Source organism: Panulirus ornatus, chromosome 50 (genome assembly GCF_036320965.1).
Source record: "Panulirus ornatus isolate Po-2019 chromosome 50, ASM3632096v1, whole genome shotgun sequence".
NCBI classification, from domain to species: Eukaryota; Metazoa; Arthropoda; class Malacostraca; order Decapoda; family Palinuridae; genus Panulirus; species Panulirus ornatus.
In genome coordinates this window covers 24,589,946-24,726,571 of record NC_092273.1, presented here as the reverse complement: position 1 = coordinate 24,726,571, position 136,626 = coordinate 24,589,946, and the positions used below count along the sequence as shown (strand labels likewise).

The 136,626-nt window shown below is 41.7% G+C and overlaps 2 protein-coding genes and 1 long non-coding RNA gene across 10 annotated transcripts in view; 1 reads left to right on the top strand and 2 right to left on the bottom strand.

The window, feature by feature from the left end:
• LOC139764675 (uncharacterized) overlaps window positions 1-36,329 on the bottom strand; it is a 193,661-nt gene extending 157,332 nt beyond the window's left edge. The window contains exon 1 of the mRNA XM_071691554.1: window positions 36,283-36,329. The gene's annotated coding sequence lies outside the window, so the exon portion shown is untranslated. The remainder of the gene's footprint in view (window positions 1-36,282) is intronic.
• Window positions 36,330-54,738: 18,409 nt separating this feature from the next.
• Window positions 54,739-57,018, top strand: LOC139764674 (uncharacterized). The gene is made up of 2 exons (XR_011716447.1): window positions 54,739-55,005; window positions 56,538-57,018. It is a non-coding gene; the product is annotated as an uncharacterized lncRNA (long non-coding RNA).
• Window positions 57,019-57,141: 123 nt separating this feature from the next.
• On the bottom strand, window positions 57,142-136,289 carry LOC139764672 (protein O-linked-mannose beta-1,4-N-acetylglucosaminyltransferase 2-like). 8 transcript variants are annotated; one of them, XR_011716444.1, is made up of 5 exons: window positions 136,163-136,184; window positions 135,420-135,536; window positions 102,874-102,994; window positions 65,409-65,764; window positions 57,142-57,411 (listed from the first exon to the last, which is right to left on the bottom strand). XR_011716444.1 is itself a non-coding variant. In XM_071691552.1 (5 exons), exons 4-5 carry the CDS (start codon window positions 100,490-100,492, stop codon window positions 97,623-97,625), a joined length of 1,374 nt encoding a protein of 457 aa, XP_071547653.1. In that variant the 5' UTR covers window positions 100,493-100,543; window positions 102,874-102,994; window positions 135,420-135,536; window positions 136,163-136,289; the 3' UTR covers window positions 78,934-97,622. The 8 variants fall into 8 exon arrangements, 5 of the variants coding, with proteins under 5 accessions (XP_071547653.1, XP_071547654.1, XP_071547650.1 ...); XM_071691552.1 differs by lacking the exons at window positions 57,142-57,411; window positions 65,409-65,764 and adding exons at window positions 78,934-98,805; window positions 100,302-100,543 and having other exon boundaries at window positions 136,163-136,289; XM_071691553.1 differs by lacking the exons at window positions 57,142-57,411; window positions 65,409-65,764; window positions 102,874-102,994 and adding exons at window positions 78,934-98,805; window positions 100,302-100,543 and having other exon boundaries at window positions 136,163-136,289.
• Window positions 136,290-136,626: the final 337 nt, after the last annotated feature.

Here is a 136,626-nt window from a genome sequence, read left to right as displayed (position 1 = left end):
TTGTGCCTCTGGTCGTGCACAAACATCCATCGCTCGCCTGGTGGATCTCAGAGTCCTCTGGCTCAAAATCTCTGTACCTCCTGTGGCTTTGCTTTCGTGTGTCTCCTTCCCTTAATTCTTCCAGCTATGTATAACTCGCCGACTAATGTTTTTTTCGCTTTTCGCCACGAAGCTCTTCTGGTTTCACAGCCTACCCAGCGCTGAGAGCTTCTATATGCTCGGTGATGTCAACGTACACCACAAGGATTCTTGAGGGTTCTGACTGCAACGATCCTGCTGGTGGAGCGAAGGGGGTACATATTCTCTCTCTCTCTCTCTCTCTCTCTCTCTCTCTCTCTCTCTCTCTCTCTCTCTCTCTCTCTCTCTCTCTCTCTTCATGATCTGGAGCAATTAGACGAATACCCAACCCGAGTTCACGAACATCACGACCGCTCTTCCAATAGACTTAATCTCTTTTTCTTCTGTTTACCTTTGAACTCTCCTACCATTCCCACACCTCAGACCATAGTCTTATTGATGCTAATTCTAAGCTGTCACACCCATCTTCTTTACCTTCCTCTATCCCCTCCCAATGTTGGCACTTTGGGAAGGGTCAGTAAGAATCTATACGTTGCTTCTTTACCGACTTTGCATGGAGTGGTTGCCTCTCCTCTGGTCGGGTTGCCCCGTGCTGTGCTGAACGTGTAGCAGAGGTCATCTTGGTTTGGATGAAGTCCTGTATCCTATCATCTTCCAAGTCGTCTTCACCCTCAATCGTAGTTTGATCGCTCTTCCTCTTATGCCTGTCGCATCAGACCAGACCAGGAAACACTTCTCCTCCCCAGAAACAGCAAATCTTTCTTAAAAAGAAAGATTCCTGACTTGACTTCTTATGCTAACACACTTATTGATATTTAACCCAAAAGCATCTCCATCCACTTCTGTCATTCAGCCTCACCTCCTCCTCCTCCTCCTCCTCCTCCTCCCTACCGACCTGATCAGTTCATTGCTAACTCACTAGCCGCTGAAGCTACTCATATGGTACCTATTTTCCTCTAACTCATCACTGCATGATCCACCATCTAATCCTCCGCTCCCATCTCCTCACACTGAACTTAAACCACCTCCTCCCACTGAACCAACACCATCTCCTCCCACTGAACCAACACCATCTCCTCTCACTGAACCAACACCACCTCCTCCCACTGAACCAACACCACCTCCTCCCACTGAACCAACACCACCTCCTCCCACTGAACCAACACCATCCTCCTCCCACTGAACCAACACCATCTCCTCCCACTGAACCTATACCACCTCCTCCCACTGAACCAACACCACCTCCTCCCACTGAACCAACACCACCTCCTCCCACTGAACCAACACCACCTCCTCCCACTGAACCAACACCACCTCCTCCCACTGAACCAACACCACCTCCTCCCACTGAACCAACACCACCTCCTCCCACTGAACCAACACCATCTCCTCCCACTGAACTTATACCACCTCCTCCCACTGAACCAACACCACCTACTCCCACTGAACCAACACCACCTCCCACTGAACCTGTACCACCTCCTGGCGCAGGGTCTTCTAACTACTCCTCCGTCTCCAGGTGGACAAGCCGTATGGCTCAGATGGTATATCCCCTCCTCGAGTTCTCTTGTAACGTGCTTCTGAGCCAGCAGCAACCCTTGCTTGCCTCACTCGGCTTTGTCTAAATACCCCAGACATTTCCTGCCGCTTGGAAACACGCCTTGGTGCCTTCCCTTTGACCTTTGTATTATCTTGTTTGTTTCTTGGTGTGAGGAGAGCAAACTTGCCTTGCCCCTATTATCATCCATTATCAGTTGAAAAACCCCTTATCTTTTATCTTTTCATCTCTTGAATATAGTGTAGTTCTGCTATAAGTCAGTCTGCCTCCTTGATGATGCCCCTAACTTGGTGCGGTGTTGACCCCAAGCCCATTCCTCGAACTCCTTGTTTACAAGTCTCCTTGTTACAGTGTCGGCCCCAAGTCCACATCACAACTCACAAGTTCTCCATTTGTAACCTCATACAATCAGCGACATGATGAGAATATCAGACATAGAATGAAGAAATAGTGATAACGTGTAAACACCCTCCAAGTTTATTTGAAATACATCACTTCAACAGAGGCAGTACCTCCTAATTGGGATTAAAATCCTACAGTTCAGGATCGTATCTCGTAAAGTTACAACATACATTTAATAACAACTCAATAACTAATTTAGTAGCTCTATAACTAGTCCTTACTTCACTGTTATTGATATTGAAATTGTTCCTGTACAGCACAGGAGGGACCCCAGTGTCAACAGATCGGTGTCTGATGACCAACGACTGGCTAAGACACACACACACACACACACACACACACACATACTGCCAATATTGGATGGTCAATGTCGTGAAGGGTGATTTCGTATTTCTGAGAAGTGGGGGTGTGGTAATTAAGGCTGTTCGTTCAGCTAATACACTTGTATTGACATCTAACGACTGGATTTGAAAAGAAAACGGGTAAAACTCACGTAATTATAGTCAGGTTTTTATGACATCCCTTGTACAATTGATGGCTATAATGATGGAGCTAATAACGGTGTTTTACCAGTGTCATATATTAGTGAAGTTTATAGGAAGAAAAATAAAAATCGTTCACGTGGAAAACAGTTTTTACGTAACTTTAGGCTGACGGGAGCCGGCAACACCTCTCTCTCTCTCTCTCTCTCTCTCTCTCTCTCTCTCTCTCTCTCTCTCTCTCTGCATATTTGAATATTTGAGGACAGGTATCAGGGTTCAGAAAGCCTCCTTTTGGACGGGAAAGTCCTAAACCATCCGCTGAAGATGAGTCCGGTAACACTTTATGTAATTAATTATTTGTAATTGCCCACTACGGTAGGTGATTACAACGAAGTGTAAGACTCGCTCCCGTACGGTGATAATCATTACTGTATGAAGAGGGAGTTTTACATTCGTTGAGCCCCACCTCTCGAAGATTCTCTCCAATCATTTAGTTTCTTTGATCTGTGTACAGTGTCCGGATTAATCACATCCTCTGATCCGGCCACGGTGAAGAAGACTCCGCTGATCCGGCCACGGTGCAGGAGACTCCGCTGATCCGGTCATGGTGCAGGGAACTCCTCTGATCCGGTCATGGTGCAGGAGACTCCGCTGATCCGGCCACGGTGGAGGAGACTCCTCTAATCCTGTCAAAGTGCAGGAGACTCTTCTGATCCGGTCATGGTGCAGGGAACTCCTCTGGTCCGGTCATGGTGCATGAGACTCCTCTGATCCGGTCATGGTGAAGGAGACTCCGCTGATCCGGTCATGGTGCAGGAGACTCCTCTGATCCGGTCATGGTGAAGGAGACTCCGCTGATCCGGTCATGGTGCAGGAGACTCCTCTGATCCGGTCATGGTGCAGGAGACTCCGCTGATCCGGTCATGGTGCAGGAGACTCCTCTAATTCGGTCGTGGTGCAGTAAACCTCTCTGATCCAGTCATGGTGCAGGAAACTCCTCTAATCCGGTCATGGTGCAGGAGACTCCTCTGATCCGGTCATGGTGCAGGAGACTCCGCTGATCCGGTCATGGTGCAGGAGACTCCTCTAATTCGGTCGTGGTGCAGTAAACCTCTCTGATCCAGTCATGGTGCAGGAAACTCCTCTGATCCGGCCACTGTGCATGAGACTCCTCTAATCCGGTCATGGTGCAGGCAACTCCTCTGATCCGGCCACGGTGCATGAGACTCATCTGATCCGGTCATGGTGCAGTAAACCTCTCTGATCCGATCATGGTGCAGGGAACTCCTCTGATCCGGCCACGGTGCATGAGACTCATCTGATCCGGTCATGGTGCAGGGAACTCCTCTGATCCGATCATGGTGAAGAAGACTCCTCTAATCCGGGCATGGTGCATTGTATTGATATCACAATCACCCCGCCATTTCCAAGGCGTGGTTTTCGAATTCGAAATCCCAAACCGATACTTATGCTCGTGTAACATGATTTCCGTCAGGTTCTGCCTTCCGCATCGTCACCTTCAGCCTTCCAGCACAAATTCAGCGTTTCCTGATGAAAGTTCGATTGGAATTTCCGCGTCTTCAGTGTCCGGCGAGATTAGAACGTAAATAAACAACATAATCCAAGATATTCGTAGGTCCGTGGGGGAAAAAAAAAAGTGCATTGCCCGACGAATGCCGTGAACCCTATGTTGGCCATAGCAACATAGTAGCAAAGCAACATAGCAGCATACCAACATAGTATTATTGCATTTAGTTCTCCCTTTTGATAATAATTTTGCTTTACTTCCCATGCTGCTTAAATCCTTGAATGTATATGTTGCTTTCAGCAGCAATAGTACTATAAAGAATATCTTTATCAGAATTCACCAGAAAATTCTCCTGGATGCATCTATAAAGTGCCATGTAGAACTTGTGATAAGTTTTATGTTGGGCAGACTTATAAGGATCTTTCTGTTAGACTTAAGCAACGTAAATATAGGACAAGAATCAAATGCCTTGTTTAATCACGTTAAAAACTACGATCATTGTACTGACTGAAGTAATGCCATCTCAGGTATTAACTCTAACTCCAGTACCACGAGAAATATCATTGAATCTTCTACTATCAAATACACAAAGAATTGTAACCTTAATAATAGCGAAGGTCTATACAAATTGGATAACTTTATTTTTGATAAAATTTGTAAACAATTCCCCTTCTTGTCCACATGATAAGTTTACGATACGCTCGTTGTCTGTCTTGGACAATCACTTGTTTACCAAATGGCGTCCTAGCTTCGTCTCTTCGTTGTATATCAGCTGACTTATATTTCTTTCTTGCATCTCCCCTGATGATGTGATTATCACACGAAAGTGCACTTGGGAACTTTTCGTGTTTCATTTTTCCCCCGTGGACTCATAAGAATATATATATATATATATATATATATATATATATATATATATATATATATATATATATATATATATATATATATTTTATTTTTATTTATTATACTTTGTCGCTGTCTCCCGCGTTTGCGAGGTAGCGCAAGGAAACAGACGAAAGAAATGGCCCAACCCCCCCCCATACACATGTATATACATACGTCCACACACGCAAATATACATACCTACACAGCTTTCCATGGTTTACCCCAGACGCTTCACATGCCTTGATTCAATCCACTGACAGCACGTCAACCCCGGTATACCACATCGCTCCAATTCACTCTATTCCTTGCCCTCCTTTCACCCTCCTGCATGTTCAGGCCCCGATCACACAAAATCTTTTTCACTCCATCTTTCCACCTCCAATTTGGTCTCCCTCTTCTCCTCGTTCCCTCCACCTCCGACACATATATCCTCTTGGTCAATCTTTCCTCACTCATTCTCTCCATGTGCCCAAACCACTTCAAAACACCCTCTTCTGCTCTCTCAACCACGCTCTTTTTATTTCCACACATCTCTCTTACCCTTACGTTACTCACTCGATCAAACCACCTCACACCACACATTGTCCTCAAACATCTCATTTCCAGCACATCCATCCTCCTGCGCACAACTCTATCCATAGCCCACGCCTCGCAACCATACAACATTGTTGGAACCACTATTCCTTCAAACACACCCATTTTTGCTTTCCGAGATAATGTTCTCGACTTCCACACATTCTTCAAGGCCCCCAGAACTTTCGCCCCCTCCCCCACCCTATGATCCGCTTCCGCTTCCATGGTTCCATCCGCTGACAGATCCACTCCCAGATATCTAAAACACTTCACTTCCTCCAGTTTTTCTCCATTCAAACTCACCTCCCAATTGACTTGACCCTCAACCCTACTGTACCTAATAACCTTGCTCTTATTCACATTTACTCTTAACTTTCTTCTTCCACACACTTTACCAAACTCAGTCACCAGCTTCTGCAGTTTCTCACATGAATCAGCCACCAGCGCTGTATCATCAGCGAACAACAACTGACTCACTTCCCAAGCTCTCTCATCCCCAACAGACTTCATACTTGCCCCTCTTTCCAAAACTCTTGCATTTACCTCCCTAACAACCCCATCCATATATATATATATGTATATATATATATATATATATATATATATATATATATATATATATATATATATATATATATGTATATATATATTTAATTACCTGCATGTCGCACATTGCTAGGCATCCTCTGGTCTTGCCTTTGAGGTGAATTCCTAATTCCTGTTTACGTGTTCTCGCTTCTCGCCTTGCATGAGGTATACAATGATGAGAATACACAGCCACCCGCCCTGTCCACCACATCATTGCACAAACTTCTCATTGAATAAGAATTCTTTAAAGTGTTCCAGATATATATATATATATATATATATATATATATATATATATATATATATATATATATATTATTTTTTTTTATTATACTTTGTCGCTGTCTCCCGCGTTTGCGAGGTAGCGCAAGGAAACAGACGAAAGAAATGGCCCAACCCCCCCCCCCCCCCCATACACATGTATATACATACATCCACACACGCAAATGTACATACCTACACAGCTTTCCGTGGTTTACCCCAGACGCTTCACATGCCTTGATTCAATCCACTGACAGCACGTCAACCCCGGTATACCACATCGCTCCAATTCACTCTATTCCTTGCCCTCCTTTCACCCTCCTGCATATTCAGGCCCCGATCACACAAAATCTTTTTCACTCCATCTTTCCACCTCCAATTTGGTCTCCCTCTTCTCCTCGTTCCCTCCACCTCCGACACATATATCCTCTTGGTCAATCTTTCCTCACTCATTCTCTCCATGTGCCCAAACCACTTCAAAACACCCTCTTCTGCTCTCTCAACCACGCTCTTTTTATTTCCACACATCTCTCTTACCCTTACGTTACTCACTCGATCAAACCACCTCACACCACACATTGTCCTCAAACATCTCATTTCCAGCACATCCATCCTCCTGCGCACAACTCTATCCATAGCCCACGCCTCGCAACCATACAACATTGTTGGAACCACTATTCCTTCAAACATACCCATTTTTGCTTTCCGAGATAATGTTCTCGACTTCCACACATTCTTCAAGGCCCCCAGAATTTTCGCCCCCTCCCCCACCCTATGATCCACTTCCGCTTCCATGGTTCCATCCGCTGACAGATCCACTCCCAGATATCTAAAACACTTCACTTCCTCCAGTTTTTCTCCATTCAAACTCACCTCCCAATTGACTTGACCCTCAACCCTACTGTACCTAATAGCCTTGCTCTTATTCACATTTACTCTTAACTTTCTTCTTCCACACACTTTACCAAACTCAGTCACCAGCTTCTGCAGTTTCTCACATGAATCAGCCACCAGCGCTGTATCATCAGCGAACAACAACTGACTCACTTCCCAAGCTCTCTCATCCCCAACAGACTTCATACTTGCCCCTCTTTCCAAAACTCTTGCATTTACCTCCCTAACAACCCCATCCATAAACAAATTAAACAACCATGGAGACATCACACACCCCTGCCACAAACCTACATTCACTGAGAACCAATCACTTTCCTCTCTTCCTACACGTACACATGCCTTACATCCTCGATAAAAACTTTTCACTGCTTCTAACAACTTGCCTCCCACACCATATATTCTTAATACCTTCCACAGAGCATCTCTATCAACTCTATCATATGCCTTCTCCAGATCCATAAATGCTACATACAAATCCATTTGCTTTTCTAAGTATTTCTCACATACATTCTTCAAAGCAAACACCTGATCCACACATCCTCTACCACTTCTGAAACCACACTGCTCTTCCCCAATCTGATGCTCTGCACATGCCTTCACCCTCTCAATCAACACCCTCCCATATAATTTACCAGGAATACTCAACAAACTTATACCTCTGTAATTTGAACACTCACTCTTATCCCCTCTGCCATTGTACAATGGCACTATGCACGCATTCCGCCAATCCTCAGGCACCTCACCATGAGTCATACATACATTGAATAACCTTACCAACCACTCAACAATACAGTCACCCCCTTTTTTAATAAATTCCACTGCAATACCATCCAAACCTGCTGCCTTGCCGGCTTTCATCTTCCGCAAAGCTTTCACTACCTCTTCTCTGTTTACCAAATCATTTTCCCTAACCCTCTCACTTTGCACACCACCTCGACCAAAACACCCTATATCTGCCACTCTATCATCAAACACCTTCAACAAACCTTCAAAATACTCACTCCATCTCCTTCTCACATCACCACTACTTGTTATCACCTCCCCATTTGCGCCCTTCACTGAAGTTCCCATTTGCTCCCTTGTCTTACGCACTTTATTAACCTCCTTCCAGAACATCTTTTTATTCTCCCTAAAATTTAATGATACTCTCTCACCCCAACTCTCATTTGCCCTTTTTTTCACCTCTTGCACCTTTCTCTTGACCTCCTGTCTCTTTCTTTTATACATCTCCCACTCAATTTCATTTTTTCCCTGCAAAAATCGTCCAAATGCCTCTCTCTTCTCTTTCACTAATACTCTTACTTCTTCATCCCACCACTCACTACCCTTTCTAATCAACCCACCTCCCACTCTTCTCATGCCACAAGCATCTTTTGCGCAATCCATCACTGATTCCCTAAATACATCCCATTCCTCCCCCACTCCCCTTACTTCCATTGTTCTCACCTTTTTCCATTCTGTACTCAGTCTCTCCTGGTACTTCCTCACACAGGTCTCCTTCCCAAGCTCACTTACTCTCACCACCCTCTTCACCCCAACATTCACTCTTCTTTTCTGAAAACCCATACAAATCTTCACCTTAGCCTCCACAAGATAATGATCAGACATCCCTCCAGTTGCACCTCTCAGCACATTAACATCCAAAAGTCTCTCTTTCGCACGCCTGTCAATTAACACGTAATCCAATAACGCTCTCTGGCCATCTCTCCTACTTACATAAGTATACTTATGTATATCTCGCTTTTTAAACCAGGTATTCCCAATCATCAGTCCTTTTTCAGCACATAAATCTACAAGCTCTTCACCATTTCCATTTACAACACTGAACACCCCATGTATACCAATTATTCCCTCAACTGCCACATTACTCACCTTTGCATTCAAATCACCCATCACTATAACCCGGTCTCGTGCATCAAAACCACTAACACACTCATTCAGCTGCTCCCAAAACACCATATATATATATATATATATATATATATATATATATATATATATATATATATATATATATATATATATATTTTTTTTTTTTTTTTTTTTTCCGCTGTCTCCCGCGTTTGCGAGGTAGCGCAAGGAAACAGACGAAAGAAATGGCCCAACCCACCCCCATACACATGTATATACATACGTCCACACACGCAAATATACATACCTACACAGCTTTCCATGGTTTACCCCAGACGCTTCACATGCCCTGATTCAATCCACTGACAGCACGTCGACCCCGGTATACCACATCAATCCAATTCACTCTATTCCTTGCCCTCCTTTCACCCTCCTGCATGTTCAGGCCCCGATCACACAAAATCTTTTTCACTCCATCTTTCCACCTCCAATTTGGTCTCCCACTTCTCCTCGTTCCCTCCACCTCCGAAACATTTATCCTCTTGGTCAATCTTTCCTCACTCATTCTCTCCATGTGCCCAAACCATTTCAAAACACCCTCTTCTGCTCTCTCAACCACGCTCTTTTTATTTCCACACATCTCTCTTACCCTTACGTTACTTACTCGATCAAACCACCTCACACCACACATTGTCCTCAAACATCTCATTTCCAGCACATCCACCCTCCTGCGCACAACTCTATCCAAAGCCCACGCCTCGCAACCATACAATATTGTTGGAACCACTATTCCTTCAAACACACCCATTTTTGCTTTCCGAGATAATGTTCTCGACTTCCACACATTCTTCAAGGCTCCCAGGATTTTCGCCCCCTCCCCCACCCTATGATTTACTTCCGCTTCCATGGTTCCATCCGCTGACAGATCCACTCCCAGATATCTAAAACACTTCACTTCCTCCAGTTTTTCTCCATTCAAACTTACCTCCCAATTGACTTGACCCTCAACCCTACTGTACCTAATAACCTTGCTCTTATTCACATTTACTCTTAACTTTCTTCTTTCACACACTTTACCAAACTCAGTCACCAGCTTCTGCAGTTTCTCACATGAATCAGCCACCAGCGCTGTATCATCAGCGAACAACAACTGACTCACTTCCCAAGCTCTCTCATCCCCAACAGACTTCATACTTGCCCTTCTTTCCAAAACTCTTGCATTCACCTCTCGCCTCAGCTCCCGTTCCGTCTCATCTAACATTAAAAAAAAATATGTTAAATGTGTGAAATCGAAAACTGTAACAAAGGCTTAGAAGGCAAGTTCCAACCCCACATATTCAAAGAGGAAAGACGCGTTATAGGATCACCCAATGCATAATCCAACCCCAAACACCGCTTTGAATCTTAATCGTATTAGAAATATGGTAAGAAGATATTTGGTATTCACTCTCTCACCAAGCAGCTATCATGAGGCAGTAAATCAGAGATTAACTCACAAAACACACAACCAAATACGTTCATGGAACTTCAACTCGAAAGAAATGATTCAAATAACCTACTTTCCTAACCTTATATATCCGAACCATAACTTAAAAACTTTGAACGACTTAAATGGAACTTTTCTTTTTTTTTTTTTTTTTGGGGGGGGGGGGGGGGGTGGTTGTGCTTGTTAAGCCAGAGTTGTGATTTTAACAAGATGTTGTAGATGGTGCAAGAAAAGAAAATGTGTGTATAGCACGGCATAGCTCAGAGTCGCTGCTGCTGAGCCACTGAACACCACACGACTCCCGTAGACTCGTCCATCCTACGCCCATCTGACCACGCCATCGTAACAACAGGCCTTCCTCCTCCTCCTCCTCCTCCTCCTCCTCCTCCTTCTTCTTCTCCTCCTCCTTCTTCTTCTCCTCCTCCTCCTCTTCTTCCCTCCCTCCTTCCTTCCTTCCTCTTGCGGAGCCTGTCCACCAATACAGGCAGCTCACACAAGCAGTTTGGCGATAAGCTGCTGGCGCACACAACTCCTCCTTCTCTTCTTCTTCTTCCTCCTCCTCCTCCTCCTCCTCCTCCTCCTCCTCCTCCTCCCACACACACACACCGCGTAACCCAGCGTTAGAATTCAAGTCCAAATACTGAACATGAGAATCCAGTGTATCTTACACAACCCATATCGTTCATGTCCGCCCTTTTATTATTTTTTTTTTCTAAACCCCCTGACTGTACGTGCTTAGAGCAAAATGAAATGGTGTAATTAACCATCTGTTACCGACAGGATTTTGAACACCTGAATTGCTTTTGAAATAACGTTCACTATTTGGACTTAGAGAGATATACTCTGGAATATGGTGATTGGCTATCTGTTGTTTTTGATATATTTTGTAATATCAGTTCTCCTCTTTACAACGTGCATTGCTGTATTCCATTCTACAATGTCCAATTCTAAATACCGATCTGCGTGACAGACTTCACCTTTTCAGGTGTTCAAGATGTATCCAAGAATACATCTTTTCTTTCAAGCTATTCGCCATTTCCCGCATTAGCGAGGTAGCGTTAAGAACAGAGGACTGGGCCTTTGAGGGAATATCCTCACCTGGCCCCCTTCTCTGTTCCTTCTTTTGGAAAATTGAAAAAAAAAAAACAAGAGGGGAGGTTTTCCAGCCCTCCGCTCCCTCCCCTTTTGGTCGCATTCTACGACACGCAGGGAATACGTGGGAAGTATTCTTTCTCCCCTATCCCCAGGGATAAAAGAATACATATACGTACATATTCTCGCTATGCATGTTGCCTATGTATATCTTCATTATCACTTTGACTTTAGACAGTCTCTACTTTCTATCCTATATAATTAGGGAAGATATAGGAACATCTGAAATACAACAGTACATAATGTGATTATGTTGCGATGTAGCGCTAAGAACAGAGGACTTAGCCTTTGAGGGAATATCTTCACTTCGCCCCCCTTTCTCTGATCCTTTTTTCTTTTATCTGGAAAAGTAAAAAACGAGAGGGGAGAATTTCCAGCCCCCCCCCCCCCCCACCTCCCTCCATGAAACATGTAGTGATGCAAAGTATTGAAAAATTTCATATTTAATAAAATCATTTGAACTCCCACTATACTGCGATTTCACCTTTGTGTGTGTGTGTTTGTGTATGTGTGTCTGTGTGTCTGTGTGTGGACAACTTTTCTATACAACCATATATATAAAACTATATAATAGCCTAGTATATACTTCAAAGTCTTATATGTGACTGTGATCCTTATACTTCTAAATCAATTTCTAAACTGTGTCTATATATCTATGGACCAGTTAGCACACCAAAGGTAAATGTTAAATACTTAAGAAATTGTTATGAATTTTAATCGTATTTAAGAAATTGTCATAAATTTTAATCGTATTTAAGAAATTGTTATAAATTTTAATCGTATTTAAGAAATTGTTATAAATCTTAATCGTATCTAAGAAATTGTTATAAATTTTAATCGTATTTAAGAAATTGTTATAGATTTTAATCGTATTTAAGAAATTGTTATAAATTTTAATCGTATTTAAGAAATCTTTCCAAATTTTTATCGTATTTAAGAAATTGGTATAAATTTTAATCGTATTTAAGAAATCGTTATAAATTTTAATCGTATTTAAGAAATTGTTATAAACTTTAATCGTGTTTAAGAAATTGTTATAAATTTTAATCGTATTTAAGAAATCTTTCCAAATTTTTATCGTATTTAAGAAATTATAAATTTTAATCGTATTTAAGAAATTGTTATAAATTTTAATCGTATTTAAGAAATTGTTATAAATTTTAATCGTATTTAAGAAATTGTTGTAAATTCTAATCGTATTTAAGAAATTGTTATAAATTTTAATCGTATTTAAGAAATTGTTGTAAATTCTAATCGTATTTAAGAAATTGTTATAAATTTTAATCGTATTTAAGAAATTGTTATAAATTTTAATCGTATTTAAGAAATTGTTATAAACTTTAATCGTATTTAAGAAATTGTTATAGATTTTAATCGTATTTAAGAAATCTTTCCAAATTTTATCGTATTTAAGAAATTGTTATACATTTTAATCGTATTTAAGAAACTGTTATAAATTTTAATCGTATTTAAGAAATTGTTATAAATTTTAATCGTATTTAAGAAATTGTTGTAAATTCTAATCGTATTTAAGAAATTGTTATAAATTTTAATCGTATTTAAGAAATTTTTACAAATTTTTATCGTATTTAAGAAATGTTTATGAATGTTAATCGTTTTTAAGAAATGTTTATGAATGTTAATCGTTCTTAAGAAATTATAAATTCTAATCGTTTTAAGAAATTATCATAAATTTTAATCGTATTCAAGAAATTGTTATAAATATTAATCGTATTGTGAATACCGTTCACATGTATCTTGGAGACTGAAAAAAAAAAATTTAATTTTTTTTCAGTGTTTTTGATGAATTTTACATGGCTAAAACCCCTTCACAGGAGAATCGACTCTAAATAAGATATAAAATTGTGGGGAAAAAACAGAAAAAAAAATCTACACCCAAATCATTTTTGGTTTCCAAATTTAAAACAAATTTGCAAATACGTTAGACAACCCGGATGTCATCTTCACCCTCGTTGCCAGACTCGTCAATATGTGTATAACATTATCATTATCAAATGTATCATTTACACTATCTATTTTCATGGGGGGGGGGGAAGGTTGTAGATAGATGGTAATAACCGCTGAATATCATGGTTATTTGATGACTTAGCGACTGCGTCTATCATCAATAAGGGTCGTTAACACCAAGTCCCACCTTAACCATCGTTCGTATAGTTCCTAACTCCTTTTCCCTATTATGAAAGATAATTCTAAGAACGCGTACACTTTTGGTTTGAATATGGCCCTTATGGTATTAAAAATACTTAATGCCCTTTTTCACAGAAGCCTTGGCCGTCGTTAAAAATCGACAGCCGATATCATCTACTCCGTTTTTGCTCTACGCTCTATACGGGGCCTTAGACATGCTCATAAAACGGTTCCAATTCTCTCTTTAAGATTATTGTTATAACTCACTTCTCCATCAAGATTCTTGTTATGATTTGTTGGGGAATGAGGAAAAGGGTTTATTCTCACGAGCCAAAATAGTAATCATGGACAAGAAAAAGAAATGTAGAAATTACACAATGAATATCCTCATCAAGCGTATGGAAAAATAGTGTATCGGGTATGGGAACTAGTTCGCAAGTATATACCACACTTGTACATGCACAGTTCACTTATTTTCTCCTTAGTATTCTTAAGAAGTAGCGAACGTATACGTCTGTAAATGTTGAACACCTATTTGTGAAATCAAAAGCCATTGCTATGAAGCAAGGGTGAGCGAAAACAGCTGTTTGATTACGGGACAGGTGATAGTTGATGGCTACGCTCAGTATGGGGCCCTGCAGCTGGAGGTAGCGCATCGTCCGAAAACATTCCGATGGCATTACTTAGCAATGTAATGGTATCAGCCATGTATCATTCTTCTCGTAGGACTATACTTTCTTCGTAATTTTCATATTTACATAAATTCTTCTATAACTCAATGTCAGACGTCATTAATTGTGTGATTATGTCCATCCCCGGGACGGATTTTCCAACAAGTCGTGGTACAGATACCGGCCATCGATGTTTAGATACAGACCTGAATAGTTTATATATATATATATATATATATATATATATATATATATATATATATATATATATATATATATATATATATTCCTATGAGTCCACGGGGAAAATGAAACACGAAAAGTTCCCAAGTGCACTTTCGTGTAATAATCACATCATCAGGGGAGACACAAGAGAGAAATATTACAGTCAGTTGATATGCATCGAAGAGACGAAGCTAGGACGCCATTTGGTAAACATGTGACAATCACATGTGACAATCACATGTATACCAAATGGCGTCCTAGCTTCGTCTCTTCGATGCATATCAACTGACTGTAATATTTCTCTCTTGTGTATCCCCTGATGATGTGATTATTACACGGAAGTGCACTTGGGAACTTTTCGTGTTTTATTTTCCCCGTGGACTCATAGGAATATCTTGATCACGCACAACATTGTGATCCTTTCCAATATATATATTTTGCTTTGTCGCTGTCTCCCGCGCCTGCGAGGTAGCGTAAAGAAACAGACGAAAGAAATGGCCCAACCCACCCCCACACACATGCACACACACACACGTCCACACACGCAAACATACACACCCACACATCCCAACTTACACACATATATACACACAGAGACACACACATATACACACATGCACACAATTCACACCGTCTGCCCGTACTCACCTCCATAGCCACCCCGCCACACACGGAATAACATCCCCCTCCCCCCTCATGTGCGCGAGGTAGCGCCAGGAAAAGACAACAAAGGCCCCATTCGCTCAAACTCAGTCTCCAGCTGTCATGCTATAATGCTCGAAACCACAGCTCCCTTTCCACATGCAGGCCCTACAGAACTTTCCATGGTTTACCCCAGACGCTTCACATGCCCTGATTCAATCCATTGACAGCACGTCGACCCCGGTATGCCACATCGATCCAATTCACTCTATTCCTTGCCCGCCTTTCACCTTCCTGCATGTTCAGGCCCCGATCACTCAAAATCTTTTTCACTCCATCTTTCCACCTCCAATTTGGTCTCCCACTTCTCCTCGTTCCCTCCACCTCTGACACATATATCCTCTTGGTCAATCTTTCCTCACTCATTCTCACAATGTGCCCAAACCATTTCAAAACACCCTCTTCTGCTCTCTCAACCACACTCTTTTTATTTCCACACATCTCTCTTACCCTTACATTACTTATTCGATCAAACCACCTCACACCACATATTGTCCTTAAACATCTCATTTCCAGCACATCCACCCTCCTGCGCACAACTCTATCCATAGCCCACGCCTCGCAACCATACAACCCCATCCATAAACAAATTAAACAACCATAGAGACATCACACACCCTTGCCGCAAACCTACATTCACTGAGAACCTGAGAACCAATCACTTTCCTCTCTTCCTACACGTACACATGCCGTACATCCTCGATAAAAACTTTTCACTGCTTCTAACAACTTGCCTCCCACACAATATATTCTTAGTACCTTCCATAGAGCATCTCTATCAACTCTATCATATGCCTTCTCCAGATCCATAAATGCTACATACAAATCCATTTGCTTTTCTAAGTATTTCTCACATACATTCTTCAAAGCAAACAACTGATCCACACATCCTCTACCACTTCTGAAACCACACTGCTCTTCCCCAATCTGATGCTCTGTACATGCCTTCACTCTCTCAATCAATACCCTCCCATATATATCAACTCTATCATATGCCTTCTCCAGATCCATAAATGCTACATACAAATCCATTTGCTTTTCTAAGTATTTCTCACATACATTCTTCAAAGCAAACACCTGATCCACACATCCTCTACCACTTCTGAAACCACACTGCTCTTCCCCAATCTGATGCTCTGTACATGCCTTCACCCTCTCAATCAATACCCTCCCATATAATTTACCAGGAATACTCAACAAACTTATACCTCGGTAATTTGAGCACTCACTCTTATCCCCTTTGCCTTTGTACAATGGCACTATGCAAGCATTCCGCCAATCCTCAGGCACCTCACCATGAGTCATACATACATTAAATAACCTTACCAACCAGTCAACAATACAGTCACCCCCTTTTTTTTAATAAATTCCACTGCAATACCATCTAGGCCCCACAGAACTTTCCATGGTTTACCCCAGACGCTTCACATGCCCTGGTTCAATCCATTGACAGCACGTCGACCCCGGTATACCACATCGTTCCAATTCACTCTATTCCTTGCACGCCTTTCACCCTCCTGCATGTTCAGGCCTCGATCCTTCAAAATTTGTTTCACTCCACATCCAATTTGGTCTTCCACTTCTCCTCGTTCCCTCCACTTCTGACACATATATCCTCTTGGTCAATCTTTCCTCACTCATTCTCTCCATGTGACCGAACCATTTCAAAACACTCTCTTCTGCTCTCTCAACCACACTCTTTTTATTACCATACATCTCTCTTACCCTATTATTACTTACTCGATCAAACCACCTCACACTACATATTGTCCTCAAACATCTCATTTCCAGCACATCCACCCTCCTGCGCACAACTATATCCATAGCCCACGCCTCGCAACCATACAGCATTGTTGGAACCACTATTCCTTCAAACATACCCATTTTTGCTTTCCGAGATAATGTCCTCGACTTGTACACATTCTTCAACGCTCCCAGAATTTTCGCCCCCTCCCCGACCCTATGATTCACTTCCGCTTCCATGGTTCCATCCGCTGCCAAATCCACTCCCAGATATCTAAAACACTTCACTTCCTCCAGTTTTTCTCCATTCAAACTTACCTCCCAATTGACTTGACCCTCAACCCTACTGTACCTAATAACCTTGCTCTTATTCACATTTACTCTCAACTTTCTTCTCTCACACACTTTACCAAACTCAGTCACCAGCTTCTGCAGTTTCTCACATGAATCAGCCACCAGCGCTGTATCATCAGCGAACAACAACTGACTCACTTCCCAAGCTCTCTGATCCACAACAGACTACATACTTGCCCCTCTTTCCAAAACTCTTGCATTCACCTCCCTAACAACCCCATCCATATATATATATATATATATATATATATATATATATATATATATATATATATATATATATATATATATATATATATTCCTATGAGTCCACGGGGAAAATAAGACACGGAAAGTTCCCAAGTGCACTTTCGTGTAATAATCACATCATCAGGGGAGACACAAGAGAGAAATATAACAGTCAGTTGATATACATCGAAGAGACGAAGCTAGGACGCCATTTGGTAAACATCTGATTGTCACATGTTTCTATAATAGTCCCGCTGCGCCGTGATACCTCTTTACTGTTCTTGACATTCAACTCGTGAAACAAAAAAAGTATCCGTTTTGCATAATCCCCTGAATATATTTAGAATAAAAATGACAAGATGTTAGGGGGTTCAGGCTCAAAGGCTAGGCCATCATAAGGCAAACGGGTCCACCACAGTCGTAATCAGCGATCTTGTTCACGTATCATAACATGATGCACCAGGGAGCTACGTACACACACACACGGACGTAATTTATCATTGGTTTCCATAATTGTTACTTACGACACTGACGGAGGAGCTGCTAACGGCAGCAAAAACAACAGCCCTTGGCGAGTGTGGCGGTAATGCATCGTGGGCCGTCTGACTGGAGTAACCCAACTCCACCGTTACATATGGCAATGCACTGTTGGTATATTACCTTCGTCTTACACCCTCGGACGGGGAACGTGTTGGGCCATAAACCATCAAATACAAGTATATTTATACTGTTCGAATGTATGATCAATCACAAAATAACCTGAGGATCATGATATTTCGTTTTATCTTCGTGTCTACTGCGTGATTTACTTATATATATATATATATATATATATATATATATATATATATATATATATATATATATATATATATATATATATATATATATTCCTAAGAGTCCGCGGGGAAAATGAAACACGATGAGTTCTAAAGTGCACTTACGTGTAATGATCACATCATTAGGGGAGACACAATAGAGAGATATAACAGTCAGTTGATATACAACGATATATATATTTTTTTTTTTTTTTTTTATACCTCGTCGCTGTCTCCCGCGGTTGCGAGGTAGCGCAAGGAAACAGACGAAAGAAATGGCCCAACCCCCACATACACATGTACATACACACGTCCACACACGCAAATATACATACCTACACAGCTTTCCATGGTTTACCCCGGACGCTTCACATGCCTTGATTCAATCCACTGACAGCACGTCAACCCCTGTATACCACATCGCTCCAATTCACTCTATTCCTTGCCCTCCTTTCACCCTCCTGCATGTTCAGGCCCCGATCACACAAAATCCTTTTCACTCCATCTTTCCACCTCCAATTTGGTCTCCCTCTTCTCCTCCGACACATATATCCTCTTGGTCAATCTTTCCTCACTCATTCTCTCCATGTGCCCAAACCATTTCAAAACACCCTCTTCTGCTCTCACAACCACGCTCTTTTTATTTCCACACATCTCTCTTACCCTTACGTTACTTACTCGATCAAACCACCTCACACCACACATTGTCCTCAAACATCTCATTTCCAGCACCTCCATCCTCCTGCGCACAACTCTATCCATAGCCCACGCCTCGCAACCATACAACATTGTTGGAACCACTATTCCTTCAAACATACCCATTTTTGCTTTCCGAGATAATGTTCTCGACTTCCACACATTTTTCAAGGCTCCCAAAATTTTCGCCCCCTCCCCCACCCTATGATCCACTTCCGCTTCCATGGTTCCATCCGCTGACAGATCCACTCCCAGATATCTAAAACACTTCACTTCCTCCAGTTTTTCTCCATTCAAACTCACCTCCCAATTGACTTGACCCTCAACCCTACTGTACCTAATAACCTTGCTCTTATTCACATTTACTCTTAACTTTCTTCTTCCACACACTTTACCAAACTCCGTCACCAGCTTCTGCAGTTTCTCACATGAATCCGCCACCAGCGCTGTATCATCAGCGAACAACAACTGACTCACTTCCCAAGCTCTCTCATCCCCAACAGACTTCATACTTGCCCCTCTTTCCAAGACTCTTGCATTTACCTCCCTAACAACCCCATCCATAAACAAATTAAACAACCATGGAGACATCACACACCCCTGCCGCAAACCTACATTCACTGAGAACCAATCACTTTCCTCTCTTCCTACACGTACACATGCCTTACATCCTCGGTAAAAACTTTTCACTGCTTCTAACAACTTGCCTCCCACACCATATATTCTTAATACCTTCCACAGAGCATCTCTATCAACTCTATCATATGCCTTCTCCAGATCCATAAATGCTACATACAAATCCATTTGCTTTTCTAAGTATTTCTCACATACATTCTTCAAAGCAAACACCTGATCCACACATCCTCTACCACTTCTGAAACCACACTGCTCTTCCCCAATCTGATGCTCTGTACATGCCTTCACCCTCTCAATCAATACCCTCCCATATAATTTACCAGGAATACTCAACAAACTTATACCTCTGTAATTTGAGCACTCACTCTTATCCCCTTTGCCTTTGTACAATGGCACTATGGACGCATTCCGCCAATCCTCAGGCACCTCACCATGAGTCATACATACATTAAATAACCTTACCAACCAGTCAACAATACAGTCACCCCCTTTTTTAATAAATTCCACTGCAATACCATCCAAACCTGCTGCCTTGCCGGCTTTCATCTTCCGCAAAGCTTTTACTACCTCTTCTCTGTTAACCAAATCATTTTCCCTAACCCTCTCACTTTGCACACCACCTCGACCCAAACACCCTATATCTGCCACTCTGTCATCAGACACATTCAACAAACCTTCAAAATACTCATTCCATCTCCTTCTCACATCACCACTACTTGTTATCACCTCCCCATTTACGCTCTTCACTGAAGTTCCCATTTGCTCCCTTGTCTTACGCACCCTATTTACCTCCTTCCAGAACATCTTTTTATTCTCCCTAAAATTTACTGATAGTCTCTCACCCCAACTCTCATTTGCCCTTTTTTTTCACCTCTTGCACCTTTCTCTTGACCTCCTGTCTCTTTCTTTTATACTTCTCCCACTCAATTTCATCGGAAGATGAAAGCCGACAAGGCAGCAGGTTTGGATGGTATTGCAGTGGAATTTATTAAAAAGGGGGTGACTGTATTGTTGACTGGTTGGTAAGGTTATTTATTGTATGTATGACTCATGGTGAGGTGCCTGAGGATTGGCGGAATGCTTGCATAGTGCCATTGTACAAAGGCAAAGGGGATAAGAGTGAGTGCTCAAATTACAGAGGTATAAGTTTGTTGAGTATCCCTGGTAAATTATATGGGAGGGTATTGATTGAGAGGGTGAAGGCATGTACTGAGCATCAGATTGGGGAAGAGCAGTGTGGTTTCAGAAGTGGTAGAGGATGTGTGGATCAGGTGTTTGCTTTGAAGAATGTATGTGAGAAATACTTAGAAAAGCAAATGGATTTGTATGTAGCATTTATGGATCTGGAGAAGGCATATGATAGAGTTGATAGAGATGCTCTGTGGAAGGTACTAAGAATATATTGTGTGGGAGGCAAGTTGTTAGAAGCAGTGAAAAGTTTTTATCGAGGATGTAAGGCATGTGTACGTGTAGGAAGAGAGGAAAGTGATTGGTTCTCAGTGAATGTAGGTTTGCGGCAGGGGTGTGTGATGTCTCCATGGTTGTTTAATTTGTTTATGGATGGGGTTGTTAGGTAGGTAAATGCGAGAGTTTTGGAAAGAGGGGCAAGTATGCAGTCTGTTGGGGATGAGAGAGCTTGGGAAGTGAGTCGGTTGTTGTTCGCTGATGATACAGCGCTGGTGGCTGATTCATGTGAGAAACTGCAGAAGCTGGTGATTGAGTTTGGTGGAGTGTGTGAAAGAAGAACGTTAAGAGTAAATGTGAATAAGAGCAAGGTTATTAGGTACAGTAGGGTTGAGGGTCAAGTCAATTGGAAGGTAAGTTTGAATGGAGAAAAACTGGAGGCAGTAAAGTGTTTTAGATATCTGGGAGTGGATCTGGCAGCGGATGGAACCATGGAAGCGGAAGTGGATCATAGGGTGGGGGAGGGGGCGAAAATCCTGGGAGCTTTGAAGAATGTGTGGAAGTCGAGAACATTATCTCGGAAAGCAAAAATGGGTATGTTTGAAGGAATAGTGGTTCCGACAATGTTGTATGGTTGCGAGGCGTGGGCTATGGATAGAGTTGTGCGCAGGAGGGTGGATGTGCTGGAAGTGAGATGTTTAAGGACAATATGTGGTGTGAGGTGGTTTGATCGAATAAGTAATGTAAGGGTAAGAGAGATGTGTGGAAATAAAAAGAGTGTGGTTGAGAGAGCAGAAGAGGGTGTTTTGAAATGGTTTGGGCATATGGAGAGAATGAGTGAGGAAAGATTGACTAAGAGGATATATGTGTCGGAGGTGGAGGGAACGAGAAGTGGGAGACCAAATTGGAGGTGGAAAGATGGAGTGAAAAAGATTTTGAGTGATCGGGGCCTGAACATGCAAGAGGGTGAAAGGCGGGCAAGAAATAGAGTGAATTGGATCGATGTGGTATACCGGGGTCGACGTGCTATCAGTGGATTAAATCAGGGCATGTGAAGCGTCTGGGGTAAACCATGGAAAGTTCTGTGGGGCCTGGATGTGGAAAGTGAGCTGTGGTTTCGGGCATTATTGCATGACAGCTGGAGACTGAGTGTGAGCAAATGGGGCCTTTGTTGTCTTTTCTTGGCGCTGCCTCGCGCTCATGAGAGGGGAGGGGGATGTTCTTCCGTGTGTGGCGAGGTGGCGATGGGCGTGAGTAGCGGCAGACAGTGTGAATTGTGTGCATGTGTGTATATGTGTGTGTCTGTGTGTGTATATATGTGTGTACGTTGGGATGTGTGGGTGTGTAGGTTTGCATGTGTGGACGTGTGTGTGTGTGCATGTGTGTGGGGGTGGGTTGGGCCATTTCTTTCGTCAGTTTCTTTACGCTACCTCGCAGGCGCGGTAGACAGCGACAAAGCAAAATAAATATATAAATATATATATATATATATATATATATATATATATATATATATATATATATATATATATATATATATATATTGGTTCTCAGTGAATGTAGGTTTGCGGCAGGGGTGTGTGATGTCTCCATGGTTGTTTAATTTGTTTATGGATGGGGTTGTTAGGGAGGTAAATGCAAGAGTTTTGGAAAGAGGGGCAAGTATGAAGTCTGTTGGGGATGAGAGAGCTTGGGAAGTGAGTCAGTTGTTGTTCGCTGATGATACAGCGCTGGTGGCGGATTCATGTGAGAAACTGCAGAAGCTGGTGACGGAGTTTGGTAAAGTGTGTGGAAGAAGAAAGTTAAGAGTAAATGTCAATAAGAGCAAGGTTATTAGGTACAGTAGGGTTGAGGGTCAAGTCAATTGGGAGGTGAGTTTGAATGGTGAGAGGCTGGAGGAAGTGAAGTGTTTTAGATATCTGGGAGTGGATCTGTCAGCGGATGGAACCATGGAAGCGGAAGTGGATCATAGGGTGGGGGAGGGGGCGAAAATTTTGGGAGCCTTGAAAAATGTGTGGAAGTCGAGAACATTATCCCGGAAAGCAAAAATGGGTATGTTTGAAGGAATAGTAGTTCCAACAATGTTGTATGGCTGCGAGGCGTGGGCTATGGATAGAGTTGTGCGCAGGAGGATGGATGTGCTGGAAATGAGATGTTTGAGGACAATGTGTGGTGTGAGGTGGTTTGATCGAGTAAGTAACGTAAGGGTAAGAGAGATGTGTGGAAATAAAAAGAGCGTGGTTGAGAGAGCAGAAGAGGGTGTTTTGAAATGGTTTGGGCACATGGAGAGAATGAGTGAGGAAAGATTGACCAAGAGGATATATGTGTCGGAGGTGAAGGGAACGAGGAGAAGAGGGAGACCAAATTGGAGGTGGAAAGATGGAGTGAAAAGGATTTTGTGTGATCGGGGCCTGAACATGCAGGAGGGTGAAAGGAGGGCAAGGAATAGAGTGAATTGGAGCGATGTGGTATACAGGGGTTGACGTGCTGTCAGTGGATTGAATCAAGGCATGTGAAGCGTCTGGGGTAAACCATGGAAAGCTGTGTAGGTATGTATATTTGCGTGTGTGGACGTGTGTATGTACATGTGTATGGGGGGGGTTGGGCCATTTCTTTCGTCTGTTTCCTTGCGCTACCTCGCAAACGCGGGAGACAGCGACAAAGTATAAAAAAAAAAAAAAAAAAAAAAAAAAAAAAATATATATATATATATATATATATATATATCACTTGGGATAGGGAAGAAAGAATACTTCCCACGTATTCCCTGCGTGTCGTAATATATTACGTGTTAATATATATATATATATATATATATATATATATATATATATATATATATATATATATATATATATATATATATATATATATATATATATACACACACATATATATTCCCTCAACTGCCACATTACTCACCTTTGCATTCAAATCACCCATTGCTATAACCCGGTGTTGTGCACCAAAGCTGCTAACACACTCACTCAGCTGCTCCCAAAATACTTGCCTCTCATGATCTTTCTTCTCATGCCCAGGTGCATAGGTACCTATAATCACCCACCTCTCTCCATGGGGTGTTGTGTTGTAAATGGAATGGGTGAAGAGCTTGTAGATTTGTGTACTGAAAAAGGACTGGTGATTGGGAATACCTGGTTTAAAAAGGGAGACATACATAAGTATACATATGTAAGTAAGAGATATGGCCAGAGAGCGATATTGGATTACGTGTTAATTGATAGGCGCGTGAAAGAGAGACTTTTGGATATTTAATGTGCTGAGAGGGACAACTGAAGGGATGTCTGATCATTATTTTTTGGAGGCGAAGGTGAAGATTTGTAAAAGTTTGCAGAAAAGAAGAGAGAATGTTGGGGTGAAGAGAGTGGTGAGATTGAGTGAGCTTGGAAAGGAGACTTGTGTGAGGAAGTACCAGGAGAGACTGAGTGCAGAATTGAAAAAGATGAGAGCAAATGACGTAAGGAGAGTGGAGGAGGAATGGAATGTATTTAGGGAAGCAGTGATGGCTTGCTCAAAAGATGCCTGTGGCATGAGAAAGGTGGGAGGTGGGTAGATTAGAAAGGGGAGTGAGTGGTGGGATGAAGAAATAAGATTGTTAGTGAAAGAAAAGAGAGACATTTGGACGATTTTTGCAGAGAAATAGTGCATATGGCTGGGAGATGTATAAAAGAAAGAGGCAGGAGGTCAAGAGAAAGGTGCAAGAGGTGAAAAAGAGGGCAAATGAGAGTTAGGGTGAGAGAGTATCATTAAATCTTAGAGAGAATAAAAAGATGTTTTGGAAGGAGGTAAATAAAGTGCATAAGACAAGGGAACAATCGGGAAAATCAGTGAAGGGGGCAAATGGGGAGGTTAAAACAAGTAGTGGTGATGTGAGACGATGGAGTGAGTATTTTGAAGGTTTGTTGAATGAGTTTGATGATAGAGTGGCAGATATAGGGTGTTTTGGTCGAGGTGGTGTGCGAAGTGCGAGGGTAAGGGGGAATGGTTTGGTAAACAGAGAAGAGGTAGTGAAAGCTTTGCGAAAGATGAAAGCCGGCAAGGCAGCGGGTTTGGATGGTATTGCAGTGGAATTCACTATGAAAAGGGGTGACTGTATTGTTGTCTGGTTGGTAAGGTTATTTAAAGTATGTATGATTCATGGTGAGGTGCCTGAGGATTGGCGGAATGTATGCATAGTGCCATTGTACAAAGGCAAAGGGGATAAAGGTGAGTGTTCAAATTACAGAGGTATAGGTTTGTTAAGTATTCCTGGGAAATTATATGGGAGGATATTGATTGAGAGGGTGAAGGCATGTACAGAGCATCAGATTGGGGAAGAGCAGTGTGGTTTCAGAAGTGAGAAATACGTAGAAAAACAATATGTAGCATCTATAGGTCTGGAAAAGGCATATGATAGAGTTGATAGAGGTGCTCTCTGGAAGGTATTAAGAGTATTTGGTGTCGGAGGTAAGTTGCTAGAAGCAGTGAAATGTTTTTATCAAGGATGTACAGCATGTGTACGAGTAGGAAGAGAGGGAAGTGATTGGTTCCCAGTGAATGTCGATTTGCGGCAGGGTGCGTAATGTCTCCATGGTTGTTTGATTTGTGTATGGATGGGGTTGTTAGGGAGGTGAATGCAAGAGTTTTGGAGAGAGGGGCATGTATGCATTCTTTAGTGGATGAGAGCTTGGGAAGTGAGTCAGTTTTTGTTCGCTAATGATACAACGCTGGTGGCTGATTCGGGTGAGAAACTGCAGAAGCTGGTGAATGAGTTTGGTAAAGTGTGTGAAAGAAGAAAGCCGAGAGTAAATGTGAATAAGAGCAAGGTTATTGGGTACAGTAGGGTTGAGGGACAAGTCATTTGGGAGGTAAGTTTGAATGGAGAAAAACTGGAGGAAGTGAAGTGTTTTAGATATCTGGGAGTGGATCTGGCAGCGGATGGAACTATGAAAGCGGAAATGAGTCATAGGGTGAGGGAGGGGGCAAAAGTTCTGGGAGCGTTGAAGAAAGTGTGGAAGGCGAGAACGTTATCTTAGATAGCAAAAATAGGTATGTTTGAAGGAATAGTGGTTCCAACAATGTCATATGGTTGCGAGGCGTGGGCTATAGAGAGGATTTGCGGAAGAGGGTGGATTTGTTGGAAATGAGATGTTTGAGGACAATATGTGGTGTGAGGTGGTTTGATCGAGTAAATAATGGAAAGGTAAGAGAGATGTGTGGTAAGAAAAAGAGTGTGGTTGAGAGAGCAGAAGAGGGTGTATTGAAACGATTTGGTCACATGGAGAGAATGAGTGAGGGAATATTGACCAAGAGGATATATGTGTCAGAGGTGGAGGGAACGAGGAGAAGTGGGAGACCAAATTGGAGGTGGAAGGACAGAGTGAAAAAGATTTTGAGCGATCGGGGCCTAACATAACATACAGGAGGGTGAAAGGCGTGCAAGGTATAGAGTGAATTGGAACTATGTGGTTTACCGGGGTCGACGTGCTGTCAATGGATTGAACCAAGGCATGTGAAGCGTCTGGAGTAAACCATGGAAAGTTTTGTGGGGCCCGGGTGTGGAAAGGGAGCTGTAGTTTCGGTGCATTATACATGAGTGCTATTTCATGTGTGACGAGGTGGCGACGAGAATGGATGAAGGCAGCAAGTATGAATATGTACATGTGTACATACGTATATGTCTGTGTATGCATTTGTATGTATACGTTGAAGTGTATAGGTATGTATATGTGCGTGTGTGGACGTGTATGTATATACATGTGTATATGGGCGGGTTGGGCCATTCTTTCGTCTGTTTCCTTGCGCTACCCCTCTAACGCGGGAAACGGCGACAAAGTATTGTTTAAAGAAAAAAAAATTAAGCTTACCTGATGGAACCAAGTCACATTCCTCAAAGATTTTTGTGTCAAATTCATTTTCAGCTGGCGGACAGGAACTTCACATATACTTGCTAAATAACACTAAGACGTAGATGAATAGGTTGTTGAGCTATACGAATTTATACGACGATAAAGAAGTTATCAAGAAATTGTGGATAAATAGCCGTTACACCGACCATTGTCAAAGAAATCACACACACACACACATAAGCCGTCCATCAGTGTGGCAGGAACTAATATGATACATTAAGCTGAACATGGCAATGAATGTTTCGTTTTGCTAGTGCAGTGAGCTGCCAAGCTAGGCTCCTCCCACATCACACACACACACACACAAGCCGCCAGAGACTTCCTCCCCCTTCCTCAATACCGTCCACCTCTCTCTCTCTCTCTCTCTCTCTCTCTCTCTCTCTCTCTCTCTCTCTCTCTCTCTCTCTCTCTCTCTCTCTCTCGTCACCAACCGCCAAATCCAGTTAGGTTAGGTTAGACGAGGCTGTGTTTTTTTTTAAGTCTACGTTAGGTCCATTTAGGTTATCCTAGAAAACATGAAAGAAGTTAGGTTAAGGTTTCCGATTGTTTACTATAGGATTTAGGCGTACGTTTTAGGTTTGAGATTATAATCGGATGCACTGCAAATATAACAACAGTTGAGTGCGTGATCAACTAATTCCCTTTCTTATCCACAGAGAAATGAAACACGATAAGTTCCCAGGTGCACTTTCATTTAATGATCACATCATCAGGGGAGATACAAGAAAGAAACATAACAGTCAGTTGATACACAACGAAGAGACGTAGCTAGGACGCCATTTGGTAAAGAAGTGACTAGCCAAATGGAGGGAGGGTGCGTTCAAATCTGGCAATATACGTTTAGAATTTTTCATGTGGACAAGAAGGGGAATTGTTTACAAATTTAGTCAACAATAAAGCGATACAATATGCATAGAAATTGACTAATATTAATATCACAGCTCTTTGTGTATCTGATAATACTTGATAATGATATTTCTTGTGGTACTGGAGTTAATAACTAAGATAGCATTACTCCAGTCAATACAATGATCATAGTTTTTAACGTGATCAAACAAGGCATTTGATTCTTGTCCCGTTCTTATACTACATTTGTGTTCCTTAAGTCTAACAAAAAGATTCTTACCACTCTGCCCAACATAAAATTGTAAATTTTTACATTCTGGTGAGTTCCTGATTAAGATATTCTTTATAGTATTATGGTTACTGAAGACAGCATTTACATTAAAAGATTTAAGCATCATGAGAAGTAAAATCTTTACTAAAGGGGAGAATTAAAAGGTTCTTGGTGTCAATGAGAGGTTTGGGTTTAACTCCACAAAATGATTTCTTTGCTAACTTAAGGGATATATCAAAGAAAGATCTAGGGTACTTTAACTTGGATCCAATAGAATATATCTTCTTAAACTCATCATCAATGAATTCTGGACTGCAAATACATAATGCCCCAAGTGAAATAGATTGGAATAATGATAATTTAACTCTGTCATGTTGAGCTGGGTAATAATAGAAATATGAGCATGCATTGGTAGGTTTTTTGTATATGCTAAATTTAAACATGTTTCCATCCCCAAGGATCATGCAATCTAAAAATGATCACATAACATCATTTTCAATTTCTACATTTAAGTTGATGGAAGGTATTGAATTGTTAAGGGAGGAATGTTTGTAAATTTTCATTTGTTGGCCAAACACAAGGAACATCATCTACATACGTAAATCAAATTGCATCAGAGGTTAAAATAACTTTTAGTAACATTGTTTTAAAGAATTCCATGTAAAGATGACTTAGTATAGGTGAAAGAGGGTTACCCATTACCATATGATATTTCTGAGCATAATATTCTCCATTAGATTGAAATACACACGTCTTTTATACACAATTTCATCAATTCAAGAAAAACAGACTTTCAAATAGGTATTTCAGTATTGTCTACGATTTTAATTAAATGTTCTAAGAGGTCATCAACTGAACTCACTATAGTTCTTGCTGGAATATTTAGTTTATTCGTTTTCATGAGTCCATACATATATGGCAATGAAGGGGACAAAGATGACAAACATTTCATTAGAGAACCATTACCTTTCAACAACAACTTCAGTTCTTTATTAAGATGAGAATTGACTGCTTCCAGGGGATATATACTGAATTTCAGTACGTGTTATCGCTGAAAAGATCATTCATTTTTGATAACTAATCCATTTTGATCATAATCACAACTGAGGTAGAATTACCTGTGTTAGTAATACGCATATCATTATCATTTCCAAAGGAAGGAACAGAGAAGGGGGCCGAGTGAGGATGTTTCCTTAGAGGCCCAGTTCTCTGTTCTTAACGCTACCTCGCTGACGCGGGAAATGGCGAATAGTATGAAAGAAAAGAATATATATATATATATATATATATATATATATATATATATATATATATATATATATATATATATATATATATGTATACATATATATATATATATATATATATATATATATATATATATATATTTTTTTTTTTCATACTATTCGCCATTTCCCGCGATAGCGAGGTAGCGTTAAGAACAGAGGACTGGGCCTTTGAGGGAATACCCTCACCTGGCCCCCTTCTCTGTTCCTTCTTTTGGAAAAAAAAAAAAAAAAAAAAAAAAAAAACCGAGAGGGGAGGATTTCCAGCCCCCCGCTCCCTTCCCTTTTAGTCGCCTTCTACGACACGCAGGGAATACGTGGGAAGTATTCTTCCTCCCCTATCCCCAGGGATATATATATATATATATATATATATATATATATATATATATATATATATATATATATATATATATATGAATATATATATATATATATATATATATATATATATATATATATATATATATATATATATATGAATATATATATATATATATATATATATATATATATATATATATATATATATGAATATATATATATATATATATATATATATATATATATATATATATATTTTTTTTTTTTTTTTCATACTATTCGCCATTTCCCGCGATAGCGAGGTAGCGTATATATATATGTATATTCCCATGACTTCACGGGGAAAATGAAACACGATAAGTTCCCAAGTGCACTTTCGTGTAATAATCACATCATCAGGGGAGACACAAGAGAGAAATATGACAGTCAGTTGATATAAATCGAAGAGATAAAGCTAGAACGCCATTTGATAAACATGCGATTGCCCACGATAGACAACGAGCGTTCATAAACTTATCATTTCACAAATTTTATCAACAGTAAAGTTATTTAATATGTATAGACCATCATTAATATTAAGATTATAATTCTTTGTGTATTTAATGATAGAAGATTCAATGATATTTCTCGTGGTAATAGAGTTAGAGTTAATAACTGAGATGACATTACTCTAGTCAATGCAATGATCATAGTTTTTAACGTGATTAAATAAGGCATTTGATTCTTGTCCCGTTCTTATACTACATTTATGTTGCTTAAGTCTAACAGAAAGATCCTTACCAGTCTGCCCAACATAAAACCTATCACAATTTCCACATGGCACTTTATAGATGCATCCAGGAGAATTTTCTGGTAAATTCCTGATTAAGATATTCTTTATAGTATTATTGTTGCTGAAGGCAACATTTACATTAAAGGATTTAAGCAAAATGGGAAGTAAAGTTATTATTAAAAGGGAGAACTAAAAGATTCTTGGTGTCAATGGGAGGTTTGGGCTCAACTCTATAAAATCATTTCTTTGCTAACTTAAGGGATTTGTCAATGAAAGATCTAGGGTACTTTAACTTAGATCCAATAGAATATCTCTTCTCAAACTCATCATCAATAAACTCTGGACTGCAAATACGTAATGCCCTAAGAAGCATAGATTGAAATGATGATAATTTAACTCTGTCATGTTGAGATGAGTAATAATGGATATATGAGCATACATTGGTAGGTTTTCTGTATATGCTAAACTTAAACTTGTTTCCTTGCCTGTGGATCATGCAATCTGAAGCTAGTAACATACCATTATTTTCATTTTCTACAATAAATTTGATGAAAGGTACTAAATTGTTAAGTAAGGGTAGAAATATTTGTAAATATTCATTTGTTAGCCAAACACAAAGAACTTCATCTACATACCTAAACCAAATTGCATTAGAAGGTAAGATATCCTTTAGGAATTTTGTTTCAAAGAATTCCATATAAAGATTACTTAGTACAGGTGAGAGAGGGTTATCCATTGCCATACCAAATTTTTGAGCATGATAATCTCCATTGAATTGAAATACACAGTCTTTCATACACAATTTTATCAGTTCACTGAAAACATACTTTGAAACAGGTAAACGAATATCATCTAAGACATCAAATAAATATTCTAAAAGGTCATCAACTGGAACTTTAGTGAAAAGTGAGGAAACATCAAAGCTAACTAGTTTGAAATCAAAATTAACATTGATATTGTTTAGTTTGTTGACTAAATCTACATTGTTCATGATGTTAGGTAAGGTAAGGTATCAGATTCATTTCCATTATTTCCCTGCAAAAATCGTCCAAATTCCTCTCTTCTCCTTCACTAATAATCTTACTTCCTCATCTCACCACTCACTACCCTTTCTAATCTGCCCGCCTCCCACGCTTCTCATGCCACAAGCATCTTTTGCGTAAGCCATCACTGCTTCCCTAAATACATTCCATTTATCCCCCACTCCCCCAACGTCCTTTACTCTCACCTTTTTCCATTCTGCACTCAGTCTCCTGGTACTTCCTCACACAAGTCTTCCTTCCCAAGCTCACTTACTCTCACCATTCTCTTCACCCCAACATTCTCTCTTCTTTTCTGAAAACCTCTACAAATCTTCACCTTCGCCTCCACAAGATAATGATCAGACATCCCACCAGTTGCACCCCTCAGCACATTAATATCTAAAAGTCTCTCTTTCACGCGCCTATCAATTAACACGTAATCCAATAACGTTCTGTGGCCATCTCTCCTACTTACATAAGTCTACTTATGTATATCTCTCTTTTTAAACCAGGTATTCACAATCACCAGTCCTTTTTCAGCACACAAATCTACAAGCTCTTCTCCATTTCCATTTACAACACTGAACACCCCATGTATACCAATTCTTCCCTCAACTGCCACATTACTCACCTTTGCATTCAAATCACCCACCACTATAACCCGGTCTCGTGCATCAAAACCACTAACACTCATTCAGCTGCTCCCAAAACACTTGCCTCTCATGATTTTTCTTCTCATGCCCCTTTGCCTAGGCACCAATAATCCCCCACCTTTCTCTATCCACTTTCAGTTTTGCCCATATCAATCTAGAGTTTACTTTCTTACAATCTGTCACATACTCACACCACTCCTGTTTCAGGAGTAGTGCCACTCCTTCCTTGCTCTTGTCCTCTCACTAACCCCTGACTTTACTTCCAAAACATTCCCAAACCACTCTTCCCCTTTACCCTTGAGCTTCGTTTCACTCAGAGCCAAAACATCCAGGTTCCTTTCCTCAAACATACTACCTATCTCTCCTTTTTTCTCGTCTTGGTTACATCCATACACATCTAGACACGCAAGTCTGAGCCTTCGAGGAGGATGAGCACTCCCAGCGTGACTCCTTCTTCTGTTTCCCCTTTTAGAAAGTTAAAATACAAGGAGGGGAGGGTTTGTAGCCCCCAGGTCTCGTCCCCTTTCGTTGCCTTCTACGACACGTGAGGAATGCGTGGGAAGTATTCTTTCTCCCCTATCCCCAGGGACTATATACATATAATCGCACTTCAGTACGAGCTCATACAATTCTATATAACTGATGATATGTGGCAACATGTTTCGTGGAGACAATGCACCTCACCATCAAGTGCCAGTACTTAACAAAGTTATTTAGATACCCAACATCACAACGGAGTACCGCCGTCTAGCGCCAGTCAGTACAAGCCAACCACTGTCCGCTTTGTCTGGTTGTAACCGTTGAAAGGGAGAGTGATTAAGGTGGGGTCATGTAGCGGGGGTTGATCTGGGTAGCTAGGTGTGTCTTGAACGACTTTATTTTTTGTGTGTGTTTTGTCAGTTCTCTCATAATGATTTGATTGGTGCTAGGATGGGCATTAAAATTTCCTAGGGACATTTTAAAGTTCTTAGTATTAGCAATTAAGACAGATTCAAAGACGTTGCGTGTGGCATAATCAGCAGAGGGGTATAGAAAATGCCAGACCGAAAAAAAAAAGATATTCAAGGCTCGTACCGTCGTGCTTAAGGATCGTACCGACGTGCTCAAGGGTCGTACAGTCGTACTCAAGGATCGTACTCCGTCGTGCTCAAGGGTCGTACCGTCGTGCTCAAGGGTCGTACCGTCGTGCTCAAGGATCGTACTCCGTCGTGCTCAAGGGTCATACCGTCGTGCTCAAGGATCGTACTCCGTCGTGCTCAAGGGTCATACCGTCGTGCTCAAGGATCGTACCGACGTGCTCATGGATCATACTCCGTCGTGCTCAAGGATCGTACCGACGTGCTAAAGGGTCGTACCGTCGTACTCAAGGATCGTACTCCGTCGTGTTCAAGGGTCGTAGCGTCGTGCTCAAGGATCGTATCGACGTGCTCATGGATCATACTCCGTCGTGCTCAAGGATCGTACCGTCGTGCTCAAGAATCGTACCGTTCGTGCTCAAGGATCGTACTCCGTCGTGCTCAAGGATCGTACCGTCGTGCTTAAGAATCGTACCGTCGTGCTCAAGGATCGTACCGTCGTGCTCAAGGGTCGTACCGTCGTGCTCAAGGATCGTACTCCGTCGTGCTCAAGGGTCGTAGCGTCGTGCTCAAGGATCGTATCGACATGCTCATGGATCATACTCCGTCGTGCTCAAGGATCATACTCCGTCGTGCTCAAGGATCATACTCCGTCGTGCTCAAGGATCGTACCGTCGTGCTCAAGAATCGTACCGTCGTGCTCAAGAATCGTACTCCGTCGTGCTCAAGAATCGTACCGTCGTGCTCAAGAATCTTACTCCGTCGTGCTCAAGAATCGTACCGTCGTGCTCAAGACTTACTTAAACCATCAGCTTACAAAACACCTTTATTTTTGTTACCACTCTAATAAAGACATTTCTCATCTGACAGAAGACGGCAAGTCCTCATAACAATACATCACCCTCTTAATGAGCTGATGTGTGAAATTCTCGGACGTTGGTAATAACCCGTCCAACGTAGCGCAGAGAAGTTCAGTTTCAACTTTTGTCCTCCGCATAACTGATATGAATTACATTCTCTGCACATCAACTTGGAGGACATATATATATATATATATATATATATATATATATATATATATATATATATATATATATATATATATATATATTTTTTTTTTTTATACTTTGTCGCTGTCTCCCGCGTTTGCGAGGTAGCGCAAGGAAACAGACGAAAGAAATGGCCCACCCCCCCCATACACATGTATATACATACGTCCACACACGCAAATATACATACCTACACAGCTTTCCATGGTTTACCCCAGACGCTTCACATGCCTTGATTCAATCCACTGACAGCACGTCAACCCCGGTATACCACATCGCTCCAATTCACTCTATTCCTTGCCCTCCTTTCACCTTCCTGCATGTTCAGGCCCCGATCACACAAAATCTTTTTCACTCCATCTTTCCACCTCCAATTTGGTCTCCCTCTTCTCCTCGTTCCCTCCACCTCCGACACATATATCCTCTTGGTCAATCTTTCCTCACTCATTCTCTCCATGTGCCCAAACCACTTCAAAACACCCTCTTCTGCTCTCTCAACCACGCTCTTTTTATTTCCACACATCTCTCTTACCCTTACGTTACTCACTCGATCAAACCACCTCACACCACACATTGTCCTCAAACATATCATTTACAGCACATCCATCCTCCTGCGCACAACTCTATCCATAGCCCACGCCTCGCAACCATACAACATTGTTGGAACCACTATTCCTTCAAACATACCCATTTTTGCTTTCCGAGATAATGTTCTCGACTTCCACACATTCTTCAAGGCCCCCAGAATTTTCGCCCCCTCCCCCACCCTATGATCCACTTCCGCTTCCATGGTTCCATCCGCTGCCAGATCCACTCCCAGATATCTAAAACACTTCACTTCCTCCAGTTTTTCTCCATTCAAACTCACCTCCCAATTGACTTGACCCTCAACCCTACTGTACCTAATAACCTTGCTCTTATTCACATTTACTCTTAACTTTCTTCTTCCACACACTTTACCAAACTCAGTCACCAGCTTCTGCAGTTTCTCACATGAATCAGCCACCAGCGCTGTATCATCAGCGAACAACAACTGACTCACTTCCCAAGCTCTCTCATCCCCAACAGACTTCATACTTGCCCCTCTTTCCAAAACTCTTGCATTTACCTCCCTAACAACCCCATCCATAAACAAATTAAACAACCATGGAGACATCACACACCCCTGCTACAAACCTACATTCACTGAGAACCAATCACTTTCCTCTCTTCCTACACGTACACATGCCTTACATCCTCGATAAAAACTTTTCATATATATATATATGTATATATATATATATATATATATATATATATATATATATATATATATATATATTTATATGTAATTTGACTCGGATATCATTGCCTGCGAGTTGTTCACATAATAAACCCACTTTGAACATCCGATCCACTCATGGAAAAACACAATTCTTAAAAGCTCAGAAAATTAGTGTAATTGTAGATATACAGGTCCAGCAGACATCACACTTAACGAAAATGGCTTTTAATTTTGGTCTGATGCGAGCGTTACCTTCACCCCGAAGCTGTTGTACTTAAATTTACGATCCTCTTACCAGCAACCTGTCTTAACAATTATGTTACAGTCGTATAACAACACTCGTACATGGATAAAGATTAAGTCCAGTCTCTTGTTCTTTTTTTACCTACGGCAACGAGGATGTAATAAAGATAAACGAGAATGGGTTTTAACTTGGAGTACACTCACCACTAGTGTTCATGAAGACGGCTTATGTGTGTGAAGTACGTCCGTCCTCTACCTCCACTCAGTATACACTGAGCTGCGCTCGACTGCGCCAACCGCCATCACCAACCTATTCGCTGCCACGTACCGTCAAATTGATACAGCTGAACCCCCGGTCGTTGAGGCTTTGCCTTTGCAACGGCCTTTCCCAAGCACGTTGAAATTGTGTCATTACGCTCATTTTCTTGCTTTATATTTTTCAGAAATATGACAGTACCAGCTAAGCTCTGTTTCCACCCAGCTATCCGATCTGAGTGAATAGATGTACCGTATATATTCTTCTATAGGTCTACCTCATGTGTAGGTCGACCAATGAGTTTTGGCCAAAAAAATCATGAATTTATATGCCTCGTGTATAGGTCGACCTAAGTTTTTGAGGGGTAATGGAACATCAGATTAGGTTAATAAAGCACCATATCTTATGGCACATAAAATTCATTTCAGATAATCCTCCCTAGAAAAAAAAATATATATTATAAAGTAACATTCGCAGAGCCCGAATCACCGAGCACCGAAAGCAAATTATGAACCATTCATTGTTACAGCACTTTACACTGAAACGCGGGTGGTTTCAGCAAAGAAATATCGTACATTTCCATTAAAGTGTTTACTCAAGTCAATTAAGGTAGAAAATTATTGTAATACAACCGTAAATTTTAAGTGAAAGTCATTCGAAAAGTGATTACGGTGACATAAACAACGAAGGAAAGCGAAAGTTGATTGATTTCGTTGTGTCCCATTTTCCACTGTAATACGTACGTCATTTTCAGCAAAAATACCACATATCTTTGAATTTATTATATCAAGCAGATATGAATAGAATAGCATTGTAATATAAATGTATTTCAAACGAATAGTATTCAATAAACGAGTAACTTGAACATGGGAAGGTTAGGTAAAGTCTTCTGTGTTCGTCATATATTCCATCCTATTTGACATTGAAATACATTATCACGTTTTTCAAAACTATTATCTATTTCTGAGAATAAATTCATTCAGGCAGAGTTAAGGTCAAATACAATTGTAAAAGTTATTAAAACTAGGCTATAATAGGTTAGTTTTTACGTTGTTACATTGGATTACGTTAAGTTTAGGTTAGTTTTTACGTTGTTACGTTGGATTATGTTAAGTTTAGAATAGGTTAGATTTCACGTTAAGTAACGTTGAATTACGTTAAGTTTAGAGTAGGTTAGTTTTTACGTTGTTACATTGGATTACGTTAAGTTTAGAGTAGGTTAGTTTTTACGTTGTTACGTTTGATTAAGTTTAGAGTAGGTTAGATTTCACGTTAAGTTACGTTGATTTACGTTAAGTTTAGAGTAGGTTAGTTTTACGTTAAGTTACGTTTGATTACGTCATGTTTAGAGTAAGTTAGGTTTCACGTTACGTTGGATTACCTTAAGTTTAGAGTAGGTTAGGTTTCACGTTAAGTTACGTTGGATTACCTTAAGTTAATAGAGAAAGTTCAAGGGTGGGTAAACACAGATGGTGCCAGAATCAAGAAAGGTGAGTGAACGAGAGAAGAGTAAAAAGATATGAATGATAAGAAACTTGTTCTCACGGGTTCTAAGTTGTTCAACCACACTGATGAACAGTGAGCAATTCTTTGCGAGATGCAAGGACAATACAAGCAGGGGACTCAACAAAGAATTAAGCAAGGCATATGGTGAAAAAAAAAATGCGTAAAAAGATATGCTCATAGTTTAAGATTGGTGGGGGACGCAAAGCTTGTATACAGCACATATAAATAAGTCTATTGCATGTAAAGAAGATTCAAGAGATGGCGCCCTCTGGGTGTAGAACTCTATTCTCCAGCGGAGGATGAACAGCTGGGTTGACTGTGGATCGATTTCTGCATCTAGGGTCATTTTTTTTTATACTCCATTGCCATATCCCGCGTTATCGAGGTAGCGCCACGGACAGACGAAGCAAGCCACGTTAGCTCACATCCAGCTGTCATGTGCAATGCAACGAAACTACGGTTTCATATCCACGTGTAGGCCCCACAAACCTTTCCGTGGTTTATCCCTGCCGCTTCACATGTCCTGGTTCAGCACGTTGACCCCTATATACCACATCGATCCAATTCATTCTATTCCTTGCACGCCTCTCACCCTCCTGTATATTCAGACCCCGATCGCTCAGAATCTGTTACACTCCATCCTTCCACCTCCAGTTTGGTCTCCCGCTTCTCCTTGTTCCCTCCACCTCTGCCAAATATATCCTCTGTGTCAATCTTTCCTCACTCATTCTGTCCATATGTCTTAACTATTTCACCATACCCTCTTCTCCTCTCTCAACCACTTTTTCCTTTATATTGCCACATCTCTCTCTTACCGTTTCATCACATACTCGATCAAACCATCTCAAAAAACGTAATGTCCTCAAACATTTCATTTCCAACACATCCACCCTCCTCCACACAGCCTTATCTATAGCCCATGCCTCGCAACCATATAATATTCTTGTAACTACTATACCTTCAAACATACCCTTTGTTGCCCTCCCAGATATAGAAAATGAAACACGATAAGTTCCCAAGTGCACTTTCGTGTAATAATCACATCGTCAGGTGAGATACAAGAATGAGACAGAAGACGTAGAACATTCAGTTGATATACAAGGAAGAGACGTAGCTAAGACGCCATTGGTAAACAAGTGTTACCGGATGGTGGTGTTACACCAGTATGGATGGTTGTCAGGGAACGTCACCAGTACGGAAGGTTGTCAGGGAACGTCACCAGTACGGAAGGTTGTCAGGGAACGTCACCAGTAAGGAAGGTTGTCAGGGAACGTCACCAGTACGGAAGGTTGTCAGGGAACGTCACCAGAACGGATGATTGTCAGGGAACGTCACTAGTACGGATGGTTGTCAGGGAACGTCACCAGAACGGATGATTGTCAGGGAACGTCGCCAGTACGGATGGTTGTCAGGGAACGTCACCAGTACGGAAGGTTGTCAGAGAACGTCACCAGTACGGAAGGTTGTCAGGGAACGTCACCAGTACGGAAGGTTGTCAGGGAACGTCACCAGTACGGATGGTTGTCGGGGAACGTCACCAGTAAGGATAATTGTCAGGGAACGTCACCAGTACGGATGGTTGTCAGGGAACGTCACGAGAACGGAAGGTTGTCAGGGAACGTCACCCGTAAGGATGGTTGTCAGGGGACGTCACCAGAACGAAAGGTTGTCAGGGGACGTCACCAGAACGGATGGTTGTCAGGGAACGTCACCAGAACGGATGGTTGTCAGGGAACGTCACCAGAACGGATGGTTGTCAGGGAACGTCACCAGAACGGCTGGTTGTCAGGGAACGTCACCAGTAACGAAAGTTGTCAGGGAACGTCACCAGTACGGAAGGCTGTCAGGGAACGTCACCAGTACGGATGGTTGTCAGGGAACGTCACCAGTACGGAAGGTTGTCAGGGAACGTCACCAGTACGGAAGGCTGTCAGGGAACGTCACCAGTACGGATGGTTGTCAGGGAACGTCACCAGTACGGAAGGTTGTCAGGGAACGTCACCAGTACGGATGGTTGTCAGGGAACGTCACCAGAACGGATGGTTGTCAGGGAACGTCACCAGTAACGAAAGTTGTCAGGGAACGTCACCAGTACGGATGGTTGTCAGGGAACGTCACCAGAACGGATGGTTGTCAGGGAACGTCACCAGTAACGAAAGTTGTCAGGGAACGTCACCAGTACGGATGGTTGTCAGGGAACGTCACCAGTACGGAAGGTTGTCAGGGAACGTCACCAGTACGGATGGTTGTCAGGGAACGTCACCAGTACGGAAGGTTGTCAGGGAACGTCACCAGAACGGATGGTTGTCAGGGAACGTCACCAGTAACGAAAGTTGTCAGGGAACGTCACCAGTACGGATGGTTGTCAGGGAACGTCACCAGTACGGAAGGTTGTCAGGGAACGTCACCAGTACGGATGGTTGTCAGGGAAGTCAGACGTCCAGTTCACAATGAAGTGACTAAATCCACTGTTCCCAGTACTGCCACTAGTGAGGAAGCCAAACCTCTCCACTACAGAGGGAAAAAACCACTACGAATAATAAAAGTGTCCAGTACTACTTCTTAGTGGGAGAGAGGGAAGGTCACATCATTAGTAAAGGATCCAGGACTCCTAATAAAGCTCTAATACATTACACCTAATCAAAGAAACCCAGTGCTTAAAGTAGTTAAGGATTCACTGTAGTGAGGGACTGTACAGAACTCCCTGCGGTGGGAGTACACAGTTTTCCCAGTGGTGAGAAGGCCCAGTGTTACTAATGTTGCGGGAACCCAACAGTGGGGCATATTCAAGCTGCAGAGACGTCAAGGGAACCCACTGCATACCAAAGAGATGACATTATTTGTGTATTTTAGTGTCACTGCGAAAGTAACTTACAAACTCTAGTGACAAATTTTCATCAATCGTCGGCATGATCCCGTTTTTCTAAAGTTTATCCATAATAGGAACGTTTTCTCTGGTGGGTCATTTATTTTCTTTGAAATTTACACACAGACTCAACCAATTATCGCTTCCTACATCATCTTGCCTCACTCAGTTGTACGTAGCTGACGTTTAGCTCTACCTCGACTATTTTTCCTTTGTTGAAGTAGTTTCACCATAATTATCACCATGTAAATATGCAGCTCCTTCTTTTGTTCCGAGACAAACTACAGAAACATTCTCAATTTTAGCAACACAGCAAGTGTTTTCCTGCCGTAACTTTGATCTTTTTTTCTTTATTTCAAGATCGTCGGACCTCTGCTTGGTTCGAAATGGGTCTTATCCTGTTGGCGGCCCGTTCCCTGTCTTATATGCTTGGTCTTCTGAGATGCAGGCAACTTCATATGGAGACGACACTTGGCGCATAATTTTCATCTGGGAGGTAAGAGGGTCTTCAGCTGTGGTCCGGAGCAAGTGTTCCATTTGGTTCTTTTGGGTCTTCTGAAGTCGTGAGGTGGCTGGTAGTGCATGATCATGCTCACTGAAGTCTGGGACTCTTGCGTAGAGACTTTGTGCCACTCGGCAGTCCAGCATGTGGTGTTCCAGTGGGCGCGTTGACGGCTCCTGACGCAGTCTCTTATGACGCCCGTCAATTCTTTGCCAGCTGCATTGGTACCCCAGTCATAGAGGGTGTGGGTTGACTAAGGTCTTCCTTCTCATGCCTCTGTCGTTCTATGGTGGGCTCAATAACATAGCCACCACGTACCACTTGGCTGACAGGGATCCGGTACTGTAGGCGTCCAAGAGATTGCTCTTGGTCCGGAGTATGTGTTGGTAGCTGCCCTGGTGTTTTCTGTTTAGGCGAAGATATGGAGGTGCAGGGGGGCGACTTTCCAATTGAGCCTGTTGAGAACCATCATCCTCTCTGCCGTGTTGGCAATGCAATTGAGGAAGGAGTTGGGTCGTGGTTTCTCTGGGCTTGGGAATGGGCTGGATGAATGTCTGCCTTTTTCCATTCCAGTGTAAGTTTCTGTGCTGTCCACGAGGCGTTGATGACTGACCTGCTGCTGTGTCTCGTGTCCCCAGGATCTCCAGCGTGGCGTAACATGGAGTAAGTTATTATGTCGGCTCCTCCCTGGTGTCGCGTTCCTGCTCCTCCCTCATCAAGAAAGCAAGCTGTCTCAGATGGTGCTCTGAGCTGAACGAGCGCACCACCTCCCTCGGGAGGATGTGGGGCCAGATCAAGAGACCATCTGGCACGACGGTACCGTCACCATCGACTCACCCCCGTCCCAGGCAGGAGGAAGAGAGGCTTTCGGGTTTCTCCTCCGACCGAGCAGCCACAAACAACTTACCCACACAGGCAGAAGAGACACAAGAGAGACTCAGACAGGGTAGGACACAACACATACGGGAGGCAAACAACAGTCAAGACACAACGGACAGGGGTTTCACCGAGCAAAAACTGCAAAAATCGATGAAACTGTTGTTGCTCGTCTTTCCAGGCTTGGATCTTGCTTCTGAAGTGCTCCCAGTTGGCTTTTTTTCGGTGTTGCACCTCCATCCTGGTGGTGGAGGCGGAGGGAGCTTGTTGACCGATAGAGTAGTCAGCGTGGCAAAATGGTCGCTGGTGAGTGAAGGGTGCAGCTGCCAGCGAGCTGAATCTTTCAGGAAGAGGGAGAGGAAGGTAAGATCGAGTCTCCCTCCCCTTATGTGAGTTGGGTCGCCCTTGTTGAGGAGGGTTGTTGAGGGGGTAATATCAGGCGTGTCAAGCACTGTATGGTAGAGGTGCAGCCCGTCTTCATTAGTGGCGCTCGTTGAATTGAGGAAGGGATGGTGAGTGTTGAAATCTCCCGCTACCAGCGTGGCGTTGTGCGCAGCCGATGCAAATAATTCCGTGACACCTAAAGATCCTCTCTGGCTCCTGTAGATGTTGTAGATGATGATGTCACGCTGTAGGGCGACTCTCATGGCCTGCGCTTCAACGTCCTGGCCACAAGGCATCACAGGTGCTCGACCTCTGTGCTTGGAATGTATGACCTGACTAGAATCATGCAGCCTCTGGTCGGTGCCTGACCAAAGTGTTTCCACGACCTCTATTCTTGAAATCTGTGACCTAATGAGGATCACGCAGCCTCTGGTCGGTGGGTGCCTGACCAAAAGTGTTTTCTGTCCACCTTGTGCCCAATAAAGCGGAAGCTGTGGTGTTTTAGGAGGAGGATCTCTTGAAGGAGTATGATGTCTAGACCTTCCCTTTGCGCTCCTGCATGGAGGAGGTGTGGTTTACTCCTCATTCCCTGGATGTCCCAGGAGAGGATCCTAAGGGAGGTGCTGCTGCCCAATTGTGAGCTGGACCTTGTTGGGTTTTCACAGTCGGGGGTTCCAGCTCTCTGACCAGCTCTGTAAGGTCCATCTCCTCGACTTCTTGTCGATGTTTCTCGTTGACCTTCTCTTGGCGGAGGGGTGCGGTCAGGTGGACTTCGGTGCGCCTCTGGGTTTTCCCTTGCTTGCGGCCGCGGCTGCGGCTGCGGTTGTTCTCTTTCTTGCGGGTGCAGTGCACTTGTATATTCTCCGGCGCGGGTGTGGGGTCGTTGGTTGGTAGGGGGGGGCTGTGGGTTGGCTGACTGGGGTGGAGTCTGTGGGGTTGTTGAAGCGGGGGGAGCTGTGGCCACTTGTCCATATACGCTCCCTATCAGGGCGGAGAGCTGGGTTGCCTGGATCTTGTGGCCCAGCAGTATTGCCAGACCTTCCGCGAAGTCGCTCAGGACCTTGCTTAGGTCTGACGCGTAGATCATGCCACTCGGGATCGGCTGTTTGTTCTTCGCCGATGTCTTGGATGGCGCAGGCAGGCAGTCTCTCCTGTGTGGCAGTGGAGGACGACTTGGGGAGCGCAGGGAAGTGTTCTGCATTCCGTAGGGCCGGGGGCTGCTGCTGCTCCTGCTGCTCCTGCTGGACCCATACGAAGGTGCCTGGAGGGGCTGGCTGACATGCAGTTTGCTGTCTGTTTGGAGGGCCGGCTGACATGCGGTCCGTTTGGTGGTTGGAGAGGGGGCGCAGGCTTGGTGGCGTGGACCCTCTTGGTTCGCTCGGGGCAGCGTGGGTTCCACGCATGGTGTTTCCCCCTGGCAGTTGGGCGCATTTGGGCGATACCTTCTCGCATCCTGTCTCAGCTCGGTGAGGCACACAGTTCCGTGTTGTGCCTCATTGCACATAATGGCACATACGTCCTTGTTGGAGCACTGGCGGTGCCCGAACTTCCGGCAGCGGTAGCATCTGCGCCAGACGTTCAAATCGATGTGTCTCGGGGTTGGGCCATGATGGGTTATTATATAACCTACCGAGTCTGGTCGGCCTTGTTGATGTGTAGCGCTCCACCTTCTGAACCTTAGGGTGGTTCTCTTTTTTAGGGGATCGAGGGGTGATTCTCTAGGGTACTTGAGTCCCACCGATTTCGTTTCCTTCACAGCCAGGTCCAATTTGGTGGCAGTGGTTGAGTGTTTTAGAAGGACATCCAGGGCGTTGGCTGAGGAGGCGTCTTTTGGGGTGGAGAATCATCGAGCCTTGAGGTTGGGTCTGACAGAGAACCTGGCATATGGCAGCTTTTTTGGTCGTCGTGGAGGCGGTGGTGTTGGTCGTCGTGGAGGCGGTGGAGTTGGTCGTCGTGGAGGCGATAGTGTTGGTTGTCGTTGTGGCGATGGAGTTGGTCGTCGTGGAGGCGGTGGTGCTAGTCGTTGTTGTGGTGGTGGTGTTGGTCGTCGTGGAGGCGATGATGTTGGTTGTCGTTGTGGCGGTGGAGTTGGTCGTCTGGAGGCGGTGGAGTTGGTCGTCGTGGAGGCGGTGGAGTTGGTCGTCATCGTTGCGATAGAGTTGGTCGTCGTGGAGGCGATGGTGTTGGTCGTCGTGGAGGCGATGGTGTTGGTTGTCGTCGTGGAGGCGGTAGTGTTGGTCGTCGTGGAGGCGGTAGTGTTGGTAGTCGTGGAGACGGTGGAGTGGTCGTCGTGGAGACGGTGGAGTTGGTGTCGTGGAGGCGGTGGAGATGGTCGTCGTGGAGGCGGTGGAGATGGTCGTCGTGGAGTCGGTGGAGTTGGTCGTCATGGAGGCGGTGGAGTTGGTCGTCATCGTTGCGATGGAGTTGGTCGTCGTTGTGGTGGTGGTGTTGGTCGTCTTGGAGGCGGAGGAGTTGGTCGTCGTGGAGGCGGTGGAGTTGGTCATCGTGGAGGCGGTGGAGCTGTTCGTCGTGGAGGCGGTGGTGTTGGTCGTCGCGGTGGCGGTGGAGTTGGTCGTCGTGGAGGCGGTGGTGTTGGTCGTCGTGGAGGTGAGTGGAGTGGTCGTCGTGGAGGCGGTGGAGTTGGTCGTCGTGGAGGCGGTGAGTGTTGGTCGTCGTGGAGGCGGTGGTGTTGGTCGTCGTGGAGGCGGTGGTGTTGGTCGTCGTGGAGGCGGTGGTGTTGGTCGTCGTGGAGGCGGTGTGTTGGTCGTCGTGGAGGCGGTGGAGTTGGTCGTCGTGGAGGCGGTGGAGTTGGTCGTCGTGGAGGCGGTGGTGTTGGTCGTCGTGGAGGCGGTGGTGTTGGTCGTCGTGGAGGCGGTGGAGTTGGTCGTCGTGGAGGCGGTGTGTTGGTCGTCGTGTGAGCGGTGGAGTTGGTCGTCGTGGAGGCGGTGGAGTTGGTCGTCGTGGAGGCGGGTGTTGGTCGTCTGAGGCGTGGTTGTCGTCGTGGGAGTGGAGTTGGTCGTCGTGGAGGCGGTGTGTTGGTCGTCGTGGAGGCGGTGTGTTGGTCGTCGTGGAGGCGTGTGGAGTGTTGGTCGTCGTGGAGACGGTGGAGTTGGTCGTCGTGGAGGCGGTGGGTTGGTCGTCGTGGAGGCGGTGGGTTGGTCGTCGTGGAGGCGGTGGAGTTGGTCGTCGTGGAGGCGGTGGTTGGTCGTCGTGGAGGCGGTGGAGTTGGTCGTCGTGGAGGCGGTGGTGTTGGTCGTCGTTGTGGCGATGGAGTTGGTCGTCGTGGAGGCGGTGGTGTTGGTCGTCGTGGAGGCGGTGGAGTTGGTCGTCGTGGAGGCGGTGGTGTTGGTCGTCGTGGAGGCGGTAGTGTTGTGTCGTGGATGGCGGTGGAGTGGTCGTCGTGGAGGCGTGGTGTTGGTCGTCGTGGAGGCGGTGGTGTTGGTCGTCGTGGAGGCGGTGGTGTTGGTCGTCGTGGAGGCGGTGGAGTTGGTCGTCGTGGAGGCGGTGGTGTTGGTCGTCGTGGAGGCGGTGGTGTTGGTCGTCGTGGAGGCGGTGGTGCTGGGCGTCGTGGAGGCGGTGGTGTTGGTCGTCGTGGAGGCGGTGGTGTTGCTTGTCGTGGAGGCGATGGTGTTGGTCGTCGTTTTGGCGGTGGTGTTGGTCGTCGTGGAGGCGATGGTGTTGGTCGTCGTGGAGGCGGTGGTGTTGGTCGTCGTGGTGGCAGTGGAGCTGGTCGTCGTCGTGACGGTGGTGTTGGTCGTCGTGGAGGCGGTGAAGTTGGTCGTCGTGGAGACGGTGGTGTTGGTCGTCTTGGAGGCGGTGGTGTGGGTCGTCGTGGAGGCGGTGGAGTTGGTTGTCGTGGAGGCGTTGGTGTTTGTCGTCGTGGAGGCGGTGAAGTTGGTCGTCGTGGAGGCGATGGAGCTGGTCGTCGTGGAGGCGATGATGTTGGTTGTCGTGGAGACGATGAAATTGGTCGTCGTGGAGGCGGTGGTGTTGGTCGTCGTGGAGGCGGTGGTGCTGGGCGTCGTGGAGGCGGTGGTGTTGGTCGTCGTGGAGGCGGTGGAGTTGGTCGTCGTGGAGGCGGTGGTGTTGGTCGTCGTGGAGGCGGTGGTGTTGGTCGTCGTGGAGGCGGTGGTGCTGGGCGTCGTGGAGGCGGTGGTGTTGGTCGTCGTGGAGGCGGTGGTGTTGCTTGTCGTGGAGGCGATGGTGTTGGTCGTCGTTTTGGCGGTGGTGTTGGTCGTCGTGGAGGCGATGGTGTTGGTCGTCGTGGAGGCGGTGGTGTTGGTCGTCGTGGTGGCAGTGGAGCTGGTCGTCGTCGTGACGGTGGTGTTGGTCGTCGTGGAGGCGGTGAAGTTGGTCGTCGTGGAGACGGTGGTGTTGGTCGTCTTGGAGGCGGTGGTGTGGGTCGTCGTGGAGGCGGTGGAGTTGGTCGTCGTGGAGGCGTTGGTGTTTGTCGTCGTGGAGGCGGTGAAGTTGGTCGTCGTGGAGGCGATGGAGCTGGTCGTCGTGGAGGCGATGATGTTGGTTGTCGTGGAGACGATGAAATTGGTCGTCGTGGAGGCGGTGGAGTTGGTCGTCGTGGAGGCGGTGGAGTTGGTCGCCGTGGAGGCGGTGGTGTTGGTCGTCGTGGAGGCGGTGGAGTTGGTCGTCGTGGAGGCGGTGGAGTCGGTCGTCGTGGAGGCGGTGGTGTCGGTCGTCGTGGAGGGCGTGGAGTTGGTCGTCGTGGAGGCGGTGATGTTGGTCGTCGTGGAGGCGGTGGAGTTGATCGTCGTTGTGGCGGTGGAGTTGGTCTTCGTGGAAGCAGTGTAGTTGGTCGTCGTGGAGGCGGTGGAGTTGGTCGTCGTGGAGGCGGTGGAGCTAGTCGTCGTTGTAGCGGTGGTGTTGGTCGTCGTGGAGGCGGTAGAGTTGGCCGTCGTCATGGATGCGGTGGAGTTGGCCGTCGTCGTGGAGGCGTTGGTGTTGGTTGTCGTTGTGGCGGTCGTGGCACTTGGGGCTTCCTGGAAAACGTCGTTTCCCGAGGGGGTTAGGGCGGCGTTTCATTTCTCGTTTTCTGTTCGCAACAGGACTCCACCCCTGTTGGTCGCCCGCGGAGTCTCGTTGCGGGGGTTCCGGTTCCCTCTATACTCCTGACGTCGCAGCCGGGGGTTCCGGTTCCCTCTATACTCCTGACGTCGCAGGCGGGGGTTCCGGTTCCCTCTATACTCCTGACGTCGCAGGCGGAGATCCCGGTTCCCTCTATACTCCTGACGTCGCAGGCGGGGGTTCCGGTTCCCTCTATACTCCTGACGTCGCAGGCGGAGGTCCCGGTTCCCTCTATACTCCTGACGTCGCAGGCGGGAGGTCCCGGTTCCCTCTATACTTCTGACGTCGCAGGCGGAGGTCCCGGTTCCCTCTATACTCCTGACGTCGCAGCCGGGGGGTCCCGGTTCCCTCTATACTCCTGACGTCGCAGGCGGGAGGTCCCGGTTCCCTCTATACTCCTGACGTCGCAGGCGGAGGGGTCCCGGTTCCCTCTATACTCCTGACGTCGCAGGCGGGGGTCCCGGTTCCCTCTATACTCCTGACGTCGCAGGCGGGGGGGTCCCGGTTCCCTCTATACTCCTGACGTCGCAGGCGAGGGTTCCGGTTCCCTCTATACTCCTGACGTCGCAGGCGGGGGGTCCCGGTTCCCTCTATACTCCTGACGTCGCAGGCGGGAGGTCCCGGTTCCCTCTATACTCCTGACGTCGCAGGCGGGGGGTCCCGGTTCCCTCTATACTCCTGACGTCGCAGGCGGGAGGTCCCGGTTCCCTCTATACTCCTGACGTCGCAGGCGGGGGGTCCCGGTTCCCTCTATACTCCTGACGTCGCAGGCGGGAGGTCCCGGTTCCCTCTATACTCCTGACGTCGCAGGCGAGGGTCCCGGTTCCCTCTATACTCCTGACGTCGCAGGCGGGGGGTCCCGGTTCCCTCTATACTCCTGACGTCGCAGCCGGGGGGTCCCGGTTCCCTCTATACTCCTGACGTCGCAGCCGGGGGGTCCCGGTTCCCTCTATACTCCTGACGTCGCAGCCGGGGGGTCCCGGTTCCCTCTATACTCCTGACGTCGCAGGCGAGGGTCCCGGTTTGAGGAGCGTGAGCTCTCCATACCGGCCAGTCGAGTGTTGAGCCCGACCAGCTGGGGCCGTGGGTTCTAGTCCTCACGAACTCTTACACGATCACGTCACTGCACTCGATCACTGCTGCAGTCCACACTCACAGTCTACACTGGTCACTGTTATAATCCACACTTATGTTTCTGCCTTCAGGTCTTTTTCAATAGAGTTTCACTGTCAGTCGGTACACAGTGTCCCTATTTATATTACTGGTTATTATTGACACGTTTCACTGTAACTTGCACTGTAGATCCGGGTATTAGACTATCGTCTCCTGGTCCGCGCAAGAGTCCCTGACTTCAGTGAGGAAGACCATGCACTACCAGCGGCATCACGACTTCACAAGACCATAGCTGAAGACCCCCCCCCCCTCACCTACCTGATGAAAACTGTGCGCCAAGTACCATCTCCAATACGATGCCTGCATCTCAGAAGACCATGCAGAAAAGCCAGAGAACGGACCGTCAAGCGGCAAAGGCCCATGTCGGACCAAGTAGAGGTCCGACGATCTTAGAAATACAAAAAAGATCAACGCTATGGCAGGAACACAGCTGCTGTATTGCCAAAAGTGTGAGAATGTTTCTGTAGTTTGTCTCGGAACAGAGGAAGGAGCTGCATGTTTACATAGTGATGATTATGGTAAAACTACTTCAACAAAGGAAAAACAATCGAGGTAAAGCTAAATGTCAGTTAAGTTCAACTGAGTGAGGTAAGTTAACATAGGAAGCGGTGGTTGGTTGAGTCTGTGTGTAAAAATTTCAAAGAAAATGGATAAAGTAGCAGAGAAAACGTTCACATTATGGGTAGGCCTTAGAAAAACGGGATCGTGCAGACAAATCGATTGGTGAAAACTTTTCATCAATGTTTGGAAGTTACTTTCGCAGTGACACTGAAATACACGATCCTGGACCTCCATCTGCGACTTTAGGATTGTGGAAGAGACCGTGATCCTCGCAACGAGGTTCTACAAGCGAACATCGACGCCCTCTCTATGAACATGGCCATTGCTGCGACCATCAACTTGGTCCCCTTTTACTCCACCATCACCGCTACCAGCCAAGCCACCGCCACAACGACAACCAATACTACCACCTCAACGACAACCAACACCACCACTACAACGACAACCAACACCACCACCTCAACGACAACCAACACCACCACTACAACGAACTCAACCCGGGCGCTTCCCAAGGACTTTCCAAAGCGCTTCTGAAGGACTCAGGCACACCCGCCAATCAAGACCCTGCCGTGAAAGAGACGAAATCCATGTGGTGCTGGAGTACCCCTAAGGAACTGCCCCTGGAAGACCAACCCAAGGTTCTGAAGGCAGAGCGCGCTGTACTCCGCTGACCCACAAAATTCCACAGACTCAGCATCATGACCCATTATTGTCTACACCGAGTCACACAGACTTAAAAGTCTGGGGGGCAAATACGGGGCGAGGCCTCACATGCCGGAACCCCTCAGAGGTTCGGGCACCACCGGTCAAGTTGCTCCAACGACAAAGGACATATGCGCTACCTGCGCAATAATGAGGCACAACGCAGAACTGCGCCTCACCAAACGAAAGAAGGGCGAGAAAGGAAGGTCCCGATGTGCCAACGGCGAAGGGACACACCACGCGTGGAACCCGGGCTGCTGCTGCTCCGTTTGGACAATGAGGGCGCGCACGCCACCAGGCCTGCGCCCCTCTCCACCCACCGAACGGACGGACACCGCATGTTAGCCAGCCCCTCCAAGCACCTTCGTTTGGGGCCAGCAGCAGCCCCCGGCCCCACAGAATGCAGAACACTCCCCACGACATCCCCCATTGCCACCCAAGACATCGGCGAAGAAGAAGTAGCCTGGTTCACATGTCGGACCTACTGAAGGTCTTCATCAACTTCGCCGAAGGCCTGGCACCACGACTGAGCCACAGGATCCAAGCCACACAAGCTCTCGGCCCTGATGGCTCCCCCCGCTTCAGTCAACAGCCCTACAGGCAGACCCCACTCCAGTCAGCAAACCCACAGCCCCCAGTTTCAGTCAACAACCTCACAGCCAGACACCACTCCACTCAGCAAACCCACAACACCCCGCTTCAGTCAACGACCCCACAGCCAGACCCGCACTCCAGTCAGCAAACCCACAGCCCCCCTTCCACTCAACGACCCCAGAGCCAGACCCCAATCCAGTCAGCAAACCCACAATCCCCCTTCTAGTCAACGACCTCACAAACAGACCCCACTCCAGTCAGCAAACCTACAGCCTTTCTTCCAGTCAACGACCCCACACCCGCGCCGGAACAAATAAAAGAAACAGCCGAAGTGCATTCCACCTCAAAGAGAACCCCACGAGAAAACAACCACAGGTGCAAAGAAGAGAAAACCCCCCTGACAGAAAGTCCACCTCACCCTACCCCTCCGTCAGGAGAAGGCTAGCGAGAAACCCCAGCAAGACGTAGGGGAGGTGGACCTCATAGAGGTGGTCATTGCTCACAAATGTACAGCAGCGCCACCCTTGAGACTGTGTCATGGAACATTCAGGCAATAAGGAACAAAACGCGCCTCCTCCTCCGCCGCCTCCTCCATGCAGCAGCACACGGTAGAGGCCTCAACAACATCATACTCCTTCAAGGAACACTCCTCCAGGAACACCACAGCTTCAGTGGGTGTGTAAGGTGTGCAGGAAGTACTTTGATCAGGCACCCACCGACCAGAGGCTGCATGATCCTAGTCAGTTCGCACACCCCGAGCAGAGAGGTCGTGGACATGATGCATTGTGGCCAGGATGCTGAAGCGCAAGCCGCAAGAGTCACAGTGTAAGACCGTGACATGATCATGTACGACATCTACAAGGACCAGAGGCGCTCTCTATATATTATGGAATTATTTGCATCGGCTGCTCACAACACCATGCTAGGAGGAGGTTGATTCCAACGGTGACTATCCCTTCCCTTCCTTAACCCAACGAGGGCCACCAGTGAGGGTTACTACACATCTACCACACACTGCTTGACACGTCGAACATGACCCTCCTCAACAACGGCGAACCGACGCACATAAGAGGCGGAGGGAGACTCCACCTCACCTTCCTCTCCCACTCCCTTAAAGACTGGGCTACTGCTCCCATCTCTCGCCAGCGCCCCACTTTACCACCACGCTGTCCACTCTACCGGTCAACCAGCTCCCTCCGCCTCCACCACCGAGATGGAGGCACGACACCCAAAGATGTGGCGCGATGAGCGCCAACAGCAGGAGGAGGGCACCAGCACTCACAGTCGAGTGTCGCCTACACGAGGAACTCACTCGAACCCTTCAAAAACCAGCAGATGTGGCCACCCCCAAAGACCATTGGTCCTGCTGCAGCAGAGCGAAGGAGCTCAAGAACAGGGTCAACAAGGATACAAAAAACTACAGAAGACACCCTCACCGATGAATACAAACACCATCTACAGGATACTACAGTCCGGCACACCAGAGAAGAAACCAGGAACACCAAGAGAGGAAAGTGGCTCAGATGGTGCTCTGTGAGTTGAACGAACGCACCGCCTTCCTCGGGAGAGGATGTGGGATGAGAAGAAAAGGGACCATACTGCGGGTCTCTGGTGCGCTGCGTGTTATGACAATTGAGGAAGAAAGTCTTCTCTCTCTCTCTTGCACAACAATCATGATTTGAAAGATGGCACACACACACACACACATACACAAAAAAGCAGCCAGTGTTGGCGGTATAAGTCGCTATGTTATATACTCCCGGCTAACGAGGCTAAGAGAAGGAGGAGGAGGAGGAGGAGGAGGAGGGGCAAGAAAAGGGTGAGGAGGAGCAGGAGGGAGGTAGCGACGCCACCCGGCTTGCTCAACCTGTCTCTTAAGAACACGTTGAAACGGTCTGCTTCGCTGGATAAGATTCTCGATTGTTCTTGCCAAAAAAGAAAAAACGACTCGAAAACTTAACAAAAAAAAAAAAATAATTTGGAGAGGAAAAACGCACCTCCCGTCTTGGTTTTGGGTCGTTAAAAATGTTGAGAATTAGTTCACATGCGCAACCCACAAAGATAGAGCGGCATTTTTTTTTCTTAATTCATTTATACGTTATTTCCAGTTTGATTCTTATTTACCAATCAAGCTAACGCGTGGCATTTAAATCAACGCACAACTGCCCCCCAACGAGAGTGGTTAGTTAAAGTCGAAAGCGGCGGAAGCATTTGAAAAAACACTGCGTCATACTCATTTAAATCCCAGGTCATCTTGATAATTACATCGGCATTTGCATAATTCAAAAATCGCCTCGCGTTTAAAATTGGCGTCCAGGGCTTTTAAACGTCTCGAATTCAACGGACGTTTAAAGCATCAGGGGTGTAGGTAGATCTTGTGGATATAGCGTTATGAGGTATTTAAATTAACGTTAGAGGAATCTAATCGTCTGAAGGCTTTAGCCAAAAAAATAATGACGAATAAAATGAACAAAAATAAAAGGAGATTAGAATGGTAGTTTGTGACAGACGAACTAGCATGTTCTGAAATATGTAGTATTAACCTTTGCAATCTGTACTTGAATGATATTGTGACAATATGGTTTGATTGAGGCGTTTAATCCTAGCATGTGTGACCTCTGTAGGATGAGGCATTTAATCCTAGCATGTGTGACCCCTGTAGGATGAGGCATTTAGTCCTAGCATGTTTGACCCCTGTAGGATGAGGCTTTTAATCCTAGCATGTGTGACCCCTGTAGGATGAGGCATTTAATACTAGCATGTGTGACCCCTGTAGGATGAGGCATTTAATCCTAGCATGTGTGACCCCTGTAGGATGAGACATTTAGTCCTAGCATGTTTGACCCCTGTAGGATGAGGCTTTTAATCCTAGCATGTGTGACCCCTGTAGGATGAGGCATTTAATACTAGCATGTGTGACCCCTGTAGGATGAGGCATTTAATCCTAGCATGTGTGACCCCTGTAGGATGAGACATTTAATCCTAGCATGTGTGACCCCTGTAGGATGAGGCTTTTAATCCTAGCATATGTGACCCCCTGTAGGATGAGGCATTTAATCCTAGCATTTGTGACCCCTGTAGGATGAGGCGTTTAATCCTAGCATATGTGCCCCCCCTGTAGGATGAGGCATTTAATCCTAGCATGTGTGACCCCTGTAGGAAGAGGCGTTTAATCCTAGCATGTGTGGACCCTGTAGGATGAGGCATTCGATCCTAGCATGTGTGGGTCATTTAGATCAACGCCACACCGTACTGAATATATTAGCGGGTCTGGTTATAATCCAGCCTCTGCAATCTTAGGTACGAAGACGTTTTGATTGAGCATTTAAAGTCGTTCACTGTCATAGGACACTATAAATGCCCACAGAAGGATTACGACGCCGATCGCTACATTATTTAAATTCTTGTGGTATGCGTTATAATGAAAGTATTCAAATGAGTTATCGTAATTGAGTTGGTCTTATCCGTGCTCCCGGAAGCTGCAGGAATCCCATAAAAGGGATCTTGGGATATATATATATATATATATATATATATATATATATATATATATATATATATATATGTGTGTGTGTGTGTGTGTGTGTGTGTGTGTGTGTTTTAATTTGGTAAGTTAAAAGTGAAGCTAGAACAGTTGTTCTACATTGTTCTGCATATTAGATAGATTATGATACAATAATGTCTTTGACAAATTATTTGAGAAGGAAGTTCTGATTGTATATTTGTCAGAAACCACCAAACGATTACACTTGTGTTTCAATCGTGTCTTCACGTTTACGTATGTGTATATCAGTATTTTACGTTTTCATCAAAACGCAATTAATCCCTAAATCTGCTGTAGGAAGAATTTGCTGTTTAATAACACACGGATGTAGAGTTTGGTGTTATTAAAACTTAGTTCAAGAACTGCCCAGCTTTTAAACTACCCATTCCATGAGTGTATCCATCGCTTTCGAATGAAAATACTTATTTTACTCCTCTTGGCATGGATTCTTTTAGAATTTGAGTATGGGTTATAATTTTCAGACACGAAAATGATTAATCACGATAACAAATATCCTAAATAAACATGCGATGTGTGTAATTAGCACAGCTTTATGAATTTTCTACGCCTGGCAGCGCTGTGGTCTCCCGTTGCTGCCGGACGGTGCTGCTGCGCTCAGTTGCCCTGTGGCCGGCACGGCTGCATGTTGTTCTGTGGCGTACGTGTAGATTAGCGTTCAATTTCCTTGGAAAAATTATTGGTAACTTTTTTCTCTGTTTTTAGGTACTGGTAGAGGCCTATCCGTACGTCTGTTCCACGAACACTGCTCCTCCAGTCATCAGCTTAGTGGCCGATCTAGTCTTTATAGGAGTGAAGTGGCAAGAAGGATCTCCGTTACCCAGTTGGAAATGAGGCGCAACTAACCCCATAAAACTGCTGAAATGGTAAGTCTTAAACCATCATCCATTTTTACTACAGTGAGGCTAGGCAGAGGTAGGAAACTTAAGTTTCCCTCAGTCATTTTTCAGATATCGTTAGTTTTTTTTAAATGTTTGTGATTCGAACGCCGGTTTAAGTCGCCTTGATTTAAATGACTGGGTTAATTGCGATGAAAATGGGAGTTGAGCGTTATTAAAATAGTTTTTTATTAAGAATTGGGATTGCATTAAAGCACCGTTTGATTTCGTTAACAGAACAGGTGCATTGTACGGTGTAACGTATTACAGTAAATTTTATATATGGATTTATCAGTATGAAAAATGCTTTAGATTCATTAAAGAAAAAAACGTTTATGGAAAGCTTTTACGTGAAGTAATTTTTCTATATATTTCTGGACTGTAGTGCAAGTGATTTTTGAAATGATTTTTTTCCGATAAATTTAGAATTTTGGCCGATAAGTTTAAACCTAATTTGGTCAAGATTTTTACTTGAAAAAAATGATTAAAGTGCCCGAGGCCGATAGATATTTCAGGCCATCTATCGGATATTTTTTTAGGTGACTTGATAGCATTGCCTACGTAATATTTGAAATTCTTATAAGTGCATAGTGGCGATTTAAGTAAACTACGCCATTTAAACTTATGATAGTTTCGACCCGTGTGGCAGAACTTAGTATTATTTACCAGTTTATTGTCCACTTGTGTTTAAGTTTGCCTTTATTGTGGAATTTATGTACGGAACGTCGATAATTGTCATAAATGATTTATAAAGCCATTTGCTATAGTTTTGATACGGAGAGAATGAATATTTTTAATTTGGATAAAAACGGGTTTGTAGTACGGTTTTAAAGTGTATATGGAGGCTGGGAGGAAAGGTAATTGTTCCATTTGCATAAATTATGAAGAAGCGACAGCTACTGCTTGGGGTAAAGGAGTGAGGTTTGACAGCCACTGAAGTGCTGGTTCATATAACGCATGTAGGACATGTAGTCCTTGTTCTAAGCAGGTTTCGATACAGAGGTAGATCACATTTACTATACATTTCAGCGGCGGACAAACGCTGGTTTTCACACATTTCTGCTAAACGAATGGCTGTATCACTATGATATTTCAGTACACTATCCTTAACACCCAGGCCTAATTTATGGCTGACATACCACATTGCTATATGTGCTATGTGAGGAGTTTACCGAGTGATATTAAGCCTACGCCAGTCATCATATCGAAGGAGTGTGGGGTACTCTTCTAACCCTCCCTCAACACCCCACACTCGTCCGATTCTCTAACTCCTTCGATATGATGACTGGCGTAGGCTTAATATCACTCAGTAAACTTCTCACATAACACATACAGCAATGTGGTATGTTAGCCATAAATTAGGCCCGGGTGTTAAGGACAGTGTGCTGAAATATCAGTGATACAACCATTCGTTTAGCAGAAATGTGGAAAGTTATAGTAGTGAAGAATATTCATGAGTAGATGGGTATGGGAGTTTTTATTTTTGAAAATGGCTGAAGAATTTTTTTTTTTATTTACAGGAAGGAACGCTAGATTGTGGGTCATGCAAAGAGAACGTCTTGTTATCCAAGAAAGGCCACATTATTTCGAGATCTTCTTATCCAAACAAACGGACGATCGTCTGGGGGGTATCAAGAAATCTACAGTACATGTTTTCTCATTTTGAAGAGGTGCAGGAAAACATCTGTGTCGACTAGAGCACCCTATATGTTGCTTGTATGATACAGGGACGTATTCAAGGAAGTGTGATGCATCGCAGATGGGTTTTCTGGTAGGATTATGGGATGAATTATTGGGAAGTTGCACAACGCAGTGGTTTTCCTAATGATTCATAGCATAATTCTACCAGACAGCGTTTGTTTACATACGTTTTTGAATATGTGCCATGTAGGTGAGGTAGATAAGTGGTTATATTAAGAAAATTCTGTATTGTAACAGGTAAAAAAAAATCTTAATGTTAAATGTCATTGTTTAAATGTAATATTTTATATCGTGTATAAAGGTTTTTTTTTTTCCAAATGTAAACGGTGGTTTGGTTTATTGAATGTCTAGGTTTGAGCTAAAAAGGTTGTATATATGTGAGTTTTTTTTTTTGCTGTTTTATTTAAAAAATTTTTACATGGTATAAAAAAATTTGTATTTATCATTTTTCTCCGAATTACACCTCGTATGGATAAGTACATATTGTAACGAGAAAAAAAAATTAGTCAATTAAATAAAATTTTAATATATAATAAATATCCAAAAACTTTCCCCAAATGATGGTGAAAATAAAGAATATAACTTCCCATATACACTTTCGTACATCAGTAGAGACAAGATAAATATACTACGCTTGATGTAAGTACACTTGGCATCTTAGCGTTTCATTTTCCACCGATGTCCCGGAGCAACCTGTAAGTAAAAGAAAAAAATTTTAGTACATTTTCAGCATGTCATAAAAAAAAAAAACACCCTAAACAATTACCTTTTGGACATTTTTGTTCTACGAAATTGTGCATTTGTATGCACTTTATTAGTGTGTATACATATATATTAGCCATTTCCCACTGTCAGGTGGAGTCAAGAGCAGAACTAATCCTCACAAGCTTTTGGCAAATTAAAAATGGGAGGATTTCCAACTCCTTCTCCAACACGCAGAGAATACATGGCGTGGAAAGTATTCTTTCCCCCCTGTTCCTAATATATATACAAATTATGAGGAGACTAATGGAGATAGGAAAATCATGAGTTTATTAAAGACATGAATCATAGGATGACTAAACACAAATAAATCTTGGGAAGATTAATATAAATGAATTATAAAAATATCCAAATCATGAATCATAATTAGAGATCCATCAATGAGTTATGGGAAAGTAAGAATGAGTGAAAAGAAAAAAACCATGGACAGATGAGAAACGAATGAATCATGGGAAGGAGAGATACATGAACAAGTTATGCCATGCATAAAGGACTCACGGAGACAAGAAATCATACACGAAAGAATCATATCAAAAACATGATTCATGTATATGGGAGAAAAGTAATCATAGACAAACGAATAAATCATAAGTGGGTGGCAGAAGATGAATGAACGAATCATGGGGAGGGGAAAAACGTGGACGGAAAAAGCATAATTCATGGTGAGCGAGAAATAGTCGTACAAGGCGACTAAAAGGGGAGATGGAAATCCTCCCCTCTCGTTTTATTTCCCAAAAGAAGGAACAAAAGGGGGCCAAGTGAGGATGTTCCCTCTGCGGCTCAGTCCTCTGTTCTTAACGTTGCCTCACTAACGCGGGAAATGGCTAAAATATATATATATATATATATATATATATATATATATATATATATATATATATATATATATATATATATATATATATATATATATATATATATATCCCTGGGGATAGGGTAGAAAGAATACTTCCCACGCATTTCTCACGTGTCGTAGATGGCGACTAAAGGGGACGGAAGCGGGAGGCCAGAAACCCTCCCCTCCTTGTATTTTAACTTTCTAAAAGGGGAAACAGAACTCTACCTCGCTAACGCGGGAGACAGCGACAAAGCAAATTAATATATATATTATACTTTGTCGCTGTCTCCTGCGTTAGCGAGGAAGCGCAAGGAAACATACGAAAGAACGGCCCAACCCACCCACATACACATGTATATACTACATACACGTCCACACACGCACATATACATACCTATACATCAACGTATACATATATATACACACACAGACATACATATATACACATGTACATAATTCATACTATCTGCCTTTACTCGTCGCCATCCCGCCACACATGAAATGAAAACCCCCCTTCCCCCGCGTGTGCGCTAGGAAAAGACAACAAAGACCACATTCGTTCACACAGTCTAGCTGTCATGTAATAATGCACCGAAACCACAACACTCTTTCCACATCCAGGCCCCACAAAACTTTCCATGGTTTACCCCCACACGCTTCACATGCCCTGGTCCAATCCACTGACAGCACGTCGACCCCGGTATACCACATCGTTCCAATTTACTATTCCTTGCACGCCTTTTACCCTCCTGCATGTTCAGGCCCCGATCACAAAATACTTTTCACTCCATCTTTCCACCTCCGATTTGGTCTCCCACTTCTCCTCGTTCCCTCCACCTCTGAAACACACATCCTCATGGTCAATCTTTCCTCACTCATTCTCTCCATGTGAGCAAAACATTTCAAAACACCCTCTTCTGCTCTCTCAACCACACTTTTTATTACCACACATCTCTCTTACCCTTTCATTACTTACTCGATCAAACCACCTCACACCACATACTGTCGACAATCAAACATCTCATTTCCAGCACATCCACCCTCCTCCGCACAACTATCTATAGCCCACGCCTCGCAACCATACAACATTGTTGGAACCACTATTCCTTCAAACATACGTATTTTAGCTTTCCAAGAGAACGTTCTCGATTTCCACACATTTTTCAACGCTTCCAGAACTTTCGCCCCCTCCCCCACCCTATGATTCACTTTCGCTTCCATGGTTCTATCCGCTGCCAAATCCACTCTCAGATATCTAAAACTTCACTTACTCCAGTTTTTCTCCATTCAAACTTACCTCCCAATTCATTTGTCCCTCAACCCTACTGTACCTAATAACCTTGCTCTTATTCACATTAACTTTCAGCTTTCTTCTTTCACACACTTTACCAAACTCAGTCACCAGCTTCTGCAGTTTCTCACACGAATCAGCGAACACCAAGTAACATTTCCCAAGCTCTCATCCACAACAGACTGCACACTTGCCCCTCTTTCCAAAACTCTTGCATTCACCTCCGTAACAACCTCATCCATAAACAAATTAAACAACCATGGCGACATCACGCACCCCTGCCGCAAACCAACATTCACTGAGAACCAATCACTTTCCTCTCTTCCTACACGTACACATGCCTTACATCCTCGATAAAAACTTCACTGCTTCTAACAATTTACCTCCCACACCATATATTCTTAATACCTTCCACAGAGCATTTCTATCAACTCTATGATATGCCTTCTCCAGATCCATTAATGCTACATACAAATGCATTTGCTTTTCTAAGTATTTCTCACATACATTCTTCAAAGCAAACACCTGATCCACACATCCTCTACCACTTCTGAAACCACACTGCTCTTTCCCAATCTGATCATTATTCTTTTATTTTGCTTTGTCGCTGTCTCCCGCGTTAGCAAGGAAACAGACGAAAGAATGGCCCAACCCACCCACATACACATGCATATACATACACGTCCACACACGCAAATATACATACCTATACATCTCAATGTACACACAATATATACACTATATGTACAATATATACACACACAAACATATACATATATACACATATACTTAATTCATACTGTCTGCCTTTATTTATTCCCATCGCCACCTCGCCACACATGGAATAACAACCCCCTCCCCCCTATATGTGTGCGAGGTATCGCTAGGAAAAGACAACAAAGGCCCCATTCGTTCACACTCAGTCTAGCTGTCATGTAATAATGCACCGAAACCACAGCTCCCTTTCCACATCCAGGCTCCACAGAACTTTCCATGGTTTACCCCAGACGCTTCACATGCCTTGGTTCAATCCATTGGCAGCACGTCGACCCCGGTATACCACATCGTTCCAATTCACTATTCCTTGCACGCCTTTTACCCTCCTGCATGTTCAGGCCCCGATCACTCAAAATCTTTTTCACTCCATCTTTCCACCTCAAATTTGGTCTCCCACTTCTCTTCGTTCCCTCCACCTCTGACACACACATTCTCTTGGTCAATCTTTCCTCGCTCAATTCTCCATGTGACCAAATCATTTCAAAACACCCTCTTCTGCTCTCTCAACCACACTTTTTATTGCCACACATCTCTCTTACCCTTCCTTACATTACTTACTCGATCAAACCATTTCACACCACATATTGTCCTCAAACATCTCATCTCCAGCACATCCACCCTCCTCCGCACAACTATCTATAGCCCACGCCTCGCAACCATACAACATTGTTGGAACCACTATTCCTTCAAACATACGTATTTTTGCTTTCCAAGATAACTTTCTCGATTTCCACACATTTTTCAACGCTTCCAGAACTTTCGCCCCCTCCCCCACCCTATGATTCACTTTCACTTCCATGGTTCCATCCGCTGCCAAATCCACTCCCAGATACCTAAAGCACTTCACTTCCTCCAATTTTTCTCCATTCAAACTTACCTCCCAATTGACTTGACCCTCAACCCTACTGTACCTAATAACCTTGCTCTTATTCACATTAACTTTCAGCTTTCTTCTTTCACACACTTTACCGAACTCAGTCACCAGCTTCTGCAGTTTCTCACACGAATCAGCGAACACCAAGTAACATTTCCCAAGCTCTCATCCACAACAGACTGCACACTTGCCCCTCTTTCCAAAACTCTTGCATTCACCTCCCTAACAACCCCATCCATAAACAAATTAAACAACCATGGAGACATCACGCACCCCTGCCGCAAACCAACATTCACTGAGAATCAATCACTTTCCTATCTTCCTATACGTACACATACCTTACATTCTCGATAAAAACTTCACTGCTTCTAACAAGCTACCTTCCACAGAGCATCTCTATCAACTCTATCATATGCCTTCTCCAGATCCATAAATGCTACATACAAATCCATTTGCTTTTCTAAGTATTTCTCACATACATTCTTCAAAGCAAACACCTGATCCACACATCCTCTACCACTTCTGAAACCACACTGCTCTTTCCCAATCTGATTATTTTTTTTTTTATTTTGCTTTGTCGCTGTCTCCCGCGTTTAGCGAGGTAGAGCAAGGAAACAGACGAAAGAATGGCCCAACCCACCCACATACACATGTATATACATACACGTCCACACACGCAAATATACATACCTATACATCTCAATGTACACACATATATATATACACACAGACATATACATATATACACATGTACATAATTCATACTGTCTGCCTTTATTTATTCCCATCGTCACCTCGCCACACATGGAATAACAATCCCCTCATGTGTGCGAGATAGCGCTAGGAAAAGACAATAAAGGCCCCATTCGTTCACACTCAGTCTCTGGCTGTCATGTAATAATGCACCGAAACCACAGCTCCTTTTCCACATCCAGGCCCCACAGAACTTTCCATGGTTTACCCCAGACGCTTCACATGCCATGGTTCAATCCATTGACAGCACGTCGACCCTGGTATACCACATCGTTCCAATTCACTCTATTCCTTGCACGCCTTTCACCCTCCTGCATGTTCAGGCCCCGATCACTCAAAATCTTTTCCACTCCATCTTTCCACCTCCAATTTGGTCTCCCACTTCTCCTCGTTCCCTCCAACTCTAACACATATATCCTCTTGGTCAATCTTTCCTCGCTCATTTTCTCCATGTGACCAAACCATTTCAAAACATCCTCTTCTGCTCTCTCAACCACACTTTTTTATTGCCTCATCTCTCTTACCCTTACATTACTTACTCGATCAAACCACTTCACACTACATATTGTCCTCAAACATCTCATTTCCAGCACATCCACCCTCCTCCGCACAACTCTATCCATAACCCACGCCTCGCAACCATGCAACATTGTTGGAACCACTATTCCTTCAAACATACCCATTTTTGCTTTCCGAGATAATGTTCTCGACTTCCAAACATTCTTCAAGGCTCCCAGAATTTTCGCCCCCCTCCCCCACCCTATGATTCACTTCCGCTGCCAAATCCACTCCCAGATATCTAAAACACTTTACTTCCTACAGTTTTTCTCCATTCAAACTTACTTCCAATTGACTTGACCCTCAACCCTACTGTACCTAATAACCTTGCTCTTATTCACATTTACTCAACTTTCTTTCACATACTTTACCAAACTCAGTCACCAGCTTCTGCAGTTTTCTCACATGAATCAGCCACCAGCGCTGTATCATCAGCGAATAACTGACTCACTTCCCAAGCTCTCTCATCCACAACAGACTGCATACTTGCCCCTCTTTCCAAAACTCTTGCATTCACCTCCCTAACAACCCCATCCACAAACAAATTAAACAACCATGGAGACATCACGCACCCCTGCCGCAAACCAACATTCACTGAAAACCAATCACTTTCCTACCTTCCTATACGTACACATACCTTACATTCTCGATAAAAACTTCACTGCTTCTAACAATCTACCTTCCACAGAGCATCTCTATCAACTCTATCATATGCCTTCTCCAGATCCATAAATGCTACATACAAATCCATTTGCTTTTCTAAGTATTTCTCACATACATTCTCAAAGCAAACACCTGATCCACACATCCTCTACCACTTCTGAAACCTCACTGCTCTTCCCCAATCTGATGCTCTGTACATGTCTTCACCCTCTCAATCATTACCCTCCCATAGAATTTACCAGGAAGACTCAACAAACTTACACCTCTGCAACTTAAGCACTCACTCTTATCCCCTTTGCCTATGTACAATGGCACTATGAAAGCATTCCGCCAATCCTCAGGCACCTCACCATGAATCATACATACATTAAATAACCTTACCAACCAGTCAACAATACAGTCACCCCCTTTTTTAATAAATTCCACTGCAATACCATCCAAACCTGCTGCCTTGCCGGCTTTCATCTTCTCTGTTTACCAAATCATTTTCCCTAACCTTCTCACTTTGCACAGCACTTCGACCAAACACCCTATATCTGCCACTATCATCAAACACATTCAACAAACCTTCAAAATACTCACTCCATCTTCTCACATCACCACTACTTATCACCTCCCCATTAGCCCCTTTCACTGAAGTTCTCATTTGCTCCCTTGCCTTACGCACTTTATTTACCTCCTTCCAAAACATCTTTTTATTCTCCCTAAAATTCAATGATAATCTCTCACCCCAACTCTCCTTTGCCCTCTTTCACCTCTAGCACCTTTCTCGACCTCCTGCCTCTTTTATACATCTCCCACTCATTTGCATTTTTTCCCTGCAAAAATCGTCCAAATGCCTCTTCTCTTTCACTAACAATCTTACTTCATTCCACCACTCACTACCCTTTCTAATCAACCCACCTTCCACGCTTCTCATGCCACAAGCATCTTTTGCGCAAGCCATCACTGCTTCCCTAAATACATCCCATTCCTCCCCCACTCCCCTTACCTCCTTTGTTCTCACCTTTTTCCATTCTGTACCCAGTCTCTCCTGGTACTTCCTCACACAAGTCTCCTTCCCAAGCTCGCTCACTCTCACCACTCTTTTCACCCCAACATTCTCTCTTTTTTGAAAACCCCTACAAATCTTCACCTTCGCCTCCACAAGACAATGATCAGACATCCCTCCAGTTGCACCTCTCAGCACATTAACATCCAAAAGTCTCTTACGCGCCTATCAACACAATCCAATAACGCTCTCTGGCCATCTCTCCTACTTACATACGTATATCTCGCTTTTTAAACCAGGTATTCCCAATCACCAGTCCTTTTTCAGCACAAATCTACAAGCTCTTCACAATTTGCATTTACAACACTGAACACCCCATGTATACCAATTATTCCCTCAACTGCCACATTACTCACCTTTGCATTCAAATCACCCATCGCTATAACCCGGTCTTGTGCATCAAAACCACAAACACTCATTCAGCTGCTCCCAAAACACTTGCCTCTCATGATCTTTCTCATGCCCAGGTACATATGCACCAATAATCACCCATCTCTCCAACTTTCAGTTTTACCCGTATCATTCTAGAATTTACTTTCTTACACTATCACATACTCCCACAACTCCTGTTTCAGGAGCAGTGCTACTCCTTCCGTTGCTCTTGTCCTCTCACTAACCCCTGACTTTACTCCCAAGACATTCCCAAACCACTCTTCCCCTTTACCCTTGAGCTTCGTTTCACTCAGAGCCAAAACATCCAGGTTCCTTTCCTCAAACATACTACCTATCTCTCCTTTTTTCTAATCTTGGTTACATCCACACACATTTAGATACCCCAATCTGAGCCTTCGAGGAGGATAAGCACTCCCCGCGTGACTCCTGTTTCCCCTTTTAGAAAGTCAAAATACAAGGAGGGGAGGGTTTCTGGCCCCCCGCTCCCGTCCCCTTTAGTCGCCTTCTACGACACGTGAGGAATGCGTGAGAAGTATCCGACTCGTAGGAGTGGATAAACAGCTGGGTTGACTGTGGACCAACTGCCGCATCCAGGATTCAAACCTATGTGATCGTATATATATCCTCGCCTAACACGACATCGGGAAGCTAGCCAATTAGAACGAGTCTACAAAACCTTGCCGATACCCTAAAGTAATGATACCCTAAAGTAATTCCATAATAAACTTACTAAGGCAACTATATGGGCGTGTTGTGCTCCTCGCCCGCCGTGTACAGTGGCCACGACGCTGATTGGAAGTCCACATGGCCACTAATCCGATCGGAAGTCCGCATGGCCACGACGGCGATTGGAAGTCCATATGGCTACGAAGGCGATTGGAAGTCCATATGGCTACGAAGGCGATTGGAAGTCCATATGGCCACTGATCCGATCGGAAATCCGTATGGCCACTATGTCGATTGGAAGTCCGTGTGGCCACAACATACTGGGAGTCCATATGGCCACCACGGCGATTGGGGATTGTAGTAGTAGCGTTGACTGACGACGATTGGCGAATATATGTCTCATCCAATCATCGACCAAGTCTATGAAGAAATAGATTATTATACAACTGAATACCACTGTAAATGATTAGGAGACAAGTTTTGCTTCTGAAGAACCTGTCAAAAAAAAAAAATCCAGCACTTAATTTACAATTTAAAACTGTAAAAAATGCATTGAGATCTTAAAATGAACTGGGCTTATAAATTAGGCACAAGATACTAATTCCGAAAATCCACAAAAGCTACACTAACCCTTCGTGAATTGGTTATAGAATCAATTTCTAAAAACCAATAGAAATAAACTTATGAAGATATACAAATATACAACACATGAGATCTTGCCTAAACACCAGCCGGTCAGCAACTGAGAGACGGCGCTGAGCGGGACCCCTCCCGCAACACAGTTGCCAGATATAAAAATATTTTTAACTTCATGTAATCATACGGATGTAAATTGAGCATTACTTTTACTCTAGGTAATATTTTCCATGCTGAAAAATTATGATATATATTTAGATTTTAAAAATTCATTTGAATGATGCTTTGAATAAGACATTTTCAATAACTTTGGATACGCGGTGGGCACACTAAATTGGTAAATGCTGGGCAATTTTGAACTGGGTTTTAATTACAGTAAATTAACCAGCTATGCTTGTATTTAGCAAGTTCTATCTACAGCGAATTTAGAGACTAATTACGTTTCGATGACCACACAAAGGACTGATAGATAAAAATGTATATAATTGCTGAAATCATGATGTAAATATGACACAAACTTGCGAATGACCCTGTTAGGTAATTTCTGAGATTGAAAGGACGCGTCATTCTATATATCTAATTTTTGATATATGTATTAGTTTTATTTTTCTATGTAGAACAATATAGTGCAGTTGCGCCTGGCAATGTATCAGTCAAAAATTTAAATGATATGAAATAGAATTCCTCTAATTATTGACCACAAACGAAGTCCAGTGTAAACCTTGAGAGGAAAATCTATTTTTTCAATATATAATTCAGACTATTAAGATTCTTCGTTTAGTTATTTTATTTCATACGAACAAAGGAATGATGTAATAACCAGCATCTGCAAAAGCATTCAGTACGATTAATGACGTTAATATAAATGACCCAAGATAAGCTAAAATCCAAAAAGCCCAACGTACAGGGGTAAAAAAAAAGATATTTTTTCGTGTGTTTAAATTTTCCCCAGGCGTTCGGTACAATGCCTTTAGGGGGGGGGGAAAAAAACAAAGGCCCCATTCGTTCACACTCAGTCTCAGCTGTCATGTATAAACACCGAAACCACAGCTCCCTTTCCCCATTTCCCGGCCCCCCAACTTTCCATGGTTTACCCCAACGCTTCACATGCCCTGGGTTTAACCCCCTTTACAACACGTCGACCTAGTATACTATATTGTTTTAGTTCCTCTATTCCTTGCAAGCCTTTCACCCCCCTGCATTTCAGGCCCCGATCACCTCAAAAAACTTTTTCTCTCCATCCCTCCAAATTTTTAATTTTGGTTTCCCACTTCTCCTCGTTCCCTTCCCCCTCCGACACATATACCTCTTTTTTTCAATCTTTCCTCGTTCATTCTCTCCATGGACCAAACCCCTTTCAAAACACCCCCTTCTTTTTTTTCCCCAACCAAAACCTTTTTTTTTTCCCCATCTCTCTTACCCTTACCCTTACTTACTCGATTTTAAAAAACCCCTTTTACCACAATTTTCCTCAAACATTTCATTTCCAACACAATTCCCCCCCCCTCCCACAACCTAAACCATAACCCAGCCTAAAAACCAAAAAACATTGTTGGAACCAAAATAAATTTCCCCAAACATAAACCCAATTTTTTCTTTCCAGAAAATGTTTTCCGCCCTTTCCCAAAAATTCTTCAAGGGTTTCCCCGAATTTTGGGCCCCCCTCCCCCCACCCCTTATGGTTCCATTTCCCGCCAAACCCCCTCCCAGATACCCAAAACACTTTACTTCCTCAGTTTTTTTTCCATTCAAACTTACCCCCCAATTATTTTTCCCCCCAACCCTACGTACCTAATAACCTTGGGTCTTATTTACATTTACCTTTAACCTTTTTTTCACAACTTTTCCAAACTTCAGTCAACCCCTTCTGCATTTTCACCCGAAACAGCCACCAGCGTTTATCATCAGCAAAAACTGACCACTTTCCCCAACCCTTTCATCCCAAAAGACTGGGTTTCTTTTTCCCTCTTTCCAAAACCTTGCATTCACCTCCCTAACAACCCCATCCAAAACAAATTAAACAACCATGGGGACATCACCACCCCGCCGCAAACCAACATTAAAAGGAAAAAACCCAAACACTTTCCTCCTTTCCCATCTAAAACATAACCCTTTCATTCCCCGATTTAAAAAATTTTTCTCTTCTCAATTTTCCCTCCCACAAACCCTATTTCTTAATACCTTTCCCCCAGAGCATCTCTATCCCTATCATAGGGCCCTTTTTCCCGATCCATAAATGCTTCATCAAATCCATTTGTTTTTCCCAAATATTTTTTCACATACATTCTTCCCAAAGGGAAACACCCGATCCACACCCTCCTCTTCCAAATTCTGAAAAACCCACTGCTCTTCCCCAATCTGATGCTCTGTAATGCCCTTTACCCTCCAATCAAAATTTCCCTCCCATAAATTTACCCCGGAAACTCAACAAATTTACCAAATTTTGAATTTAACATTTACTTTTATTTCCCCTTTGCCTTTTTTTTAAAAGGCACTATGAAAGCATTCCGCCAATCCTCAGGCACCTCACCATGAATCATACATACATTAAATAACCTTACCAACCAGTCAACAATACAGTCACCCCCTTTTTTAATAAATTCCACTGCAATACCATCCAAACCTGCTGCCTTGCCGGCTTTCATCTTCTCTGTTTACCAAATCATTTTCCCTAACCTTCTCACTTTGCACAGCACTTCGACCAAACACCCTATATCTGCCACTATCATCAAACACATTCAACAAACCTTCAAAATACTCACTCCATCTTCTCACATCACCACTACTTATCACCTCCCCATTAGCCCCTTTCACTGAAGTTCTCATTTGCTTCCTTGTCTTACGCACTTTATTTACCTCCTTCCAAAACATCTTTTTATTCTCCCTAAAATTCAATGATAATCTCTCACCCCAACTCTCCTTTGCCCTCTTTCACCTCTTGCACCTTTCTCGACCTCCTGCCTCTTTTATACATCTCCCACTCATTTGCATTTTTTCCCTGCAAAAATCGTCCAAATGCCTCTTCTCTTTCACTAACAATCTTACTTCATTCCACCACTCACTACCCCTTCTAATCAACCCACCTTCCACGCTTATGCCACAAGCATCTTTTGCGCAAGCCATCACTGCTTCCCTAAATACATCCCATTCCTCCCCCACTCCCCTTACCTCCTTTGTTCTCACCTTTTTCCATTCTGTACTCAGTCTCTCCTGGTACTTCCTCACACAAGTCTCCTTCCCAAGCTCGCTCACTCTCACCACTCTTTTCACCCCAACATTCTCTCTTTTTTGAAAACCCCTACAAATCTTCACCTTCGCCTCCACAAGAAAATGATCAGACATCCCTCCAGTTGCACCTCTCAGCACATTAACATCCAAAAGTCTCTTACGCGCCTATCAACACAATCCAATAACGCTCTCTGGCCATCTCTCCTACTTACGGATATCTCGCTTTTTAAACCAGGTATTCCCAATCACCAGTCCTTTTTCAGCACAAATCTACAAGCTCTTCACAATTTGCATTTACAACACTGAACACCCCATGTATACCAATTATTCCCTCAACTGCCACATTACTCACCTTTGCATTCAAATCACCCATCGCTATAACCCGGTCTTGTGCATCAAAACCACAAACACTCATTCAGCTGCTCCCAAAACACTTGCCTCTCATGATCTTTCTCATGCCCAGGTACATATGCACCAATAATCACCCATCTCTCCAACTTTCAGTTTTACCCGTATCAATGTAGAATTTACTTTCTTACACTATCACATACTCCCACAACTCCTGTTTCAGGAGCAGTGCTACTCCTTCCGTTGCTCTTGTCCTCTCACTAACCCCTGACTTTACTCCCAAGACATTCCCAAACCACTCTTCCCCTTTACCCTTGAGCTTCGTTTCACTCAGAGCCAAAACATCCAGGTTCCTTTCCTCAAACATACTACCTATCTCTCCTTTTTTCTAATCTTGGTTACATCCACACACATTTAGATACCCCAATCTGAGCCTTCGAGGATGATAAGCACTCCCCGCGTGACTCCTGTTTCCCCTTTTAGAAAGTCAAAATACAAGGAGGGGAGGGTTTCTGGCCCCCCGCTCCCGTCCCCTTTAGTCGCCTTCTACGACACGTGAGGAATGCGTGAGAAGTATCCGACTCGTAGGAGTGGATAAACAGCTGGGTTGACTGTGGACCAACTGCCGCATCCAGGATTCAAACCTATGTGCTCGTATATATATATCCTCGCCTAACACATCGGGAAGCTAGCCAATTAGAACGAGTCTACAAAACCTTGCCGATACCCTAAAGTAAAGATACCCTAAAGTAATTCCATAATAAACTTACTAAGGCAACTATATGGGTGTGTTGTGCTCCTCGCCCGCCGTGTACAGTGGCCACGACGCTGATTGGAAGTCCACATGGCCACTAATCCGATCGGAAGTCCGCATGGCCACGACGGCGATTGGAAGTCCATATGGCTACGAAGGCGATTGGAAGTCCATATGGCCACTGATCCGATCGGAAATCCGTATGGCCACTATGTCGATTGGAAGTCCGTGTGGCCACAACAAACTGGGAGTCCATATGGCCACCACGACGATTGGGGATTGTAGTAGTAGCGTTGACTGACGATTGGCGAATATATGTCTCATCCAATCATCGACCAAGTCTATGAAGAAATAGATTATTATACAACTGAATACCACTGTAAATGATTAGGAGACAAGTTTTGCTTCTGAAGAACCTGTCAAAAAAAAAAAATCCAGCACTTAATTTACAATTTAAAACTAAAAAATGCATTGAGATCTTAAAATGAACTGGGCTTATAAATTAGGCACAAGATACTAATTCCGAAAATCCACAAAAGCTACACTAACCCTTCGTGAATTGGTTATAGAATCAATTTCTAAAAACCAATAGAAATAAACTTATGAAGATATACAAATATACAACACATGAGATCTTACCTTAACACCAGCCGGTCAGCAACTGAGCGACGGGCTGAGCGGGACCCCTCCCGCAACACAGTTGCCAGATATAAAAATATTTTTAACTTCATGTAATCATACGGATGTAAATTGAGCATTACTTTTACTCTAGGTAATATTTTCCATGCTGAAAAATTATGATATATATTTAGATTTTAAAAATTCATTTGAATGATGCTTTAAATAAGACATTTTCAATAACTTTGGATACGCGGTGGGCACACTAAATTGGTAAATGCTGGGCAATTTTGAACTGGGTTTTAATTACAGTAAATTAACCAGCTATGCTTGTATTTAGCAAGTTCTATCTACAGCAAATTTAGAGACTAATTACGTTTCGATGACCACACAAAGGACTGATAGATAAAAATGTATATAATTGCTGAAATCATGATGTAAATATGACACAAACTTGCGAATGACCCTGTTAGTTAATTTCTGAGATTGAAAGGACGCGTCATTCTATATATCTAATTTTTGATATATGTATTAGTTTTATTTTTCTATGTAGAACAATATAGTGCAGTTGCGCCTGGCAATGTATCAGTCAAAAATTTAAATATGAAATAGAATTCCTCTAATTATTGACCACAAACGAAGTCCAGTGTAAACCTTGAGAGGAAAATCTATTTTTTCAGTATATAATTCAGACTATTAAGATTCTTCGTTTAGTTATTTCATTTCAAACGAACAAAGGAATGATGTAATAACCAGCATCTGCAAAAGCATTCAGTACGATTAATGACGTTAATATAAATGACCCAAGATATGCTAAGTATCAAATGCCTCAACGTACAGGGGTAAAAATAGATATTTTTTCGTGTGTTTAAATTTCTCAGGCGTCGGTACAAGTGCCTTTAGGTAAAGACAACAAAGGCCCCATTCGTTCACACTCAGTCTCTAGCTGTCATGTATAATGCACCGAAACCACAGCTCCCTTTCCACATCCAGGCCCCACACAACTTTCCATGGTTTACCCCAGACGCTTCACATGCCCTGGTTCAACCCATTGACAACACGTCGACCTCAGTATACTATATTGTTCCAGTTCACTCTATTCCTTGCACGCCTTTCACCCTCCTGCATATTCGGGTCCCGATCACTCAAAATCTTTTTCTCTCCATCCCTCCACCTCCAATTTGGTTTCCCACTTCTCCTCGTTCCCTCCACCTCCGACACATATATCCTCTTTGTCAATCTTTCCTCGTTCATTCTCTCCATGTGACCAAACCATTTCAATACACCCTCTTCTTCTCTCTCAACCACACTCTTTTTATTTCCACACATCTCGCTTACCCTTTCATTACTTACTCGATCAAAATACCTCACTCCACACACTGTCCTCAAACATTTCATTTCCAACACATCCACCCTCCTCCACACAAGCCTATCTATAGCCCATGCCTAAAAACCATATAACGTTGTTGGAACCACTATTCCTACAAACATACCAACTTTTGCTCTCCCAGATAATGTTTTCGCCTTCCACACATTCTTCAACGCTCCCAGAACCTTTGCCCTCTTCCTACCCTGTGGCTCACTTCCGCTTCCATGGTTCCATCCGCTGCCAAATCCACTCCCAGATACCTAAAACACTTCACTTCCTCTAGTTTTTCTCCATTCAAACTTACCTCCCAATTCATTTGTCCCTCAACCCTACTGTACCTAATAACCTTGCTCTTATTCACATTTACTCTCAGCTTTCTTCTTTCACACACTTTACCAACTGCAGTCAACAACTTCTGCAGTTTCTCACCCGAAACAGCCACCAGCGTTGTATCATCAGCAAACAACAAGTGACTCACTTCCCAAGCCCTTTCATCCACAACAGACTGCTTACTTGTTCCTCTCTCCAAAACTCTTGCATTCACCTCCCTAACAACCTCATCCATAAACAAATTAAACAACCATGGAGACATCACACACCCCTGCCGCAAACCAACATTAACTGGGAACCAATCACTTTCCTCTCTTCCTACTCATACACATGGCTTACATCCTTGATTAAAAACTTTTAACTACTTCTGGCAACTTACCTCCTACACCATATACTCTTAATACCTTCCACAGAGCATCTCTATCTGCACTATCATATGCCTTTTCCAGATCCATAAATGCTGCATGCAAATCCATCTGTTTTTCTTAGTATTTCTCACATACATTCTTCAAAGCAAACATCTGATCCACACATCCTCTACCACTTCTGAAACCACACTGCTCTTCCCCAATCTGATGCTCTGTACATGTCTTCACCCTCTCAATCAATACCCTCCCATATAATTTCCCAGGAATACTCAACAAACTTATACCTCTGTAATTTGAACATTCATCTTTATCCCCTTTGCCTTTGTATAATGGCACTATGCATACATTCTGTCTATCCTCAGGCACCTCACCATGAACCAGGCATACACTGAATATCCTTACCAACCATTCCACAACACAGTCACCCCCTTTTTGATAAATTCTACTGCAATATCATCCTAACCCGCCGCCTTGCCGGCTTTCATTTTCCGCAAAACTTTCGCTACCTCTTCTCTGTTTACCAAACCATTCTCCCTGACCCTCTCACTCTGCACACCACCTTGACCAGAACACCCTACATCTGCAACTCTACCATCAAACACATTGAACAGACCTTCAAAATACTCACTCCATCTCCTCACTTCACCACTACTTGTTATTACCTCCTCATTAGCCCCCTTCACTGATGTTCCCATTTGTTATCTTGTCTTACACACTTACTCACTTTATTTACACACTCACACTTGATTGCCGTTTCCCGTGTCAGCAAGGTAGCACCAGGAAACAGACAAAGAACCCATCTGCTCATATACACATACATATACATAAATGCCCATACACATACATACACATATCCATATCAACATATACACATAAACAGATATATACATATATACACATGTACATATTCATACTTGCTTCCCTTCAATTGATTCCCAGCACTACCCCACCCCACAGGAAACAACATTGCTACCCCCTGCTTCAGCGAGATAGCGCCAAAAAGACAGTCTCCAGCTGTCATGTGTAACGCATCGAAACACAGCTCCCTATCCACATCCAGGCCCCACAGACCTTTCTATGGTTTATGCCAGACATTTCACATGCCCTGGCTCAGTCCACTGACACCACGTCGACCCCATATAACACATCTTTCCAATTCACTACATTCCTTGCACGCCTCTCACCCTCCTGCATGTTCAGGCTCCAATCGTTCAAAATCTTTTTCACTCCATCCTTCCAACTCCAATTTGGTCTCCAGCTTCTCCTTGTTCCCTCTACCTCAGCCAAATATATCCTCTTTGTCAACCTTCCCTCACTCATTTTCTCCATATGCCCGAACCATTTCAACGCACCCTCTTCTGCTCTCTCAACCACACTTTTTTTATTTCCGTACATCTATCTTATCCTTTCATTACTTACTCGATCAAACCACCTCACACCACATATTGTCCTCAGACATTTAATTTCCAGCACATCCACTGTCCTCTGTACAACCCTATCTATTGCCCATGCCTCGCAACAATATAATAATGTTGGAAATACTATTCCTTCAAACATACCCAGACCTACGCCTCCTCCCTCACCCTGTGACTCACTTCCGCTTCCATGGTTCCATTCGCTACCAAGTCCACTCCCAGATGTCTAAAACACTTCACTTCCTCCAATTTTTCTCCATTGAAAGTTACATCCCAACTAACTTGTCCCTCATCTTTACTAAGCCTAATAACCTTGCTCTTATTCACATATACTCTCAACTTTCTCCTTTCACACACTTTTCTAAATTCAGTCACCAACCTCTGCAGTTTCTCACTTGAATCAGCCACCAGTGCTGTACCATTGGCGAACAGCGACTGACTCACTTCCCAAGCCTTCTCATCCCCAACCGACAGCATACTTGCCCCTCTCTCCAAAACTCTTGCAATTATCTCCTTAATCACCCCATCCATAAATAAATCAAACAATCATGGAAACATCACACACAACTGTCACAGACCGACCTTCAGTAGGAGCCAATCACTCTCTTCTTACTTGTACAGATGCCTTACATCCTTGATTTAAACTTATCACTGCTTCTAGAAGCTTACCTCCCACACCATATACTCTTAAGACCTTCCACAAACCATCTCTATCAACCTTATCATATGCTTTGTCCAGATACATAAATGCCACATACCAATCCATCTGTTTTTCTAAATTTTTCTCACACACATTCGTCAAAGCAAACACCTGATCCACACATCCTCTACCACTTCGGAAACCACGTTGCTCCTTGCTAATCTGATGCTCTGTACATGCCTTCACCCTCTCAATCGATACCCTCCCATACAGTTTTCCAGGAATACTCAACAAACTTATGCCTCTGTAGTTTGAACACTCACCTTTATCACCTTTGCCTTTGTACATGCATTCTGCATTTTTAGCCTCAAAAATATGCGACCATTACATTATCTATATTTGGAAAATGGATTTGCTTTAAAGTCATATATGTCCATTTAAAAAAAATATAGTCGAAATATTGTTGTGGAACTATTTACCCGTGTTATTAAGCATTGAAATAATTGTATGTTTGTATATGGAACCAAATATCACATTCTAGATTCCTCTCTTCTACAAAAAGATTCCTCCCACTTAATCTCCTCCTTGCTTTAACATTCCACTTCCTTCATATGGTATTGCAAAGTGTTCTATCAATGCTTGAAGGATTTCTTGTATAATTTATTTCCCTATACTTATAGCCATTATTTCATCACAGAGAGAAAAAAGTCTGCAACAAAAGTTTACTTGCCTTCTTTCTTTAAACATAACACTGCTATCTACTTTCACAATATGTTTCCTTTTACTATTCCTTCTTTGATGAATAAATCCCTGCACTCTTAGCGGGCCTTGAATGGCGTTGGCACAAACATATCTGCACCAGGCTTTTTTTACACTTGTCTTGGATGGAATAGGACAAGGAAAGTGACTTCACATCAGTTTTACTTAAGGTTTACCAAAGTGATATCTTGGTGTTTGATTGATCATGTTAAATCTCTAAACCAGTTTTAGCTTCTGACCAGTCTTCACTTAGGACATATTGAAGTGCTTAGCAGTGACAGTCTAACTACTGAAACACAGTGCTCTTTCTTACACACTTAACATAGCTAATAAGCATATCATATTCATACTTACACAGCTCAGCTAATAAGCACAACACATTCATAAGAACTCTCATTTTGTGATTGCACCTCACAATGCAAGCTGGTTATTTTTTACTTTCTCACTACAGTCACTTAATCAGGCTGCTGTTTGTAGATGTATGTTGTGTTTCTTTAACAAAACCATAAGAAAAGTTTGTTCCAGTCATTATCACATCCATCAAATCACCATCAAAATACTCTAAGAAACAGTGTACTTCCTCAGAATTCTTTGTCGCAAAACAAGCTCCTGTTATCCTTGAAGTACTCCTCTTAAAAATCATGCTGGAATGAAGTTGACAACATCTGTTCATGCTCATGATGCAAAGGGCTGACAATGACAACTTCCTTCTGCCACCACCAAACCATCTCACACTAGATCTGGAATCATGTTCAATGTCATTACTGGCAATGTCATACTCTTCTTCCACTGCTTTCATTTTTCCACATTTTCATGAAAACTAAGACCACTTGATTCACTATAATTCTCCTCTAACATGTCTTAGTTAGGCATATCTAATAAATCCACATCATACTTTAAGTTCTCTCGCTCGGATTGCATGTGGCATGCTTTTTGACAGTGTAATGGTTACTGGCCTCTCAATTTGAAAAATCATGAACTAAAATGTATATATGTCCTCTGAGGTGCCAGTAAGTTAATTCTGACCAATCAACACCCCTTCTCCCAGAAAAAGAAGTTTTTTAAAATGTGGTCCTGCATATGGCATTCTTACAGTCAATTCCCTGAAGTAAAGCGTCTTATTATTATTATTATTATTATTACTATTATTTTGCTTTGTCGCTGTCTCGCGCGTTAGCGAGGTAGCGCAAGGAAACAGAAGAAAGAATGGCCCAACCCACCCACATAAACATGTATATACATACACGTCCACACATGCAAATATACATACCTATACATCTCAGTGTACACATAAGTATACACACAGACATATACATGTATACACATGTACATAATTCATACTGTCTGCCTTTTATTTATTCCCATCGCCACCTCGCCACACATGGAATAACAACCCCCTTCCCCCTCATGTGTGCGAGGTAGCGTAGGAAAAGACAACAAAGGCCCCATTCGTTCACACTCAGTCTCTAGCTGTCATGTATAATGCACTGAAACCACAGCTCCCTTTCCACATCCAGGCCCCACAGAACTTTCCATGGTTTACCCCAGATGCTTCACATGCCCTGGTTCAATCCACTGACAGCAAGTCGACCCCGGTATACCACATCGTTCCAATTCACTCTATTCCTTGCACGCCTTTCACCCTCCTGCATGTTCAGGCCCCGATCACTCAAAATCTTTTTCACTCCATCTTTCCACCTCCAATTTGGTCTCCCACTTCTCCTTGTTCCCTCCACCTCTGACACATACATCCTCTTTGTCAATCTTTCCTCACTCATTCTCTCCATGTGACCAAAACATTTCAAAACACCCTCTTCTCCTCTCTCAACCACACTCTTTTTATTTCCACACATCTCTCTTACCCTTACATTACTTACTCGATCAAACCACCTCACACCACATATTGTCCTCAAACATCTCATTTCCAGCACATCCACCCTCCTGTGCACAACTCTATCCATAGCCCTCGCCTTGCAACCATACAACATTGTTGGAACCACTATTCCTACAAACATACCCATTTTTGCTTTCTGGGATAATGTTCTCGCTTCCAAACATTCTTCAAGGCTCCCAGAATTTTCGCCCCCTCCCCCACCCTATGATTCACTTCCGCTTCCATGGTTCCATCTGCTGCCAGATCAACTCCCAGATATCTAAAACACTTTACTTCCTCCAGTTTTTCTCCATTCAAACTTACCTCTCAGTTGACTTGACCCTCAACCCTACTGTACCTAATAACCTTGCTCTTATTCACATTTACTCTTAACTTTCTTCTTTCACACACTTTACCAAACTCAGTCACCAGCTTCTGCAGCTTCTCACATGAATCAGCCACCAGCGCTGTATCATCTGCGAACAACAACTGACTCACTTCCCAAGCTCTCTCATCCACAACAGACTGCATACTTGCCCCTCTTTCCAAAACTCTTGCATTCACTTCCCTAACAACCCCATCCATAAACAAATTAAACAACCATGGAGACATCACACACCCCTGCTGCAAACCTACATTCACTGAGAACCAATCACTTTCCTCTCTTCCTACACGTACACATGCCTTACATCCTCGATAAAAACTTTTCACCGCTTCTAACAACTTGCCTCCCACACCATATATTCTTAATACCTTCCACAGAGCATCTCTATCAACTCTATCATATGCCTTCTCCAGATCCATAAAGGCTACATACAAATCCATTTGCTTTTCTATGTATTTCTCACATACATTCTTCAAAGCAAACACCTGATCCACACATCCTCTACCACTTCTGAAACCACACTGCTCTTCCCCAATCTGATGCTCTGTACATGCCTTCACCCTCTCAATCAACACCCTCCCATATAATTTACCAGGAATACTCAACAGACTTATACCTCTGTAATTTGAGCACTCACTCTTATCCCCTTTGCCTTTGTACAATGGCACTATGCAAGCATTCCGCCAATCCTCAGGCACCTCACAATGAATCATACATACATTAAATAACCTTACCAACCAGTCAACAATACAGTCACCCCCTTTTTGAATAAATTCCACTGCAATACCATCCAAACCTGCTGCCTTGGTACCAAAAAGGCTAATGATTACTGATCACAACAACGAGGAATCTATTAAAAAAATCAATGTTAAAACTACTTTATTTACACTAAATCATTGTAAACCACAATCAACAATGATAATTTGTTCTTTCAAAACTTTTGTACTATATTCTCAGAAATTTGAATTAAAAGAAACTTGTACTAAAATTCCAAAAAATGCTGAACTCCTCCTCATAATGATTTGTACTAATATATCATAAATGCAGGGTGTATAACTAAAATATTTCACATCATGTTCTTTGTGCTGAGCATTGGCTATATAACAGCATGATACTCTTTGAAAGTCATATGGCAAAAAAGATGATAGCATACTTCAAAAACTTAATACTAGGAGACCTCTATACATTAGCAACTTCATCCTCAATCCTTCATATGAGGACTTAACTTTTTCTTTGTGAACTGGTTTGTGAATTACAAGGACATAACAATGAAAGGAGTGAATTAAAATTTTATAAGCTAGACACTTCTATCAATGGTTTTCCTCATATTTAAAAACTTTCTGTTTCGATCATTTTCAAAATGATCAGCATGTTATCTACAAATATATAGTGTTGCACAAACCCATTAAAAAGGTAAAAAATGTAATGAGATGCACATAGCCATACAAAAGTTCGCTGTAATGAAATCAACCTTAAATATCCTAAATAACATACAGTTTAACTGAAATATAACTACAATCCACTAAGATCATTAATTAATGGTTATCTAGATAACCTATACATATGTGATGCATGCAAATGGGGATAAGAAAATATCTCCTTATGGATAAATCATAATAAAACAAGCTAGCAACTTACATTTTACTTACAAATACCAACTGAATGAGCCCAATTTGTTAAAGTTTACAAGATTATTTTACGAAAATTTCTCACAGAAATTGGTAAATTAGGATAAATGTGAAGGTAACTAATTTCACAATGTCACGACAAGCTACTTTTTATTTTTCTAAATATGTAAGACAAGCATAAACTTGACTACCTCCGGATCTCTAAAAGCTAAACATGTGTTTGATTCATGCACGAGCAGCTATATTCAATCTTTGTAATCCAATGCTCAGGTCACTAACTCAAGCCGAGATCAAATTTGGCCTTAATCTACCTATCTATCTATATTTCTGATGCCTGTTCCCTTCAGGAATAAAGGCTCTGCTTATCCTTGTTTTTACATGCATCCCTCGCATACACCATTGCATGCAATCTTCCATCATTTCTCTCCTTTCAGTTCTTTTCCACTCTATTTCTCTAAGTCTCAGGTGGTCTTCCTCTTACACTAACCCCTTGAACTGTACTATCATACACTCTCCTTGTAAACTCCCCATCTCACATTCTTTCCACATGCATAAACCATCTCAAAGTATTATGTTTCATCCACTCTTCCACTCCACAATTAATTCCCTTTGCATTCCCTGCCATACCACATTTCTCATACATCCCCTTAGTCCTTTCTTCATTCCATGCTCCTCTCAAATAGGTCATTTCCACAGCCTGGATTCTTGACCTTGTGACTCATTCCATGTCCATGTCTCAACTCCATGGGTCAACGTTGGGAGGACTATGCTGTCCTTTAATCCTTTCTTAACTTCCATACTTACACCACTACCCTTCATTATTCTGTTAAGGGACTCTGTGATTGTTCTCCTATGTACTGCTCTCTCCTTTATCTCTCCTTCCACATCACCAAACATAACCATGAAAGGTCCAAAATACTTAGATTCTCTCACTTTTTCCAGGCTCTCTCTCCTTATATTTAGAACATGGCTTAGTTCACTTTCTTCTTTCACGCTGTAGGGTTTTGAAAAATCTATACCTTCACTCTGTTTCTTTCAAACACCATTACTTTAATTTACTTGCATGATCTTCTATTGCCTATACATACATACATCATAAAAGATACTTAGAATCTTCTGCATGTACTCTTCACTCTCAGCAAACAAAATAGTATCATCCACAAACAGGATTGTCACTAGCCACAATATTACACTGCCACACTCCACCTTTGCACCCCCTTTCCCAAGTTTTGCTTTCATCTCTCTTATCACTCCATCCATATACATATGTTAAGAAGCCATGGTGACATCACACAGCCTTGCCTCACACCCTAGTGTATTCTGAACTCTCGCACTACTCTCCATGCACTCTTCCACATGCATGAGCTACTCCATAAGGCTTTCACACCATCCAACAGTTGTCTCAATACACTACATATCCTTAGCACAACCCATAAAGCATTCCACTCAACTCTGTCATATGCTTTCTCCTGATCCATAAAAGCTGCATACAACTTTTTACCTTTTGCTTGATACTTTTCCGCATTCATTTTCACCACAAAAATCTAATCCACATAACCATTACCTTTCCTAAATCCTCCTTGCTCCTCACTTATTCTGCATTCAATCACTTCCATCACTCTATCGATTAACACTCTTGCATACACTTTTCCTGGTATACTTAGCACACTTATTCTCCTATAATTGCTATATACATCCTTAGCATGTTTTTCTTTAGATAAAGGAACAATAAGAACTTTCACCAAATCCTCTGGCATAATCTGTGTCCATGCTAAATTCAAGTGGATACAGTCTATCACACTCTCCTCCATATTTCAAAGTTTCTGCCATAATCCTATCCACTCGAGGTGCCTTTCCTATCTTCAGCTTCATTATTGCATTTGCATCCTTTTCCTTCCATCCTCCATACCCCATGCATGTAACAACTGATGCCTCATCTCCCTCCTTCATCAGCTCTTCAAAATAATCTTTCCATCTTCCCTTCACTTCCTCTTTTTGAACATCAACTCCCCTTCCTTAATTCTAGCATTAGCATTTCCTCTTCCATCCATCTCTTCCATTTTTTACCTCCTTCTAGTACAATTTCTTGTTTTTCCTAAACTTTTCATTCACCATTCTTTCAAAATCTTGATCTACTCTTTCTTTGCTTTTCTATATCAGCTTCTCAACATTCCACTTGCATATCTTATATTCTTCCCTCCACCTTTGTTGAACTTCGACTGGTACATTCCTTTCAAGCAATCTATCATGTGCTTTTTTTCTCTTCCACAGCATTTCTAATCTCATCTGTCCACCACACATTTCCCTTTTCATTCCTATATCTCAAAAATTTGTATACAACTACTAATTCTACAACCATTAACAATCTTTCTCTAAACATTTAAAACATCTCATTCACACATGACTGCACCCTACATTTACTGCACTTACATCTCAACTTTCAGCCATCCTCCTTGCATTCTTTCTCTTTCATCTCACTTGCCAAAACTTTTACCCCTCCATTCTTCTTACACCATATGTACACTTCTCCATGATCCTCACCCCAACAAGAACTGCAAAATGGTTAGAATCTCCAGAGTATCTTCTTACATCTTTAGTATCTAGCACGGCATTTATCAACCTTTCATTCACTGCCAAATAGTCAAACAAACCCTTTAGCTCCTTTCTTCCATTTTCATTCCACAACCCCTTCCCAAGGATATGGGTTTCCCTAATCCCCAGCACATCCAAAGTATAACTTTAAAACTTCTCCAAAAGCTCCCTCTTTTTACTCTCACCAGTCGTCCCATTCACATTCAGCACCATACCCCTCAATCGCTCGTCCCTTTTACTTGCCAGCAGATTCTTATCCTTTTGTGCCTCACCTCTGACAGGCCAGTGGCAGAAGGTAACTCCAGCACAGTGTTTTCTAGAGACAGTGGGGATCCCATATTGACTGAAAAACTAAAAAACCGAACACACCTCCAGTATTTGACTATATTGCTAAAAATGCTACTATTTATTTATCTATTTCATCATACTTTGTCGTTGTCTAATAAATACAGTATTAATTCATTTCTGTACATTTTTCAGGTTTCACTACAAAGCTGGTGTGATTCATGTATTCCCAAAATGCAACCATAAGACTAAACCAAAGTATTCAATAGCAAGTCCATTTCATGGTATACATTTCCTATCGCAGAACTCATTATACAAAGAATCTGTGAATCATGGAAGCTTTTTAAAAGTAGTTTAAACCCATATCAAATCACTATGCAGTATGAATACAGAAGTACTGTATATATTACGTTACCAAAATTCTTGAAAGACATCAGTAACTTAATCTGGTGATTGAGGGTTGTTCAATGGGCCTTGAGTGTTAAGATTAGTAAATGCAAGTGCCACTTTCTCTTACTTTTTCATCTTTTGATGATGAAGTGGCTTTTACTAAAGGTGACAACACTCATGCCCTAACTGGGCAGAAGATGGGATCCTTGTGCAATCACATCCTTATCAATGTTGCCCAGATGGACACGTCTGCTTGACAGAAATATGTCTAAAATTCTAACTTCATTATCAGCACTGACAACAGCTTTCTGAGATACCCTACCCATCAAAATGCCCTAAAGTGTAACTAGAATGGGACTAACACCAATCATGTTACCATACACCATACTAAGGCTGTGGTCATGTACTTGCAACCACATTTCACCAATTTCTTTCTCACCTGGCTCAAGCCATCTCCACATTGTGTAGCCCACCAAGCTTTTCATGTCCCTCTGAATAACAAACCACACTGGAGGGGGAACATTGGTAACATTATTCAATCTTATTGCTGTTGTGTCTGCATTCTTCAACTACTCAACACAAATGATCTCCAAGTATCTGAAATCAGGATCATCTATACAGTTTTCGTTCTTGCAAAACTCACCAACATCTCCCTGCTTGATCCTCCTTTCTACTGCATAACAAGGAGTAATAAAAAAGGCAGAGAAAAAGTCATGCAAGACCATCCTCAGTACCTCTTACACCAAGAGGTACTTATCATACTATCAAGAGGTACTCATTACACTCTTGTGGCCCATTACAACCAGCATTTTGACCTTATTCAGTTGTCAAAAAAGCTCACGGACCTTCCTCACATGGCAAACAATTGTCACCTGAGATTCCTTGCTCCCACCAAGCAATTTAATCCATTAATGCAGTTCTTTCAGGTATTATGAAGTTCCTGCAGCACTCAAAAAATGGGCCATGTCCACTGTTCAGGACCATAGGTCACAAAGCATTGTGATTCTGTGTGTTTATCATGGTGAAGAAGAAGGAGAACAACTGAACAGTAAACATCTGATGTCTTTGTTATGACAGTTGCATCATGGGCATGATGGGTCTCGGGCTATGCTGAGGCAATGTTTATAGGGTTGAGAGGATGGGTGATGTCTACAGAACAGAAGGGTGATTGTTGCTCATGTGTATTTGGGGACTGTAGTCTCAGATGGGTGTATGTCTGATGGGCTAGAGTTTAAGACAGAGTTGGGAGGTTGGATGTTTAAGTGCTTGTTGGTTTATCTTATTTACATGTGTTTTGTCAGTTTTATGTTTGTTGGGGGGAGGGGGATCCATGATTAGAGGTTTAGGAAAAGCAAGGAAGGGGTAAGCTTTTTATTTCTCCTAGGGGGTTTGTTGGTTGGTTATAAAGTGGTGTGGATGCAAGGGGTATAGTACTGTTGCATACTGAGCATACTGAAGTAGGACTATTAGGGTGATCATAGTCACAATGTTAAAGTGCCAAGTTATGGTGGTTGCTCAGAACCCAATGAATTTTATAAGGACTAATTTTTGTGTGGTTTGCAACTTGGGGTGATCATGATTTCGATGTGCAAGTGTTGAGTATCTGTGGTTGTTAAGCAGCCAGTGATTTTTTGAGGGTTATATTTTGTGTAGTTTGCAACTCGGTTATACTTGCTTTTGAAATGGTGGAAGACAAGGCACGTGAAACAGAGCAGATGAAGTGTTCATAGAGGATGCTATGGGATTATTTTTTGTCTAAATCTGGTGCCATCTAGTGTTCTGAGTGCATTTAGTTTGCGTGCATCTTTAAGGAAAGAAAGAAGTATCATACAGGGTAATCCTCAAGTGGTCAGTCTACACACAGAGACTATGGGATGCAGCAAGCAGATATACACCATAGGTCCAAGCCTTGGTGACAGGGACTCATGCAAACTCCTCAAGAAAGCAGTGGTTGTTATATTACCTGCAGAACATGGAGAGGGCAGCAACATCAGGGTAAAGAGAAAGGAATAGTTAAAGAGAGATGACAGCTGAGAATTAATGGGAAAGAAGGCATTTGATTTCACTCTGGCTATGAGAGAGATGGAGTTAAAGGCACCCCTGATATGTGAGAAATACACCAGAATGGAGCAAATAAAACTCATGTAAATTAGAAACAGCTGCTCAAAAAAAAAAAAAAAATTTTATGATACATGTTCGGCAGGCCCATCTTGTGTTGATTCTGTGGGGTTTCCTGGAGAGAGCAGAAGACATGGTTATTTCCAAAAAGTTTATTATTGTAGGGTGAAACTATAAAGTCTTACTTTAAACAGAGGGAAACAAATGACAATTAAAAAGAAACATAGGTAGAAATCACACTTGTATATCCTAGTTATATAGTATCTACTAATACATGAATACTTAATGTTCTTCAAAATAAGTTTTCTTCTAGACCAATGTTATGAACGGAAAAATAAGAAACTGTTAACTCTGAAAGCCAACAAGCTCAATCTAATTAGAGACATTAATATCCTAGCAAGAAAAGTATCATGCAGAACTATATTTTGAAAATCAGCGGTAAAACAACAGAAAACATGCTGGTGTTCCAAAGAATAATGAGCCAACTAACTGAGATGGGAACTGATTTAGCCCAGACCTTAATAATCAAAAATGATAACTAAGACAGACTAAGTAGCAAAATGGCTATGAAGCTATGTTGACATGACTTAAATTTAAGAGGTGGGAAGGTTGGAAATCAACTTAGTGAGTGACTGACATTGTTTTAGAGTAGAATTTTCATTCATCTCTCCAAAGCACATTTGACCTTGTGTGTGTGGGTGCATTTAATAGGGCTGTGGATTTATCAAACAATTATTGGCCTACCTTGCTGGCTAATTCAGACAACTGTGTTAGGAGTATTACACATTGGAGGACTGGCAATGAAGTTAGATTAGTTGGTATTGCACTTTTCCAGAGCTGACTTTGTCAAGAAAATATAAAAACAAAACTACTTGAGATGTGTATGAGGTATTCTATACAAGGATATATCAATCCTTTGTATAATTAAAGCAACTATAATGGAAGGAGTGACAGAACAATGAATGACTGTCGATTGCAGATCTATATGCTAATCATATATGTGGTCCCATTAGAATGAGGATAACTCACAGGTAACCTACAAAAAACATCAACCACATACACTAAATCCACAAAAGAGAAAAAAAGCTCTTGTAATGTCCAAAAAAAAAATCAGATGTTGAAGGCACAAATTCTGTACATCCACGGTAAAAGAACTCTGGCCATAAAACCCACAGAAACTTTTCAGAGTATTCTATGCCTTCATACAAACACATCTAGAGTTGGCTATTGCCAGGATGGATATCAGCCATTAAAGCTAACATAAGCTATAACAGGATTTTTTCTACTTACAACTACATAACTTACTTTAGAATTCACTTGTACTGGCCTGTGATATGCAACAGTCTCGCAATTCCCCCACAAAAACTCTACATTCATCCTGGTACATTTTTCATTTGAGTAAGAGACCTTGGCTCACAGTCCATGTGTACTACTCTCAAAGAGGCCAAAATCCTACTAAACATTGTTGCAGTTATAAATGTAAAGCTTCTCTACACACGAGAAATTAATTCAAGATCTGGGGAACAGGAACTGACTGATATCACATTAAAGTGAACTCTCGATTACTTTACTGTTATCTTAAAGCTACAGTAATCTGCACTGCGAGACTCATGAGCTGAGTATCGCACATACTGCACTGACCTACTGTTCCCATAAAAATGTACACTGACCTACTGTTCCTATAAAAATATACAAGATAACCATAGACTCACCTCTTTATGGCTTCTATCAGAGAACTTCCTACAAACATAGCCTTGAGACTGGCCTGAAAAAATCTGGCTGGCTGTTAAGCATGATGAGTACTGGGTGCACTAGGTTCATCTATCAGCCGCCAAAGTAGAAAATGGCAAGTTTGTTTGTACTGGAGTTCAATTTCTATAAGCCTATAGAAGGCCCCTTGCAACACTGTCCCCACTACCAACTGAAGTACTCAAATTTTTGCAAATCATATAAGGAAAAAACACACCCAAAATTGCTCTTTAGGAGCAGGTTCATCTTCAGCCCACTCTCACATTTAGAAACCAAATGAGCATGACTTACAAAAATCCTTCACTGAATTCAAAAAGAGCCAACCAACATGCTGTTTATGTATCTCACAGAGGAAATATGAAGGTGAGTGAATATTACTCACAAATAATGTGGTCCTGTCAACAAAGGTCAGGCAAATGTCATTGTTCATACAGTATCTGATGAATAATCTGTGCTTATGCTTCTTCCAATCCTTAAATCTCCCTTCCCCCCAACATTTTGATATCTGCATGAATCTAAGAAAGCAGTAGAATCACAGCAAAAAATAGAGTATCCTTGGAAAACTCTCATTTCTGCAAAAAAAACTCCTTTGAAACTGATACAAAATATGAAGTACTTCATATTAAGCTAGATTAAAAAAAAATTCAATTGACAATGTCACAATACTAAAATTTTAACATCCTGGTTAGTTTAGCTTAGGTTTGGTTATGTTTAGCTGGGTTTGCTGAGTTCCTTTTAGGGTTAGATCAAACTAGGTTAGGTTAGGTTAGGTTATGGTTGAGTGGGTTACATTAGAGTTGCAAAAAACACAGTTTGTTAGTTATTATATCATAACATCATCCTCTGCTTATAAAATATGCTTCACGAAACATCAAAGATAACGACCATAATGACAGTGTTTAAAAAGATTGACCTCAGTCTATTTCCAGTATATAATTTCCTTATCTACAACTGTTGATTTCAGATGAACAAGCACAAGCCACTAACTATACAGATATACAGACAGGACATCTCACAATGAAGCTGAGGATTAATCTGATGTCTATCGCCAACAAGGTCTTAAAGGGCCAAGTTTGCTTTCTCTAACACTTCAACAATTCTTCTTTATGCAATTGTCATGTCAGCATATACTATTACCTTCTATGTTATTTCAACTGAGAAAAAGGGAATAAAGCAAAAAATGAAATATTTCTTAAATCTACTGCTCATTCATCTTTAATCTTTAAAATCTTTAATAGTGGCTACCATAAGTTTTACCTTAAAAATGATAGGTTGGCTTGGGATTTTTCAAAGAGTACAGAGCTATGTTGAAAAAAAATAATAATCTTACAACAAAAGATAGGGAAGAAAAAAATATCAAAAAATGGAAAATGTGTTCACTGTGGGTGGAGTTTGGTGAGCACATTACATGTGAGTGCTGATGCCCCTGATTCAGGAGCAATGAAGCCTTATTGCCAGAACCTTGAGGATCTCAGGCCTTCCTCCCAACTTCAGTTCCACAGGACTCTTCCTTAAAAAATAAGAAGTCCCTGGGCAACCCTAACACTGACATGCATAATTCTGAATTCACCTTGATCCACAAAGAAGTGGAGAAGTCGAGCTGGAATTCATACCAAAAAATCAATTAGACTTCTCCATGGAAAAATTTAGATTTTCACTTCCAAAAGTACATTTCTCAGATGCGATTCATCTTGTAAGCTAAGTAAGTTAGAGTATGACCTTAAAGAGGAAACTTCTACTTTATTCAATCTTTATGAGGGTGAAGTTGATGTAGGAACATCCAAATCATTTACTGTGGGTGAAATAATATTTTGAGGTGGTCTTGGTATGTGAAAAGAATTCAAGATGGGGATTTTACAAGGAGAGTGTATGATAGTACAATAAAAGGGGTTGATGTGAGAGGAAAACCACCTGTGATGTGGGAAAATTGGAGTGGAAATGTACAGGAGGGATAGAAAAGGTGAAAAATGCGTGGAATAGCGTATGTAGCTTATAAGGACAGGGATAAGTGAAGATTTGTTTGCTGTGGCCACCCTTTGATGAAAGTTCCCAGAGGGGAATGGGCATCAGAGACATAGATTGATGGATGGCACACCCATTTCTTTTTAATACATATTTGCCATTTTCTGCTCAACGAGACAGAGGCAGGAACTGCCAGAGAAATACCCTCATATGCCCACATCTACTCTCCACCTGTCATGTAAAATGCACCATAACCAGAGCCCCCATCCACAACCTAGCACCACAGACCTTTCCACAATTTCCCCTGATTGCTTCGTTTACCCTGGTCCACTGACAGCACGTCATCTGCTGTATGCCACATCACTGCAATTTGGTCTATCCTTTATATGCCTTGCATCCTCCAGTACATTCAGGCCAAGAGCCTTCAACGCCTTCCACCACCTCCTTAGTTTCCCCCTTTTTCTTTTTCCATTCACATGCACACCCACCTAGTCCACCTAGTCATCTTCTAATTCATCATTTCCATATGTCTTAAACATTTCAGCATACCCTCTTCAGCACTCTCAAATATACTCCTCTTTCTACCACACCTCTCTCTTACCATGTTACTTCTCAATCGATCTACCCTCCTTATACCACATATTGCTTCACACATTCACCATATCCTTTACAGCTTTGTCTAGGGTCCATGCCTTGCATCCATACATTACCACAGGGACCATAATACCATCAAACATACCCATTTTTGTCTTTAAAGACCATGGCCTCTCTTTCACACATTCCTCAATGAACCCAAGATCTTTACCCCCTTACTCACCATATGACTCGCTTCAGTTTCCATGGTTCCATATGCTGCCATATCCACTCCCAAGTATCTAAAACATTCTAATTCCTGAAAGTTCTCTCCATTCAAACTCACACTCCTAATAACCTGTCTTTTCACAGCTAAACCTAAAAACCTTGTTTTTCATTCACATTTACTCTCAATTTTCTCTTTTCACACATTCTCCCCAACAAGACTTCAGCTTCAACACTTAATTAAGATAGATATGATACAAACTCCGCCCACAACTGGCATGCAGTGGGCAAAACCATATGAAAAAATTAAGCCATAATCAAATGCATCAGTACTGGGTTGTCCTGGAGAGAGGGAGGAAGTCAAAGAGGTGCCTCCAAGTGTTGAAAGTGTCCAGGAACCCTTATCATAAATATGTGTTCCATGGAAATTCCTGCATAGCAGCACACCAATGGCCCTAAGGGAGGAGGCAGTAGGACCCTTGTGCCTCTACTAGGGGATGTCAGGACTCTCATTTTCCGTGCTCACATGACAAATCCAGTCAGACATAAACTATTTACAAACAAGAAGCATGGTTATCAAAAACATTTTTCGCCACAATTATGCATATACTTCCCTCTCAAAATTAAGTATAAGGTGTTACTGGACTCTCCTGCAAGTGGTTGCACTGTGAGAGAAAAGTAATCTTTTGTTAAGGCTGTATTACTGTCAATGAACAGAAATCAGTATAGGTTCATTAAGGACCTTCCCCCTCTAAATGTGTCCATCATTCCCTCACTTATGTATCCTGTGTAGTATGCAGCCTTGAAGATGCAGGAGACCCATTAAAGAGGTTCCTGGGGTTAGATAATAAATACTGAGACAGTAAACATTTTTTTTTTTTTTTTTTTTTTGCTTTGTCGCTGTCTCCCGCGTTTGCGAGGTAGCGCAAGGAAACAGACGAAAGAAATGGCCCAACCCACCCCCATACACATGTATATACATACGTCCACACACGCAAATATGCATACCTACACAGCTTTCCATGGTTTACCCCAGACGCTTCACATGCCTTGATTCAATCCACTGACAGCACGTCAACCCCGGTATACCACATCGCTCCAATTCACTCTATTCCTTGCCCTCCTTTCACCCTCCTGCATGTTCAGGCCCCGATCACACAAAATCTTTTTCACTCCATCTTTCCACCTCCAATTTGGTCTCCCTCTTCTCCTCGTTCCCTCCACCTCCAACACATATTCTCTTGGTCAATCTTTCCTCACTCATTCTCTCCATGTGCCCGAACCATTTCAAAACACCCTCTTCTGCTCTCTCAACCACGCTCTTTTTATTTCCACACATCTCTCTTACCCTTACGTTACTTACTCGATCAAACCACCTCACACCTCATATTGTCCTCAAACATCTCATTTCCAGCACATCCATCCTCCTGCGCACAACTCTATCCATAGGCCACGTCTCGCAACCATACAACATTGTTGGAACCACTATTCCTTCAAACATACACATTTTTGCTTTCCGAGATAATGTTCTCGACTTCCACACATTCTTCAAGCCTCCCAGAATTTTCGCCCCCTCCCCCACCCTATGATCCACTTCCGCTTCCATGGTTCCATCCGCTGCCAGATCCACTCCCAGATATCTAAAACACTTCACTTCCTCCAGTTTTTCTCCATTCAAACTCACCTCCCAATTGACTTGACCCTCAACCCTACTGTACCTAATAACCTTGCTCTTATTCACATTTACTCTTAACTTTCTTCTTTCATACACTTTACCAAACTCAGTCACCAGCTTCTGCAGTTTCTCACATGAATCAGCCACCAGCGCTGTATCATCAGCGAACAACAACTGACTCACTTCCCAAGCTCTCTCATCCCCAACAGACTTCATACTAGCCCCTCTTTCCAGGACTCTTGCATTCACCTCCCTAACAACCCCATCCATAAACAAATTAAACAACCATGGAGACATCACACACCCCTGCCGCAAACCTACATTCACTGAGAACCAATCACTTTCCTCTCTTCCTACACGTACACATGCCTTACATCCTCGATAAAAACTTTTCACTGCTTCTAACAACTTGCCTCCCACACCATATATTCGTAATACCTTCCACAGAGCATCTCTATCAACTCTATCATATGCCTTCTCCAGATCCATAAATGCTACATACAAATCCATTTGCTTTTCTAAGTATTTCTCACATACATTCTTCAAAGCAAACACCTGATCCACACATCCTCTACCACTTCTGAAACCACACTGCTCTTCCCCAATCTGATGCTCTGTACATGCCTTCACCCTCTCAATCAATACCCTCCCATATAATTTACCAGGAATACTCAGCAAACTTATACCTCTGTAATTTGAGCACTCACTCTTATCCCCTTTGCCTTTGTACAATGGCACTATGCACGCATTCCGCCAATCCTCAGGCACCTCACCATGAGTCATACATACATTAAATAACCTTACCAACCAGTCAACAATACATTCACCCCCTTTTTTAATACATTCCACTGCAATACCATCCAAACCTGCTGCCTTGCTGGCTTTCATCTTCCGCAAAGCTTTTACTACCTCTTCTCTGTTTACCAAATCATCTTCCCTAACCCTCTCACTTTGCACACCACCTCGACCAAAACACCCTATATCTGCCACTCTATCATCAAACACATTCAACAAACCTTCAAAATACTCACTCCATCTCCTTCTCCCATCACCACTACTTGTTATCACCTCCCCATTTGCGCCCTTCACTGAAGTTCCCATTTGCTCCCTTGTCTTACGCACTTTATTTACCTCCTTCCACAACATCTTTTTATTCTCCCGGGTTATAGTGATGGGTGATTTGAATGCGAAGGTGAGTAATGTGGCAGTTGAGGGAATAATTGGTATACATGGGGTGTTCAGTGTAGTAAATGGAAATGGTGAAGAGCTTGTAGATTTATGTGCTGAAAAAGGACTGATGATTGGGAATACCTGGTTTAAAAAGCGAGATATACATAAGTATACTTATGTAAGTAGGAGAGATGGCCAGAGAGCGTTACTGGATTACGTATTAATTGACAGGCGTGCGAAAGAGAGACTTTTGGATGTTAATGTGCTGAGAGGTGCAACTGGAGGGATGTCTGATCATTATCTTGTGGAGGCTAAGGTGAAGATTTGTATGGGTTTTCAGAAAAGAAGAGTGAATGTTGGGGTGAAGAGGGTGGTGAGAGTAAGTGAGCTTGGGAAGGAGACTTGTGTGAGGAAGTACCAGGAGAGACTGAGTACAGAATGGAAAAAGGTGAGAACAATGGAAGTAAGGGGAGTGGGGGAGGAATGGGATGTATTTAGGGAATCAGTGATGGATTGCGCAAAAGATGCTTGTGGCATGAGAAGAGTGGGAGGTGGGTTGATTAGAAAGGGTAGTGAGTGGTGGGATGAAGAAGTTAGAGTATTAGTGAAAGAGAAGAGAGAGGCATTTGGACGATTTTTGCAGGGAAAAAATGAAATTGAGTGGGAGATGTATAAAAGAAAGAGACAGGAGGTCAAGAGAAAGGTGCAAGAGGTGAAAAAAAGGGCAAATGAGAGTTGGGGTGAGAGAGTATCATTAAAAAGTAAACATATCCATCATAAATAATATGCCTACAAGTTTTTAAACAATGGAAAAGGATTCGGACAAGATAACATCTAAAGTTTCCAATCAAGGTGCTTACACTTTGCAACATGTGCAGGTAAATCATATCCCCTTAGCATAGCCAGTAACTTATTCAGTATCAGTCCTGGTACACAGAGTCACTATCTATGTTTAATAACTATTTTTTCATGGATATAAAAGATGAAGTTCAGCATGCAACTATAGTACATGCACTCATTTACTTACTATAAAATCGTCATTGTAACTAAAAGACCGATACTTATGTTCTAACACAAGGATTTGTAACCACTCTCCTGAGAAATTTTTGCACTCTAGCTTCTTTTTCAACTTTTCATTTTTGGAGCAGAACTATCATCATTTATCTATTACCATGTCAAACATAAGAAAATATTTATAACTTAAATCTAACAGATTTTTTTTTTTTCATCTGAGCAAGTGTCAGTCACTTAACATGGGAAATAAGAGGCAGCTCTGCTCTCTTTGGGAATAACTTGTAATGTCCTAACAGCAATCTGTGGATAATCCCATCATTTTTCTTCAAGAATAGGATTACCATGAGCAAACCACAACTTGCCACCACCTCCTATACAAGTAGAAAGCTGACATCATGAATCCCAATGTGGATGTTTACAAACAAACACAACTTAAAGCCTGTTCTGAGTCCATCTCAGTTCTGAGCCTCTGGCTTCTATAACTTCATTTAGCATCTTTTCTTCACCTGAATCCTCAGTCGTACCTCTTCAGCAACCAACATACCCCTTTCCTGAAAGCTTCCATGTATGGTGGAGGGAACAAATGATTGCTAGTTCACTCCAATTTAAGTATTATCTCCCATGGAGAAAAATCATGAAACATGAATCTCCTAAATGTTGTAGAAGGTGACTAAAAGGGATGGGACTGGGAGGCTGAAAGTCATCTCCTCCTGTATTATCAACTTCCAAAAGAAGAAACTGGGGGAAGAGACAGAGTGAGGAAGGTTTTTCTATAGCCCTATCATCTGTTCCCATCACTACCCAGCTACTGCAGGAAACAGCAAACAAATATGAAAGTAAAAGATGCATGTGAAGGACCCACATGCTCCAGATTTATTGACAAGCAGGAAGAATGCTTCTTTCTTTCATTTCTTCCCTTTTGCAACTCTTCAAGCATTTTCTTAGGAGTAAATTTTGATCTTTAATGTTTCTTACCCTACGAGTCAATTAAATGGGTGTCTTATTTTCTATATAATTTCTATCACCTTACCCTCAACTTTCAGGGCTGTTGGCTTTGGAAACAACCACAATACCATTTGGTGCCAACTGCAGATACTTGCTGTGAGGCAGACCTTCTGCCCTTCATTTGCCCATGTTTTCTTTAGCTTTGCCTAGAGGTCTCTACTTCTAGATATGCTACTGGAGTTACATGAGCAAAAGTTGCCCGGGAAAACTATCACAAAGGTTTACAAATGGACAGCCTGCAAGAACATTGGACTAACTTTGGTCCCAGTATCATGAGATCTTTAACAGTCTATCCAACTACAAAGTTTGTCATTCTTGGACAGAGTTGGTCACCCAAACCAACCTCACTCACGGCAGAGGAAAATCATAGTAGAACGTTCTCTGCAATTGAGCTGAGAGGCTGCATATATCTCACCACCATACACAGCACAGTGGGCTATTTAGGTGAATGGATGTGACAGTAAAGGCTCTCAGGTTCATGTTCTGGAAAACAGGGATGCCTCTTTGGTTTTCTGCTTGGTTACAGTCATTCCTCAATTCGAAGTGTTCCCTTGCCTAACAATTTTACATGTACTCAATTATCTTGTTAAATGGTTCAACATTTTTAAAAACTTCCTTACCATCATCTTACCTAGTGGTTATCTGCTCTTGCATTTTCCATCAGCCAATCAATTTTTTGTCTCAAGTCTCCAGCAGCTGCAATGAGTGTGGCTGAATGGGCTCCTTTTCTCATAACAGCCTCTAGCTTCAGGCTCTTCCACCCTTCCATCAGTCTGCTTGCTTTGAACTGATGGGGATGGACTTGGTACAGTTACTTCCTTCAAAACCATTAACAATTTGAAGTCCCCTTTCTTCACATTCTTGTTCATATTCCATGCCTCTGCAAGCTGTGTTTACTTCTACATTTTTCCAGGGTTCAAGTATGGTCCAAACTTTTGTCACTAGGTTTCAGAACACAGCCCTCTTCCAACTAGCTAGGTCCTTAATGATGATCTTTCAAGAAGTCCTTTTGAAATGGTTAACTCCCAACCTCAACTAAGAACTGGTCCATTTTTGTCTTAGATTCTTGATGGCAATGTCCTGAAATGGGAATCCCACTGGTTAAAGATCTATTCACCTTACACAATCATCTTCAAGAAGGAACATGACATCTACTGAAGGGCACCACCCTCATTTTTCCTTGGAAAGTAGAGATTTCAACTAACTTATAGAGGACTAGGATAAAGTTCTTCAGTGAGGCAGATCACATTAATCCAATTTCAGACAAGACCATCTTTTAGCATTAATGAAGCTCTGAACAAAGTGAGGCACACTGTCAGACATCCAGAGACCAAACTTTTGGGGTCATTCAGCTCAAAGAAAGTCTTGGCTTTATCATGACTTACTGAAATCCTATCAGGAATCACCAAAGGAATTAAAAAGTTCTTTACCCTTCAAGATTTTTAGCTTGGAAAATGTTCTGTAAACTTCATTCAAGTTGCAAACCTACCATTGAGATTCACTGATTTCTTACTAGGATGAACAAAATGCTTATAGACTTTTTAAATGTTCACATGGTGACAGGGGAAACTCAACCTCAACATCTGTCCCATTTCATCTTCCCTGAGCAATAGGAAGACCTCCAAAGCATCTCATAAGAAGTGTTACATGTATCTTCCTTTCCAGCAGTCCTTAAATGCATATTAGTTCTAGTTCAATGAAGTAATGTCTACACCTTTCAGCAATGAAAGGACTAAGCACTCAGTCCTGAAACCAGCTGGAATATCTTCTCTCTGCCTGTTAATGCCAGTTTGGGAACCCCATTACCTAAAACTTCACTCTACACATCAGATCCTTCACAACCCACTACAATCTTGTAAGTTTTTTCAAGATTTGTAGAAAACAAACTAGGGTGTCTACTCACCCTATGAAGCATATGATTCCTTGCTTCTTCATTCTATAACCAGAATAAAGCTGCTAGCAGTACAACCTCCAACACATCTTCACCAAGGGAAGCCCTTTCCATTCACTATGGTGTTGATTTAAATTGACCTACAACAGACAAAGCATTAAGCTCTTTCCTTGAATGACCCTATGCTTCAATATTTCCATGCTACTTGGTCCCTGAGGAAGGATCTTCATGAGCTACCTTGTTCATTAGGTATCTTTATGGCCTACAGAGATTCAAAAATGAGCTATTCTGGAGATAATATCATCTTTCCAATTGTCAAGCCTCGTCTTTTGGCAAGAAACTCTGCCATCCATAACAGACACTTCAAATGCTTCAAATGCCCGAGGGGTACCTTGGTGACTGAGAGTTACAGAGTTCCGTCAGCATCTTTTGTCTATTGATACCTGGATCTGAATCTACAGAGCATACCTCATGAGGCAAAAGTGGGTCTAACATGAATCTTTTCCTAATCCAGTGCTCACTAGCTCATTTTTCCAGTAAGTTCAAGAATTTTCCATCAGAATTCATTCAGTTATGGTCTCATCTCTTTCACTCACTGCCTGATTCATACAATGAAGGTGGTGAACTTTGATCATGGGAAAAGCTGTTTCCCTAAAAAGATCAAACGAGCAAGCCTTCATTTTCTTCCACCAAATGAAAAATTGTGTCCTCTTACAAAGCAAGTGAACAAGACTTTATCCTCAATCCTATCCTTCCTTCTCTTCTTTTATTCTTATTCTTCATGCAGCATGGTTTAAAAATTTGTTCCCATTAATGTTCACTTGGATTTCAGTGTATGACATCAGCACCACTAAAAAGCAGTGGTTTGTACAGAGTGAGCCTTTCCATAGGAACAAATGGCATGTTTACAGAGAATAATAATGAAATGTCACTCTCAACACAGCTTGATTTTCTAGACTTCAAAACTCACTTTATAACTATAGTATGCTAACCAAAGGTTTACATCTGTGCTAGAGTAATTCAAATTCCTATATTCAAAGTGTTACTTGTTACAGAATTCTTGTAATCTATGCATAAAAAGTACTTCATCATATAATGTAATTCCTATTCGATGTCATATAAAAACTATTTCACTGAATAATATTCATCCTATACAATATCTTATATCCAAAATAAACATCTATTTTGCTATTTATTCTCTTTTGCATAAATCAATTCATGTGACAGAGAAAAAACAAAACATAATTCCTTGTAATAAAAAACAAGGAATCTTAAGTGTTACTTTTTCCCTATGATACACGATATGTATTGATTTATGAAAAACATATCACAAGCATCCTCTCTTGTAAAGTCTCTAATGGGCCGCACGCTGCAATAAGGATTCATGTGAATAGGAATAACTACTTCAGTATCATTAAATTTTCTCAAAACAGCCATATCTTTCTTTGCTTCTGTGCTAGTGTATGAAGTAAATATCAGAGGAATATCTGAATTTTGAACCATTAAAGATAAAGATTCAGGCCATGCATCTCTCTTCTCACCTTCAAATTCATGGAATCCACAATTATAGGCAATGATGGCATCAGGACTAGTAAAATAGTTAGTATTTTTGTACTCATGGTATAACAACTGACACATCTCATATACAATCACCCTACCCTTCTCCTGACAATCTTCACACTGAGTCATGCCACTATCATCCAGACAGCGATTGTCAGGGAGCTCATCACTAAGGCCTGAATCAGAAAAAAGTTCTGGTCCAACAAAAACCATGTGTAATTTCATAAGAGCTGGTAATCTATGGACCAAATATTCCCAGCGTATAATCCCAAGAAGTTCTTTTGTACTTTCTGCTCCCACCACATGAATCTTAAGTTCAGATAATTCACTAACTGCTTGCTTGTAAGGTCCAACTTCAAGCTGTTGAAGGGCATACAGAAGGGAAAGTGGATATGACAACCTCTCTGACATAACAGCATAAAGCTTCAAATCTAAATCTCTATCATCAACATTTTTCAAGCACAACTGGGTCTTCAAATGGTCTATCATCTTTGCTGGCAGTTTCTTATACTCTTTATCTACTTTACTGGGAAAAGGAAGGTCTGGTATACCCTTCCTAGCTTCCCAGATATCACACTGAATACAGAGGAGATACTTGTAACACCATTTTTCATGCCTTTCAGCATCCTGCGAGCAGTGTGAATCTGAGCAGTAGAAAACTGAGTGACAGTTAGGACAGTCAATAATTTTTGAGGGCTCTGCTTCCTTACAAACCTCACAAACCCTTGGAAATAATAGAATCTCATTTTCAAACACCTCTAAACGTCGATCAAGGTTAATCCTAGCAGTCAACTGGAGAAACTTCCGGTACTCAAGCCAACTCTTCTTGTCATGAACTTTTATCTTGGCTTGGGAAAATACATTTCTTCTTCCCTCCACTGCATGTACTTGACAAAAGCGCCTGTTGACAAAAAACTTTTTAATATAAGCTTTCCTCACACAGCAAACTGTAGAAATCCTTTCCATCTTCTGTTTCTCCCTCTAACTATAACCTTTACATCTTTTAGAGCAAGGTCTACAAATACCTGGAAGGCTCACTAATTCTTGCTACATCTCCTTTTCTCATACTCGTTTTTCTTACCTTTCATCCATGACAGCTATAACTGGGGCATCCTTTTGTCAGTGCCATGTCAGCCATCACAAAAAAAATTTCTTTGTTTAAACCTAACACATTTCAGCACTTTATTAATGTAATTCAGTGAGTTCCATCTTATGACTCTTTAGCAGCTTTTATTCCAAAAACCTGTGACCTGATATCATCCATCAGTGTGATTCAGAGTCTATACTTGACCATCCAACACAAAGTGAAATCCAATCATCTAAGTCAAGGGGTATACAAAGTAAAATTAAAGTAAAACTCATTTCCTATGAAGACTTCCTTGCCTGGAGCTCGTACCCAATACCCTGAAATATAAGGCTGATCATTCTGATCAGAACCTATAGAAAACCAGAACATCCTAAATCATTAGCTACAAAGCTACTATAGGCATTTTGGAGAGGTAAAGATCCTAAGAACTCTCTGTACAAAATTTTCCCCATTCAAATGAAAATCTAACCACTGAAATGAAAACAGAACAAACATATTAAATCAATATTCACAATTGCCTTACCCCTCTTTCAAAACCTATTCAAAGTTTATTTGAAATGGAAAGTTAGAATGAGTTCCTACAATATCATAATACTTACCCACGAAATATGGACTGGTGTTTTCTGAAAAATTTCTATATTCATATTTGCAGAATCATCTTCTCACCCCAAATTTGACATCAGAATTATCATTCTATTCTTTACCAGTTCTCTCACACACACTGCTCTTCACAGGATTTGTTAGCTTTTGGTAGTTTTTCTACCAGGTCATTCCCAGAAATATTGCCACTAAATCTGTCTAGTATCATAATTTTGTATCTTTTTGGGACCTATAAACTTTTATCTGTCTATTTACTCAATCCATACAACATCAGTGCTTCCCACAACCCTGCTACATTCTCTCCATCAAAACTTTTTAAGTAAGTACAATTAATCTACATATTTAGTTCTTTTCCTTTTTCAATATGCATTCTCAAAACAAAAATCTAACCCATGCAACCTTGTATGAACAACTATTTCCTTTCATCTGAGATGGCCATGACTGGGGCATGCTCTTACTCATGCCAATGTCGACTACTATGAAAAGCAGTAACATAAATACACTTCTTAACTTTCCTAAGATGACTTGATAATATGAAGAAACTAGATGTGGGCTGGTGCTTTGATTAATTGTCCCTAGTTTTCATAGGGTGTATGATTTCATATCAGAATGTTACAGGGAGGGAATAGATGGTCTTAAAGACTGCCCAAAATACTGTTATGTAATTTGTTTGTGAACCGTAATACTGAAATCAAACTAAAATGACTTACTTGTGCATGGCCCAGTCTTTCCTTTGACACTGCTTGGAACAGTAGGGAACAAGCTGACACTGGGCACACCATTTAAGCATACAAGATTCAGAGGGTGCCTGCGAACAAAAGTGGCATATCCCCGGGTGGAAATGACGTATAGCTGGCAGCAACTGTACCAGAGGCTCTGTGCCTACTCCATTTACTTCCATGGCTCCTTAAATAATCATCTTCTCCAGAAGAATATGATAACATTCAAAACACTGTAATATCACATTCAAAATTAGAGTAATGTATTAAAGTACATTTTGTTACTGGATGGCTAGCTAAAATGTATAAAAGCAGATGCTGACAAAATTGATAAAACAAAACTAAATTCATCACAAACTAAATGTACAAAGAATCGTAATGAATTAGAAGACAAAACTAAATTTACTTGTACTGCAGAAGCATAAGTATAATATACATACATACAATTATCATACTATCTTTAACTTGATCGCCCTTTCCCATGTCAGCGAGGAATTGCCAGGAAACAGACGAAGAAAGACACATCCACTATATGCACACATATTTACATACAAGCTCATACATGTCCATATATATTTACATAACAACGTATAGATACACATACACAGCCATATACATATATACACACGTACATATTCATACTCGCTTGCCTTCATCCATCCCCAGCGCCACCCCACCCCACAAGAAGCAGCATCACCAACCTCTACATTGGCGAGGTAACACCAGGAAAATGGACAAAAAAGGCCACATTCACTCACACTCAGTCTTTAGCTGTCATGTGTAATGCTTCAATGTGATACTACTAATATCCCTATTCCAGGATGAACGGTAGCAGAGAGGGAAAACATTTTTCTATGAAGACAAACCCACGAACCTTGTAGATTTTCTGATGAGTGGCTATGAAAATTCTAATTACACCATGGAATACACAGGATGAAAATCATTGGTTGGAGATTGGTGTGAAGGAAAGTGCACAGATAAAGATCTAAAACATTGCTAAGGGAGCATACTTTATCAGCTGGACAAATACATAAAGTTGATGAAAGTTTTATATTGATATGTGCTTCCCAAAACAATTCTTGTACAAAGTGGTGAATCACAGGCACCAAGTTACAAGAAAAGTAAGAAAAGACTTAAATTTTGTACTTATCTGGTAAGAACTCTATGCACAATACAGTACTGCATGATTTACTTTGAAAATTTTCAGTTTTATTCCTTTGAATTTTCATTAACACATTACAGTAACATTACAGATGTCCAAAGAACCAACTTTTCAAGTCATCTAACTTTCCAAAGATCTCAACATGATCAGACAACTGGACTTTCACAGTAAGTGGAAAGAGTATTAAAGATAATGGAAAGAGACTAAATTCATCACAATACATATCTAACGACTCTCATTACACATCTAATGTTAAAACCAGTTTTACTGTAATTAATCATATACAGCTATGTGTAAGTGATTATGTTAATTTGATTAAAGATGCTTTTATAAAACATACTATAGTATACACCTTAAAATCAATCTTTTTCTTGAAAAGTCAGATTGATTCAATAAAAAACTGAAGTCCATACATACTCCATTTTTTCATGGTGGCCAACACAATGCAGGTAATTATATACCCCAATCATGGCCTTCTTGGATTTTCCATATACTGCATACACATATCCCAACCTATGCCAAGTAAATAATCATCAAAAAACACCAAAGGGATGATGACGACCTGGGTTGGCTGTGAACCAACTGCCCTGTCGATGATTCAAGCCCTGGTGGTCATGTATATAATTCTTGGTCAGTGATGCTAACCATTATGCCAGAGAAGCTCACAAACAAAACAATAAAAGAAAGACAGAAACATAACACTATTTACAGAATAATGGGGATCATAAAATGCTTCTCTGCATTCCACAGTCGACAATTTACTGCATTAAAGATAAATCATCAAAACTCAGTAATCTTACTCTTTAGGTGATTTACATCAAACTGAGAAATATCCTCACTTTTCCTCTAAACAATTACTAGATGATTAAACAAATGCACAAATACATTTTGTTACCTCAGGTCTAAATCAGTGTTTGATTAAATTAGTTACAGAGAATCATATAGTTAAAAGAAAATCTAGATGAATGAATCAATTAATAAATACAAAGGAAATAATCATATCAGTTTTCTGAAACTCATAAAAGTTATAAGCTTAAGAAAACATAACTCTACTTGCAGAGAAAGTCAATGAGGGAGGGAAATAAGAAAACCCTGTGCTCTCTAAGAGAAAAAATTAAAATTCCAACAGAAAACTGTAATCCTAAGAAAGGGTCATTGGATCAGGAAGGAACAAGCCTATACAGTATCACTACCTTAATGGTGTATGGAACCTTGGAAAATTTGCCCTGAAAACTCTTATCTATGAGGTGACAAAGACACCTCAGCAGCCTGAAAACTCTATCTATGAGGTTACAAAGACAGCTCAGTGAAAAATGTCCTTAATTTTGACTAATTATAACTCTTAGCTTGTTAGAAACAGTCTTTAAACACCAAAGTAAAAGAAGGTAGGGTTTAACTCACCAGGGAACATCTGGCTGATGTGACATCATAATTGCAGTGATCCCCAAGGTAGCTAATAGAAGCACTTCTCAGATAATGTATATATACTATAAACAATAAGCATTTCTTCTTTCTGGCAGCTCTGAAAAAGAAAGGACTTGTAATAACTTTATTTAGAATGACTCCTTCAGCATAGAGTTTCCAGCTCTAGTTCTATGAAACTTTTCCTACTGACTATAAGGAAGGAAACACCATCAAAGAGGTACAAAATAAGGAGGGGTCCAGAAAAAGTCACCACAAAAGATTATATCTTATAATCACATCATCCTATACTGTTGGAAGATCCTATGCAACATAGGATAAGAAACTAAAACAATAAAGAGAATAAAAAAAATTAGAAAGGAAGTCATTCACATATCCATATAATGCATCAAATATCAAATATCATGATCTTATATGCTGTTAAAATTATTTCTAAGGCAAGCTGAAATTCTAATACCCTAAAATTTTCAGTGAGACTGTGTATGGCTTGATTTGATCCATAGGCAGCAGAACATGCGTTGACAAGCAGGGGAGTGACTTTAGGTTGGAAGTGCAGAATGGGGAAGGGTAGGCCAAAATGACTTGAATATCTATTTCATCTATTACCATTAATCTATTTCCCACTAAGGAGGGGGGTGGATCAGGTAAATACAGCCTCTCCATATCATTCATACATTCTAACTCATGCAAAGTATGTTAAAGTAAAACATCATCTTTTTTTTTTCATACTATTCGCCACTTCCTGCGTCAGCAAGGTAGCGTTAAGAACAGAGGACTGAGCCCTTGAGGAAATATCCTCACTTGGCCCCCTCCTCTGTTCCTTCGTTAGGAAAACTAACACGTGTGAGGTAGCGCTAGGAAAAGACAACAAAGGCCACATTCATTCACACTCGGTCTTTAGCTGTCATGTGTAACGCACTGAAACCATATATATATATATATATATACAACATTGTTGGAACCACTATTCCTTCAAACATACCCATTTTTACTTTCCGAGATAATGTTCTCGACTTCCCCACATTCTTCAAGGCTCCCAGGATTTTCGCCCCCTCCCCCACCCTATGATTCACTTCCGCTTCCATGGTTCCATCCACTGCCAGATCCACTCCCAGATATCTAAAACACTTTACTTCCTCCAGTTTTTCTCCATTCAAACTTACCTCCCAATTGACTTGACCCTCAACCGTACTGTACCTAATAACCTTGCTCTTATTCACATTTACTCTTAACTTTCTTCTTTCACACACTTTACCAAACTCAGTCACCAGCTTCTGCAGTTTCTCACATGAATCAGCCAACAGCGCTGTATCATCAGCGAACACAACTGACTCACTTCCCAAGCTCTCTCATCCACAACGGACTTCATTCTTGCCACTCTTTCCAAAACTCTTGCATTCACCTCCCTAACAACCCCATCCATAAACAAATCAAACAACCATGGAGACATCACACACCCCTGCCGCAAACCTACATTCACTGAGAACCAATCACTTTCCTCTCTTCCTACACGTACACACGCCTTATATCCTCGATAAAAACTTTTCACTGCTTCTAACAACTTGCCACCCACACCATATATTCTTAGTACCTTCCACAGAGCATCTCTATCAACTCTATCATATGCCTTCTCCAGATCCATAAATGCTACATACAAATCCATTTGCTTTTCTAAGTATTTCTCACATACATTCTTCAAAGCAAACACCTGATCCACACATCCTCTACCACTTCTGAAGCCACACTGCTCTTCCCCAATCTGATGCTCTGTACATGCCTTCACCCTCTCAATCAATACCCTCCCATATAATTTACCAGGAATACTCAACAAACTTATACCTCTGTAATTTGAGCACTCACTCTTATCCTCTTTGCCTTTGTACAATGGCACTATGCACGCATTCCACCAATTCTCAGGCACCTCACCATGAGTCATACATACATTAAATAACCTTACCAACCAGTCAACAATACAGTCACCCCCTTTTTTAATAAATTCCACTGCAATACCATCCAAACCTGCTGCCTTGCCGGCTTTCATCTTCCGCAAAGCTTTTACTACCTCTTTTCTGTTTACCAAATCATTTTCCCCAACCCTCTCACTTTGCACACCACCTCAACCAAGACACCCTATATCTGCCACTCTATCATCAAACACATTCAACAAACCTTCAAAATACTCACTCCATCTCCTTCTCACATCACCACTACTTGTTATCACCTCCTCATTAGTGCCCTTCACTGAAGTTCCCATTTGCTCCCTTGTCTTATGCACTTTATTTACCTCCTTCCAGAACATCTTTTTATTTTCCCTAAAATTTAACGATACTCTCTCACCCCAACTCTCATTTACCCTCTTTTTCACCTCTTGCACCTTTCTCTTGACCTCCTGTCTCTTTCTTTTATAAATCTCCCACTCAATAGCATTTTTTCCCTGCAAAAATCGTCCAAATGCCTCTCTCTTCTCTTTCACTAATAATCTTACTTCTTCATCCAACCACTCACTACCCTTTCTAATCAACCCACCTCCCACGCTTCTCACGCCACAAGCATCTTTTGCGCAAGCCATCACTGATTCCTTAAATACATCTCATTCCTCCCCCACTCCCCTTACTTCCATTGTTCTCACCTTTTTCCATTCTGTACTCAGTCTCTCCTAGTACTTTCTCACACAAGTCTCCTTCCCAAGCTCACTTACTCTCACCACCCTCTTCACCCAAACATTCACTCTTCTTTTCTGAAAACCCATACAAATCTTCACCTTAGCCTCCACAAGATAATGATCAGACATCCCCCCAGTTGCACCTCTCAGCACATTTACATCCAAAAGTCTCTCTTTCACGTGCCTGTCAATTAACACGTAATCCAATAACGCTCTCTGGCCATCTTTCCTACTTACATACGTATACTTATGTATATCTCGCTTTTTAAACCAGGTATTCCCAATCACAAGTCCTTTTTCAGCACATAAATCTACAAGCTCTTCACCATTTCCATTTACAACACTGAACACCCCATGTATACCAATTATTCCCTCAACTGCCACATCACTCACCTTTGCATTCAAATCACCCATCACTATAACCCGGTCTTGTGCATCAAAACCACTAACACACTCATTCAGCTGCTCCCAAAACACTTGCCTCTCATGATCTTTCTTCTCATGCCCAGGTGCATATGCACCAATAATCACCCATCTCTCTCCATCAACTTTCAGTTTTACCCATATTAATCGAGAATTTACTTTCTTACATTCTATCACATACTCCCACAACTCCTGTTTCAGGAGTACTGCTACTCCTTCCCTTGCTCTTGTCCTCTCACTAACTCCTGACTTTACTCCCAAGACATTCCCAAACCACTCTTCCTCTTTACCCTTGAGCTTCGTTTCACTCAGAGCCAAAACATCCAGGTTCCTTTCCTCAAACATACTACCTATCTCTCCTTTTTTCACATCTTAGTTACATCCACACACATTTAGACACCCCAACCTGAGTCTACGAGGAGGATGAGCACTCCCGCGTGACTCCTTCTATTTCCCATTTTTTTTAGAAAGTTAATAATACAAGGAGGGGAGGATTTCTGACCCCCGCTCCCGACCCCTCTAGTTGCCTTCTATGTATATATATATATATATATATATATATATATATATATATATATATATATATATATATGGTGAAGAGCTTGTAGATTTATGTGCTGAAAAAGGACTGATGATTGGGAATACCTGGTTTAAAAAGCGAGATATACATAAGTATACTTATGTAAGTAGGAGAGATGGCCAGAGAGCGTTATTGGATTACGTGTTAATTGACAGGCGGGCGAAAGAGAGACTTTTGGATGTTAATGTGCTGAGAGGTGCAACTGGAGGGATGTCTGATCATTATCTTCTGGAGGCTAAGGTGAAGATTTGTATGGGTTTTCAGAAAAGAAGAGTGAATGTTGGGGTGAAGAGGGTGGTGAGAGTAAGTGAGCTTGGGAAGGAGACCTGTGTGAGGAAGTACCAGGAGAGACTGAGTACAGAATGGAAAAAGGTGAGAACAATGGAAGTAAGGGGAGTGGGGGAGGAATGGGATGTATTTAGGGAATCAGTGATGGATTGCACAAAAGATGCTTGTGGCATGAGAAGAGTGGGAGGTGGGTTGATTAGAAAGGGTAGTGAGTGGTGGGATGAAGAAGTAAGAGTATTAGTGAAAGAGAAGAGAGAGGCATTTGGACGATTTTTGCAGGGAAAAAATGCAATTGAGTGGGAGATGTATAAAAGAAAGAGACAGGAGGTCAAGAGAAAGGTGCAAGAGGTGAAAAAAAGGGCAAATGAGAGTTGGGGTGAGAGAGTATCATTAAATTTTAGGGAGAATAAAAAGATGTTCTGGAAGGAGGCAAATAAAGTGCGTAAGACAAGGGAGCAAATGGGAACTTCAGTGAAGGGTGCAAATGGGGAGGTGAAAACAAGTAGTGGTGATGTGAGAAGGAGATGGAGTGAGTATTTTGAAGGTTTGTTGAATGTGTTTGATGATAGAGTGGCAGATATAGGGTGTTTTGGTCGAGGTGGTGTGCAGAGTGAGAGGGTTAGGGAAAATGATTTGGTAAACAGAGAAGAGGTAGTGAAAGCTTTGCGAAGATGAAAGCCAGGCAAGGCAGCAGGTTTGGATGGTATTGCAGTGGAATTTATTAAAAAAGGGGGTGACTGTATTGTTGACTGGTTGGTAAGGTTATTTAATGTATGTATGACTCATGGTGAGGTGCCTGAGGATTGGCGGAATGCGTGCATAGTGCCATTGTACAAAGGCAAAAGGGGATAAGAGTGAGTGCTCAAATTACAGAGGTATAAGTTTGTTGAGTATTCCTGGTAAATTATATGGGAGGGTATTGATTGAGAGGGTGAAGGAATGTACAGAGCATCAGATTGGGGAAGAGCAGTGTGGTTTCAGAAGTGGTAGAGGATGTGTGGATCAGGTGTTTGCTTTGAAGAATGTATGTGAGAAATACTTAGAAAAGCAAATGGATTTGTATGTAGCATTTATGGATCTGGAGAAGGCATATGATAGAGTTGATAGAGATGCTCTGTGGAAGGTATTAAGAATATATGGTGTGGGAGGAAAGTTGTTAGAAGCAGTGAAAAGTTTTTATCGAGGATGTAAGGCATGTGTACGTGTAGGAAGAGAGGAAAGTGATTGGTTCTCAGTGAATGTAGGTTTGCGGCAGGGGTGTGTGATGTCTCCATGGTTGTTTAATTTGTTTATGAATGGGGTTGTTAGGGAGGTAAATGCAAGAGTTTTGGAAAGAGGGGCAAGTATGAAGTCTGTTGGGGATGAGAGAGCTTGGGAAGTGAGTCAGTTGTTGTTCGCTGATGATACAGCGCTGGTGGCTGATTCATGTGAGAAACTGCAGAAGCTGGTGACTGAGTTTGGTAAAGTGTGTGGAAGAAGAAAGTTAAGAGTAAATGTGAATAAGAGCAAGGTTATTAGGTACAGTAGGGTTGAGGGTCAAGTCAATTGGGAGGTGAGTTTGAATGGAGAAAAACTGGAGGAAGTGAAGTGTTTTAGATATCTGGGAGTGGATCTGGCAGCGGATGGAACCATGGAAGCGGAAGTGGATCATAGGGTGGGGGAGGGGGCGAAAATTCTGGGGGCCTTGAAGAATGTGTGGAAGTCGAGAACATTATCTCGGAAAGCAAAAATGGGTATGTTTGAAGGAATAGTGGTTCCAACAATGTTGTATGGTTGCGAGGCGTGGGCTATGGATAGAGTTCTGCGCAGGAGGATGGATGTGCTGGAAATGAGATGTTTGAGGACAATGTGTGGTGTGAGGTGGTTTGATCGAGTGAGTAACGTAAGGGTAAGAGAGATGTGTGGAAATAAAAAGAGCGTGGTTGAGAGAGCAGAAGAGGTTGTTTTGAAGTGGTTTGGGCACATGGAGAAAATGAGTGAGGAAAGATTGACCAAGAGGATATATGTGTCGGAGGTGGAGGGAACGAGGAGAAGAGGGAGACCAAATTGGAGGTGGAAAGATGGAGTGAAAAAGATTTTGTGTGATCGGGGCCTGAACATGCAGGAGGGTGAAAGGAGGGCAAGGAATAGAGTGAATTGGAGCGATGTGGTATACCGGGGTTGACGTGCTGTCAGTGGATTGAATCAAGGCATGTGAAGCGTCTGGGGTAAACCATGGAAAGCTGTGTAGGTATGTATATTTGCGTGTGTGGACGTATGTATATACATGTGTATGGGGGGGGGTTGGGCCATTTCTTTCGTCTGTTTACTTGCGCTACCTCGCAACCGCGGGAGACAGCGACAAAGTATAATAAAATAATAAAAAAAATGATATATATATACTCTTTTTTCTTTTCTTTCATACTATTCGCCATTTCCCGCATTAGTGAGGTAGCGTTAAGAACAGAGGACTGGGCCTTTGAGGGAATATCCTCACCTGGCCCCCTTCTCTGTTGCTTCTTTTGGAAAATTAAAAAAAAAACGAGAGGGGGGGATTTCCAGCCACCCGCTCCCTCCCCTTTTAGTCGCCTTCTACGACACGCAGGGAATACGTGGGAAGTATTCTTTCTCCCCTATCCCCAGGGATAATATATATATATATATATATATATATATATATATATATATATATATATATATATATATATATATATATATTTTTTTTTATACTTTGTCGCTGTCTCCCGCGTTTGCGAGGTAGCGCAAGGAAACAGACGAAAGAAATGGCCCCACCCCCCCCCCCTACACATATACATACACACGTCCACACACGCAAATATACATACCTACACAGCTTTCCATGGTTTACCCCAGACGCTTCACATGCCTTGCTTCAATCCACTGACAGCACGTCAACCCCTGTATACCACATGACTCCAATTCACTCTATTTCTTGCCCTCCTTTCACCCTCCTGCATGTTCAGGCCCCGATCACACAAAATCTTTTCACTCCATCTTTCCACCTCCAATTTGGTTTCCCTCTTCTCCTCGTTCCCTCCACCTCCGACACATATATCCTCTTGGTCAATCTCTCCTCACTCATTCTCTCCATGTGCCCAAACCATTTCAAAACACCCTCTTCTGCTCTCTCAACCACGCTCTTTTTATTTCCACACATCTCTCTTACCCTTACGTTATTTACTCGATCAAACCACCTCACACCACACATTGTCCTCAAACATCTCATTTCCAGCACATCCATCCTCCTGCGCACATCTCTATCCATAGCCCACGCCTCGCAACCATACAACATTGTTGGAACCACTATTCCCTCAAACATACCCATTTTTGCTTTCCGAGATAATGTTCTCGACTTCCACACATTTTTCAAGGCTCCTAAAATTTTCGCCCCCTCCCCCACCCTATGATCCACTTCCGCTTCCATGGTTCCATCCGCTGACAGATCCACTCCCAGATATCTAAAACACTTCACTTCCTCCAGTTTTTCTCCATTCAAACTCACCTCCCAATTGACTTGACCCTCACCCCTACTGTACCTAATAACCTTGCTCTTATTCACATTTACTCTCAACTTTCTTCTTCCACACACTTTACCAAACTCAGTCACCAGCTTCTGCAGTTTCTCACATGAATCAGCCACCAGCGCTGTATCATCAGCGAACAACAACTGACTCACTTCCCAAGCTCTCTCATCCCCAACAGACTTCATACTTGCCCCTCTTTCCAGGACTCTTGCATTTACCTCCCTTACAACCCCATCCATAAACAAATTAAACAACCATGGAGACATCACACATCCCTGCCGCAAACCTACATTCACTGAGAACCAATCACTTTCCTCTCTTCCTACACGTACACATGCCTTACATCCTCGATATATATATATATATATATATATATATATATATATATATATATATTTTTTGCTTTGTCGCTGTCTCCCGCATTTGCGAGGTAGTGCAAAGGAAACAGACGAAAGAAATGGCCCAACCCACCCCCATACACATGTATATACATACGTCCACACACGCAAATATACATACCTACACAGCTTTCCATGGTTTACCCCAGACGCTTCACATGCCCTGATTCAATCCACTGACAGCACGTCAACCCCGGTATACCACATCGCTCCAATTCACTCTATTCCTTGCCCTCCTTTCACCCTCCTGCATGTTCAGGCCCCGATCACACAAAATCTTTTTCACTCCATCTTTCCACCTCCAATTTGGTCTCCCACTTCTCCTCGTTCCCTCCGCCTCCGACACATATATCCTCTTGGTCAATCTTTCCTCACTCATTCTCTCCATGTGCCCAAACCATTTCAAAACACCCTCTTCTACTCTCTCAACCACGCTCTTTTTATTTCCACACATCTCTCTTACCCTTACATTACTTACTCGATCCAACCACCTCACACCAAACATTGTCCTCAAACATCTCACTTCCAGCACATCCATCCTCCTGCGCACAACTCTATCCATAGCCCACGCCTCGCAACCATACAACATTGTTGGAACCACTATTCCTTCAAACACATATATATATATATATATATATATATATATGTGTGCGTGTAGGAAGAGAGGAAAGTGATTGGTTCTCAGTGAATGTGGGTTTGCGGCAGGGGTGTGTGATGTCTCCATGGTTGTTTAATTTGTTTATGGATGGGGTTGTAAGGGAGGTAAATGCAAGAGTCCTGGAAAGAGGGGCAAGTATGAAGTCTGTTGGGGATGAGAGAGCTTGGGAAGTGAGTCAGTTGTTGTTCGCTGATGATACAGCGCTGGTGGCTGATTCATGTGAGAAACTGCAGAAGCTGGTGACTGAGTTTGGTAAAGTGTGTGGAAGAAGAAAGTTGAGAGTAAATGTGAATAAGAGCAAGGTTATTAGGTACAGTAGGGGTGAGGGTCAAGTCAATTGGGAGGTGAGTTTGAATGGAGAAAAACTGGAGGAAGTGAAGTGTTTTAGATATCTGGGAGTGGATCTGTCAGCGGATGGAACCATGGAAGCGGAAGTGGATCATAGGGTGGGGGAGGGGGCGAAAATTTTGGGAGCCTTAAAAAATGTGTGGAAGTCGAGAACATTATCTCGGAAAGCGAAAATGGGTATGTTTGAGGGAATAGTGGTTCCAACAATGTTGTATGGTTGCGAGGCGTGGGCTATGGATAGAGGTGTGCGCAGGAGGATGGATGTGCTGGAAATGAGATGTTTGAGGACAATGTGTGGTGTGAGGTGGTTTGATCGAGTAAGTAACGTAAGGGTAAGAGAGATGTGTGGAAATAAAAAGAGCGTGGTTGAGAGAGCAGAAGAGGGTGTTTTGAAATGGTTTGGGCACATGGAGAGAATGAGTGAGGAGAGATTGACCAAGAGGATATATGTGTCGGAGGTGGAGGGAACGAGGAGAAGAGGGAGACCAAATTGGAGGTGGAAAGATGGAGTGAAAAAGATTTTGTGTGATCGGGGCCTGAACATGCAGGAGGGTGAAAGGAGGGCAAGGAATAGAGTGAATTGGAGTCATGTGGTATACAGGGGTTGACGTGCTGTCAGTGGATTGAATCAAGGCATGTGAAGCGTCTGGGGTAAACCATGGAAAGCTGTGTAGGTATGGATATTTGCGTGTGTGGACGTGTGTATGTACATGTGTATGGGGGGGGGGGGAGGTTGGGCCATTTCTTTCGTCTGTTTCCTTGCGCTACCTCGCAAACGCGGGAGACAGCGACAAAGTATAAAAAAAAAAAAAAAAAAAAAAAAAAAAAATATATATATATATATATATATATATATATATATATATATATATGTTTGAAAGCGACAAAGTATAATAAAATATATATATATATATATATGAATGAGTGTGTTAGTGGTTTTGATGCACGAGACCGGGTTATAGTGATGGGTGATTTGAAGGCAAAGGTGAGTAATGTGGCAGTTGAGGGAATAACTGGTATACATGGGGTGTTCAGTGTTGTAAATGGAAATGGTGAAGAGCTTGTAGATTTATGTGCTGAAAAAGGACTGATGATTGGGAATACCTGGTTTAAAAAGCGAGATATACATAAGTATACTTATGTAAGTAGGAGAGATGGCCAGAGAGCGTTATTGGATTACGTGTTAATTGACAGGCGTGCGAAAGAGAGACTTTTGGATGTTAATGTGCTGAGAGGTGCAACTGGAGGGATGTCTGATCATTATCTTGTGGAGGCTAAGGTGAAGATTTGTATGGGTTTTCAGAAAAGAAGAGTGAATGTTGGGGTGAAGAGGGTGGTGAGAGTAAGTGAGCTTGAGAAGGAGGCCTGTGTGAGGAAGTACCAGGAGAAACTGAGTACAGAATGGAAAAAGGTGAGAACAATGGAAGTAAGGGGAGTGGGGGAGGAATGGGATGTATTTTGGGAATCAGTGATGGATTGCGCAAAAGATGCTTGTGGCATGAGAAGAGTGGGAGGTGGGTTGATTAGAAAGGGTAGTGAGTGGTGGGATGAAGAAGTAAGAGTATTAGTGAAAGAGAAGAGATAGGCATTTGGACGATTTTTGCAGGGAAAAAATGAAATTGAGTGGGAGATGTATAAAAGAAAGAGACAGGAGGTCAAGAGAAAGGTGCAAGAGGTGAAAAAAAGGGTAAATGAGAGTTGGGGTGAGAGAGTATCATTAAATTTTAGGGAGAATAAAAAGATGTTCTGGAAGGAGGTAAATAAAGTGCGTAAGACAAGGGAGCAAATGGGAACTTCAGTGAAGGGCACAAATGGGGAGGTGATAACAAGTAGTGGTGATGTGAGAAGGAGATGGAGTGAGTGTTTTGAAGGTTTGTTGAATGTGTTTGATGATAGAGTGGCAGATATAGGGTGTTTTGGTTGAGGTGGTGTGCAAAGCGAGAGGGTTAGGGAAAATGATTTGGTAAACAGAGAAGAGGTAGTGAAAGCTTTGCGGAAGATGAAAGCCGGCAAGGCAGCAGGTTTGGATGGTATTGCAGTGGAATTTATTAAAAAAGGGGGTGACTGTATTGTTGACTGGTTGGTAAGGTTATTTAATGTATGTATGACTCATGGTGAGGTGCCTGAGGATTGGCGGAATGCGTGCATAGTGCCATTGTACAAAGGCAAAAGGGATAAGAGTGAGTGCTCAAATTACAGAGGTATAAGTTTGTTGAGTATTCCTGGTAAATTATATGGGAGGGTATTGATTGAGAGGGTGAAGGCATGTACAGAGCATCAGATTGGGGAAGAGCAGTGTGGTTTCAGAAGTGGTAGAGGATGTGTGGATCAGGTGTTTGCTTTGAAGAATGTATGTGAGAAATACTTAGAAAAGCAAATGGATCTGTATGTAGCATTTATGGATCTGGAGAAGGCATATGATAGAGTTGATAGAGATGCTCTGTGGAAGGTATTAAGAATATATGGTGTGGGAGGAAAGTTGTTAGAAGCAGTGAAAAGTTTTTATCGAGGATGTAAGGCATGTGTACGTGTAGGAAGAGAGGAAAGTGATTGGTTCTCAGTGAATGTAGGTTTGCGGCAGGGGTGTGTGATGTCTCCATGGTTGTTTAATTTGTTTATGGATGGGGTTGTTATGGAGGTAAATGCAAGAGTTTTGGAAAGAGGGGCAAGTATGAAGTCTGTTGGGGATGAGAGAGCTTGGGAAGTGAGTCAGTTGTTGTTCGCTGATGATACAGCGCTGGTGGCTGATTCATGTGAGAAACTGCAGAAGCTGGTGACTGGGTTTGGTAAAGTGTGTGGAAGAAGAAAGTTAAGAGTAAATGTGAATAAGAGCAAGGTTATTAGGTACAGTAGGGTTGAGGGTCAAGTCAATTGGGAGGTGAGTTTGAATGGAGAAAAACTGGAGGAAGTGAAGTGTTTTAGATATCTGGGAGTGGATCTGGCAGCGGATGGAACCATGGAAGCGGAAGTGGATCATAGGGTGGGGGAGGGGGCGAAAATTCTGGGGGCCTTGAAGAATGTGTGGAAGTCGAGAACATTATCTCGGAAAGCAAAAATGGGTATGTATGAAGGAATAGTGGTTCCAACAATGTTGTATGGTTGCGAGGCGTGGGCTATGGATAGAGTTGTGCGCAGGAGGATGGATGTGCTGGAAATGAGATGTTTGAGGACAATGTGTGGTGTGAGGTGGTTTGATCGAGTGAGTAACGTAAGGGTAAGAGAGATGTGTGGAAATAAAAAGAGCGTGGTTGAGAGAGCAGAAGAGGGTGTTTTGAAGTGGTTTGGGCACATGGAGAGGATGAGTGAGGAAAGATTGACCAAGAGGATATATGTGTCGGAGGTGGAGGGAACAAGGAGAAGAGGGAGACCAAATTGGAGGTAGAAAGATGGAGTGAAAAAGATTTTGTGTGATCGGGGCCTGAACATGCAGGAGGGTGAAAGGAGGGCAAGGAATAGAGTGAATTGGAGCGATGTGGTATACCGGGGTTGACGTGCTGTCAGTGGATTGAATCAAGGCATGTGAAGCGTCTGGGGTAAGCCATGGAAAGCTGTGTAGGTATGTATATTTGCGTGTGTGGACGTATGTATATACATGTGTATGGGGTGGGTTGGGCCATTTCTTTCGTCTGTTTCCTTGCGCTACCTCGCAAACGCGGGAGACAGCGACAAAGTATAATAAATAATATAAATATATATATATATATATATATATATATATATATATATATATATATATATATATATATATATATATATATATATATATATTTTTTTTTTTGCTTTGTCGCTGTCTCCCGCGTTTGCGAGGTAGCGCAGGGGAACAGACGAAAGAAATGGCCCAACCCACCCCCATACACATGTATATACATACGTCCACACACGCAAATACACATACCTACACAGCTTTCCATGGTTTACGCCAGACGCTTCACATGCCTTGATTCAATCCACTGACAGCACGTCAACCCCGGTATACCACATCGCTCCAATTCACTCTATTCCTTGCCCTCCTTTCACCCTCCTGCATGTTCAGGCCCCGATCACACAAAATCTTTTTCACTCCATCTTTCCACCTCCAATTTGGTCTCCCTCTTCTCCTCGTTCCCTCCACCTCCGACACATATATTCTCTTGGTCAATCTTTCCTCACTCATTCTCTCCATGTGCCCGAACCATTTCAAAACACCCTCTTCTGCTCTCTCAACCACGCTCTTTTTATTTCCACACATCTCTCTTACCCTTACGTTACTTACTCGATCAAACCACCTCACACCACACATTGTCCTCAAACATCTCATTTCCAGCACATCTATCCTCCTGCGCACAGCTCTATCCATAGCCCACGCCTTGCAACCATACAACATTGTTGGAACCACTATTCCCTCAAACATACCCATTTTTGCTTTCCGAGATAATGTTCTCAACTTCCACACATTCTTCAAGGCTCCCAGAATTTTCGCCCCCTCCCCCACCCTATGATCCACTTCCGCTTCCATGGTTCCATCCACTGCCAGATCCACTCCCAGATATCTAAAACACTTCACTTCCTCCAGTTTTTCTCCATTCAAACTCACCTCCCAATTGACTTGACCCTCAACCCTACTGTACCTAATAACCTTGCTCTTATTCACATTTACTCTTAACTTTCTTCTTTCACACACTTTACCAAACAGAGTCACCAGCTTCTGCAGTTTCTCACATGAATCAGCCACCAGTGATGTATCATCAGCGAACAACAACTGACTCACTTCCCAAGCTCTCTCATCCCCAACAGACTTCATATATATATATATATATATATATATATATATATATATATATATATATATATATATATATAGGGGATTAAGAATACTTCCCACGTATTCCCTGCGTGTCGTAGAAGGCGACTAAAAGGGGAGGGAGTGGGGGGCTGGAAATCCTCCCCTCTCATTTTTTTTTTTTTTTTCCAAAAGAAGGAACAGAGAATTGGGCCAGGTGAGGGTATTCCCTCAAAGGCCCAGTCCTCTGTTCTTAATGCTACCTTGCTAATGCGGGAAATGGCGAATAGTTTAAAAGAAAAAAAAAAAAAATATATATATATATATATATATATATATATATATATATATATATATATATATATATATATATATATATATATAAATATATACTATCCCTGGGGATGGGGAGAAAGAATACTTCCCACGTATTCCCTGCGTATCATAGAAGGCGACTAAAAGGGGAGGGAGCAGGGGGGCTGGAAATCCTCCCCTCTCGTTTTTTTTCTTTTTTTAATTTTCCAAAAGAAGGGACAGAAAAGGGGGCCAGGTGTGGATATTCCCTCAAAGGCCCAGTCCTCTGTTCTTAATGCTACCTCGCTAATGCGGGAAATGACGATTAGTTTGAAAGAAAACATCATCCTAAACACATAAAAATGCTATTTACTTTATCACTTTAAACACCAAACTAATTCATTAGCCCAGGCAGAAGTTTCTCTTCATACAATGGGCACACACAAAATGCTTCCAAGTTATCAGACTCTCAACCATCCCTCTAACATTTTAATCTGAAATATCCTTAGCCCTAATAAATTTTCAGACTACATCTTACCATCTAACCTAGAGTGTACCTCTCCCTCTTTTACCCTCTACATAACACAAAATATTCTCTTGATCACCCTATCACCTGCTATACATTCTACATGACCATACCATCCTAAAAGACTTTAATAAATTTACCTTTCTAATGTCTTCTTCACACTTCATAACCTTCTTTAATTTCCATTCTATCTATCCTCCTAATTCCAACTGTTCTCCTCTTACCTTTTATCTATCCAGATCTTCATGCATTTGTGATTCACATTGTTGTGATAATCACTAGATTTAATACAAGCTTCTTGCACAATATTTCAAAATTTTCTGCAATCTATTCACCAGAGTTTTCACTGCACCCCTTTCATGACTATTCTCAACTTTAGTTCTCCCAATACCATTGTTACTAACATTCACTACTAAAGACTTTAACTCTTCCACAGCTTCCTCTTCTTCACAATGTAAAGTACTCAAGTAATCTGCCTTGCCTTTCTTTTCAAAAAATTGTATCTTGCTTTTATCCACATACATACATCATCAAACTGGTCAACCATTCCATCCAATTCCTTCTCTGTCTTAGCTGAAAAAATGGCATCACCTGCATACACCAATTCATCTGTCTTTAAGTTTCATATCATAGTCACCCACACTCCCTCTCATCTTCCAAAATGCTCCAACCATTAAACCACCCAAATAACCCTAATGAAACCATGCAACCTTTACACATTCTGGGAATTCTCTCTAGCCACTCACTCGTTCCCTCTACAGGAGGGGGTCTACTGGCTTCCTCATTATCATTCTCAGCAACTTACGGACCACATTGATTAGTGAAACCAGTCTGTGGTGCAACACCTCTCTTCACCTTTCTTCAGCCATATTTTGAACAATATTTGAAGAGGTCTGTCAAGTATACCACCACACATCTTCAGCATGTAAAGTGAAAATTTATCAGAACCATGAGACTTGTTTATGACAAGGGCTGTTATTATTCCATTAACTCTGGGAAACTTATATATGTGCATGATGACAAATGTACACCAAACTAAACACAGGATATCTTATGCAATAGTTCAGTATACCATACATGAATACAGAGAGCAAAGCCCTTTAGCACATTTCCTTTACTCAGCACAAAACCTATCATATGGGATAAACAGCATATTCAGAGACAGTCCTGTATGATATGGTCTCAGCTTGTTGCCTTACAAATTTTCCTAAGTAAGCTAACTGACACTTGTTATCTAAACTGAATGCATTTGGCATGGACTAAAGGTTCATCTTGTCCAGCCTATCTTTGAATATATGTGCTGCGATGACACTGTTCAACCATGCTTATCCCATCATCTAAAGAAGGTATATATCTTCAGCCTTTGCAGTTGTCCTTGGAATGATGTAAAATACTTTATCATGGGAATGCTACTCTTGCTAAATATGACGGGTGCATTACTGATAAATCAAAGTACCTATTTATGTTCCTGATTTTCTTTAGTTGCTCCAACATCATTCATGTCAAGAAAAATTTTCAGCAGGCATTCGGATCTCTTTGGGGGGTTGACATCACCCTCATTTTTGTTATGAAACATCCAGTATTTCTGTTTCTACTATGTTGGTTGATCCAAGATGAAATGATTCTTTTGATTTGCCATGAGAAAAGCACTATTACTGAAGTGTACCCTGAGTTCATCCAGAAGACAGTCCAACATCTCAAAGAACTAATGATGTTAACAATCATTGGGCAATTCATATCAATGGGTGGTTTTAGGAGTTCTGTCAAGTTTCTTTGGAGTTCTTTGATGATGAGGTAACCTTGCCCCACTGATGAATCAGTTTTTCTACTTCACCGAAAATCTTGTCATACATAAAACATAGATTTCCACTCATAAAGGAGCGACATACTTTTTCACCAACTTTCCCAATAAAACCATCAAAATACATTAAAAGGTTCAATTGTATCCAACTCACTTCCCAAACACCTTCACCTGAAATATTTCTGGCTCTAATCAGCTATCTTACTCCTGTTACATATCTCTTCTAGTCTACTTCTTGTAACATATACCGTACTGCTATATATCTTCTTGAACATACTATCATCTGCCTTATGTTTTGAATGACCACGCCATCCTGAGACTTTCATCCCTGCGTTTTTCTAATGGCTTTTTCACACCATATAACCTTCTCACATCTTCATTCTATCTGCTTCTCTAACTTCAATTATCCACAAGTTCTACATCTATATTACTCTTATCTTTAATGTATCCTGAACTATATACACTTGAATTTCAAATTCGTACATAAGCACTGAAACAAATACTACTTCAAGGAAGCTTCATATATAATCAAAAGCAATAGTGAAATAATCAAAAGTAATTACAATCATCTTCACTCTAGATGTAGTAACTGTCTTCCTCAAAACTGAGCTTGTGTATCGATATATACATTATACTCATTTATCATACTTAACCGCTGTTTCCTGTGTCAGCAAGGTAGCGCAAGGAAAGAGACGAAAGGAACCAGAAAAAGAATGGCCCAACCACTCATATACACATATACATACATAAACGCCCATACACACACATACATATCAATGCATACATATACATACACAGACACATAAATACATAGACAAGTATATATTCATACTTGCTGCCTTCATCCATTCCCATTGCTATCCTGCCCCACAGGAAATACCTATTTCCTGCGTCAGCGAGTTAGCGCCAGGAAACATATGAAGAATGGCCCATCCACCCATATACACATATACATATACAGAGATGCCCATACACAAATCAACATATACATATATACACAAGTACATATTCATCAATATAAACTTAACAATGCTCTACACAGGAAAATGATGAGGATAACACAATGTTCTCCCTGAACAAACCACAGTTATTAATTTTGGGATCTGTGATCAGTTTCATTGGCTGCTGTGAAAACTTTTTGCCTCACTGTTTGATATATCTTATAGAACGACTTAGAGGCAGCAATTTCTTTTTTATCTCTAATAATTAGATTCATAAAGGTCAGAACTATTTCTTAACAATGTCATGTCATACGATTAACATTATATAACTCAGGGACAAATCTGACCAGTTCTGGATAACTCTATCTCGATGATAATGAATTCTGCACCATTAGCAATTTACAGTTTGACTTCTTCAGGAATATTTTAATTCTTTATTGGCATATGAACCATCAAAAGGCCCTTAGATATTAGGGCAGCATTTTATCAAACTGATGGTCATGACAAGAACTGTGGTATGTCTGACCAGCTATACTGTGAAAGGTGGAAGCCTTAATAGCCATATGAATGGCTTCTAACCTATCTGAATTTTCATATGCTGGACTAAATCATTCTTCTAGCTAAAAACATTTTGGGGATGTGAAAATCCTTTTGGATCTCCCCTGTCTAAATAGTAATGTGCTTCATTACATACCTCCTCGAGTTGAAGGTTGACTGGGAACATTCATATGGCCTCTCACTTGTATGAACAGTCATGCGTTACATGAAATTACTACAAAAGGAGAATGATTCCTAATACTGTGTACATCAATATGACTTCTTTCCAGTATGAATAACTGTGTGCTCTATCATACTACTTCTATGGAAGGTCTTTGGGAATGTGAACTTTAATATGGCATCTTTCTTAAATGAATATTAAAATGGTTCACTAGAACACTCCATCAGGTGTTATGACACTGTGAGCATTCATGTGAACTTTCTCCTGAGAATAGCAAAGTGCTGCACTAGATGACCCCTTTGGGAAAAGGTCTTTAGGCACTGAGAGCATTCATATGAATACTCTCGTGTGATTAGCTGTGTGCTGCAGTAAGTGAAACCTCCATGTGACAATCCTTAGGCACTGTGCAATTACATAGTTTCTTTCCAATACCAATAATCATGTGGTTCACAAAAGTACTTCTCTGGAAGAAGTACTTCTGACAATATAAATATTCATATGGCTTCTCTCCTCTATGATCATTCATGTGCTGCATTAAACGAAGTCAAAGAAAATATCTTCTTTATAATTATTCATTCATCTATTACACTTAGTCGCTGTCTCCCGCATTAGCAAGGTAGCACAAGGAAACAGATGAAAGAATGGCCCAGCTCACTCACATACACATGTATATACATAAATGCCCACACACGCACATATACATACCTATATATTTCAACATATATATACATATACATACACAGACACATACATATATACACATGTACACATTCATACATGCTGCCTTCATCCATTCCCGCTGCCACCCTGCAACACATGAAATGGCATCTCCCTCCCCCTATGCAAGGTAGCACAAGGAAAAGACAACAAAGGCCACATTCGTTCACACTCAGAATCTAGCTGTCATGTGTAATGCACTGAAACCACAGCTCCCTTTCCACATCCAGGCCCCACAAAACTTTCCATGTTTTACCCCAGATGCTTCACATGACCTGGTTCAATCCATTGACAGCATGTTGACCCTGGTATACCACATCATTCCAATTCACTCTATTCCTTGCACACCTTTCACCCTCCTGCATGTTCAGTCCCCGATCGTCCAAAATCTTTTTCACTCCATCCTTCCATCTCCAATTTGGTCTCCCACTTCTCATTTCCTCCATCTCTGACACATATATCCTCGTTGTCAATCTTTCCTCACTCATACTTTCCACGTGACCAAACCATTTCAATACACCCTCTTCTGCTCTCTCAACCACACTTTTTTTACCACACATCCCTCTTACCCTTTCATTACTTACTTGATCTAACCACCTTGCATCACATACATATTGTTCTCAAACATCTCATTTCCAACATATCCACCCTCATGCGCACAACCCTATCTATAGCCCATGCCTCACAACCATATAACATTGTTGGAACCACAATTCCTTTAAACATACCCATTTTTGCTCTCCAAGATAACATTCTCGCCCTCCACACATTCTTCAACGCTTCCAGAACATTCACCCTATCCCCCACCCTGTGGCTGACTTCCGCTTCCATGGTTCCATCCACTGCTGAGTCCACCCCCAGATATCTAAAACACTCCACTTCCCCCAGTTTTTCTCCATTCAAACTTACCTCCCAATTGACTTGTCCCTCAACCCTACTGACTCTAACAATCTTGCTCTTATTCACATTCACTCTCAGCTTTCTTCTTTCACACACTTTACCAAACTCAGTTACCAGCTTCTGCAGTTTCTCACCTGAATTAGCCACCAGCGCTGTTATCATCAGTGAACAACAACTAACTCATTCCCGAGCCCTCTCATCCACAATGGACTGCATACTTGCCCCTCTTTCCAAAACTCTTGCATTCATCTCCCTAACAACCCCATCCATAAGCAAATTAAACAACCATGGAGACATTACGCACCCCTGCTGCAAACAAACATTCACTGGGAACCAATCACTTTCCTCTCTTCCTACTCGTACATATGCCTTACATCCTCAATAAAAACTTTTCACTGCTTCTACCAACTTACCTCCCACAGAGCATCTCTATCAACTTTATCATATGCCTTCTCTAGATCCATAATTGCTACATACAAATACATTTGTTTTTCTAAGTATTTCTCACATACATTCTTCAAAGCAAACACCTGATCCACACATCCTCTACCATTACTGAAACCACACTGTTTTTCCCCAATCTAATGCTCTGTACATGCCCTCACTCTCTCAATCAATACCCTCCCATATAATTTCCCTGGAATACTCAACAAACATATACCTCTGTAATTTGAACACTCACCTTTATCCCCTTTGCCTTTGTACAATGGCACTATGCATGCATTCTGCCAATCCTCAAGCACTTCACCATGAATCATACATGCAATGAATCTCCACTAACCAGTCAACAATGCATTCATCCCCTTTTTTAATAAATTCCACAGCAATACCATCCAAACCCACCACTGTGCAGGCTTTTATCTTCTGCAAAGCTTCACTACCTCTTCTCTGTTTCCCAAACCATTCTCTCTGACCCTCTCACTTCAAACACCACCTCAACCAAGAAACTCTATATCTGCCACTCTATCATCAAACACATTCAACAAACCTTCAAAATACTCACTCCATCTCCCTCTCACTTCACCACTACTTGTTATTACCTCTCCAGTTGCCCCCTTCACCAATGTTCCCATTTGTTCTCTTGTCTTACGCACTTTATTTACCTCCTTCCAAAATATCTTTTAATTCTCCCTAAGATTTAATGATATTCTCTCACCCCAACTCTTATTTGCCCTCTTTTTCATCTTTAGCACCTTTCTCTTGACCTCTTCCCTCTTTCTTTTATACATCTCCCAGTCATTTGCACTATTTCCCTGCAAAAATCTTCCAAATGCCTCCCTTCTCTTTCAATAACATTCTTACTTCATCCCACCACTCATTACCCTTTCTAATCTGGACACTTTCCACCTTTCTCATGCCACAGGCATCTTTTGTGCAAGCCATCACTGCTTCCCTAAATACATCACATTCCTCCTCCACTCCCCTTATGTCATTTGCTCTCACCTTTTTCCATTCTGCACTCAATCTACCCTGGTACTTCCTCACACAAGTCTCCTTTCCAAGCTCACTCACTCTCTTCACCCTAACATTCCCTCTTCTTTGCTAAAAACCTCTACATATCTTCACCTTCACCTCCACAAGATAATGATAAGACATCTCTCCAGTTGCCCCTCTCAGCACATTAACATCCAAAAGTCTTTCACACACCTATCAATTACCACGTAATCCAATAATGCTCTCTGGCCATCTCTCCTACTTACAAACATATCCTCATGTATATCTCTTTCTAAACCAGGTATTCCCAATCACCAGTCCTTTTTCAGCACACAAATCTACAAGCTCTTCACCATTTCCATTTACAACACTGAATACCCCATGTACACCAATTATACAATCACCTTTGCATTCAAATCACCCATCACTATAACCCAGTCTCATGAATCAAAGCTACTAACATACTCGCTCAGCTGCTCCCAAAACACTTGCCTCTCATGATTTTTCTTCTCATGAACAGGTGCATAGGCACCAATAATCACCCATCTCTCTCCATTCACTTTCAGTTTTACCCAAATCAATCTAGAGTTTAATTTCTTACACTATCACATACTCCCACAACTCCTGCTTCAGTAGTGCTACTCCTTCCTTCGCTTTTGTTCTCTCACCAACCCGACTTTACTCCCAAGACATTCCCAAACCACTCCTCCCCTTTACCCTTGAGCTTCATTCCACTCAGTGCCTAAACATCCAGGTTCCTTTCCTTAAACATTCTACCTTTCTTATAAGAATATATGGCTTCTCTCGTAAATAAGTATTCACATGCCTCACTAAATCAATCTCTTGGGAGGATGCCCTTCAGCAATATGGTTTATCTCCTGTATGAACAGTCAAGTGCCACACTAACCAATCCTCCAGGAAATGGGATAACTTTTGGAAATATCAATAAGCAAATGGCTTCAACTCTTGTATGAACAATTATGTGCCACATCAAAATACTCCTATCAGAAGTATTTTGAATGCATGAATTTTCATGTGGTATCTCTCCTCTATGAGCATCTTGTGCCTCACTAACTGAATATTCTGGGAAGTCTTTTGGCACTGTGAACCTTCATATGGCTTATCTCCTTTATGAAGAGTCATGAGCTGCAATACATCAACACTCTGGCTATAGTGAGCACTCATATGGCTCCTCTCCAGTATGAGTAAGTGCTTCACTAATGTGGACTCACATTGGCTGATGATAATGATACTATTGTGTGGCTGTTGACAACTCAAGGGTGGTCTACTTTGATTACTGTTTCTTTCCCTGCACCTCAAAGCTTTGGAATTCTCTACCCTCTCATGTCTTTCCAGATAACTAACACTAGGCACATTTTAAAAGACAGGTTCTTCAATTTCTCCAAAATTCATATATACTTTACTCTTCTTTTTCCTATTCATTAAGCTCTCTATATTTCAATTAAAGCCCAGCTTTGAGGTGGACTTTAGTCCGTGATTGGTGCAACCAACACAAAAATAAAGTACATACACAAACACATTTGCTGTTTCATGTGTTGGTGAGGTAACACCAGGAATAGACAAAGAAAAATCCTTATCTGATCACATCCATTCTATAGCTGTCATATTGTTCACATCCATTCTGTAGCGGTCATATGTAATGCACTGAAACCACAGCCCCTTATCCACAATCAGACCCTCTTCATCATCCTTTTCTTGCTCATCTTCTCTATACGTCCAAAACATTTCAGTACACCCTCTTCAGCTCTTACTACCCATACCTCTCTCTTCTCCTATCGTTCTTATTTGATCAAATGTTGTCTTCAAGCAGTTCAGATCAACCCTCCTCATACCAAATGTTGTCCTCATGCAGTTCACTTCCAACACATTTACCCTATTCTTTACACTTCTGTCTGAGTTCCATGCCTCACAACGAAATAGCATCAATGAGACTACTATAACATCAAACACACCTATCTTTGCTGTTAAAGACAGTGATTTCTTTGTAGGATTTGCAGCTCTGTTACATTAGCTTTTGAATGGGTGGATGACTCAGTGGGTGAAGTGTGGTTTATGGCCCATTAGATTAACTGTTTATAAAGAATACCAAGGGATTGTCTTTCTCGTCTGAGTCAGCAAGCAGTATTGTACTGGTTCCAAAGAAAGTCAGCATAAATATTGGGCAATGGTATCCACTAAGTTCTTCCAATGCCAAAATTGACATTTCATGGTGTGGGAAAGACACGGGGAGGATGTGCACAATTAGAGGTGAGACAACATTGTGATCGGAAAAACCTAAGGGAGTAGAGACAGTGTATGATTGGTGTACATACCAGCAAGTACCTCTGATGAGATTTTCCCAAAAAGAAAGGGCTAACATGTAGCACTCAACACAAGTCCTAATTGGTAAACAACACAGTTTACTCTGCTGTTACATACATTTCATAACTGTCAATCCAAGGTTCATCTGGGATTGACCACAAAATCTATGGTCACAGACCAAAACAAAATCTAGTTTTGTTTTAAATATTTCTATTTCTATTCAGAAAAAAAAAGTTCCAGTGTGTTGAGGATTAGTCTTGGTATTCAGGAACTCATGATGGGTGCTTGATTACTTCTAGATCATTATGGAGAGTCTAAGGAAGGGCCTCTCCACTGGGATCATCCTAGGCAGAGACAAGCCAATGCTCAAATCAAAGAAGGGACTGATTCATACTTGTACAGAGTGCTGTTCTCAAATCTAGTAAAGCTCTAGCTTTACATACTAACTTGATGGAACTGAACCTGAATAGTCTGCCTTATCAAATCTCCTAATCTGACCTCAAAAACTAATATGCTGAGGTGGACTCTGGTTTTTGCTTTTGGAAACAGACATCAGCTAGACTATATTACACAACATTCACCATACCAAACTGTCACAAGGTTACAATATAAAATGGATGGGGGAAAAAATGGACTCATACAGATAAGTACTGTACGTACCTATCCAGTACTTATCATCAAACTGAAATGCAAATTGAAATGGTATAATCCAGGATAATGAACAATTTCTTTACTTTCAAACTACACACTATCTCAGTACTGCCTAAACAATTCAGTTCTAATAACATGACAGTAGGCTAGAACCATAAGAATGTTTTAACTTTCATCTACTTCCTCTGATCTTCCTAAACTCTGCCTGCTTGTGGTATAACAGTGAGTGAAGTCACCTTTGGTATGAAAATATCATTGTTGTAAGTAGATAAAAAGCAGTACAGATTTGTACAGGAACTCCTTAATTCAAAGGAGTCCATAATTTCCCTTAGAATGTCTTAACTATCATCTACTTCCTTTGATCATACTAAACTCTGCCTGTTTGTGGTTTAACTGTGAGAGAAAAGTCCCCTCTGGTAAGAAAGTATCATTGATATTGGTAGATAAAAAAACGACAGTTTCATACAGGAACTCCTTAATTCAAAGAAGTCCATTATTTCCCTGCTCCTAACTGGAGTGCAGCCTTGAAGTTGCAAGAGCCACATAAAAGATGTTCAACATCTATTTCAATAAATTAAGGTCATCAACCAACTGGTGCTACTGGACTCCATATGGAGTTGCACTGGAAAATGAAGTCAATTTACGGAAACTATCATTGTGTGACAATGGACAAATGGGATACTTGGGCAATTTACAAAGACTCTATCATTGTGTGACAATGGACAAGTGAGATACTTGTACAATCTCATCAAAGAACTTCTCACTAAATAGTAGCAAGGAGTCTATTATTTCCCTACTACTGAGTGTATTACAGTTTAGAACTGCAGGATAACTACACATGGGGTCCTAAGGTTATATAATCAAAGACAATAAAATTAATCAACTTCCTGTTCATAATTAGGCTGGAAAAAAAAACAGTAGGCCTCTGTGCATTCCATGTTCTATAGAAATGACACCAGAACTAGTCAATCTAAATAGAATCATGCCATTCACAAATCATTTTTTGACATTTCTTTTTTCAGAGTTATTTCTCTTTCTGATGGAATGACTAAATACATACATATTCCAGATCGCAGGTGTCTAAATAAAGGCACCATTTTTTTAGTTCAGGCATTTTATTTGAGAGCAGCAACCTCTAGAGTCATGTAAATGAGTTATCAAGAACTGGATACCACTAACATCTAATGACTGAGTACAGTAAGTCAAACTGATGTTACTAAATAATATCTATTCCCCAAAATGGAGTTATATTCAATGAACAGGTTTTCTAGCAATCCTGAAAAAGGCTACTTTATGAGCAATCATCCTTGGAAAAGCTAAATCATAATGAAAGAATTGAGAGAAGTACAGACTCTCTAAGGAAATTCTCACTCTAAGGAGTCCATATTTCACTGCTCTTGTATGAAGTGCTGCCTTGACTATACAATAGTCTCATAAAGGCCCTGTTAGTATATTGTGTAATAATATTCATTTCAAAATATCTATTTAACTACTTGAATCCAAAGCTTTTTGTTTACAAAATGGGGATCCCTTTTTGGTTCATGAGTCCGAATCACAAAAGCACACGCATTTACATCATGTTTTGTTCATGCATCAATGGTATTTGTGGCTGGTGATCATAAGAACCTAACAATAACATGAGTTATCTTTAGGTCAAAGAATAAACTGGTTAGGCAGTGTTAATTCTAAAATCTTTTCCAAACCTGAACGAAAACATGGAGGAAAACTTAAATTTTACTGCAGGGGTCAAAATATGATGACACTGTAAACAGTCAATCTTAAATATGGTAAAATCAGTGATTAAATGATGTGATCCTATCTAAATCAGCACCATAAGGATCTTAAATGATAAACTACTAAAGGGTACTTAAGAAACTAATTTGTCAATGATGAGATACGAGCTATCCTCGTTTTGTTGAAAAATTTTCACTTGTTAAGAAACCATGCTGAATATCATATTATGATTTCATCAGTGTAATCTGTATGGCAGAGGATTACATATTTTGGCTTCCTGTAAAAGATTTCTGAAAACTTAAAAACATTTACATAAAATTATATATTTTGGCTTCCTTTAAAAAAATGTCTATTATATGAATACTGGTTTGAAATTTCTTCAATGACTTTATTCCTTCCACTGATATCATATAATCAAGAGATGACTCTTAAGACTCATATTTTTTCACATCATGTTAGCTTATGTTCCAAGGTAACACTGCAACTGCATACATCACAAACTGGGGCAGGTCTTCTTTCCAGTAAGTGGGATTTGTGTACAATACCCAAGTCACATAAACTTTTATAATTTCATTAGCAGAGTATCAAATAAAGCAAGAGGCATAGTAAATGAAAATTCTTGCTTTTCAAAATGATCAGACACATTTTACATACTGGACAGCACCTTCAATATCATCACAAAAACACGTAATCCATGTATCAGTAGATTCAACTTCCAAATTAAATTTCTTCAAGAACCTCCTGTCATGCAAAACATTTCTTATAACTTTACTATCACCATGTGCCTGTACCACAACTTCAAAGAAGATATCTTGACAGTTAATATCTTCAGTGTTCCATGGGTCCTTCCATTCCAAGAACATCTTCGTATGGTAGCTGTTTCTGATTAAATAGCACTTTGCTTCCTGCACTACAGAAGGATACATCTGAAACTGCATTCTGTTTCTAGCTATTTCATCACTTATCACATATTCTTCTGACATTCTTAAACCTTCTTTCAAAACACTAGAAAATGAAACACTTTTATAATTACTACCACTTTCAGAGATATGAACTTTTGTATCTTGGTATACTCTAAAAAGCCAATTTGAATTATCACAGCATTCTAAATCCTGAATTAAATTTTCATAAAGACTTCTAATTGTGTCCTCTTGCTCACTATATGATAAATGACTTAGACCCCCATAGAAGGTAGGGTATTCAGGATGAAATACTGTATTTTCACTGTCCTTATTCACCCATGGAACATACGTAACACCAAAGCCTTCCAACTCGCACATTGTTTTGTACACTGTAGCAGCACTGGGATCTATCCCAAAAGGCCAAATCTCTATCAAAAGAGATCCAGGTGGAAGAAACATACCAAGAATTAAAGCTGCACCATGCATCCCTACAGCTACACGAGCTCGAGATAATTCCCCTATAACCACATGTAGACCATTTTCTTCAAGAGATAAAATCTTGACATCTGAATTCTCTTGGCCACTTACCACTGCAAGGTGGTCTTGAATAACTGCAGCCACTTCATTTTCATTCAATATTTTACGAATAAATTTTCTAGATATTAAAACCCCTACAAGTGCATCATTTGGTAGCTGAGGTACTTTTAGCTCTTTTTTCACAAAACCAGTAAATTGCCTCAAAAGATACCCTGAAATGGTGCTTTTCATCTCTGGTCCCTGTGGTTTCCCAAAGCCATATTGGTACCACACACTTATCATGTTCAGACCAATGAAAGCACTCTCAAAACAGCACCAGGTATGGCTGTTACTTACATGTTCAGATATCAACATAATCTTCTTTGACAATAACTGAAAGAGGTCCCAGTACATCCCACGTTCATTTTCATCAGTAATAATAAGTTTCAAGTCCTCAATGCATGACCTTATATTTGTGCAAAGCTCCTGGATTGTAAAGTATATCGGCAGAAGGTCATCATGAAATACGTGCATAAGATTATCTGGCTTGAAACGAGCCATAAGAAGACTCTTGCCATGAATAATTTTGCTTTTATATTTTGTAACAAATGAAGTATATGGTACAACCGCTATACGCATCTGGAAAGCATTGTGTCCTTTCACAGATGACAGATACAACTGTTCTTGCAAATCTCTAATGTTCTTTATACCATATACAATAGAATCAGGGCTGTATACAAAGGCATATTCTTTCAATAACAAATTATAATGAAGATTCTGAAAATGACATCGAAGACCGGATTCTGGCGATGAATAGCACCAGACTGAAGAATACAAGCTGTGAGGACTTGAGCTTTCTAAATTTACCGGACTTACTGGAACACCACTTTCATTATTTTCATTGCAATCATTGGTTACACCTAATTCTTTATTCTGAATATGCTTATGTAAATGAAGTACATCATCTTTTTTTCCATTCTGTAATAGACACTGACTGTCCACTTCCCCCTTTATAACAGAATTCCAGAATGCTAGAGTATAATAGTTGTGAATCCAAGCACCTCTACAAAATTTAGTACAAACAGTATCTTCATACGATAAAGCACCATCACCATAACATTTCTTTGTAAGAAGACCATCCAATCTTCTACCTGATGCTTTCTCATCAGTAGATATCTTTTCCTTCACAAGATTTTGACTCAAATGTAAGGAATGATCAAAGTTGTTTGAAGCCTGATATGTTGAATGTGCTACGCTCCAAATTAAGAAGACCTTGTATATCACATCCATGAGTATGACATCCCTGAGAATGAGATTCCTGTAATAAGAGAAAGCCAATGTTCTTGTATCACTTCCGAAAAAATTAAAACAATTATATATAAACTGCCTCCCAAATAAGAATCATGAGTTCCATGAGAAAATCCTTTCTTAACATAAACTTCTGCACTGTCTTCTATTTCATTACATATCTAAAAGCAATACCTGAAAACTCGACAAGGTAATCATCTGTCCTCGGGCTCTAGCTATATCACATGGGAAAGGAACCAGAGAGATACACTAGGATCTACTTTTTCCTATTTACTTGACTTTTATAAAATACCAGCTGCAAATCAATAACTGAAGAAAATTTGCTATTCAAAACTACACATAATCACAAACTTAGATATGACATAAAAATTTACATGTTCTCTTCAAAAGTAGTTAGAAGATACCAACATATAACATGTGTCAAATAGTTTAGACAAAACAAGGTAGATCACAGTCTATATTAGGTATTCATTTATTATCTATATATTTTGCTTTGACGCTGTCTCCCGCGTTAGCGAGGTAGCACAAGGAAACAGACGAAAGAATGGCCCAACCCACCCACATACACATGTATATACATACGCGTCCACACACGCAAATATACATACCTATACATCTTAACATATACACATATATACACACACAGACATACATATATATACACATGTATATAATTCATACTGTCTGCCTTTATTCATTCCCATCGCCACCCTGCCACACATGAACTAACAACCCCCTCCCCCCTCCTGTGTGCGAGGTAGCTCTAGGAAGACAACAAAGGCCCCTTTTGTTCACACTCAGTCTCTAGCTGTCATGTAATAATTATGTATGTAAGTATATACCCAACTGTATATACAAGGTGATGTTACTGGACTCCACCTGTCTTGGTACTACAGCAATTCAACCATTTCAGAAAGAAGTCTTGGGGTAATTATAAATCAACATATATAGGTAAGAATTTAAAAACAGTAGAGCCCTCTCTTATGAATATTTTTGTTATATCAATTCATAAGATTGATGTAAAACTATACAAGTTCCCTTCAAAAGTAATTAGAATACACCAAAACCATAAGTGTTCAACGAACAAAATATAACAATGGTTCAGGCAAAACAACGTAGATCAATGTCTAAATTAGGCTTGTAAGTAGCAATACATGCCATAAGTATACTTATGTAAGTAGGAGAGATGGCCAGAGAGCGTTATTGGATTACGTGTTAATTGACAGGCGCGTGAAAGAGAGACTTTTGGATGTTAATGTGCTGAGAGGTGCAACTGGAGGGATGTCTGATCATTATCTTGTGGAGGCTAAGGTGAAGATTTGTATGGGTTTTCAGAAAAAAAGAGTGAATGTTGGGGTGAAGAGGGTGGTGAGAGTAAGTGAGCTTGGGAAGGAGACTTGTGTGAGGAAGTACCAGGAGAGACTGAGTACAGAATGGAAAAAGGTGAGAACAATGGAAGTAAGGGGAGTGAGGGAGGAATGGGATGTATTTAGGGAATCAGTGAGGGATTGCGCTAAAGATGCTTGTGGCATGAGAAGAGTGGGAGGTGGGTTGATTAGAAAGGGTAGTGAGTCGTGGGATGAAGAAGTAAGAGTATTAGTGAAAGAGAAGAGAGAGGCATTTGGACGATTTTTGCAGGGAAAAAATGCAGTTGAGTGGGAGACGTATAAAAGAAAGAGACAGGAGGTCAAGAGAAAGGTGCAAGAGGTGAAAAAAAGGGCAAATGAGAGTTGGGGTGAGAGAGTATCATTAAATTTTAGGGAGAATAAAAAGATGTTCTGGAAGGAGGTAAATAAAGTGCGTAAGACAAGGGAGCAAATGGGAACTTCAGTGAAGGGCGCAAATGGGGAGGTGATAACAAGTAGTGGTGATGTGAGAAGGAGATGGAGTGAGTATTTTGAAGGTTTGTTGAATGTGTTTGATGATAGAGTGGCAGATATAGGGTGTTTTGGTCGAGGTGGTGTGCAAAGTGAGAGGGTTAGGGAAAATGATTTGGTAAACAGAGAAGAGGTAGTAAAAGCTTTGCGGAAGATGAAAGCCGGCAAGGCAGCAGGTTTGGATGGTATTGCAGTGGAATTTATTAAAAAAGGGGGTGACTGTATTGTTGACTGGTTGGTAAGGTTATTTAATGTATGTATGACTCACGGTGAGGTGCCTGAGGATTGGCGGAATGCGTGCATAGTGCCATTGTACAAAGGCAAAGGGGATAAGAGTGAGTGCTCAAATTACAGAGGTATAAGTTTGTTGAGTATTCCTAGTAAATTATATGGGAGGGTATTGATTGAGAGGGTGAAGGCATGTACAGAGCATCAGATTGGGGAAGAGCAGTGTGGTTTCAGAAGTGGTAGAGGATGTGTGGATCAGGTGTTTGCTTTGAAGACTGTATGTGAGAAATACTTAGAAAAGCAAATGGATTTGTATGTAGCATTTATGGATCTGGAGAAGGTATATGATAGAGTTGATAGAGATGCTCTGTGGAAGGTATTAAGAATATATGGTGTGGGAGGAAAGTTGTTAGAAGCAGTGAAAAGTTTTTATCGAGGATGTAAGGCATGTGTACGTGTAGGAAGAGAGGAAAGTGATTGGTTCTCAGTGAATGTAGGTTTGCGGCAGGGGTGTGTGATATCTCCATGGTTGTTTAATTTGTTTATGGATGGGGTTGTTTGGGAGGTGAATGCAAGAGTTTTGGAAAGAGGGCCAAGTATGAAGTCTGTTGGGGATGAGAGAGCTTGGGAAGTGAGTCAGTTGTTGTTCGCTGATGATACAGCGCTGGTGGCTGATTCATGTGAGAAACTGCAGAAGCTGGTGACTGAGTTTGGTAAAGTGTGTGAAAGAAGAAAGTTAAGAGTAAATGTGAATAAGAGCAAGGTTATTAGGTACAGTAGGGTTGAGGGTCAAGTCAATTGGGAGGTGAGTTTGAATGGAGAAAAACTGGAGGAAGTGAAGTGTTTTAGATATCTGGGAGTGGATCTGGCAGCGGATGGAACCATGGAAGCGGAAGTGGATCATAGGGTGGGGGATGGGGCGAAAATTCTGGGAGCCTTGAAGAATGTGTGGAAGTCGAGAACATTATCTCGGAAAGCAAAAATGGGTATGTTTGAAGGAACAGTGGTTCCAACAATGTTGTATGGTTGCGAGGCGTGGGCTATGGATAGAGTTGTGCGCAGGAGGATGGATGTGCTGGAAATGAGATGTTTGAGGACAATGTGTGGTGTGAGGTGGTTTGATCGAGTAAGTAATGTAAGGGTAAGAGAGATGTGTGGAAATAAAAAGAGCGTGGTTGAGAGAGCAGAAGAGGGTGTTTTGAAATGGTTTGGGCACATGGAGAGAATGAGTGAGGAAAGATTGACCAAGAGGATATATGTGTCGGAGGTGGAGGGAAAGAGGAGAAGAGGGAGACCAAATTGGAGGTGGAAAGATGGAGTGAAAAAGATTTTGTGTGATCGGGGCCTGAACATGCAGGAGGGTGAAAGGAGGGCAAGGAATAGAGTGAATTGGAGCGATGTGGTATACCGGGGTTGACGTGCTGTCAGTGGATTGAATCGGGGCATGTGAAGCGTCTGGGGTAAACCATGGAAAGCTGTGTAGGTATGTATATTTTGCGTGTGTGGACGTATGTATATACATGTGTATGGGGGTGGGTTGGGGCATTTCTTTCATCTGTTTCCTTGCGCTACCTCGCAAACGCGGGAGACAGCGACAAAAAAAAAAAAAAAAAGTAGCAATAAGTATCATGACTAAATATAATTACCCCAGATGTATATACAGGGTGGTGTTACCGGACTCCATCTATCTTGGTGCTGAAGTAGCTCCTGGATAACACCCAGGCCCTTTCAGAAAGGGGTCTTGGGGTAATCATAAATCAACATATAAGGGAGCAGGAGTTTTAGAATAGTAGGACTCTCTCTTATGAATATTTTTGTTATGCTAAATCATAAGACTATCATGTCCCTCTTATCATTCTTTATTCAAGCATGGGTATGCTAAAGACTTCTCACACTTCTATGTAATTCAAGCTGAACTTAGGAACCATTTCATAAATGCACACTATTACACTCTGTCTACTAGCTTTAAATGTTTCTTTAATGAAAATTGATCAAAATGGTGATGCAAACCCTAACCTGCATAGAAGCGTGTCTTAAATACTGTCTTGAAACTCTTGAAAAAAATCAAGCACTAAGACACTAACAGGAATAAGTGGAGACTCTCTTGCCATGGCCATCCCTTGACTGGTGTTCCTGGAGTGAACAAGCATCAAATCAATCTCCCTATAAAGTTTTGTAGTGCAATAATACTGATTAATACGGTGGCAAATATCCTAACTTGGGGGGGATGTGACCTTGGTAGAATAAAAAAAAACTCAAATATCCCTTCGAAATATCTTAGCCCACCATTTTCCAATATTCTCAGCCACTTTTGCAATACAAGGAAGGGGTAGACCTGCTGACCCAGTTGTTACATGGACCATGGGCGATGCTTGGGCCCTAAATGTAATTATACATCTATCTACCCCCCAGTGAACAACATACTTCACATCTTATACATTAATAACCTCTAGTCATTTAGTCCAGACTTATAGGCAGATAAATGATATAAAACTTACCAATTTGGTCACTATTACCTCAAATAAGCCCGAAAAAGTCGTAAATACTAAGTCCATAAATTCAAATTCTTTCGAGACAATGAAGACAATGCCTCCTCCAGTTTTCAAAAGTAAACCATTTAATTTCCTCTAAATGGCAGGAGTATTCTTATACATAACGATAATCAGTAGTGCATGAAGGAATATCCTAATATCCTCAATACCTCATCATCGCCGGAGCTTTCATGATATTGAGGATATTATATGACTATATATTCGTACCTGCCTCTCCCACTTTAGCGTCCTATTGTGATGCTGTTGCTATGGTGCGCAGCCAGCGAACACCGCAGCCAGCGAACACCGCAGCCAGCCAACACTGCAGCCAGCGCATCAAATACTTAACGCACCTAATTGGTCGTATAATATAATTAGCGAACAATAATAAATAAGTACTATTCAATTATTCCACTGAATGATACTTGTGGTTCACAGCTGGAAAAAAATATTTATGGTCTTTCACAGGTTTTTTTTTAATTGTCTTTTGGAGGTTTAAATAAGTAAACTGTGGGGTTTTTTTTTGGCACCATCGTATGCAATTTCCATTTCACTTTTTCATTTCGACGTAAGTTCACAAATCAATGCACCGTATGTTAGTAATATGGAATATGTCACAAAAGAACGGGGTTTTACATCCAGTTATTGCTCCATGCTTCGACCTTCAATCCAATAAAGGTTCAGGCTTCCAA

Bases quoted from the DNA above. Each gene is read 5' to 3' on its own strand.
- LOC139764672 (XM_071691549.1), bottom strand. From the start codon at position 131,280: ATGGATGTGATATACAAGGTCTTCTTAATTTGGAGCGTAGCACATTCA.